This window comes from Coenobita brevimanus, chromosome 48 (assembly GCF_032717465.1).
Source record: "Coenobita brevimanus isolate Jiangsu-jjx chromosome 48, ASM3271746v2, whole genome shotgun sequence".
NCBI classification, from domain to species: Eukaryota; Metazoa; Arthropoda; class Malacostraca; order Decapoda; family Coenobitidae; genus Coenobita; species Coenobita brevimanus.
The window spans coordinates 24,564,161-24,708,339 of NC_137001.1; the positions used below are offsets into that span (position 1 = coordinate 24,564,161).

The 144,179-nt window shown below is 40.7% G+C and overlaps 1 protein-coding gene across 1 annotated transcript; it reads left to right on the plus strand.

The window, feature by feature from the left end:
- Positions 1-51,307: 51,307 nt before the first annotated feature.
- On the plus strand, positions 51,308-107,042 carry Hyccin (PI4KA lipid kinase complex subunit hyccin). The gene is made up of 11 exons (XM_080272005.1): positions 51,308-51,450; positions 52,200-52,344; positions 55,533-55,658; positions 57,176-57,393; positions 58,985-59,137; positions 67,581-67,658; positions 71,441-71,536; positions 78,635-78,765; positions 81,342-81,461; positions 106,300-106,538; positions 106,623-107,042. Exons 1-11 carry the CDS (start codon positions 51,308-51,310, stop codon positions 107,040-107,042), a joined length of 1,869 nt encoding a protein of 622 aa, XP_080128131.1.
- The last annotated feature ends 37,137 nt before the right edge of the window (positions 107,043-144,179 follow it).

A 144,179-nucleotide genomic window follows, 5' to 3' on the forward strand; every position in this document is an offset into this window, starting at 1 on the left:
CCCGTTAGTGGCCATTACCTTATATAATTAAAGAAAGTAAATGACAGGGAGGAAAATGAGGCAGGGATTAGGTCTGAAAATGCCAGTATTGTTGAGTTATGTGATGTGTGATGGTTGAGGGAGGACTTGGGGTATTTATTGTATTAATTCACTAGTTTGAGGGCAATTCCTTCATAGTCAGGCTCAGGAAAATTAATCAGTATATTGTAGATGACGTTGGTGATTTATTTTGGTGGTTTAGGTGGGGGAGGCAGTGATATATGTGGTGGTTCAGCACAGACCCAAAGGATGCTAAATTGATGGCCATTTTGTGTCCTGTTATTGATATGAATTATATTTCAGCATCAGGGATTATATTACAGCATCAGGGATTATATTACAGCATCAGGGATTATATTACAGCATCAGGGATTATATTACAGCATCAGGGATTATATTACAGCATCAGGGATTATCTTTCAGCATCAGGGATTATATTACAGCATCAGGGATTATATTTCAGCATCAGGGATTATAATGAGCATCAGGGATTATATTTCAGCCTTAGGGATTAAGTTCTAGCATTAGGAATTAAGTTTCAGTATTGGGGATTATATTTCAGCATCAGGAATTAAAGTTTCAGCACAGGGGTAAAGTTACAGCATTCTCAGCATCAGGAATCAAGTTACCATTAAGTTTCAGCATCAGGGATAAAGTTTCAGCATATGTACAGCATGAGGGGTTAAGTTTCAGCATGAGGGATTGAGTTTCAGCATCAGGCATTAGGTTTCAGCATCAGGAATTAAAGTTTCAGCATCAGGGATTGTTTCATCATTGTTTAATACATTTTGACACCCGAAACCTTGAGAAAAATTAATATGATATTAAGGTTGGGACCAAAGAATATTCCTTTTATGATTAATAGGTCTACCTGGATTTATGTGTAAAATTGATTAGATTTTATAATTAACAACTTACTGAATGTTTCTGCAATGTCTTAAACCTAAAACCTGGATAATCAGCTTACCATGTATTTTGATAATTGTTAATCCTCATAATGTGCCATATCTCTCTCCCAGCAAACTTGTCACAGTTCTGTCACACAGCTGTCCCAGACTCATGGAGTATCATGTCTGTGCGTGTCAGTCTGCCTGTATCCTCATCATTTACTGGCCAGTAATTGTTGGTAAATGGCATAACACTTGTCACATGTTTTGAATATAATACGCATAGCACAAAAGCTGCCCCAACACCTCAAAAGTTGTTGCAAGCCAGGTCTGTGTAGTCAAACAGACCCTTCAACCACTAGTAAGCAGTTGGTTCTGTGGGGCCCTCGTACAGGTACATCACATACACTGTGTAGGGAACTGCTGTCCCATTGTGGTAGACAGCATCACACCAGGGTGGCACCAGAGCACTTGCCCATGGTGTGGTGCAGGGAAGCATGAGCAGGTGTGGCTCCTTAATGGACACCACAACCGCTGTGCTTCACCCAGGGTGCACACCACCACCAGGTGTTGGTGTCTTGTCAGTGCCTCTCAGAAAGGGTAAAATATCTTTGTCCATTTGACTTATACACTTTTTTTTTTTCTGCTTTATTAGCCTATTTGGTATCTTAATTTTTCCATTGATTTCCCATATTACTGGATATTATCATGACTGGTTTTATTATTAATGACAGAGGTCCAAGGAAGGTGGTGAAGTGGGCAGTGAGAAAGTTTGAGATCAAGGAGTGTGGTTGGTTAGGTTGGTCATGGCTGTGTATGTGGGTTCTCGCACCCAGGTGGGAATGAAAGGAGATTTGAGTGACGATTTTTGTGTGAATGTTGGTGTGCATCTGGGGCAGGCTTGACCCCCTTATTTGTCATGGTACCGTACTTGAAGCTTTCTGGCATGACTTCAGACTTGGACTCCCATGGGATGCTGTATGCTGATAATTTGGTGTTGATTGCAGAGAATGAAAGGGAGGCAGAAGAAAGATTTAGGAAGTGGAGAGATGGTATAGGGCACAAGGGTTTGAGAGTAAATGTGGATGAAACAAAACTAATGATATCTACAGTTGGTGGTGGTACTTTGAAAACAGAGGGAGTGAAGGTATGTGCAGTTTGCCACAAGGCTGTGGGACGGTATCTCATCTTGTACAGTGTTTGTATTACCATAATGGGTGTATAAGAGATGTACTAGTATTAGGGGTAGACTGCAAGATCATGCTGATTTCGTGTGTGAGGTGTGTCAGGCAGAGCATGTATAGATGTCAGGCATGCAAGGATTGAACTTGCTGGTGAGTCTCTTGAATGTGTGGAAGATTTTTGTTAAATGGGAGGAGCAGCTCTGTTGCTACAGTGAGTGGTTGTGTAATAACCAAGATTTGATCTCAGTCCCTCGTGCTTCATACGCACGCACGTTACTACTGAGCCAAAGAGTGGATCTCTTCTCTGCCTCTAAGCAACCTGGGCTCTTATAGACCCCATTACAGTTGGAAGAAGTTCAGGGAGCTGTTGATTCTCCTGACAGTGAGAGGGCTCTCCTTCCGTGCTAACAGATCTTTGTATGTGGCTTGTGTTAGGAACATGATGATGTATGGTATAGACTTGAGTGGTGAAGGAAGAGGATATTTGTGACTCAAACATACAGAAATGACAGTGATCAGATGGATGTGTAATGCATCCGTTAATGCGAGATCTTGGGGGGGGGGGGGGGCTAGGATTGTGATTGAAAAGTTGAGAGGAAAGTTGGGACTTGAAAATGTCTTCTTATGATGAAGAGGGGTAGATTGAAGTGGTTTGGGCATGTTGAGAGGATGGAGGATGACAGTTGGGTGTGGAGCATAAGAAGTGTGAATGTCAGGGGAAGTGTTGTGAGAGGCAAACCAAAAAAGACCTGAGACAAAGCCATAGAATATGATCTCAGGGATAAGGGACTGAATAAGGAGGCTACCAGAGATCAAGCAGTATGGAGAGCCATCATTAGGTGACCAAGGCTGACAGATGCCAGAATTTTGGAGTCTTTATAAACAATACATTTATTATCATTATTATTATTATTTTTCTTATTCTTATTATTATTACTGGTATTATTATTATTATGATAATGATGATAATGTAGATTCCCTTGATTATGTCGTACTGTCACCATGTTGCATACAGCAGATTTTCATGTGACTTTTTTTCCACAGGATGTTGTGTGGTGGTCAGTTGTTGATGACATCCAAGAATTCCCTCTAGGGTGACCAAGGCCCCTCCAGACCTTCACTTATATTACCAGAATCCACCTGGCATGAACAGGACTATAAATAACTGTGGAAGGATAGCCAGGACTGTGCAAGAATACCCAGGATTGTGTAGGACACCATCACCAGCCTCTCAGGACTTAAGGTAAATTGATCTCTTGTCATAATTTCAGGTGCAGGAGAGGGAAGCCTTCATGTGGTGGCACTGATATGGCTAGGCTGCACCACTTCCCAATTATACAGTTGTCTGGTCCCTCAGTTCCCTCCCTATCCCCCTAAAGGAAGATGGTGGACTGCAGGAGGATGACAGCATCACCTGCAGTCCGCTGAATTAACGTTTCATTTGAACCTGGGCCAATAGCACTCATTATTACTAAAGTCTCACCAATCTAAAACCAAGGTTTGGGTGGAGTCCAGCCGGGGATTTCCCGGCGTACAGCGTTGCCTTGTTTCCTATATTCTGATTGGCTAGTGGCTGACCTGACACCGTTAGAGCTCGCCGCTCACATCTCGCCACCTGGCCTGACATGACTTCACCCACTTCTCTGTGTGTGTGTGTTTGTGTATATGTGTGTGTGTAAAGACAAACTAATTTAAGTTATAAATATAAACAAAATAATGAATTTAAAAATCGCATTCTCTCTCTCTCTCTCATATAATTTATGATTCCTAGTGTGGGCCTGGATGTTGCCGCTCGTGAGTGTTTTAACTTATTTATTTCTATTAAGAAAATAGCGTATGTTCTACTGATTCCTTCAAATTATATTATAAACGTAATTGTTACATTACTTACCCAACTTAGAACTACCGTGAAAGTCGGTAAAAGTAACTACATTTTTTTCAGCACCACTGTAAAATATGTATGCCACGTTTCTTTATTGATGTACAAGAGCCATATGCATTACAAGTTTACCTTCCTTTGATATGCTAGAATACTTACGTTTATATTGTACTAGTATGTGTGTACCTATCTGTGATGCCTATTACATATATAACAGAATCTACTCATCGCTCGTTTAGGAAGTATGGCATGGCTGCACCCAGCGCCAGACCCCACCCAAACCTTGGTTTTAGATTGGTGAGACTATACTACCACATAATTTCACCCATTGCAATGGTATACAAGAACACTAGTCAGACACTAAATTGGCCACAGTCTCAGTGTACAGAGTTAACCCTTTGGTGTTTATGGGTGCGGTGCAAATGTCATGCACTTGTTACCTTTTGACACTGGCTGCGTCTGTGCACATTTCAACCGCTTGTTACCATTTGATGCAGGCTGCGTCCGTGCACATTTCAACTGCTTGTTACCATTTGACGCGGGCTGCGTCGAATGAAATAGCCTATGTTTTTTTGGTTATGGAATGATTTTGCATCCATTTCTGGGCGAGAACAAACCACTACCTGCGTCCCCGTGTATCCCTCCACCTCGCTCAACCCACGCCACACCCAGCGTTGCCCCAGTCAGTGTGTTATGAGCCTTGCTCGAGCGTAAGATAATTTCCTTTCGGATTCCATAAGGTCAGCCCTAATTGACCTACAGCAATTCTCTATATGTACACCAGAATGTAGCCAATTAAATTCCTTATAACTTTTTCTCAGTAACATTTATCATAAAAATTATATATCTATGAGAAAAACTGAGGTAGAAGAACAATAAATTATGGCATAATTTACATTCGTATGACTTTTTTTTTATACAACACCATAAACAAATATATTTATTCAAGGTTACGGTGAAAAAGAATTACAATTATCGAAGCATAAATAAGGGTGTGAGACTAAATTGTTTATGAATTATCGAGTACACGGGAATAGTGCGGTGACAAGGGGGGGCGGGGTGGATCTCAGTGTGTGGCCTTGTGCACCGAGGACTGTCCGCCAAATACTCGCTTGTGGTTGGACGCAGCCTGCATCGATTGGCAATGAGAGGGTTAACTTCCTTGTCATGTGTGTGTTATTGTTGTCCAGAAGGCAGGTAATCAGTCATTTAATTGACTTTGTGTAGTGAAGTCAGTATTCCAAGGGCTTGAATACTGAGTAAATGAGTGACTGACCAAATTCACTCAGTGTGCTGGTCATTAGTTCTCCCTCTGTTGTATTATTCTCTTTCCTTGCTCACTGGAACGTACCTCACCTCATCCATACTTGGAGAAAAAGAAGTCATGATGATGATGATGATAATGAGAGAATGGAAGAGGAAGTTAATATTTCAGAAAAAGAGATCAGTCTGTCTGTCAAATGCTGCCATACTTCCTCTTGAATAATCCCTATATTGGTGTTGGCCATGATGCAGCTGATGTTGTCTATGGACTGGAAACTAAACCAAATGCAAAACAACAAATTACTTCCCAACAGTGGATGGAAACATACATACCAGGCACATACATACATACTGAGCTCTGGCCACTGATACATACATATACATACATACCTAGGTACATACATATATACAGTATTGAGGTTGACTGTGGCACAACTGATGTATTCTGGTGACTGGAGGCTAAACCAGGTGCCAATACCAGGTAATTACTTCTTAACAGTTGCTGGAAATTATTGGGAAAAAAGACATCTGAGATATATAATAAGACTTGTAACATTGTGAGGGTATCAGGTTGGTGTTTGGCAGTGTTTCAGTAATATATGGTTGACCTGCTTATCGTAATATATGACATCTGTGGCATTTAAATATTTATACTTTGTAATTACCTCCAGTACTGGTAGTAACAGTGGCTTCAGTTTTATCTGAAATGTGAACCTTGTGGACTGCTGGCTGAAGTTACCTCCTCCTGGAGTCCACCATCTTACTCTCACGGGTTATGGAAGGAATTTAATGTATATAACCAGGGAACTACCCTTCTGAAGTCCACCATCTTCCTTTTGGGGGATAGGAAGGTAGTTGAGGGTCACTTGTATAACTGTTGTTGTGTTAGTGATGGCAGCAGCACATAATGACATCCCTCGCCACCACCAACAATGATGAGTAAATATAACAAATAACAAGAACATAACTCCATACATTGCCACACACAATTTAACAAATAACAGGAACATAACTCCATACATTGCCACACACAATATAACAAATAACAAGAACATAACTCCATACATTGCCACACACAATCTGACTCCAGTATATGTAAAGGTTTATGTAATTTAGTGTGTACTGGCATCGTGTTTATGTCTAATGGTTTAGTGTGTACTGGCATCGTGTTTATGTCTAATGGTTTAGTGTGTACTGGCATCGTGTTTATGTCTAATGGTTTAGTGTGTACTGGCATCGTGTTTATGTCTAATGGTTTAGTGTGTACTGGCATCCTGTTTATGTCTAATGGTTTAGTGTGTACTGGCATCGTGTTTATGTCTAATGGTTTAGTGTGTACTGGCATCCTGTTTATGTCTAATGGTTTAGTGTGTACTGGCATCCTGTTTATGTCTAATGGTTTAGTGTGTACTGGCAGCCTGACTAAGTCTAATGGTTTATCTTTCATCATTGCAGGTGGTACAGCAGTATATATGGTTTGTGTCAAGATGAATAACAGCAACACAATTCACTGTTACTGCAGCACTCCACCTACAAGCAGCACCTCACCAGCATCACTGTTACTGCAGCACTTCACCTACAAGCAGCACCTCACCAGCATCTCACCACAGCCGCTCTCCCTGGACCACCAGCTATTCTGCAATTATTATTATTATTATTTTTTTTTTTTTACAACTTTTATTGCTGCAGGCTAAAGCTGTTGTTTGTTGTCAAGATGTTATTATGCCTGTGGGTCATTGTACCCTGTGGACTGCAGGCTGAAGTTGCCCTTCCTGTGCAGGCCACCATCCTTCTTTTGGGGGGATAGGGAGGGAGGTGAGGGATGTTTGTGTAACCAGGGCAATGCCACCACGTGAAGGCATCCCACCCCCTCATACAGTCCCAGATATACCCTGGTTATTATTGTTTGTAAATGTAAGTTGAGTCAGGCCAGTGTGTGACCGAGCAGACCCATCAGTAAAGTAATATAACAGAGCTGCACCAATACACTCCTCATTATAAACCACATATTTATCATAAATTGTTGCCATTAAATGTGTATTAACATACAAAAACATTGCCATAGATAAAAAAAAATTCCATTGGATTGTAAATGCTAATTGGGCAGTTACCTAAATATTGACGTACCAGTTGTGTGGATTAAGTATTGTGGAACAGACCTTTTGTTTGTCATTAAATCCATTACAGTATTATTAACTAATAGAAGAAATGACTTCAGAAATTTGTATTGGTACCTATGAAAATAATTTGCCACTTTCCCCACATATACAGTTCCAGTTGTGTGTAATAAATCGCAATATTTTGGCCAAGTTTCTCCAGTTCACAGCAGCTGCCATTTATACAGTATGTAGAGTTGTGATAAGCGATTTTTGAACACATCCCCAGCTTTTTAATATTTTTTTCATCAAGTCCTGAATAACCCAATGATGATTTCACCTGTAAGATTTTGATTGGTATCTATAAAGCAGTTTGACCAATTTCTCTCAAAATTACATTAAATATTATATGGCATAATTATGATATTTATAATGAGGACTGAGTGTTTGAATATTGTGATTGATTTTGTTTATCTTTCCCCTTAACCACTACCCTCATTGCTCTGTGGTTAAACTCCACTAACATTAATCTGCTGAGTTGTTAAGGGGTTGTACTGTGCTGTGTGCTCACTTGTGCTGTGTGCTCACCCATATATTTCAGAACATGAAGTGACACATGAGGTAAGATTCTGTGGCTTTGGTTTAGTGTGTAGGATTAAGCTGGTGATTCTGGTGAGGCTTTTTTTAGTGTATACTTGCTGGCTTGAGAGGATGGGATTCAGCCTGGCAGAGAGGAGTCACAAGATCAGAGGTGTCAAACTGGTGGCCCGCAGGCCACTTGTGGGCCTCGAAGAGGAAACGAGTGGCCCGCAATAACTTCAGAAAAAATGAGAAATACCAAACGGAAAATCCCAGAATATTTTTCATATGATGAATTGGACAAATATTTCAGCACTGTTATGAAATATTTATTGATAATTTGATTGATAAAAATACCATTTGAATAATTTATTGGTGAACAAATGTCACAAAACATTGACTTAAATATTATCAGTAACTTGAAGCAGAAGTGAGTGCCACGTTTGACTAGGCTGTGGCTTTGTCGTATTAAATATTATAGTTCAGGAAGAATTGGCCTTCAGATGATCAACAGAACTGAAGTGTAGCCCTTGGGAAGGATTGAGGTTGACACCACTGGGTTAGATAGTCTGGATAGTACTTGGAGTAATTCTGGCAACCCCCCAGTCTCAGTGTAAACCCAGTTGACTACAGGATGACATTGCCTGTATCCTGCAGTGCACCAGCCTACCTTCAGGGATTTGAGGGATGGATATGTAACCCTTCTCTTACCAGCCTCTTAGCATTAATAAATAACACCTTCAGTAAGCAAGGCCTTTACTGTGATGAATGTAATGGTTTTGTAGCAGCAAGATTACACTAAAAAGAACTTCACTTGAATGTATAGACTTAAGGTTTACATCCACACTTGATTTGCATACATACATATATACAATTATACATACATACATATATACAATTATACATACATACATATATACAATTATACATACATACATATATACCAATTATACATACATACATATATACAATTATACATACATACATATATAGTGTACATAGCTGCATATATACATACAGTACATACATACCTACTGTACGTTTACCGTTTTATACAGAACAGGATTATTTAGAACATGTGTATTCAATCAGTCACATTAGACCCATTAGAAGAGTATGTCACGGCCCATCCAAGTGAAAGATGCTGCATTATTTATTTGGCTTGAGTCACCAGCATTTACAGTTTAATGCATAATGTTGTTACTGTGTCCCTGGTTCATCTGTACGTTAACTCAGTGGACTGCTGGCTGACATTACCCTTTTCCTGCCATCCATCATCCATGTTTAAGGGGATTGCGAGGGAATTGAGGGACGTTCATACTAGTGTGCTTCAGAACTGCCTTAATTTATTGTTTCCACCATTAAAAGTCTCTCTTCTCTGGCACATTTAAAATATTGTACTTATACAGAGTTGATAACAGCAGAGTGCAGCCTGCTATGCTTGGTGGTATAGGAAGTTCCCACCAAGATTGTGTAGAAAGTTCCCAGCAAGGGTGTTTGACTAGGCAGCTGGGTCATATGGCTAAACAGATTGAGTACCCATGTTCTGGCAGTACAGTTTGGTATTTGTTTCTCTTCAGTAATATAGTTTACAGTATACATATTTTTGATAATCTGTTTTTGAAAGTCATATTTGTCTAGTTTTTGACAGTAGAAAGGGATAGGAATTAACCCTTCAGCCTGAGGATGCCATTTCTGTTTCATTCTTTCCATTCATCAGGAGTGTAGGGGCTGTTGAAGGCTAGGCTGCTGAAGGTGGGCTGTACCAGGACAAGCATGTAAGAGAAAGCTAGTGGTGAACAGTGGGGATATTAAAGACGCGTGGAGGGAGCGGTATAATTGGTTGCTGAATGAGGAGTTTAACGGGAATAGGGAAGGTTTGGAGCCAGCAGAGCCAGTGTCTGGCCTTTGATTGACGCTGCTACTGTGAGTGAGGCAGTAGGCAGGATGCAGGTGGGGAAGGCAGCAGGTGTGTCTGAGTTGACTGCTGAAATGTTGAAGGCCTCAGGAGATATAGGAGTGAGGTTAATTACTGACCTGATGAATATGATTATATATGAGTGTGTTGTCCCAGATGATTGGCTGAAGAGTGTAATTGTAAATGTGTACAAGGGGAAGGGTGATGCCCTGGAAAGACGAAATTGTAGAGGCGTAAAACTTTTGGACCCGATAATGATGGGGAAAGTTCTAGAAGGTATGATTAGAGAAAGACTGAATATTGACGAGATGCAGTTTGGGTTTATGCCAGGCAGAGGGACCACTGATGCCATATTCATTGTTCGACAGCAGGAAAAATATAGGAAAGAAAAGGCATCATTACTTTGTTTTTGTTGATTTGGAGAAGGCCTTTGACAGAGTCCCTAGAGAGGTGGTGTTGTGGGCAGTGAGAAAGCTTGGCTTGGAGGAGTGGCTGGTTAGGGTGGTTATGGCCATGTATGTGGGTGCTCACACACAGGTAAGAGTGAATGGAGATTTGAGTGATGAGTTTTCCGTGAATGTTGGTGTGCATCAGGGGTCAGTCTTGAGCCCCTTGTTGTTTATCATGGTGCATGAAGACCTCTCACGTGACTTCAGAAGTGGACTCCCGTGGGAGATGTTGTATGCTGATGATGTGGTGTTGATTGCAGGGGATGAAAGGGAGGCGGAGGAAAAATTTAGGAGGTGGAAAGATGGTATGGGGCACAAGGACTTGAGAGTAAATGCAGATAAAAAGAGGGTGATGGTATATAGGGCTGGGAAGGGGGACTGTCAAAGAAGAGGGAGAGTGGCCATGTATGATTTGCCACTAGGGCGTGAGAAGGAATTCAGTCTTGTGCAGTGTTTGTGATAAGTGGGTGCATAAGAGATGTAGTGGTATTAGAGATAGACTGCAAGATAATGCTGATTTCATGTGTGTGGTGTGTCGGGGAGAGCAGGTGGAGATTGTCAGGCATGAAAAGATTAAACTTGCTGGTGAGTTTCTTGAGTGTGTGGAAGAGTTTTGTTATTTGGGAGACATGATGTGTGCTGGAGCTAGCTCCGTGGCTAGAATGAGGAGTGGTTGGAAGAAGTTCAGGGAGCTGTTGCCTCATCTGGCATTGAGAGGGCTCTTCCTCCGTGTTAAGGGATCTTTGTATGTGGCATGTGCTAGGAGTGTAATGCTGTATGGTAGTGAGACCAGGGCAGTAAAGGAAGAGGATATTCGCAGGCTCAGATGTACAGAAATGACAATGATTAGGTGGATGTGCAGTGCGTCCTTGAATGAGAGGCGTGGGGAGGTGGGGGACTAGGTTTACGATGGAAGAGTTAAGAGGGAGAATGTGACTGAAGTGTATTGGTGTGATAAGGAGAGGTAGGTTGAGATGGTTTAGGCATGTGGAGAGGATGGGGGATGACAGTTGGGTACAGAAAGTGAGAAGTGTTAACATTAGGGGTGGGGTTGTGAGAGGCAGACCGAAAAAGACCTGGGATGAGGTCATTGTGACCTCAGGACTGAATAGGGGGGCTGCTAGAGATTGAGAAGCATGGAGTGCTGCCATTAGACAACCTAGGCCAACACATGCAATCATGTTGGAGACTTTATAAGCGAAACAAAACATAGCGATCAGGAGTGTAGGGGCCTGAGGCTAGGCTGTTGAAGGTGGGCTGTACCAGGGGAAGTATATGTTGTGGACATGAGTGGTGTAAGTAGGGGAGTATGGTGCAGGTTCAGAGGTGACGAGGGAAAAAACATTGAGTGGGTGCGTGGGATGGTGGTGGGTGCAGGTCTTTCGCTTTAAATTGGCCCATATTTTTGTCCCTTTTTGGCATGCATTACATAATTGAGTGGCAGAGTCAGGTAATGCTGCAGCTCTACATTGTTTCCACAGCACTTCTTTGTGACTAGCATCATATTCTAGTAATAAATGTTGTAATAACTCAGCATTCAAAATAGAGTGATGGCAGTTTTAGACCAAGTTGAACTACTGTAGGTTGGCAAAGTACATGTCAGAGGTATAAGGAACTGCTAATCCCAAGTTGCTCCCTTCACTGCATAGGGACTTAAGACTGTGGTATTGTAGTTCAGAACATAGGGTAGAAGACTGACCTATGTCCCTGGTAGCATTTTATATGATACGATAAGCTGCGGCACCTATTGGATTTGAACTGTATCTTGTAAGCCACAGCTAAGTCCGACCTATGAGCTATGTTAGATCAGCAGTCGTATTCCCCTTGTCATTCTTATATTAGCTTCGCTCTCATGCATGTCATATGATACGATAAGCTGCGGCACCCATCGGATTTGAACCGTATCATGTGAGACGCAGCTTCTTCAGACCTTAGAGCTGTGTTTAATCAGCTGGCATATTCCCCTTGTCATTCTTACATTAGCCCCGCTCTCATACACTCTTCCCCCACATCTCTGTATCATTCTTGGGTTTCTTCCAAGTCATGTCACCAGTCTAATCATAGGACAATGGGTCATATTCTGAGTGCCTGTGTGGATTTCTGAACACTTTCACCTTAGCAGTTTGTTCAGCACATTACACCACAATATCCTGCAAAGTATGTTGATACAAAGATAAGTAGAATGCAAGAGAACATTGAGGTATATTAGGAATAATAATTTGTGAAGGAAGAGGAGCGGTGAAGCCTTCTTTGCCACTTACAATATTGTGTTACATCTTTCCGTCCCTTGATGTTGGTTACGATTATTGTAAGAGCTTTCTTTACAAGTTCTTATTTTGATGTTAAGGTACCTTCTTCATTCCAGTATCTTATCTTGAAGTTTGACTCTTGGTATCACTACATGATGATTCAGCTTAAGGGAGACTAGTGGTAGTGAAGGAGATAATGAAGGCTGTAGGGTATCTACAGTCACGTTATTTTCACCTGACAAAGATCCTTAACACCTTTTAGTAACTTATGCAGTTTTAGAAGCTTCCCCTAAGTGGAATAAAATCAGTGATTAGGAAGAATAAAATGGAAAGGACACACTCAGGCTCAAGGGGTAACTAGTCATTGCTTTATTATTGCTTGTTTAGAATGACTTCCACTTTTAAGCATTTGTACTAACAGTTTCTCTTTTCTTTTCAGGTGGCTGCAGACTTCATCCTTTACCTCTGTCCTTCCCTCCTTCCCCATCCTTTATCCTTACCTCCCTTCTTCCCTCCTCCCTCTCTCCAACTGGGCCAAGGCAGCATCCCAGGAGTGGCTGCCCAGGCATCACCGACCTTCCCTCTATCTTCTCTCTTTCTCTTCTCCTGTGTGTGTGTGTCTGTGGCTTGTATTCCCATTGGTATAGGGGCTCACTAGCACCTCTTCCCTAGTGAATTATTTTGCGTATTACACCTATAAATACTTAGGTGCTAATATGTATAAATAATACTCTGGCAGGGGCAGGTGGTAGGGAGTGTCCTTACCCAATGGCAATACAAGCCAGTGATGTGCAGGGGTGGTGGGGGAAGGGGGAGGGCTGGGAGGAGGGGAGGGAAAGGTGGGCAGGGGTTTAGATAGGGCCAGATTACCCTCCCGGATGGGATTTTCGGGGTTGGCCTTGCCGGCGGGGCAATCTGTCTCCCCATCTCGGCCCCAACCCATTGTTTCTCTCTTCTCCTCCCAGCTTAAAGCCTTTCCCTTCCCCCACCTGGCCAGCTCCAGTGGGTTTCCCCCCCCACCCAGTACCTCCATCAGAGTGATCTGACTCAGTCACTCACCCCAGCCAAGATGGTGGTGGTGGTGCTGGTGGTGGGAGTGTGTCCTGGGTGTGTGTGTGTGGAGACTTAGGTCCTTCCACACACACACATACACAGCACACTCCCACCACCAGCACCACCACCACCATCAATAGAAGGGCTGATGGTGGTGGTGGTGGTGTGGGTGTGTGTGTGGACTTACCCACCACACACACACCTATACCACCACCACCACCATCAGTGCTGTGGTGGACTTGGTGAGTGGAGGGTGTGGTGGCTGTTACTGCCAGCCATCACACCCTCCACTCACTGGGTCCACCCTGATGCCTGGGGTGAGTGACTGGGCCAGACACCCTGGTGGAGGTGCAGCTGGAGCTGGCCAGGTCACCCCACCCCTGCACATCAGTGTGAATGAGTCTCTTCTTCCTTTCTTATTAATATTTCTCTTTTATTACAGGTTACTAATATACTATTTTTACAGGGTATCTCTTTTATTACAGGTTCTACACTCAAAGGACTTCACAACAGGTAATTATATACATATATTTATCACACCTCTGTGTCACTTCTAATGGGTGAGCACACAGGAGCAATAATTATGTACATGTATATATGAACCTGTATACAATAAACTTATACTAATGTACTTGAAGAGTTTTGATTCCCTAGCAGAGAGAGAGAAGAGGGAAGGAGGGAGGGAGAGAGGGAAGGAGGGAGAGAGAGAGGAAGGCGGGAGGGAGGGAGAGAGAGAGAAAGACGGGAAGGAGGGAGGGAGAGAGAGAGAAAGACGAGAAAGAGAGAGAAACAAGAAGAGTGACGAGGAGAGAGAGAAACAAGAAGAGAGAGAGAAACAAGAAGAGTGACGAGAAGAGAGAGAGAAACAAGAAGAGTGACGAGAAGAGAGAGAGAAACAAGAAGAGAGAGAGTAACAAGAAGAGTGACGAGAAGAGAGTAACAAGAAGAGTAACGAGGAGAGAGAGTGACGAGAAGAGAGAGAGTAACAAGAACAGAGAGAGACTGGCAAAGAAACGAGAAGGGAGACAGTATCAATGAAAGACGAAGTGAATGAAAGGGACAAGAGAAGAAAGAAGAAAAGAGAGAGACAAAGTGAAGAAACAGAGACAGGGGAAAAAAGAAAGATGAACGAATGGGACAAGAAGAGTGAGGAGAGGAGACACAGACGAAGTGAAGAAACAGAGAGAGTGACAAAGAAATGAGGAGACAGAAGAAACGAAAGACAAAGTGAACGAAAGGGACGAGAAGAGAGGAGAAAAGAGACTGACAGTGAAGAAACAGCAAAGACGAAGGAATACAATATAGTGACATAACATGTACGATACAAATCACAAAAGAACACTTCTTAGTAGAATAATATAAACTCTGGTAGGAACAAACATTACATGCCCATTTCTTAAGATCCTTCTACCCTTATCCAATTCAGGACTCAACATACTAACTTCCCATTTCACATCAAGTTACCATACAATATGACACAGAAACTAAACATATATGAAACAACTTTAACTGAACATAACTCATGAAAGTACAAATTACAAACCATGCTCTGCACAAGTAGACTGTATTCAGTCAACATACCTTCTAAGAACAAGAACGAAGTACTGCCAACTGATTCAGGTGATCCATGTGATAAATACACAAAAGGCTAAAGTCTGTCCACCCTAACTTGGCTTATAAGTGGCATGTCTCATCTTAAATGCAGAGCTACTACTCCAGATTAAGACTAGAATATCACACAAGTCGCAACGAAGTTCTATGGGAGGGATGCAGAGTTATAACACACACTTACTCTGCCACTGATATGCAATAAGCTGCAAGAGGTCTGACATTCTGCCAAATTAGGATGAACATACTATAATGACACAAAAATGAAGAATCAGATGATGTAAAGTGCAGTAATCAGCAGTTTTGATAATTCTGTAAAAGATTATAAATGGGAAAGTTATAGACTGAATGAAAGGGGAAGTACACGATATGCACTAAAGATCGTACACTCAGATTTCAACTTACACCTACAACCATACACACAGCTGCAACCCCTTTAGTACTGTGATGTCTTAAGTTTACTCCTGCTGCTTCCAGAAGACTTAACTCATAAAAGGTCTCTTCTGAATTGGTTGGTGAAGGCTGTATATAACCTCTCCAACTGGTGTATGTAGGTGAGGTGGAGGGAGGGGGGGGTGAGTTGGGGGGAGGGGAGTCAAATGGTGGGTGACAGAGTGACTTGGAGGCGTTTTGTCTGCGGCCACCCTTTGCGGGATTAGGGCGTCGGGCTATAGATAGAAAGAATAGATAGATTTTATAAGGGTACTTGATAGGAAGCGTTAGGAGAAACACACTGAGGTGGTCTGGCCATGTGGAGAGGATGGAGAGCAAGAGACTGATGAGGGGAGTATATGTGAGTTGGAGGGGAGAACAGGGAGGGGGAGGCCATGGATGAGATGGAGGGATGGAGTGGAGCAGTATAATAGAGGGAGGGGGAGGCCATGGATGAGATGGAGTGGAACAGTATAATAGAGGGGGGGGGGGGTGAACTGACAGCAGGGCAGTGAAATGGCAAGGGACATGGCTCCATGGAGGTGATTTGTTTGTGGCCACCCCCTACAGGATTAAGGCGTCTGGCTATAGATAGAGACAGACAGACTTGAAGAGGAAGAGTTGAAGCCCTAATCTAATACTTGGGTACTCTTCCAAGGGTGATTAAAATTGTCTTAACTAAATGGAATTCCTAAGGTGGTGAAAGTTTCCTATTTTGCCCAGCCTCACAGATCTCGAATCCTTTCAGCTCAGTTGACGGCAAGACAGCTAACACTATTAATCATGGGGATGTCTGATAAAAACAGACTAGCTAAATGGGACCTAAGATGATCAAAACTGCCTAAAGAGCATATCTTCTAACTTAACACCGAGTTCTAACTCCTATCAGCTCAGCTGACAGTAAAGTTTATTCGGACTTGACAGTCAATATAAATGGTGGCCAAGAAGACACTCCTACCTCATTTCACACAACCACTGCCTCGCATTCAAGCCATGAGACTGACCCAGTACCATCTGATGAAAAATTGGCTTTAGGAGAGTATTCATTATTAAAGTTACCTATAGAAATTCATTCCAACCTGACAGACCCCCTAGGTCTTTTCAGTTCAGCTAATGGGCCAAGTGCAGTCATACGGGCAGTTGACTAATAACCATGTAGAATCTATCTTATATTATAACTAAAGTTCAATGCAATCATTACTTGGCTGTGTGGCCCATATCACTAAGCATTATACCAATACTTCTCCCACTTTTATACTTTCTGAACCTAACTGGGGTTTCCAAAGGCTTGAATGTGCGTGTGGCCCATTTCACTGAGCATGCTGTTGATAAGTCTCACTTTTTGTGTTTTACCGTTTCTAGATCCTACCTCATCCCATCTTTGTAGGAGCTGGGGTTCTGATGATGGTTCCACAAGAAGAAATGGATTTTAAGGGAGATTAGGCCTTTTGTACAAGAAAACAGATGGCTAGAATAATGTGTGAAAATCTATGTGGCCCGTTATATTATTTTTCTACCATTTCAAAATCCTACCTTACCCTTCATATGTGGGAATTTGGGTCAGGATGGTGCTGGAGAGCTGCTTGGTCTTACAAATTGTCCCTCGGCTCATCCTGTCCACTGATATGGGAATGGTGGCTGCATGAGGGCAACTTTAGCAGTTTACCATGTTCATGTTGAGTTGAATCTGTGGCTACTACTAACACCACCAGCGTCAGCATAATGACATTAATAGTTCGTTACACTTTTTCTTTTACCTTTTTTTTTTGGTCCAAATTTCATACACTCACTCTATTCACCTTGCACTCACCATAAACACAGCAGTAAAATAAAAAGTTATACAGGGGCTAACACCTCATGGGATGTTTAAATGTAATATTTTAACCCTTAACCCCTTCACCCTTGGAGCCAGCAGGCCAAACCACATGCATGCTTTGACGGACACGAAATTGAAATTTATGGGTATCGGCAACTAAAAGTTACTGTTTTAAAATATTTACATACAGGTTTTATGGACTGGTGTAGTGACAAATTCTGGGGAGCCCAAACTTAAAAAGGGCTCCTACAATATTTAAATCTACCTTTATCAAATTCTGCTATGGTCCCAAACTTCAGTTGTAAGTGACATACAATCAGAAGGCACAGTGACTGACTCAAGACTGCCGTCACCACTTAAATCATTAACAAATAATTTATGATGGGCTTAGGGAGAATATTTTTTGTGGTCTTAAGGACTGAGTTATTTAACCCCTTCAGTACAATGGCGCCCTCGCACTGCCTGGGTTAATTCAAAAGCCGATGGTTGGCTGATCCGACCTTGACTATGAAAGGGTTAATGTAACCCAGTTTATTTAACTGACTAGATTTAACTTATTTGACCGGAACTACATTTTTTTTAAATCAAGGAAGAAGGAACCAATGGCTAGACACCCACAAAGTTCCTCAAAATAAAACTATTTACCTTAACCAGCTGAATGTAACCTCAGTTAGTTACTGCAACTGGCTTACTTGTAACCCTGGTGGGGTACAAGGGGTTAAGGGTTATAAATCTTACAATGGATTCACAAACAGACTTATGATCAATTTCCTCTCATAACTGAGATGTAGATCACATTCTGCTCTCTCCTCTCCTTGTCCGGCCTGCAAAAAAGAAACTACAACTACGGCAGGAAATTGATCATAAATCTGATGTGAATCTACATACTACACGACAATATATAGCTTATAAATAAGCTGTTACGCATATAGTCAGTCCTCTTATAGGTCTGGGATGTTTTCCAAAACATTAATATTTCCCATACACGAAACGTACGTTCCAAAACACAGCAACTTTTTATAAATGAGGGATGCATGTATCAATCCAGGATGATTCTAAATAAGACAACCTTTCCATACACTTGTGACTGCAGACTGGGGGGGGAGGGGGGGGGCATGAAATTACCTTCAGACGTATCAATGAACATTGTGCCCTTAAATGTCTGGACTGAGCAGCTTCATCTCGGGACCCCTATGATCCTGGAGTGGCACTGAAGGACTGCATTTTTTTGTTACACCATAATCATCATCCACACATCTTCCACCCTCAGGCATGAAACAGATGCATGTCTCAATTGCTTTGTTTCGTTTTTAGCTGCTTAATAAATTGCTGATGAATTGAGGAGTTATCTTCAATTACAGCTGGTTGATTTTTTTTTTCTTTTCAGTCCCTCCATCATTAATCGAACATGTCTCAGAGGTGTTTCACTAATGTTACTATTATTATTATTATTTGTAAAGTGGTAATAGTAATGCCAACACAACCCACACCTATAAAGAGGACTCATGGCCATATAATTAAACCAGTGTGTGCCTAACAAGACAAGGACCATTTCCTATGATAATTTCTCACATCTGACCTTTTAGTATCACCGCTGACTCCTGTATATATAATGTGGGATGCAGGCTAACCACACAAGTTACTGTGTTCCAAAAATGATCAAAATTATGGATCTGTTTACAATGACACACACTGCTTTAATTATACGGCTCTGACTGAATAAACATACTTATATATCCCTTAAATATTAGTAAACATCCCATGAGGTGTTACAGTTAATTCAAACCACATCCAGGTACATTCTTCCCTCCCCCCCCTAACCCCTCACTGTGTATTTGGCTCCATTTGAATTATGACAACTTTATTCCCAAGATATATATGGTATAAGGGTAAACACAACAACAGTTATTTTATTCAGGGGACATATACAGGAAAACTGCTGTGATGATACCTTGCGTGTTGTGGGGGATGGCCCAGTTGGTTAGTGTGGATGTGATTGTGACAGTGGGAGTAGGACATATGATGCAGGGTAGATAGGGAAGTGGGAGTAGGACATAAGTATAAGGGTAGATAGGGCAGTGGGAGTAGGACATAAGTATAAGGGTAGATACGGCAGTGGGAGTAGGACATAAGTATAAGGGTAGATAGGGCAGTGGGAGTAGGACATAAGTATAAGGGTAGATAGGGCAGTGGGAGTAGGACATAAGTATAAGGGTAGACAGGGAGGACAGTGGGAGTAGGACATGAGTATAAGGCAGGGTGGATAGGGCAGTGGCAGTAAGACATGAGTATAAGGCAGGGTAGATGGGGTAGTTACTGTACTGAAAACATTGACTAAGCCGTCCCCACAACAAAAACAAACTGCTCGGTGGTGTGGAAATCCAGCATTATAAACAGAAAACCGTGTAAATAAAACCTCAACAATTCTTTGACATCAACTGTTGACCTTTGCATTAACTTCTGATTAACTCAACAATTTTATTCCAGGAGAAAATCTTGGCTGTTCTCTGGCCAAGGTATAATTTAGTTACTTATTCTGTTACTTGCTCATGATCTGACTGAAGAGAGAGGCTGTAAGTACTCCAAATGTTGTTTTTAATTCTTTTATATCACCAATTTAACTTGGGTATTTATTTTAACTTGGGTATTTATTCTACTTAACTCTAGATGATTTTTATTGAAGGAAAAAAGTGTAACCTTATTTCCTCTATAAAGACTTAACTTGGGTATTTCTTCCATTTAACTGCTGGTGATTTTGACTGAAGGATAAGCGCTGTGTTAACGTTAATTCTTCTATATCAGTCTTTAATTCCTGATCTTACTTAAAGAGAAAAGTTAACTGTTACTCTTGAAGGCAGAACCAATACACAGTGAAGGGTTAAGGGAAGAATAATGACCTGGATGCAGCTTTCCCCATGTTACTTATTTTATAACCCCATTATTAGTACTGCTCTCTCTCTCTCTCTCTCTCTCTCTCTCCTACACACACACACACACACACAAATATCCATCATCATCCCAACCCTAATTCCCACACAGAAGACAGGGTAAGGTAGGATCCAGGACTGAAGAATTAGAACTATAACACAAAAAAGCAATCATCAATATCATCATCATCATCATCCAAACTTCCACCTAAGAGACGAGGTGAGGTAGGCTCCAAACACAATAAATGATTACGTACAAAACTGGGACAATTACCACCATTACATACACAGTACAGTACAATTTCAATGTCTTGGCCAAGCATGCACACATAAGCTTATTTTTAGCTGATGACATCCATTGTATTTAACCCGACAAAGATCCCTAACCCCTTCCAGCTTAGTTCATGGCTGGTGTAATTATACCTATAGTGCAGTTACTCTAACCTGACAGATCCCTAACCCCTTCCAGCTTAGTTCATAGCCTGCTGTAGTTATAAATAGTGTGTGCGTATTCGAACCTGACACATCCCTTACCCCTTTCAACTCAGTTGCTGGCCAAATGTAGTGACTGGGGGTGTTTGATTAGTAACTAAGGAGATGAATGTGTAGGCATTTGTTCACTCCTTGCTGTCAACTAGAGTCCATTTCCTATAACCTGACAAAGATCCCTAACTATGACTACTGTAAATATGGTTGAGTTCCCCACCTGAGTGTTGTGCAAAGCCAACTGCCAGGCTTTAGTCCCAACACCACTTCCATGGTGCCTCTTAGGGACCACCCATCACTACAACCTGTTACATAAATACTACCAATCTATCCACCTACCCTCCTATCTTCCTTAATACATAACTACTACCAACCTATCATCTACCCTCCTATCTACCTACCTATCATTAGCATGCCCAGTAAAAAGGGGTAATTATTCAAGCCTCCAGAATCTTCACTTCACCCCAAGACATTAAAAATAACTCAAAAACCTATCTACTGAGCACATATCAACTAGTACACAATTAGGGCCTTACTGCTAGGATGTTCTAAGCTGGATGATAATAGTTAACTTGCAAGAATATAAACACGCTATTGACATTAAGGCCCCCAGAATCTTTACTCCACAACTCAAAAATGTAACTAAAATCAAACTAACATCTTGAGTACTGTATTAGGTGATCTGAGATGAATATAACAAATAGAATATAACCAGGCCACACACGTCATTCAAGACCCAAGAATCCTTAATATACAGACATAAAACTAACAATCTTTATCTATCCGTATCTATATCCAATATCTATTTAACCCTTCAAACTATATACCTACAGCCGGATGCCATACTCAGAGGGGGTACCTAACTTAACAATTATCTACATTTATCTATATCTACCTAGGCAGTCAGATTTCTTACTTACAGAGGGGGGAAGCTAACTTAATACTTGTCTATCTCAATCTATCTTATCTATAGCCAGATGCCTTAGAGGGGGTACAGAACTACTTATCTATAGCTGTCTAGAGTCAGATGCCTTACTCAACAGTGGGTGGCCACAAGTAAATCACCTCCATATCACCCTGTCTTCCACCAATAAACCCTTATTCATGTAACTCCAGCCTATCACTGTAATAATCTATACATCCATTTATCTATAGCCCAACGTCCCAACCCTGCAAAGGGTGGCCACAAACAAAACGCCTCCAAGTCGCTCTGTCACCCACCATTTGACTGCCCTTCCCCCAACTCACTCCCCCCTCCCTCATATACCTCTCAACTATTTTATTCCTGTTATCTCCGGGCAATTTTATCCACCTCATTGGAAACTTTTGTACCTACAGTGGTTAAATACCTTCATTAACTCCTTCACTAATAGACTCATTAACTCCTTCACTGACTGTCTCCAATGATGAAAAAATTACCTTATCAACAAACATATATAAAAACAGGAGCTAAAAACAGGCTTCATTAACTATTTTACCAGTGAACTTTTCCATCAAGCTGGATAAAAGAGTGGCTGCAGAACAACATATAAATTAAATGGAGGTTGTATACAGCCTTCATTAACCTCTTTACAACCAGAGCTTCCTTTAAAGTTAAATAAAATAGTTTGGCTGCAGCAGAAATATATCCAGTAGGTAATAATGCTAATACTCCTTAAAGGTAGTGTGTATGGGTTGTAGTTTGGCTGCAGCAGAAATATAAACCAGTAGGTTATAATGCTGAGACTCCTTAAAGGTAGTGTGTATGGGTTGTAGTTTGGCTGCAGCAGAAATATAAACCAGTAGGTTATAATGCTAATACTCCTTAAAGGTAGTGTGTATGGGTTGTAGTTTGGCTGCAGCAGAAATATAAACCAGTAGGTAATAATGCTAATACTCCTTAAAGTATGGGTTGTAGTTTGCAGCAGAAATATAAACCAGTAGGTAATAATGCTAATACTCCTTAAAGGTAGTGTGTATGGGTTGTAGTTTGGCTGCAGCAGAAATATAAACCAGTAGGTTATAATGCTAATACTCCTTAAAGGTAGTGTGTATGGGTTGTAGTTTGGCTGCAGCAGAAATATAAACCAGTAGGTAATAATGCTAATACTCCTTAAAGGTAGTGTGTATGGGTTGTAGTTTGGCTGCAGCAGAAATATAAACCAGTAGGTTATAATGCTAATACTCCTTAAAGGTAGTGTGTATGGGTTGTAGTTTGGCTGCAGCAGAAATATAAACCAGTAGGTTATAATGCTAATACTCCTTAAAGGTAGTGTGTATGGGTTGTAGAGCAGAAAATATTACCAGTAGGTTATAATGCTAATACTCCTTAAAGGTAGTGTGTATGGGTTGTAGTTTGGCTGCAGCAGAAATATAAACCAGTAGGTAATAATGCTAATACTCCTTAAAGGTAGTGTGTATGGGTTGTAGTTTGGCTGCAGCAGAAATATAAACCAGTAGGTAATAATGCTAATACTCCTTAAAGGTAGTGTGTATGGGTTGTAGTTTGGCTGCAGCAGAAATATAAACCAGTAGGTTATAATGCTAATACTCCTTAAAGGTAGTATGTATGGGTTGTGCTCCAAGTGGCTTTATTTCCTATCACCTCTTCCTTAGCAATTTATTCTGTACAAACCATAACATCCTCTTGCATGTTGCTGCTGCTGCTGAGTAACCCTGGTCTGTCTGGCTGAGCAGACACATCAACTGCAGGCAAGCAACCAACCACCCCTACAGGGTGGTTGTACAATGGCAGGCTATGTATCACCCCATTATTTGGTTATATGGTTACCACCCAGCGTAATAAATGGTTTCCCGAGTTACAGGAAATCATTTGGCTTGTCACTCAGTGTAGAGCCACCTGAAGTGGAAAGAAGGGTAATAAAACGTAAAAGGAAAGAGGACAGAAACAGGAAAAGAGGAGGGCAAACATATAAACAAGAATGATACAGGAAGAAGTAGGCAGCACTACATCAAGTGAGTGGATGATGGGCGCCCCCACCTACCACGTTGTTCTTGCTTGTTACCGATACATACTATGTGGATATTAAAATCATAAACAACATACAAGACAATGTTAAGGTGTATCAGTAAAACGGGAAGTAAATGTGTAAGGAAGAGGCAACAGGAAGCCTCGTATACCATCAAGAACTGAACCCTATGTCAATTACTGTACACTACACAAAATATTACCCTAGCATGCACTTCTCACCTTTCAAAAGCCTTCCACACCTACACCAATGCATGAAATATTGAGTGTTTCTCAGTCCTATGGATTAGTTGACTGTCTAATATGATTCATCCACCAATACTATCCACTATACACAAACACTTGTTATTGTAGTCTAGGCACACACACTGTACTAACATCCTAACCTAACCAATGGCATCATAAATCAACTACACTCTTACCCCCCCCCCTTTTTTTTTTCTGGCTAGGCACAAAGAGGCCATCTAGCAGTGACCAACCTGCCTATGCAATCATGCTGTTTCATGTTATTACAAAATTACATCAAAAAAATATCACCAACAACACCATCATCATCATAACAAAAATACAGTAATCATCACCATCTTACAGCACAATTCAACCACATACAATGCAACTGCAGACATAAATATTGATACACATCATTACGATAAAATCCGTGAGCAATTAATTGAAACCAGAAAGAGTAATGTGATACCTGTGGCCCTAAAAACTTATCAGAACAATGTGAGTGTTTCAAAATATTGTATTTCACAACTGTGAGGGAGTTTTGTATTTGTTCAACATAAAATTCAAGTGATTTTTCTTTTTCCACAGCTACATTAACAATGAACACAAAACTATTGGTAACCATAATCACCATCATCACTACCTAACCTAACCAATCAGCAATAAACAATCTTGGTAACCATAATCACCATCATCACTACCTAACCTAACCAATCAGCAATAAACAATCTTGGTAACCATAATCACCATCATCACTACCTAACCTAACCAATCAGCAATAAACAATCTTGGTAACCATAATCACCATCATCACTACCTAACCTAACCAATCAGCAATAAACAATCTTGGTAACCATAATCACCATCATCACTACCTAACCTAACCAATCAGCAATAAACAATCTTGGTAACCATAATCACCATCATCACTACCTAACCTAACCAATCAGCAATAAACAATCTTGGTAACCATAATCACCATCATCACTACCTAACCTAACCAATCAGCAATAAACAACTACTGTACACTTACTCAAAAAAAAGTCTCAGTGTATGGTGCTGTGTGAATCAGGGAGACTGAACTGAAGTGATAAATGGCTTATATACTAGCACCATCTATCAAGACCGTATAGCACTAATTCAGATGAGACAGTACGGTACAGTGATTTAAAAAATGACATGGGATGAGGAAATAACAAGGCAAAATGGGATGTGGAAATGAGAAAAAGTTGTCATGTTGAATAACCCTGGTTTGTCTGGCTGAGCAGATCCATCAACTACAAGCAACTGCCCCTGCAGAGAACCAACGTTCCCGTGCAGTGGACAGCTTCTTGTCATAGTGGTGTGGGGAAAACTGTGAAGGTTTGGTTCTTGGATGGACATCACATGTCTCTCCACCCAGTTAACAGGGGCACCATAGTAGGCTCCACATCACCCCCTTATTTGGTTATATGGTTACCACCCAGCGTTGTAAATGGTTTCCTGGGTAACAGGAAACCATTAGGTTTGTCACTCAGTGTAGTGCCACCTGACGTACAAGGAAGCGTAAAAAAGTGACAGGAAGGAAGGCAGACATGGGAAGAAAGGAAGGCAGACATAGAAAAGAATGACAGGGATGATGGAAGGAGTAAGCAGCTCTACATCAAGTGAGTGGATGATGGTCGCCACCACCTACCACAAGAAAAGGTAAAGGAGACAATTAAAGGCAAAGACCACGTGGCACCAACCAGTAATTCAGAGGCAGGACACATTATGGGCGGGGAATTGGAAAAGGCAAAGGATGATGAAATAATAAAACGTAAACAACAGAATTAAAGAGTATGACAATTACAATAAGCTAAGACAGTCTTGTACTTGCCAACTTTATGGTTTTCTTGGCCAATTATTATGTACGAAAAAAGAGACATTTCCTAACACCTCTTTCTTGGCAACTTACTGTCACTTCCACCTTCATATCCACCACTATGTTACTGATGCAAATTATGTTTATATTATAACTAATATGAACTGGTGTTGGAGGGGGGTGCCTTCATGTGGTGGCGCTGATATAGCAGGAGGGCTCCACTGCCTGGGTCTACAAATGTCCCTCAACTCACTCCCTATCCGCTGAGAAGAGGATGGGCAGCAGGAGGGCAACATAAGCCTGCAGTCCACTGGGTTCACATTTCAGACGAGCATGGGACCACAACAACAACCAACATATTATCACTACTATATATATACGGTATTCTGTATATAATCTTACTGAACATACTATATAGCCCAATACAGTATTATATTTCACACTGGAACTATGAACATATTTAAATACCATGCCAGTTCATTCACAGCACAGTATTACTCTCACTATCATACCAGTGTCAGAAATTATCGTTACTCCAGCATCAATCAATCCATCAATCTGTCTACCTACCTCTCGATCTACCTACCTATTTATCCATCTATATCTGTCCATCAATATACAGTATGCTTTCCTTTAACTGCTGTAAGAATGGAGGAATCTCGCTACTTTGGCATTAGTCTATCTATTTGCTTATCTATCTACTCACCTACCTACCTATCCATCCAACCACTTATGCCTATCTACCTATATACAGTAGACTCATTAACTACCCAGTACTATCCGAGTGTCTGAAATTATCACTACTATTGTACATCAGTCTATCTATCTAGAGCCATCATATGTAATTCTGGAGTGGGTGGCCATGAACAAAATGCCTCTACACTGCCCTGCCCTATACCATCAGGCTGCCTTCTCTCTCTCACTCGAAGCTTCTTCCATATACCTCTCCATCCTTTCCCTGCATTTCAGCCTGTCTCACCCTCTCCCTCCACCTTCCACCCTCCACCTCACTCATAGTCAGTCTCGCCTTCTTCATTCTCTCCAAAAACTTCACCATCATCATTCAGTCTTCTTCTTCCCACCTAAAGATAAATGAGACAGGGATCAGAAAGCAAGGGGTGGCCAAAATGACAGGAGAAACTAACTAAAAGTCTGCCCAATGCCAATTAAATGGTTCACACACTCATTCACTCGTCATTCAAGCCTCTGGAATCCTGACACCATCCCACAGGCAAAAACATTCACACCTGTGCACTTCATACCATCCACATACCTGCTATACAGTCATGGTGGTGGAGAGGGATGGCTTCATTAAAAATAAAAAAAAAAAAAAAAAAAAAAAAAAAAAAAAGGGGGGGGGTACCTATGCACATATTCCCTTCCTATCCTTCGAAAGTAGGATGGTGGGCTGTAAGAGATGGGCAACTTCAGTCTGTAGTCCACTGGTTAACATTGACAAAAACATGAGTATAATGTCTGTAAACCCCTTGGCCTAATGGTAGTCCACTGGTTCACATTTACATAAGTCTAGAGCCATGACAAAAACAAGAGCATCGTGTCTCTAATCCCCTTGGACTAACGGATATAGTCAGAAGTCCACCATGATCACATCCAGATAAGCCTATGACCACAACATCAAACATCATTTACTGCACATCACAGCACCATTCACTATAAGGAAGTATTTTAAGCTGCTTGTAACACTGAACACTGTAATATACAACAGGCCGGCGAGGGTGACAACAGGTAAATAATGAAGTAACAGTTCATCATTGGGCTGCCTATGCTCTGTATCAAAGCAACTCTACTTTGCAGTGCATCTAAGTGTAGTGCCAACAGTCTAAGTGCCATTACAGTTCATTCACTTTAACTTGGCAAAGATTATCACGGTTTTATTTGCTTCAACTTAGAGGCTTTCATCCTTCAGCAGCCTGTTATCTGTTGCTCAATGGCAGAGTAAAACAATACTATAGCCTCCATACTTTCCATTGCACTTCTTCATGACTAGCACCATATTATAATCTCACCTTATGGCTCAGCATTCAAGGAGGAGAGATGGCAACTTTATGCCAAGTTAAAGAGAACAACAAAGCATCTACAGTACATGGTTCTACAGAAATGTACAGTACCTGTTCTCACGATGTTGGATGGGGAAGCCTTCACGTGGCTGCACCAATACAACCAGACAATAGTTACATAAATGACCCTGAACTACCTCCCTCTTCCCTGAATGGAGGATGGTGGGCCAAGGAAAAGGGTAACTTCAGCCTGAAGTCCACCAAGTTCAGGTTATGATAAGCTTAGGTCACAACACCAACCTGTTCTCACCCTTTGCCTGTGTTGTCTCCAGTTTCTTCATATACATACAAATAAATGTCTATAATTCCTCTCAAGGAATCCTCATACTGATGCTGGCTACGGTACAGTATTAATTTATTTTAATGGAGCTATGGTACCTGTATACAAACTGCCAAAACAGCTACTACTTCCCTACAGCTGCTACAAGACCACGGAAACAAGAAACCTGAGATGTATCATAAATTTTTAACAGGGTGAGAGTCTCAGCTTGGGCTTTAACTGTATGTACTTGTACCTGAAAGTTTCCTATGACTGTGTGGCAAGTTACCAAGTTTGTACAAGGTTTACAGCAATATGTCTGTATCAAATGTTATTTTTATTTTAACTTCATGTGATCTAGTGTCTTCCTTCTAACCTGACAAATATCCTCAATCTGTTTCAGCTCAGTTGTTGACCAAGTGTAGTCAGACTGGAGAGAATATGACTAGCAATCAGGGAGACTCATTCCTACCTAATAACTATGGCTTATCTAAATTCATACAGCCACAACTATGTATGCAAGTTGCACAAGTGGGCAAGTTCCAGATGAAAACAAAGACTACAGGACTTACTATCTCCATGTCACCCAACTTACACCACCCTCATTCATACACCTCTCCACCTCATCCTTGGTCTCCCTCTCCCCCTCCACCCCACTCCTATTAATCTTCCATTTCCCATTCTCTCCACATGACCAGGGTACTTCTACTAACACTTTCCACACACCCACATCAACACCAATACATTCCTTGACTTCCTCATTGCTCTGTCTGTCTCTCCACATCACTCCGTATGCTCCACACCCACATCAACACCAATACATTCCTTGACTACCTCATTGCTCTGTCTGTCTCTCCACATCACTCCGTATGCTCCACATCCACATCAACACCAAAACACTCTTCAACTTCCTCATTTGTCTCTGTTTCTCCACATAAAAACACACAACACACATACACATACATGCACGCACTACATGATCATATGGTACACTAGCACAACACTCCTTTTAATTTCCTCACCTGTGTCTGTCCCTCTACAGTATATACCTCCACATGCTTCCCTAACTAATCCTAAACTAACCTAACCTACCCAGACCTTTAGGGAATTATCCTGAAACACCCAAACTAACCAATCCCAACCTTGCAGACTTCTAAAAATTAACCAAACCAAATTGATCTAACCACAACAACCCACATAACTCCACCTTCTCCCCTGACTTATCCTAACCTAACCTAGCCACACCTTGAGAGTAACCTAATATAACCACACTTAACCAAACATAACTCAGAAAAAAAGAAAATCTAACCACAAGGCTCCACGTAACTCCGCAAGCTCCCCTAATTAAAACTAACCTAACCTAGCCACATCTATTGAAAACTAATCTAAAACTAACTAAACATACCCCAACCAGGTAAAATAAAAATAAAAATAATTTAAAAAAATCATGAACCCAAACTATACCTCAGCACTAATGCTCTCACCAATTCCTGACAATAGAGAATATACTGTACTGTGATATGGCCTTTGAATCGGATATATATAAGTTATCAATTACGTCAAATGGAATTGAACTGAATGACTGGCTCGTAGCACAAAATATCACTGATCATATGGCACTAATTCAAAACAGGGATGGAATACAGTGTGGGATATGGAAAAAGATGAGGAAATGACAATAAATAAATATATATAAAGAATGGAATAAAGGGTAAGGCACCATCAAGTGAAGCAACTGAACTGAATAGTGGATTCCAAACACCAGTTGTAAATAATCTTTTGGCAAAAATTTAAAAGAAAGATGCATTACAAAAAAAATATATATATATAAAATTAAAATAAGCATAAGACAATCAAGACAAGCAAGGATACAGCCAAGAAAATCAATGAGGTAGGAAATTACAAGACCAAAAGACCAATACAAATTAAAAAATAAATGTGGTCTACTGAAAAGGTATGGGATGCACTTATGTATCAGATATAAAAGGATGATACTGATGACATAATAAAAGAACTGAATCATATAAGAAACCATCAGATCCATACATGATAATTTTTTGATCACGTGTACAGTGGTGAATATAAAAATCTTCCTCCATTCCCTACACTAAGATACATAATATTAAATGACGCAAAGAAAAGGTCTTGGATTAACTTAAAACATCAGCTAAAAGAGGGGAGGAGGAGGATCAAGACAATATGAATGACTGAATCCTGTATGAAATCAGTGAATCCATTATGCACAATACTTTTTTTCCCCTAAGTGCTCAGATACAGACTCCACTTTTGCAACACATCAAGACAGTGAAAACAACGGTCAAAATTTAGCTATCTATCTATCTATCTATAGCCCGACGCCCTAATCCAGCAAAGGTAGCACTTGTATAATTTTTGTAACTTGGCAAACTCATTAAAATATATACTGTGTAAAAGTTTCATAAGGAAGTATGAATGTGTATCAATATTTACTGTCGGCAGTTGTAGTCACCAGCTAAAGTTCACCAACATTTTCTGCATGCTTAGGTCATGGAAGATGCTACATGAACTATTCTTATGTGACAACAATACAGGGTGGCCCACATGACCTACTGAAGATGATTCTATGGCTGAGTTTGAGTAAAAAGAATTAAAAAATCATATATTAACATGGGTCCAATTCACAACTATTACAGAACTAACATTACTGATGACATTATGAGCAAAACTTACTTCCCTCTTATTCATAAGGTCATCAGTGACTAACTCTAATGGCTAAGAACAGCACCCCATGCTGAAATTGCATTTTTTACCCAAACTCAACCCAAGAATCACTTCCTGAAGTTATCGAGTCTCTGGTCACCCTGTACTAGGCACACAACAAGAGTATGACATGAAAAGATACTCTCATTCACTTGGAGTGGAACAAGACAAATATTACCAACACACTTCTCTGATGGTTTAGGTAATGGAAGATGTTACACAAGATATTCTTGTGTGACGGCAATATGAAGCACACAATAAAAGTATGAAAGAAAGGATTATTTGTTTGATTTGGGAGGGGGAAAAATATGGAAGGCAGGACACAATGTTGGCAGTGATGTTGGCAAACATTTGCTTACTATACATGACACCAGTACATTAAAACAGCTGTACATCACACCAGTTCATTACATAACACCACTGAATTTTAACACCAACAGCTCATTCAGTTCACACACGGAAACGATTTTCTGTTTGGGCTTTTCCATACACACTGCTCTCCTGGGTGGACGAGGCATAACAGGCAGCTAAGTAACTTTTTAAATGCTGTGATGTGATTAATCGCAAAATGCATCTTCAGGAGGCCATTTCTGTGACTCAGATCTAGTCCATATGTCAATCTTTAAGAGATATATCACTGCACTGTCTGGTCACTTCTATACCTCAAACATTGTCCATAAGCCAATTTAAGAGATATCACTGCATTTTCAGGAGGTAATTTGTCACTCAGATCATGTCCATACACCAATTTAAGAAGTATATAACTGCATTTTCTGGATATTTAAGTGACTCAAATTGTGCTTGATATGACACCTCGCAACTACACATCATTTTGTGCCTGAAATCATGTATACAAGACCCTCGACTTAATGGCGCTTGGTAAACTAGATACCGGACACTACAAACGCCACCGGATTTCTGTCAGCTATAACAAACAATGGTCGTTGAAGGGGTGCAATGGGTCGCAATCCATGTGTTTCCTACCCTCTACACTGTGCTCCAACCTGGCCTAAAACTGCCCTCGCCCCACCATGATTGCTGAGTTGTAATAAGAGATTATAGCAGTACTGAATTATCATGAAGTGCGATGACAAGGATGTGAAGCAAGGAGCAAAAGGGTGAAACTATGGGTAAAGTTACTTTGTTGGATATAGTACTGATAGCCTACACATCTACAGTACTTAAAAAAGTGTAGGGGCCCAAGGCTATGCTACTGTAGTCAAATATACTGAAGTATTTAAGGGCAGATTACATGCCTACTTCTGATGCAATAATATGACTGAAAAACCCTCATGTCACCTCTTAGATCAGACCTATGCCAGGTTGTGTACGAGCCTGAGGTTAGGCTGCCTTAGTCCAGTACATGTAAGTAGGTGACCAGTTGGCTTCCCTTGGTGGCAATTCATAACTATACATCCTCCACTCACCTGTTGGGGATCAAACCTATACAAGGCCGTCACTCCGACTGGGACATTCTAACGACACTAACTGGCAAATTATTTATGCGGTACATTTATGGCAAACACTTGTAGAGTAGATCCTCTAACCTGCTGGCATTTTATATCATACTTGAGGTGACAATTTTAGGCCAGGTTAAGTGAAAAAGAGTAAAGCAATGGAATTTTCTTAGGCTACTTTATCACAGCATAGTTTTTATTTATTCATCCTACCTACATGCAATTTTATTCATTATGAAAGACATCTCATGCTGAAGGGGTTATTAACCCTCTTGTTACCAATCGACACAGGCTGCGTCCAACTGTATGTACCTGGGACACAGTCTTAGATGCCCAAGGCTACACACTGAGATCCCCCACCTATCATCCCGCTATTCCTGCGCACTTGATAGTTCATAATCAATTATCTTCACACCCTTATTTATGCTTCAATGATAATAATTTTTGTTTTTTTCAACATAATCCTGAATAAATGTACTTGCTTATGGTGTTGTAAAAACGATCAGCTGAATGTATATTATGCCTTATTTTTTTTTATTTCTTTTTTTTAACTTCAGACTTTTTCAGCTTTTTCGCATAAATATAATTTTTATGGTAAATGTTAGAGAGAGAGAGAAAAAAAGGTAATTTATTTTACATTTTGGTGTATAAAGAATTACTGTGGGTCAATTAGGGCCGATTTTACAGAGCATGAAAGGAAATTATCTTGCACTCGAGCAAGGCTCGTAGCACACTGACTGGGGCAGTGGGGTGATGCTGGGTGCGGGGTGGGTTGAGCGTGGAGAAGGGATGCACGGGGACGCAAGTAGTGCTTTGTTCTCGCCCAGAACTGGACGCAAAATCATTCCATAACCGAAAAAACAGGGACCATATCGTTTGACGCTGGTTGCGTCGAACAGTTACAAGCAGTTGAAGTGTGCACAGACGCAGCCAGCGTCAAATGGTGACGAGTGTATGAATTTTGCACCGCACCCATAAACACCAAAGGGTTAAAGTCTGTATTAAACCTCTCCAGTTAGAAAAGTCTCTTCTAAAATGAATAACATTGTATGGAGATAGCAAGAATAAAATGAAAAAGTACATTATAGGAGTGAGGCCGTTACAATCAAATCATGGGGGGGAAAAAAAAAAAAAAAAAATTATAACTCCGTACCTATTCATAAATAACATCACCCTATCCCATTTTGCCCCATACACACAGGCGTGCACGGACCAAAGGCTTGGGTATTCAGCAATTATAAAAAACAATTACACCAATGTTAAGAGTATCATAACAGTAACTTCCTGTATATACTGCAGAGTGTAGAGACTTGGGTAATGTGGAAGCATTAAGAAATGGTACACTGTTTTTACTCTAACTTGGCCCAGATTCATCCTTTCTGTAGAAATTTCATGTACTTCTGTGAGAGATAATATTATGGCTCTAAATTCTTTCCACACCACTTCTTTGTTACTACCATTATAGTGTGGTAAAATTTTGCTACAACTCAAAATACAGTATGGAGAGATTGCAATTTTAGGCCAAGTTAAAATAAAAAGGGTACCGTATAGTACTCACTATCAGCACGGCACAACACTGCAACCTGGAGACTGCACCCAAATATGGCCATGTCCACACCAACTGTTTGATGGTGTGAGCAGGTACAGGAGGTAGCAATAGTTTTGGCCACTGTAACCCAGGCCAGAAGTGGCCTCACTGCAGGCAGGTGGGGGTGGGGTTTCCAACTGTTTGATGGTGCAAGCAGGTTCAGCAGGTTGTTTTGGCCACTGCAACCCACAGAAGTGGCCCCATTGGATGTGGACAGATCCTGATAGAGTTTTGGCCATTGAAGCCCACAGAAATGGCCCCAATGGACATTGGCAGGTGAGGGTACAAGTTTTGGCCACTTACCCGTACAAGAGTCTCCATTGGACGTGAGCTGGTTGGTAGGAGCCTTGGTCACAAACACAAACAAAATTTGGGTGGATGTAGGCAGGAGCTCTGGCCACTGTAACCCACAGAAGTGGCCCCAATGGACGAGGTCAGAAGTGCGCAAAGTTTTGACCACTGACTAATAGAAGTGGCCTCAATGCAGGCAAGTGCGGGTGGGAGTTTTGGCCACTGTAATTTATAAAAGTGGCCTCACTGGATGTGGGCAGGAGTTTTGGCCACTGTCACCCATGACAGAAGTGGCCTCACTGGATGCAGGCAAGTGTGGATGGGTTTTGGCCACTGTCACCCACAACAGAAGTGGCCTCACTGGATGCAGGCAGGTGTGGATGGGTTTTGGCCACTGTCACCCATGACAGAAGTGGCCTCACTGGATGCAGGCAAGTGTGGATGGGTTTTGGCCACTGTCACCCACAACAGAAGTGGCCTCACTGGATGCAGGTGGGTGTGGTTGGTTTTGGCCACAGTACCAAACAGAAGTGGCCTCACTGGATGTGGGCTGGTTCGGATGGGAGTTTCGGCCACTGTAATCAATAGAAGCCTCACTGGACGTGGGTTGGTGTGGGTGGGAGATATGGCCACTGTAATCAACAGAAGAAGCCTCACTGGATGTGGGCTGGTTCAGATGGGAGTTTCAGCCACTGTAATCAACAGACGAAGCCTCACTGGACGTGGGTTGGTGTGGGTGGGAGATATGGCCACTGTCACCCATGACAGAAGTAGTCTCACTGAATACAGGAGGCTACAGGTGGAGGTTCTGCATCAACGTAACTCATCTTGGCAACCTGTGAAAGATTATCATCAGCATAATCATCACCAGAAGACCTACCTGTGAAAGAATGGTATAAGATGATATAAAATGGCAAGAAGGGACATTCACAATTCACTTAATGTAGTGCTGCCCTCAGGTGACTGTCACACTGACAGGCCACACTGTTTCCTGCAATCCAGGAAGCCACTTATTACTTTTGGTGGCAACTAAATAACCCATTGACTCCTGGTGGTCTTGCAAGGCACTCCAAATGGATGAGGTCCTAATAGTTTAAATTCATGGGGTGGTTGGAGTTTATTGCTCACATACAGGGGCAGGTGAGACTGGTCATTGCCACCTTAAACGTCTGGACTACACAGCCTAGCCCCGGGTCCCTACATTCCTGATGATACAAAAAGGACTGGATGATGTACGACTGGATGCCAAATGCAATTTTTATCCTCATAACTGCTGGAGAGGGACCACTGAAAAATGTAATGAAAACAAGTGTGACCTTTCTTTTTCTCGGCTAAATGCATTACGTAAAGTGGAATGCTGTTTAAACATTCCACAGACTCACGGGTGTTTTAAATCTGATAATCATAAATTTGGGACCTGTCTATATCCACCTACATAATAATGTTAATAATAAACCCACATGTGTTTTCCTATAATCTTTGACTGCTATGCATTACTGAACAGGACTGTCGGGTGAGAACATAACATTTCTAGGTGCATTATAACCTTACTTTAACTTGATGTAATTGCCATCTCTCCATCCTGATTAACAGGTTGTAGCAGGCAATTAATACCAGAACATAACGTTAGTCATAAAGTGTAATGGAAAGGATGCAGAGTTACAACGTTGTCTTATTCTGCCAATGAGCTGCATGAAATAAAGCTGCAAAGGGACAAACATCTGGTCCAGGGTAAGGCCACACGACTATAACAACAATGCCATGGTTTCTTCATACACTTTGTTAAACTTCTGACTGCTGTAGGTTTTTCATCGTAACTTAGCCCCAGATTTCATCCTTCAGCAGCTTACTTCACTTACCACAGTGACAGAAAATGAAAATGCTATGGCTCTACATCCAACCCATTGCACACTGTGCCTTGCATCATTTTCCAGTGTTCATCTAATGTTACAGCTCACTAATTAACGTGGAGAGACAGAAGTTTCAGGTCAAGTTAAAGAAAAAGGAACAGTATTTCTCTCTGCTGAGCAAAATGTGGTGTTAGCATGAATAAAAGACCCACATCAACAGCACTGCATGGGTTAACACCAGCCTACCACCTGAAGATGACTATCTATCTATCTATTACCTGACGCCTTAATCCCGTAAGGGGTGGCCACAAACAGATCACCTCCATGCTACCCTGTCCTCTGTCATTTGGCTGCCCTCCCTCCAACTCATTCCCTTCTCATATATCTCTCCACTCCATCTCATCCTTGGTCTCCCCCTCCTCCTCACTCACACTCATCCTGTCAATTTCTCCATCTCCAACTTCTCCACACGGTCAAACAATTTAAAAGCTTCATTGCATGGCTGCTTCAGTCATTTTGTAGATTTTCTATAGTCAGATATCACCTGTACAAGCACCATTACTTCAATGGCACTTCCGTCAGATATCACTGTTAACAGAGATGTGACATTATTTAATCCAGCCAGTTGGTGACCAGAGCAAGTCACGTCATTTACTCAACTCTTTGGCAGAGCTGCTGTCTGGTTAATCAGTTGTGCCACAGTCTCTGAGAAATAGGAGGTCTCCCATTCTTGCTTTTATTTTTTCAGGAATGTGAAAGTCATAGCTAAAGAAAGGCTGAAATTTATTTTAACTCTAATATTAATTGGCACTAATTTTTATGAACAGCACTATATGATTATGAATTATGAAAAGCGTTAGATCTTGCACCAACAGCCAAATTGGTCGATCGGCTCAGCATCTGTGCCGGAAGAGCAGAGAATTTTCGTACTGGGACTATTTATGAAAACCGCCTAAAAACTGGAAATACTGCAAGACCAGATGCCAAATGAGAGGACTTTTACTATATGGGCTGAAACGAAAAAATTAACCAGAGTGTCATAGATGAAAAATGAGCAAATAATTATATATAAATACAAAATTCTTCACCATATCTGTACAGTGCCTAATTTCCCATTGTGGGTTCTGCTAAATATTTACCATTCTGTTTCGAGCAGATACTGACCTGGAAATCTAACTACCTGTACAACCAGACACCTTGATCCTGTAAGGGGTGGCCACAACACAATCAACTCCGTCACCCTGCCTCTGCCATTAGGTAGAGGAATACTTACAGCAAGAACTATCTGATTTAAATACCTCGTACCACTCATGCCAGCATACGAGGTCTGATTGAAAACTAACCAAAAGTTTTTCTCTCGTAAAGCAGTAGGGGCGTGGGGACGAAACTCACTGGAGTGTGACCTTGAATCATTGTGAGCATGTTTGGATATGTTCAGTGCTATACAGTTTTTTTATTGAGGCGAAGATGCACTTGACAGACTGATGATTATTTGTTGAATGCAACATTACTTCATAATCTAGCATTACTAACTGACAACAAATATCTGAGGGGGAAATTTGGGTTAGTAAATATTTTATGGATATGTTGCATTCAGCCAATCATCATAAACCTGTCATGTGCATCTTCGCCTCAATAAAAAAAAAACGGAGTATAGTCGCGGCCATGCAGTGTGTATGAAGATGTTGTCACTTGTCACGTATTTGTTTGCTAAGGACACACTGAACTTGCTAAACAGAATCCAGACTTTATGAGGAAGAGACTAATGTGATGAATCTTGGGTTTATGGATAAAACCCAGAATCAAAGGCTCAGGCACCACAATGGAGTCACCAGAATCACCACGGCCAAAGGAACGGCAGGTTCATGCACGATGACCCTCATGCTGACAGTTTCTTCCAACCAGCAGGTGTTGTTCATTATGAGTATGCTTCAGAAGGCCAATCAATAAAAAGTACTACCTGGGAGTTCTCTGTCGCCTACAGAATGCAGTTCGTCTCAAGGGATGAGTTGTGGGTGGCAGGGGACTGGCAGACCCACCACAACTTTTGGCTACTTCCTAAACTGAAGATGCCGCTAGAGGACTCAAGATTTGAAGACACAAATGAAAGACAAATGCAACAAAGATCTCGTTGACGATCCCAAAAATAAACTTTACAAAACTTTTTCAGCAATGGAGGGGCTGCTGGGTTGTGTGTGTTGTGTCCCACGAGTAATATTTTCAAGGGGACTAATGGCTGAACTTTTTTTTTTTTTTTTTTCCTCCCACCGGCAAAGGGTTGGCTACTTTTCAATCAGGCCTCGTACCTGGTAACCTAAACAAACTAACCTGTTCATGAAAAACTGTGTGTGTGGGTGTAGCCAAGGTGCTCATCCCTGGCTAAGGTTGACAGACAGGCCAGCCAGTATTTTTTTTTTTTTTCAACTGTCCACGATACTGTGCATATAAACTACCAGACCATGGACACAATGCCTAATGATGCTGCCCCAAAATATATTCCTGAGAATTTGTCATGGTTGGAGCGGAATTACTTGGAACTGGGTTAGCTAATGCCAAAATGACTTTTCATATCACTCATTTCCTTGATCTGGCTTATTATGATCGTCTGGGAAGATCCTGCCGTATTTTGAAAACTGATTTCCAACAAAAATCTGTATCGAATTGACCAAATTACACCAGAATCGATCATAAAAACCTACATATCCTCTCCAAAACAATTATGGGTGATCTTTATAAATTTATCGGCCAGCTGGGTGTTGTGTGCATGCGAGGAAATTGAAAGGAGCTGCCCTGAAAATATTGTAAAATGGGCACCCTAACCTAACCCTACCACCCTAACCCATATCTCAAGAAATTGGGGACATATAACCACGGCTCCTGGCCTATCAATTTCCACACATACACTCAATGCCCAGGAGACAATTTACAACCAGTCTGAGGGTGTATAGGGCCGATGTAAATGGATTCCTGGCCCTTTAATAATCGGTAAACAAAATTAAAAGTTTCAAAATACCCACCATTAAAATACATCCTCACATTTTTTCCAATCCATATTCAGCTCCAATGCTTACCCTCGTACAGGATCACATTTAATCTTATAAATCAATATGGATGGCAGGAATAACAGAAGATTTATATATCCCACCTGTTTGCGGGGACATCTTGGCCACCTGGGAATATAAACCATCGTCTAATCTCCGCACATACTACACGCTTATTTAATTAACTCCACTGCTCAATAATGGCACTAGACACTAATGATTGCGTATGGATGAGAATTTCCGCAACAACGATAATGATTAAAGCCGAAATTAAATTATAAAATCGTCACTCACCTTCCCCGTCTCGAACCTCCTCCCATTACCCTGGTGACGTCACACCAGCAGAACGTTTGGTTCTATTTTTCTCGTAAAATTTTAGGTCGAGAATTTCGTGAATATATCATCCGTTTTTCAAACGATAATTTACGTGCAAATTAAATAAAACGCTAAGTGAAGTATTTCTTGTTTTTTCATACGTTAACCCTTGAGCCTGGCATCTTTTCCCTAGGTCAAGAGAATTGTCTTTTCCTTTAGTACTTTCGTGTTACCTTTCTAGCCCATTTTCTTCAACCCAGGAAAGGCTTTTCACACTGAAGAGAATTATTTAAGGCTACATTTGCCACCTCTGTCTTGAAACGTCTGTCTTTGGCTAAATAAAACTGCTAGATGTTATGAATAAAAGGAAGCCACCAATGGGCTAGGGGCAGTGGCTTAACCAGGTTTTTGCAAATAAAAATGCTCTACCACCTGTACTCCAGCCCTCTTGTGCCCCAAATTGGAACATAGGGGCCCAGGGCTAGGCTCCCCAATATTTAAGGCAGGTAGACAATCAGCCTTGCCTGCCCCTGAGTGGCATTATGGGAGCAATGAATCCTAACCACCCCTCATATGCTAACCCTCACAGACACCTCTAGTTAAAGTGCCTTAACCCACACAACCACCAGGTGTTCATTTGGTCATATAGTTACCATCTTACATAGTACAGTAAACGGTTTCTCAGATTACAGCAAACTATTTGGCTTGTCACTGTAATTCACCTACTGTACATTGAGTGAGTGGATGGTGGGTGCCCCTCACCTATTACAGTCTAAGGTTGAATATGCAATGTATTGATGCATGTTGCTATAAAGCCTCCTATACAACTTAAACTACAGCCAAATTAATCCACAGAAATGTGTAAGTACTGATATACACTTTTTACTTTAACTTGGCCAAACATTGCTGTCTCTCCATCTCTTATGCTGAGGTGCAACAACAGCTTAACACTAGAATACAGCGCTAGTCATGAACATGTGCTGTGGAAAGGATGTAGATTCATAATATTGTCTACCACTGAGCTACATGAAATATCTATCTATCTATCTATTGCCAGACGCCTCAATCCCTTTTGAAGTGGCCACAAACAAATCGCCTCCAAGTCCCCCTGTCCCCCGCCATTTCACTGCCCTGCTCCCAACTCACACCCCTCTCTCTCATATACCTCTCCACCCCATTCCTCCATCTCATCCTCGGCCTCCCCCTCTCTCTTCCCCCCTCCACCTCACTCACATACACTCTCTTCGTCAGTCTTTCACCCTCCATCCTCTCCACATGGCCAAACCACCTCAGTGTGTTCCTCATAACGCTTCCTATCACATCCACATCCACACCACAACGCTCTTTTATATCCTCATTCGTCAGCCTGTCTGTCCATGTGACACCACAGGCTCCTCTTAAATAACTCATTTCCACTGCTCTCACTCTTGACTTGTGTCCTTCCAACAACGTCCAAGCTTCACTTTCATACGTAAGAGTTGGTATCACAATACTGTCATGTAGTAACTTTTTCACTTCCATGCTCACTTCCCTGTTTCTTATCACTGCTTTCAAAGAACCAGCAACCTTTCTTCCCTGCTGTACCCTTTCAAGCACTTCACCCTCCAAACCTCCATCCTTACTCATCATGCTACCCAAGTACTTAAAGGTACTCACATTTTCCAATTCCTCACCATCCAACCTCGCTGTACATTCACTGACTTCACCTCTCTCAAAGACCATCACTTTACTCTTCCCTACATTCACCTTTAGGTTCCGTTTCTTACACACTCTCCCAAACTCATCCACCAAGCCTTGCAGCTCCCCTTCGTCTTCACTCAACAGCACAGTATCATCTGCAAACAACAGTACAGGGAGTTTCCAAACACTATCCTCTCTCACCAGGGCCACTCCAACATCCACTACCCTACCTTGTACCTCTTTTATTACCCCATCCATGTACAGATTGAACAACCATGGAGACATGACACATCCCTGTTTCAACCCAACTTTCAAAGAGAAAAATTCACTTAGTTCACCATCCACACACACTGCAGCCTTCGCACCATCGTACATACTCTTTACAGCATTCAACAACTTCCCATCTACTCCATATATTCTTAACACTTTCCACAATCCTTGTCTAGCCACCCCGTCATATGCTTTCTCCAAATCCATGAAAGCCGCATACAACTTCTTTCCCTTCTCTAGAAACTTTTCCACTAAAGATCTAAGAATGAATATCTGATCTACACAACCTCTTCCCTTCCTAAAGCCTCCCTGTTCTTCTCCAACTAATTTCTCTGGTCTTTCTCTAACTCTGTCAATAAGTATCCTACCATACACTTTTCCTATTATACTAAGAAGACAAATGCCCCTATGATTACCACACACTTCTTTTTCCCCTTTTCCTTTGTACAAGGGAATAATTATACCTGACTTCCAATCCTCCGGGACTCTACCTTCCTCCCAGGCCAATCTGCACATCTTCCACATCCAGTCTACTACTATCTCTCCCCCATGCTTCAGCATTTCACCACACACTCCATCAATTCCTGGGGCTTTCCCCGATTTAACTTTCTTCATTGCTTCCACAACTTCTATCCTACTGATTTCTTCCTGTCTTCTCACCTCCCTCCTTCTCCCAGTCGTTCCCCAGCCACTTATACTCGCATTACTTTCATTCTCTATGTTCAACAATTCCTTAAAGTGTTCTCTCCATCTGCCCACTTTTTCTCCCCTCTCCACTAGCAATCTACCGTTTTTATCTTTCACTCCCCAACTTGCTTCGTCATCACCCTGTTTAACTCTACCTCTTTCCAGAACATTTTCATACATTCCCTCCACTTTACACTCAAATTCCTTCCAAATTCCTCATCCACTCTCTTCTTACTTTCTCTTATTAATCTTTTCACCTCTCTCTTCCTCTCTACATATAACTCTTTCTTCTGTCTCTCAACTTCCTCCACGCCCCTGTTTCTCATTCACTCACCATATGATTTCTTCTTTTGTGCCACAACTTGTCTCACCTCTTCGTTCCACCGTGCTGTTCCCTGCACCTCCTTTCGGCTTCCCTTCACCCCACACACCATCTCACATGCTGCACAAATTTCTTCTGGGAATATCCTGCACACACCTTCCACGTCCCCGATCTGCTCCAAATCATATTTGCCCAATCGCTCCTTCACTTCCTTCTTATATTCAGCCTTTTTTCCATCCACTTGCAGTCTTTCTACCCTCCTTGTATGGACTGCTTCCTCCTGTCCTACCCTTCTCCTCCTCCTCCATTTCATTTGAACCTTGACTTTCACCACCACCAAGTGGTGATCGGAAAGTCCACTCCCCCAACCTCTACATGCCCTTGCATTCATTACACACCTTCTCATCCTATCATCCACACACACATAATCAAACATTGCCTTCCGTTCATTCAGTTCACCACCCACCCTCCTCATCACTCGCCACGTATACCTACCAGGTATGTATCTATTTGTGTCGAAGGAGGATACTGGCTACCACCATCTCCCTCCCTGTACAGATGTCCGCGAAAGCACTGCCATTCTCATCCACTTCTGCAGGCACACCCCACTAATTAAGCTAGGCAAAACCAAACAGTTTCAATAAACATGGTATAAAACTAAGTACAAATAAAACGCTAAAAACTTCAAATCTACAAGTATTAAACACATATTACAAAGCAGATTAAGCATACAATAACATCCATGAAGGACAGATATAAAAATTAGTTTACTGCTTAGCATTTGGCAACTAAATTTGTTGATATAACTGAATGTATGTTGAATTTCGTGTAGTCTTTGGCCAGCATCTACCCGGGTCTCTCAAGGAAACCACAAGAGATGAGAGGACCAAGAAAACATTCATTATCGTGTGAATTGAGAGTAGAGACAAAAATGTGGTCATTTTTGTCATATACTGAGGCCAAAGGAGAACTGACAAAATACCTGGCAGAGAAATTGCTAGCTCGACACTACCAAAGAAAACCAACTTAGCAACTTAGGTGATATCGTTTCCCTGCCAGATGTGATGAAAGGTTAACACAGCTTAGATGAAGGGAACCAGTTGGTCTTGCTAACTTACTAACGCCTCTTCCTTACCGATTTATTTCTGCTACTGCTCCACTACTATATTCTTGTGTGCTATTGTGGTTAGGAAGCTTACTAACACCTCTTCCTTACCGATTTATTCCTGATTCTGCTCCACTACTATATTCTTGTGTGCTATTGTGGTTAGGAAGCTTACTAACACCTCTTCCTTACCGATTTATTCCTGATTCTGCCCCACTACTATATTCTTATGTGCTATTGTGGTTAGGAAGCTTATTAACACCTCTTCCTTACCGATTTATTCTTGATTCTGCTCCGTTACTGTATTCTTGTGTGTTGTTGTGGTTAGGTCGAAGCTTACTAACACCTCTTCCTTACCGATTTATTCCTGATTCTGCTCCGTTACTATATTCTTGTGTGCTATTGTGGTTAGGAAGCTTACTAACACCTCTTCCTTACCGATTTATTCCTGATTCTGCTCCGTTACTGTATTCTTGTGTTATTGTGGTTAGGAAGCTTACTAACACCTCTTCATTACCGATTTATTCCTGCTCCCGCTCCATTACCATATTCTTGTGTGTTATTCATGCAATCTATGTTGATACTGAACACACACAAGAAGCAAACTACGGGATACTAACGAGTAGTTTGAAAAATAATTCGTTAAGGAAGAGGTGTTAGGGAGCCTCTTTCCCCGATGAGAATGTTATGGAGGTTTGTAACACCTCTTCCTTAGCGATTTATTTTTAGGTGTGGCTGGTTAATATCCTTTTGCACGCAATTTATGTTTAGTGAGGAGATGCTAGAAGGGTTTACATAACGTAGAAGAGGAGAGTAAGGTGATATAACCAGAATAAATTGCAAAGGAAAAGGTGTTGGGGAGCTTTCTTAACCGACGAGAATACGGACCCACATGAGAGTTAGGTTGCAAAATTCCCAGGATTCAAATTCACAATCAATTTCTTCTCGTAACTTGTATTTTGATAAGCAGGGACATTAGACTTTTGCTCGTCTTTTTCCTTATGCAGCAAAATGTTGTAGTTAAGAGGAAATTTAGCTTAGAGTCTTCGGTTTTTTGTGGTTGGCGGGGGCGCATGCTATCCACTCATTCGATGTACGGCAGTTTTCAGGAGACTATACTGAGTAACAAGTCAAGTGGCTTACTGCACTCAACGGCTCCATAAATACACTGGGTGGTAACCATTTAACCAACAAATGCGGGGTAGTCGAATATGGTAAGGCGCTGCAACAGGATGGAGCCTGCAAAGATTTACATCCGAGGAAAGGTTGTGGTCTATATATATATAATGCCGCTCAGGGACGAATGAAGCTGGTCACTCATCTTGAATGCCGGAACAGAGCAGCCTTATCCCGTGCCTCTATGTTCATGGCGAGGCAGAGAGGGATAAGATGATAGATGGGTTCTGGAGGACAAGAAGAGTATTGTCGAAACGTCCCATATATTTCTTGTTCCTGGTGCAAAAACAAATAACAGTTATATGAGAGGAAGTTGGTTGTAAAAATGTTCGTGATTACCATTCCTGATGATGGAGATATACTGTGATGATTCCCCACCCCTCGCCAGCACTTACCGTAATGGTCTGATCCCTAGACGGTGTGCAGTACCTATTCCGTTTCCTGTATACATCGTTCTGTTGGGCCAACGAAATGGTCGATGATCTTGCGGCTTTTGTACGCGGCGCCTTCATCACCTTCGTATCTGTTGCCTACTGTAAAAGAGCTGGGTTTGTCGTGCATTTTAGTCGGATCTCTACTATCACGTGCTTCCGCGCCCTAAATAACTATCTTTAGGGCACAGTCTGACTGGGAATCACCATGATGCTGAGCTAACGGGGTAACAGGAATCACACCAGCTTAGCAGCCACGGGATAATAACATTTCACTGTTATTCACTATGAAGCAGCGGTAGTAATGCTAGCAGTAGTAGTAGCAGTTGCATAGCCAGGCCTGTCTGAGCAAGAATCCTATGCGCACCAAAACTGTCCTTCCAGTTAAAGACAGTCTACCACCATCCTTTCGGGGGACTAAGGGGACTGTGACTATCGACGTGTACACTGCTTTACCGTACATCTAGAGCCCCACCGCACTTTCATATCAGCTCTACGAAGTAAATAAATTATAAATATAGTTCTATTCCCCGGTCAAATGCTACCATTGCATTAATAAAATGAAAGTAAAAGTTTGTGGTGTTTTTAAAGTTAGCGGGTTCATGACATTACAAAATTCTGGGCCAAATGGTGGATTATAAAGACGTTTTTATTTTTCGATCACTTCCTTCCGTGGTATCATCAGTAAGATTAAAAGTCTGGGGTATTTTAAAACGATACAGATAACACAGAAGAGGATGCCAAGGTTTTCATCTGCAAAACAAATCGCTGAGGAAGAGATGCTGCGATGCCTCCTCGATACGTCGAATGATAATGATGATATTCAGTATCATCTAAGCGAATCATGAATGTAATTATGTTTTCCAAGCATTAGTAAGAAAAGCAAGAGTTAGTGGGTTTGTTTATTTCTGTGGTTTTAAATTCAGCGGGTTATGACGTGACAAAATTCTGGCCAATTGAGAGCGAGCACTGCAAGTGTCAATATGGCAGACGACACGGGTGCACCTCAATGACACAAGACCCACACTATCTGGTGAGTAGATGGCATTTATGGGCCTGTTGCAGCATTTGTGATGGGAAAACATGTATCTGAGGTGACGTTAATATCCATATAGTGAGGCAGAAAGCGTAAGAAGGACGTGAACTAGGGTCTTGTAGGGGTGCATCCTCCTCCCTCGTCTCCTAAGTCGCTTTACATCAAACTCCAGAAACATAATTACCAAAGGAACGCTAATTATCTAGTAAATCAGGTTGTGAGGTTTGGTTATTGACAGGGAAATGTGTGTTTTTAGATCTGTAAATGCCGTAGGTTAATGGGAAATGTGGGTATACTGTGGAGAGTTTTTGTGCGTGCTTGCTTCAATCGCAGTTAAAGCAAAAATCAGTTATTCAGTATTTATGGCGATATATTAACACAGTAGCCTCTGTGACTCATTCTGTTTCGTAAAATTATTTGTCTTAAGCAGGAATATAATACCAGAGTTGTTCTTACGGTGAGAGAGTTGATGGTGATGGTAATGCTGTGACTCATAAGTTCAAGTTACATTTCTAAATAAAAAGATCAGGTCATGAGAGGGTTAGTGCAGCATATGTAAGGTTTAAGGAAATTTTATGAATTGTCCGTAATTATTTTTGACATGGAACTTAGACTGTGGTAGTTTTTGTGCATTATTTGATTCTGATGTTGATTTTAGGGTATTTTTTCAGTTTTTGACAGTGATGGCTCATGGTCAAGTTAGTTAGGTTAGTGAGAGAGATTAGTTAGTTAGGGTCTGTTAGGTTAGTTTGGGTTTACTAGGATTGGTTAGGTTAGAAAAAGCCATTATAATAACCTTGACTGTCCAGAAGTGCATATTTAGCGATTTTTAGCAGAAGTAAGTGTTTTTGGTAATACGCTTTAGCATTATTGTATTTTCTGTTATCTCTCTAGTCCAGTAATATATTCTGATCGTGAAAAACCTTAACAGATCAATCAAGCCCAAGCTAATCTAACATAATTAACTTAACCTAACTCAAACTAATGATCTAACCTAACCTTGATGCATGTAATGGGTCCTTTAAGTCTGTCAGCTCCAGAGAAGATCGTTAGGCAGTAGCACCGTCAGTTGGGGTTATGGGTAGCTTGAAAAATTATCCCAGAGTTTACGAGTCTGCCTCTGTCTATAGCCAGACGCCATAATCCCGTAAGGGGTGACCGTTTGTCTTTGAGTTAGTTGTTTTATGGGGATGGACACTAACCCACCACCAACCAACTTGTTGATACATAGGGAACACGTATGGTTTGGTTATATGGTTACCACTCAGCATTGTAAATGGTTTCTTGGCTTACAGGAAACCAATAAGCTTGTCATTCAATGTAAAGCCACCTGAAAAGGAAAGAAGAGTAATAAAAAGTGACAAGAAAAATGGGAGAAATAAGAAGAAAGAAGGATAGACACTGAAAATGAATAATAAAAGTGAAGGAAGAAGTAAGCAGCACTACATCAGGTGAGTGGATGTCAGTTGCCACAGCCAATCACCAGTCTATTGATTGATGTTGCAGTGTACAGGTTAATGGTGACAATACTGACTGGCTCCCATAGCTCACCGTCAGCTGAAAAACATTGTCTCATCAGAGAATAGAATGCTAGAGCTGTGCCAGTCTTGAGAGGGTTAATAGTGCCAGTACGATATCATTCTCAGGCTCGTGTGACTCATTCTCAGGTGTATAAAATCATCTGGCATCATCTGGAATAAAATACAAGCGATGAGTCAGCCAGGAAGGGGTTATTAACTGTTATTATGTCTCGCCTCAGGATTTCTGTTGCTTTTTTAGTTATTTGTTGGTGTGAATTTGCCTTTTTTAGTTATTTGCTGGTGTGAATTTGCTTTTTTAGTTATTTGTTGGTGTGAATTTGCTTTTTTAGTTATTTGCTGGTGTGAATTTGCTTTTTTAGTTATTTGTTGGTGTGAATTTGCTGTTTTAGTTATTTGCTGGTGTGAATTTGCTTTTTTAATTATTTGCTGGTGTGAATTTGCTTCTCTAGTTATTTGTTGGTGTGAGTTGGTATTGTGAATGTTTGTGAGGGGATGGATGTATGGTGTTGCTATCTGATACTGTACTTTACATGAGGGGAAAAAAGTTTGCCTACCCATTTCTTCATCTCAATATTCTCTTCAGGCTAATATTCTTAATCTCAGAGAGGTTTGCTGTTTCTCTGCCCATGTATTATGCTTTTTGATATCATATGTAAGAGAGGAAAGTGAAGGACGTAGCAACCTTGAGTGTGTAGATGCAGTGGAATGATAAGCAGATTTTTGTCTCTGCCTGTAACAGCCTTGAATATGATGCTATGTTTTGTTGGTATATTTGTGTTGTTTTTAGTTTATTTTATTCTGCTTAGGCAAACACCATAGTAGATAAGGGACTAATGAAGCCTATATTTAACCCATGCCAGTTCAGAAACACTCCCTCTAGCTGAATATAATTGTTTGGTGGTATCAGGAATAAAACAGCATCATCTTAGTGAAGGAAGTTGATGAAGGCCGTGTCTAACTTCCACCAGTTTAGAAAGCCTCTCCTGTATTCAGTAAAATAATTTCTTGGTTAAAAGAACATAATAGAAAAAGACTGAGTGAAAGTGTTTGTAACTTCGCTAATCTCACTTTACGATTTCCCTCTTGTGATGGTGGTGTTATTGGACTAGTGGGTAAGTACTCCAAGTGGATGGGGCTTTTTATAATTGTTTACATCCAAGAGGTAGTTGGAGTTTATTGCTTGTATAATACCACTCAGGCAGGCAAAACTTATCACCCTGCCTTAAATATCAGGACTGAGCAGCCTAACCTCTGTGTTCCTAATGGGGCAAAAAAGGGATGTTGGATGGATAAATGGTGTTTGTATAAGGTGTTTGTTGGCATTTCTAGATAGTGTTTGTATGAGATGGGTGTTGGCAGTTCTAGGTAGTGTTTGTATGAGGTGGGTGTTGGCATTTCTAGAGAGTTTGTATAAGGTGGGTGTTGGTATTTCTGGATGTTTGTAAGAGCCCAGATTCAGAGAAAAATTTATCACCATTGTATTTTGTAATTATGGTAGGATTTGTGTTTAAAGAAAGATCCAGAGACATACAAAAACTCTGCACATACCATCCTCGTTCTGCATGTAAAACCAAATACTGGTACTGTAACTTAAGATAATTTTTCTCATGTGGATACTAAGATGAGTTTTTTCAAGAGAAATAAAAACCAAGGGAAGATTTTGTACTCTCCTTGTCCATTCTGGGAAAACAAATAAAAGTTATGACAGGAAATTATAAATATATTTGAGAATCCCACCTTAGGATATTTGTCAGGGGTGAAATTCTCAGACATACAGTAATTATGATCAATTGTTTGTCGTAATTAGTTTGTTTTTGCAGGAAAGACAAATGAAGGGGTGTACAGTCTTCTCATTCCTCCCATTCCTTGGCGAATGTCTTAGCTGTGAGAGAAATATTATTGTTTATTGTATCTAGTTATGAGAGGAATATTGTGTATTGTACCAATATCTTTTTTTCTGTAGGAAGAACAAGGATGGGAGAGTGCATAATCTTCCCCTGTCTCTATTTCTTCCTGCAAAAACATATCAGAATTATGAGAGAGAATCAGCATTAAATATATTTGGGTATACCAGCCTGGGTTGACGATGCGCATATGGTGCTGTTACACCAGATGCCATTAAGTGCAATATGACACCTGTTTAAACTCTTGCATTCAGGCCTTGTTATGAGTCAAGCATGGGGTCAGAAATACAGAATGCCCATTGTATGCTTTCCTGTTTTTTTACCTCATTTATGCTATGGAGTTCACAGTAAGCTAAGATATATGGTACACTGTATCAAAGCTCCATTTGTAGTTATAGCCTAAAGCTGACCCCATATTGACAGTTTTCATTTCATTCATTCATTGCCAGACGCCATGTATCCCAAACGGGGTGGCCAAGGGCTTAGAGTTAATTGTTTTACAGGGAGGGGCACTAATCCTCCACCAACCCCACTTGACACGTAGGGAGAACGAGCCAACAGCATCTGGTGTTCCCAGGCGGTCACCCATCCAAGTACTAACCAGACCCAACGTTGCTTGTACTGGTACTAATTGTATGGAAAAAATTGTGCTATTTTGAAATACATACTGGCTTGTAAGAATGTCTTATTGTTCTGTATCACAACTTTTTTCAAACAGCCAGGACTGTAATGATGTTGTCGATTAACCCCAGTCTTCCTGGCCAAGCAGATTCGTCAACCACAGGCAAGCACCCACCCCTGCAGGGCCATCTCATACAGTGAACTGATGTTCTCTTTTGGTTGCAGGGAAAATTGTGGAGGTGTGATTCCTGGTTGGATGCCACATTTGTATCTCTACTCATTTAACAGGGGCACCATAGTAGGCTCCACTTCACCCCATTTTGGGAGGTATATGTGGAGAAAACTAGCGAATCAGCTTTATTGAAGCAGTAGAACTTTAGTAGTGAGACTTAAAATTGGAGGAGTTATATGGTCTCTCCTAAGCTGAGTACAGTCTGTGATCAAATGAGGCTGTGCCATATTAGAAACACCACTTAAGTTTATTGAAATCGCTGGGAATAGATGTTTTTGTTGTTGTTGTCGCATCCTAGCTGGATGAGACTCAGTGGACTGCAGGAAACTGACCACTTTAGCTGAACATCCCCAGAGATCTTGTGTTGAGTTTTTTTTTTTTTGAAGGACTGTCTGTGTTATAATAGTGAGGTGCATGAGGAGAGCAAGTTTGTGTTGATATAGGAGAATACATTACAATGTAGGATTATTGGATTGTGAGTTGTATTTTGTGCTGTGAGAGTAAGGTGCATGTGGAGAACAAGTGTGTATTGATGAAGGGGAATGCATTACAGTGAGTGCAGATCTAGTATGCAGTGTTGTGAGAGTGAGGTGCATGAGGTATTGGTACCAGTATGTGTGTTGTGGTGTGAGGGGCTGCTTTACTGTGTGGACATAGTGGATTGTTGGTGAGTTGTAATTTGCATTGGTGCTGAAGTAGGGCAGGGGTGAGAATAATAAATTTTTTTTTTTTCCTTTCTTTTTTTCTTTTTCCCTAGGAGCTGCCACGCCTGCAACTAATATGGATGGGTTGGTGGGTGTGGTGGAGGACTGGCTTGGAGACTGTGAGGCTGCTGACGACTGCAAGCAACTGTACGAGTGTATCCAGGCTGACTCCGACCGCCTCACCCATGCCATCTACACACTATGTGATGAGCGATCCAGGTGAGAGAGAGAGAGAGAGAGAGAGAGAGAGAATGATGATGATGGTAGTAGTTAGGTGTATGAAGTGGGCCCAGGATTTGGGGTGGGGTGGGGTTGAATGATATGTGAATGAGCTATATGGCCCATTGCACCAGACATGCTGTTGATAGTTCCCACTCTCATATTTTCTCGTCCTGTGTTTCTGAATCACCTCGCCCTATCTGTGTGTGTAAAAAAGGCTCAGAATGATGATAGTAATGATAATGGTGAAGATAACATTTATTTTTCATTTATATTTAGAAACCTTTGACCATGATAATATGTGTAGGTGTTTACACATAATGGCAGCTTTCCATGTGCCACAGTCTTGATGTATATCGCTTGTCAAACCCCAACTCAGGAGGTCACCAAGCAAGACCTCACCCAGCATCTTCCTCAGTCTTCCTCTGGGCATTTTTTCCATCACATCACCAGTAACACTCAGCAACCACTCCACCTCCACCTTCCTCTCGACAAGTCCAAACCTTCTCAACCTACTACTGTAACTTGCATCACTTTTCTAATATCTCATGCCAAATTTTTATCACAGCATAGTATTCTCGGTTCTGTCATTCATTGAGACCATTTTCATCCATCCATTATCATTTCCCCATAATTTGTTCTTTCCCTTTGACTGTGCCTTAACTTTATCAGCTTCCATACCTTTCTCACACTTATTTACCAAATCCATACCCTGGTAATTATTTAATTCTATCCATTACCTCCACCAGATGCCCAGAACTGTTTGAAAGCACGGTCAAGCAACTGTTTACATTGGCCCGCAGCAAAGATGAACGACTGCGAGAGTTTGTGCTCCTCTTTGCCCCCAGTCTCCTCTATATATACCTCTCTTCCATCAGCCTTGGAGATAAGAAGGTAGGTTGTGTTGCACCAGTGGCAGTGTCCCGGTTCATATTGGTGTTCTCGTTCACTGAGATGGTTTGTCTGTGTGGAGAGAATGGACAGAGAGATTGATGAGGAGAGTGTGCGTGAGTGAGGGAATGGGGTGGAGGAAAAGAGGGAGACCGAGCATAAGGTGGAGGTGTGCAGTGGAGAGGTACAGTATAAGAATAAGGGTGGTGTGAGTTACAGGGAGGGCAGCCTGATGATGGCAGAGGATAGGATGAAATGGAAATAGCTTTTTTTTTTTACCACCCTCTCAGGTGTTGTGGCATGAGATAGTAGATGGGTAGTTAGATAGCATTTATGTTTGCATGGTGGTTTGATGTGAGAAAATTCCAGCAGATTATCATTATCATCATCATCATCCGGACCTTCTTGCCCACCCAAGGGCAGAGTGAGGAGTAGCAATGTCCAGACAGCACAAACTTGCCCAGTCCAAATAGGCCACACCTCCATTCACTCATCATTCAAGCCCCAGGAATCCTGGCTCCACCGGATATGCCAAAAACATTTACCTCATTCTGCAGCTTCACACAGTGTATCCGATTGAGTCAGTCCGGACGCTGCCATGCTCATAAGCGGTGCCAAAATCTCTGATCACGCACTTCTCCTCACAAAATTCATCCAGCCAGCTCAATCTCTTGTCAGTTCCCCAGCAGATTATATGGTAGGATTTCTTTGTTTAACCATGAAATGCTGTGATACTATTTGCATTGAGAGTATCAAGAGTTGTGCAACAGAGCAAGGATTTTTGAAAGCTGGAGTGATGTGTGGATGATTGTGTGGGTCATTTCATTAGGCATGCTGTTGGTAGTTCTCTCACTTTTGTTCTCACTCTTTCATTGTTTCAGAACGCTGCCTCTCCTCATATTTAAGTGGAGAAATGGGTCAGGTTGATGATGATGATGATGGTAATGAATATGATGATGATGATGATGATGGTGGTTTTTTCACTCTCCTTGTGTCTAGATCCTAACTCACCTCATCTTTAAGTGGGCAAGGTCCAGATGGTGATGATGATGATAATGATGATGTTGTTGATAATAATGATAATGATGATGATGATGATGATGATGATGATGATGATTGGTGTGAGAAAGCAGCAGTGAAAGGATTTATGATGATGGGATGAGGGGAAGGGAGAGGAAAAAAGGAAAGGAAGGAACAGCAGGAAGGAAGAAAGGGAGAACAGTAGTAAGTAAGGAAGGAAAGAGGGGGAGGAGGGAAGAACAGGGAGGAGGTGGAGGAGGGAAGAACAGGGAGGAGGAGGAGGAGGGAAGAACAGGGAGGAGGAGGAGGAGTGAAGAACAGGGAGGAGGAGGAGGAGGGAAGAACAGGGAGGAGGAGGAGGAGGGAAGAACAGGGAGGAGGAGGAGAGGAGGAGGGAAGAACAGGGAGAAGGAGGAGGAGGAGGAGGGAAGAACAGGGAGGAGGAGGACTGGGAGAGGGGAGTGGGAGGGTGGATGAGAGGTGTGTGTGAGAGAAAGTGCTTAAGTCATTCTCATTTTTTCATGGCCCGGATATGGCTTCTTAATGCTTACACGTCACTGCAATCCTATTTACCTTTTAGAAGTTTACGGCATAAGAGAGGAAACCCGCCGCCAACAGTACACTTTATCCCCACTTAACCTCTTCAGTCTGTGGATGTACCTTTTATTTTATTCCTGATATATCCAGGTGATTTTATTAAGTCATTCATTCATTCATCATCCAATCCTATGTTGCCCCACGAGAAGCATAGGAACCCGGGGCAAACATTAATTTTACTGCAGGAGAAATTAGATGTAGCCTTCATTAACCCTTTCAGTACAACAATTATCTCCTAAGCTAACTAATGAGGAGAGTGTATGTGAGTGAGGTGGAGGGGGGGAGAGGGAGGGGGAGGCCAAGGATGAGATGGAGCGATGGAGGGGAGAGGTATATGGGAGAGGGGGATGTGAGCTGGGAGCAGGGCAGTGAAATGGCATTGGACAGGACAACATGGAGGCGCTTTGTTTGTGGCCACCCCTTACGGGATTGATTTGTCTGACAATGAATAGTTAAACAGAATAGTAGAAAGGTTAGTAGAAAAAAAATTATGTCCATGGAATGTGAAGGTTATAAATGTAGGATGTGTGCAGGCAGAATACTAAGTCAAAAAGGAAACAAGAAATATTTTGAGACATGGTTTTGGTTCACAACAAAGAGGATTGCAACACAAAAAGCACTTGTATCTGACCTCAGCAACTTTATAATGATATTGAGCAAGTGAAAAATAGCATTAATTTATCAGCAGTAAAAAAATGATGAATGGTCACTCTCATCTTAAATGTCAGGACCAACTTGCTGATCCCCGGGCTCCTACGCTCCTCATGGGGCAACACAGGCTTAGATGATGATGATGATGATGATGTGAATTAACTACAGTATAACTCTAAGATTAAAGTAATTTTTTAAGTGGATTAAGGTAACGGGGTGCAACTGATGGACATGACTGGGAAAACTGCCAACTCACAAATGACTCAACTGTTTATATTCTGCCCCAGGGATTAAGTCAGCTCATGAATGGGCAACATGATTCACATTTTATTAGTGACATGGTTTTTGAAGTGATTGCTACAGAGTTTGCTCTAGGAAGTTGGAGAAATAAGAAATTAAAAAAAAATACTGTACTGTTTTTAGATTTTGAAAGTACAGACCTCAATATACATATGATAAAAATGATTAGTAGTTGATAATTGATTCTGTAGACTGTAACTACATACTTGTTTTAATACAATAGTTTTATGGCAGCTTGGATCCCCTTTAGGTGTGGATGGGGGCAGAAAATGTGAGTGATATACTGTTTATAGCATGGTAAGGAAGGGAGGGGGGAAGGGATGAAGTGTGGTTAAAGAGAGGGGGAGTGTTTAGGCAGTTCTCTGTTAACTATGCCAAGTATAGTATGCTAAATCAAACACCAGTGTGGGTTTGATGGACTGTGTTTGATTTATACAGTATTGTGTATTTTTTCTTTTCCTTTGTACCTCACCATACCCCATCTGTAGGTAAGAAAAAGAGGAGTTATGATGATAATTATATGTTTACAGGGTGTGTGTCTTTTTTCTTATCCTCTGTACCTTACCTTACCCTATCTTTAGGTGGGAAAAAGAGGGGTCATGATGATATTGATATGTTTACAGGGTGTGGGTAGTGTTGAGATTGCACTATTGGCCCTGTACAACATGGAGGTGCTGGATGAACAAGGACAGCCCAGGATAGCACCATTCCGTCTACCCACACTTGCCAGGCAGTCCATTTTTCATGAGGTGAGTGCCATAGGGCTGCTGGATAGAGACACCATCACAAATTGACACCAGTTTAAACTTGGTGGATGAATTAGGGAAGTTGGCCTTTATTTTTTATTTATTTATTTATTTTTTCAAGGTCAGGGTTACATGGCAAAGTCAGTTTAAATTTTTATCCACCGTAGACTAACGTATGTGGAAGGGTTCAGAACGGTGCTAAAGAGATTCAGTTAAACTATCAGTAAATGTTCAAGGTCACAGGGAAGGTCAAAGGTCACGATCGCTGGGCAAACTTTACTAAAAAAAATGTTTGTCTTATTTGAACTAAAGTTGGTGAAAGGGGTAATGGTTAAACAAGAAACAAGCAGCTTGAGTTTGAGAGTAATTTGTTGAAGGTGAAGGACAGGATGCATCAAATACTTGGCCCTTAGACTTGTTGGTGAGAGTGGATCTTGCCGTACCGGGTATTTGTGTGCACTTTCTTGTCCAGCTTGTGATATGCTTTTGAAACTGAAGGGGTTAAATATAGCCTCAGTAATGTTTATTGCGGTGGTAATACATTCCTGACTCATAACAAGGACCAGCTGTATTTGGACACACACACACACACACACACACACACACACACACACACACACACACACACACACACACACACACACACACACACACACACACCGCTCGCTGGTGCAGTGGTAACGTTCTCGCTTGCCAACTGATGGACGAGAGTTCGCACCTCGCTCAGGTTGCGAAAAGTTTCACTGACAAAGTGGGTGGTTACTGTCCCCCTCGAGCAAGGGGACGGGTGTGTGCGTGTGTGAAGGTCACAGCCTTGCCCTTAGATCGGACTATATGAGCTCTCAGCTCCCTTCCGGGAGGGTAAAAAGCTGACGATCACGACCATCAAGTGATCCTGACCGACCCGGTGAATAAAATTACACACACACACACACACACACACACACACACACACACACACACACACACACACACACAGTGATTGGTGGTAGTTGGTGGCAACCATCATTCACCCACTTGATGTAGCCCTACCTACTTCATGCTTCACCTTTATTATTCATTTTCAGTGTCTGGCATCCTTTCTTCCTATTTCTCCCATCTTGTCACATTGAGTGGCTAGCCTAATGGTTTCCTGTAAACCAGGAAACCATTTATAACACTGGATGGTAACCTTATAACCAACCCATATGTGTTCCCTACGTATCAACAAGTGGGTTGGCGGAGGGTTAGTGCCTCTCTCTGTAAAATAACCAACTCAGAGACAGACAACCACCCATTAGAGGGCATCAGGCTATAGATAAATAGACAGATAGATTTCTAGATCCTGTGTCCCTCTATCTTATGTGTCCCTCCATCTCATATGGGTATTAGGGTTGGGAGATGATGGTGATCAAGATGGTGATGGTGATAATGAAGGTGATGGCTGACAGACATCCTTGTTTTTAAGTTTTGTTGGTGGGTAAAGGGGTTAAGATGATAATGATGATGATTTTGCAGTGACATTTTTCTTGTGTTTTCAGCCTGCCAGTCTGGCACCAGCATCATTCACAGTGGACTCCCTGCAGCGACTTGAGGCAGGTGATGCTGACACGGTGCGGTGGGGGCCACCAATACAGATGACAGCTGTAACCGCTGCCACTCGGCCCCACCTCGCCACAGCCATCATGCTCGCCTTCAATGCCCGGCTCTCTACGCTTCCCAAAATAGCTCTCATGCACCTTTGTAAAGCTGTGTCCAAGTAGGTTACACTGATTTCTGCACTAATTTATAGGGTGGTCCATGATTGTGTTCCATTTTTTTTTGCTGTAGTAGCTTACAAGATAGCATTGCTTGCTACAAGGCTGTCAGTCAGTAAGCATCGGTTTGTAATCCTGGTGCAGGCAGCTGGCACCATTCACCTCAAGGGTCCATCCACTTTGTGGGTTGGCTTGTAGATTGAGTGCCTAAGGTACCACCTAAGGGAGGTAGCTAACTGTGGTAACCTCAGTGGTGCGGTGGCCTTGTATCGCATGGTAGTGGGTGAATAACTCACCATTGGCTCAAGGGCCTAAGTTAGAGTGATGAGTACTTTGCTAAGCACAACATGGCATCTGCCACCTTTACCTTTTCTGTCTTAGCCAGTAGATTCTTATGTGTTGTGGGGACAGTTTCAGCTGGTAAATTCTCCTGTGTTGTAGAGACAGTTCTATCAAGTAAATGCTCATACGTTATGGAGACAGTTTTAGCTAGCGTATTCTGATATATTGTGGGGACAGTCTTAACTAGCAAATTTTTCATATGGCGTTGGGACAGTTTTAGATAGAGAATTCTTGTATATTATGGGGACAGTTTTAGCTAGTAAATTCTTCTATGTTGCGGGGACAGTCTTAACTAGTGTATTACTATAGTCGCGGCGCGCGACTCTGAGGTTGTTATTATCGTGCCCTGGCAACTACCGTTCAAAAGTGCGTCTGATTTCGTGTATATTATGAGACGCATGTGATTCGTGTATAATATGTTCGTGTATAATGATATTCGTGTATAATATATTCGTGCATAATAATATGATTCGTGTATAGCATGAAACAAAATCAGACGCACGTTTGAATTGTAAGTTGCCAGGGTACGATAATGACAACCTCAGACTTGTGCGCTGCGACTATAGTGTATTATATGTTGTGAGGACATTCTTAGCCAGTAAATCCTCATATGTTGTGGAATGACCCAGTCAGCGTCACCAGTGTGTACCCTGCATTATTATTTTCTCAGTGCCCTTTTCTTGGTTTCAAGTGTTTGCTTTTCTGTGTCTATTGTTAGGATGGTTGATTAGTAATTCATGATGTGGCAAATGTGTGTGTGCTCCTCACACCAGTGGACAGAGCTGTCTCTGCAGCACACAGTTATTTCAAGCCTGCAGCCAGCTTCGTTCGTAAGGTTACAGTTGCAGTGGTTGGTAAAGGTGTTGGTATCTCCACTTTACCATAGTATGGTATTCATAATGGCTTTATCAAAACAAGGAGTTGTTGAATGTGCTGGTAAGGTGATGGAGTGGTAATATTGATGAATCTGGGCAGTGGGGTACAATGTAAGGACCAGCCTGTAATTGTACAATATATAATTTTTAATATACCATAATGACACTTTTTTTCTTGTTGTGTCCTGATGATTTTCTTATGCTTATGATATACTTTTAATTAATCTTGGCCCACCAGGAATGGATGCCAGAGGTTTAGCTGTTCAGAGCAGTCACCATTTGTCTTACAGCAACATTGATGATGATACTGGTGTAGTTCAAGACTAATTAACTTTATTGTACTGTAGATGTTATATGATTACTGTTACCACCACAGGACGGTGTGCCAGGGGTTTAACCGTCCAGGCCACCACCACCGGTCGTCCTACGGCAACGATGCTTCCTTTGGCATCTACCCTCGACCCACCCCACGCATCCCCGTCACACCTGAGCTACTAAAGGAGTTCCTTAATGCAGTGTATTTTGCCATGTGAGTAATTTTTATGCTCGTCAGTGGTTGCATTGTGTGTGTGAGGGTGTGTGTGCTTCCATGATTTGTTTCCTTTAATTTTGATTGTAATGTGTGGGCACTAAAGGAGTTCCTCAGTGCAGTATATATTGATGTAAGTCCTTTATTTTTCGTCTGTGGTTGCTCTGTGTTTGCATATTCGTATGTGCTTCCATGAATTACTGGTTTGTTATCTTAGTCCTTTATTGTTCATCTGTAAGCTGTGCATTTGTGTGTGTGTGTGTGTGTGTGTGTGTGTGTGTGTGTGAGTATTCTTATATATATGCTTCTGAGGATTGTATTTTGCCATGGAAGTCCTTTGCTGTTCTTCTGTGGTTGCTTTGTGTGATTCTGTGTTTGCACTTCCAAGAATTGTTTTGTTGTGCGAATTCTCTCGTGTTTGTCTAGTGGTCTGGTGTGTAGATATTTGTGTGTGCTTTTCCATGAGGTATTTGCTTTCCTCTAAGGCTGCCTTGTATGTGTATCTGTGTATGCATTTCCAAGAAGTGTATTTTGCAGTAGGTCATTTCATGTTCAAATATTGCCACCTTCCATGCATATTTCCATGTATCTCTTTGTATTTTGTCTTTTAAATTCTTTGTATTTGCATTTTGCCATTAAGTCCTTTGCTGTTCATGTATGGTCACTTGGTATTCACCCGTTTCTATTTTACAGTATTTGAGCTGTACTTCTGCCTCCAGTATTACAGCTATTCAACAGTTAACTAAAGTAGGGATAGTCTTAGCTCTTGCCATGCCTTCATCCATTTGAGTCCATTGGCTTGCTTCCCAGGATTGTATTTTTACTACATGTGTGTTTTGTGCCGTGTAAGTATATTAATCTGTTGGCATTATGTGTGTGTGTGTGTGTGTGTGTGTGCATTGAAGATCCATGCAAGTATTATGCTGTGTGAATCCTCTGTTGTTCAGAACTATTGTTTCTTTGTGTGTTATTCCAAGGGTTGCATTTTGTTATTTGAGTCCTTTACTGTTCATTTGTGACACGGATGTGAAGCCTGCACATGGTAGCACTGTGCATCCTGGGTGGACTAACTGCAGCATCCACCTGGTAGCCAAACCTTCCTTATGTCCTTGCACCTCACCATGGGAAGGACCCTGGCCCATCCCTGCTGAGGCATTCTGTACCACAAGGGAGCATTGGATCCCTACATGGTGTATTTATTGTACTGTATGATGGTTCCACAGAAGTAGTTGCTGATGGGCGATTGATTGGTCAGCTTGGCCAGAGAGGCTGGGGTTAAGCTGAAACAATTATTCATCTTTTGTTGCTTTGTGTGTCTTTCTCTTCATGTGTGCCTCTGTGAGTCTTTGGTTGCATGTCCACGATCTCTGTGTTTCTCTTCATGTGTGCCCCTGTGAGTCTTTTTGCACATCCATGATCTTTGTGTGCATGTCTGTGTGTTTCCAAGGATTGCATTTTGAGTCAGTCCTCATTATAAGTCTCCACCCGATTTATTCATGGTATTGTTTTAAAGTATAGTGTAAATTGCTAAAAAAAATTGCATGTTAACCCCTTCAGGCAGATATAATTTATATTTTACTCTTGAGTGCAAGGAGTATAGTGAGTGATAGTTGTGAGGTAGGAATAAGTCCTTGTTTAGTAGTCAGATCAGCTCTCATATCTGACTACACTTGGCCATCATCTAAGTTGGAAGGGATTTGGGATCTTTGCTATGGTAAACACATTGTAATAAAAGTATGAAATATTTTAGATAATACATAAAAAAGTAGCTCTGATAGATCATAATTTTGTTTTTGCACAAGGAACAGAATATACCATAAGTTTTGAGATCTCTGTTAAGTTAAAGCAAACTCGCTCTATCAGGTGATAATAATCTGCTTAGGGAAGGATTGACTCTATCAGATACGTTTGTGTGAAGCTACAGAATGTGGTGAATGTTTTTGGTGTATTAGTTAGAGCCAGGATTCCAGGGGCTTAAATGGTGAGTGAATGGAAGCGTGGCCCATTGGTTTGGGCAAATTTGGGATGTCTGGACATTGCTACTCTTCACCCTGCCCTAAGGTGGGAAAGGAGGTCCAGATGATGATGATGATGATGATGATGATGATGATGGAAGGTTCTTTATACTGTCTGATGAAAGGTTCTTCATAAGCTTCTACATAAGCTACTGTAGAAGGTAGGAACACTGTCCAGTAATGCCATCATCATGAAATCTTATTAAGAAAACAATAAAGGTGATATCGTCAGGCTGAATTAATGAAAGCTACATTGATACCTGTATATCTAGTTTGCCAGCTTCCCCCGGTACAGTGTCTGTTGTATGGAAAAAATTGCAGTGTTTTGGAACAACCCAGACTTATAATGATGACTGACTGTATGTACGTTTCAGCTAGTGCCTCTCGTCATGTGTTTTTTGTGGATTGTTTTTTGAGCTTGTTTAAGTGCATATCTTTTGGGGCTGATGTGCTGTTTGATCAGTTTTGCACTTGTGATTGGGTATGCCGTTATCCCATTGTGCTGAGTGGTCTTTATTTCTTTTGTTCTTATCATTGCCAAACAATTTAATTCTGTATAGGGGAGAGTTTTCAAGCAGAAGGGGTTTGATAGAGCCTTCGCAAGCCTCCTCATTCCAAAAGGCCTCCCTAGAGCTGCATAAAATTGTCTTGAGATTGCAAGAAAAAAAATGGATTCATACTTTATCCATGCATGTCTCAGTTCTGTTAGTGTTTATCAGGATTACATGAATGTCTTATTATTGCATGTACTGTAGTCTGGGATAGACTTGTGTATGGGATTGTCTTTTATATGGGTTAGTGTTTATTTGTTTACAGGGCACAGTATACATCTGGTACATACGGGCAGACTCAGTGATTCTGGAGATTTCCCAACACCTCTTCCTTAGCAGCATATTCTGCACATTACACCACAGTATTTGTATGCATGTTGTTAATGAAAAGCATATTGATATTAAAATAGTAGTATAAATTGCATATGAGAAGATGATAGTGTAATTTGAAAAAAAAAAAAAAAGGTATGGAGAGTTGCAGCAAAGCCTTTTTTGCCACAATATGGCCCATCGAATACGTTTGTGAAGCTGATGTACATGGTGAATGTTGTTGGCATATCAGATAGAGCCAGGATATCCGGGGGCTTGAATGGTGAGTGAATGGAAACGTGGCCCATTGGATTGGGCAGATTTGGGCTGTCTGGATGTTTGCTACTCCTCACCCTGCCCTAGGGTGGGAAAGGAGGTCCAGTTGATGATGAAGTGTTTTGGGATGCCATTCCTCACTTGGCACTTTTTTTTCTGAATTACAGTAATGAGATGATGTGATAGGAAGCATTATGAGGAACACACTGAGGTGGTTTGGCCATGTGGAGAGGATGGAGGGTGAAAGACTGACGAAGAGAGTGTATGTGAGTGAGGTGGAGGGGGGAAGAGGGAGGGGGAGGCTGAGGATGAGATGGATGGATCGGGTGGAGAGGTATATGAGAGAGGGGGGTGTGAGTTGGGAGCAGGGGAGTGAAATGGCGGGGGACAGGGCGACTTGGAGGCGATTTGTTTGTGGCCACCCCAAACGGGATTGAGGCGTCTGGCAATAGATAGATAGATGATACCTGATTTTCTTTGCTGATATCAGTTAATTTTGCATCAGCACATAGATGATTTCATCAGATATTTTAGGGGATAACTTGATGCTGTGAGAAGAATGAGAAAGAAGTCAGTGTTAATATTTCTCCAAACCAATATGAAGAGCCATTAGTTAGATGAAATACTAGTTTAGAATAACATCATTACTAATACATACAAAGTTGTTGTGCTACAGTACATGGAAAGTAAGTTCAGTTATTAAATGTGAATGCTATTGTTCTTATTTTGATTAATGAGACATAAGTACATATTTAAAGTATGATGAGTTGTCTGCATTGTTGTTGTTATCTAGTTGTACTGTACTTTAGCTACTTTTATTTTCATTTGTTTTGTAGCATGTTGCATGCCTTTGAATTTCAGTTTCACTTTGTATTGGTATTCACACCTTTACTTGGGTAATAAGACTGAGACTTGCACAGTAGGTTACATACATTGAAGCGTTGGCTTTAGAAGATAGATTTTTCTAATACCTCTACCTTTGATATTTATTCTGTACATTACACCTCAGTATCCTCTTTAATACAAACATTCCTCAACTCCCTCCCAGTCCCAAGAAAAGAGGATGGTAGGGTGCTGGAGAAGAGCAGCTTACAACCCTTTGGCTGCCACACTTGAGTCAACAGTCATCCCCCAAATTTGCTACTGTGACGTGAAAAATTCTGGTTCATGATATTTTAATATTATATTTCATACCAAAGTTATGAGAAGTCTGCTTTTGACATATTTTCATGTAGCTGTATGGAAGACACTGGAAAATAGGATTTTTGCAATGATTTTAGACAAGAGCTTTGAAAAACAATGATGTCTGAATAGTTTGTTTTGTATTCAAATATATCTTAAATGTAAGAAAATGTAATACAGTACTGTATAAAGTCATGCTTGTTATAGAAGTTATATAAGTGTAAGAATTATATAAGTAAAAACTCCATCCATCCATCCATCATCCAGTCCTATTGCCTCATGAGGAGCGTAGGAGCCCAGGGCTAGGCAGTTGGTCCTGACATTTAAGATGAGAGTGACCAGCCTCACTCATCTCTGAGTGGCATTACATGAGCAATCAACCCCAACCACCCCTTGGATATAAACCTTCACCAGCTCAATCCGATTGGAGTGCAATAATTACCCACTAAACCACCAGGCGCCAAAATTTGGTTATATGGTTACCACCCAGCATAGTAAATGGTTTCCTGGTGTTCAACTCAAAAGATGAAATACAGTAATCACTCTAATATCCGGACGCCCAATAACCGAACATCCCCACTAACCGAACCTTATCGTCCTGGGATCAAACATTCCCAAAATGGTCCGAAAATCCAAAAAAATTGGAAAAAAAACCGATTTTTTGCCGTCCGTAATTTGAACTTGCCGCGCGCGCCGCGTGAGAGCATTGTTTTGGTTCGTCATTCCTCCGACGTCCGATAGAGCGCCGCTGCATCATCCCCACTTCCCGCCTGTCTCTCACCGCGACTGGACCTGCGCTGTTCGTCATGGCTGCCCACGTGCTCGCTTTTGTGGTGGTGCCGTACTTGCTGCAAGGCCTCCTGCTGCTCTCTGCCCTACTCTTAGTGTGTGTGATGATGGCCCCGCCTCCTGAGAAAAGGAAGAGAGTGGTGTTGACTCTGGAGAAGAAACGGGAGATATTGGAGAAGGTTGATGCGGGTTGGTCTTCCTCTCGCATTCTCCGCGAGTTCAACCTGGCCCGGTCGACTTTGTTTGATATCAAGCGTTCCCAGAGACAAGCTCATGCAGTACACGGCTGACTTCTCGTCGAGAAGCAAACGCAACGTGGAGAGGAAGGTTATGTTTACTCCCAAGTATGCAGAGATCGACCGCTCCACGTTGATTTGGTATCGACAGCAACGTGCAGCTGGTGTGATGGTACGTGGAACGGAGCTGAAGGCTGCTGCTGAGAAGTTTGCAAGGCTTCACGACGCCCTAGACTTCAAGGCATCCGAGGGTTGGCTCTTCGCGTTCAAGTTGCGACATGGCCTTACTAACCGTAAAGCACATGGCGAAGCATTGGACGCTAACGAGGATGGAGTGGACGAGTTTCGGCACAAGGTGAAAGGCTTGATCGACAGGGAGGGCCTCACTCTCGGTCAAGTCTATAACGCTGACGAAACTGGCCTATTCTATCGCTCGGTGCCAACGAACACTCTCGCCGATGAGACGGAGAAGCGTGTACCTGGCCGCAAGCTTTCTAAGGAACGGATATCTGCTTTGTGTTGTGCCAATGCTAACGGCATGCACCGGCTTAAGCCCGTTATTGTTGGCCGTGCAAAGCAGCCTCGGTGCCTTCGTGGGGTGATGGATGTCCTTCCTGTCGTATGGTACCATTCTTTGAAAGCATGGTTCACAGCTGTGATTTTCAAAGACTGGTTTCACCATCACTTCGTCAAGGAGGTCATACATTACCAGACGAAGACACTGGGAATTCCTCGCGACCAGGTAAAGGCTCTCCTTCTCCTCGACAATGCACCTGCCCACCCGTGCGACAAGGACTTGGTTGCTGAGAATGGCCGTATTAGGTGCATGTTTCTGCCACCTAATACGACTGCTCTCATTCAACCAATGGACCAAGGAGTGATCGTGGCAACAAAGCGCCTGTACCGTCGGAAGTTCCTGGACGAGGTGATGGTGGTTCTCGAGGACGCAGGACGAGCGCAGGGAAGGACGTGACACTCGAGGCAAGCGGACTTTGGAAAACCTTCGCCGCTACAACATCAAGTCTGCGCTGTACAACTGGGCTAGTGCATGGAAGGAAGTCCCTGTGAAAACTCTTGAAAATGGTTGGTCTCGTCTGCTTCTCGGAACAGATGTGGAGTACGATTTCCTAGGGTTTGACGTGGATGACTTCCATGCACGGCCACGTACGCACGGCGACGATGTTGATGTGGACGATGTTCGTGAGTGGTTGGACGACGACGAGGGCGATCCTGGGTATCAGACGTTGTCTGATATCGAGATCGCGTCTTCGGTTGCTGGTGTCAGTCCCGAACTTGAAGATTCCGACGACGAAGGCGATGATGATGCAGACTCCGCCCAGCAGGACACTACTCCAGCCATCCCCAAGCTGAGCGCACTCCGGGAACATCTAGAGTTCGTCCTAGACTACCTGGAACACCCGGACTGCGACAGGGAGATGGGGCCCTTGGGACTCGTGGAGGAAGTGCGTGCTTTCCGGCAGCGCATCATCAATCGCCAGAATCGTCGGTCCTTGCGTCAGTCAACGATTGACAGTTTTTCCAGGCCCGTGACCCCCGCTGTGCCAAGCCCTGGTTCCACTCCGTTGCCTCCCCAAGACAGGCCCTCATGCTCCGAGCCACAGCCCAGCACATCAGCTACAGTGGAGTCACCGCTCGACGTGAGTTTGCGGCTGTCTTCAGAGTCTTCTGTAGTCGGTACGCCATCACCACTACCCACCGATGCACCCCTTGGACGCCTGCCAGTGATACTCTCGGGCTCTGACAGTGAATAAACAGCAAGAACTTCTCCACTAGACCACACGGGAATTTTGAGTGTTGTGCAGTGAAAAAAACGGTGTGTTGTGTTAAGGTTTTCAAGTTGGGAGAAAAGACTAAGTAGAAAAGAAATTTAACGTAACTAACCTTCTTTGTTTTGGCTTTGGAAACTTAAAAAAACTTGGGAAAAGTTAATGTGCAACACTTAAATTTAATGGAACATTATTTGGACTAAAGTGAACACTGTGAAAAGAACGGACTTCTGTGTGTTAGTGACTAAGTTCAGTGCAAGACTTCAGGAAGAGTGTAGTGCAAGTGCTTCAGGAAATCGTTCTTACTGTCAGAGTCCGAGAGGAGGCGGTTATTCATCGAGGTGGCCAGGGACTTGCTGTAAGTAGCCAAAATGTTTCATGTTGTACTATTTTCCATACTATATTTACCAGAATGTTTCATATTGTATTTTTCCCATACTATACTTACCAGAAAGTGTCATACTGTACTTCTTTCCATACTAAACTTACCTCATGCATGTGCAGTAGGAATGGGTTTTTCAGAGTTCGGTTAGGTTCGGTTAGGTTAGGTTCGGTTAGAGTCCATAAGTACCAGAATGTTTATTAATGTATGAACATACTTCTAAACCCACATTTTATGTGTCTATTGCATTTATTTCAGTCATTTATGTGCCTTATTGGTGTGATTTGGGTGTTAAATAGGTGCTATGCATGTCCGGAGGGAGTTGTATAGGTGTTTCTCTGTGTTAGGGTCCGTAAGTACAAGTCCATAAGCTGGGGCCCAATATCCGGACAAAACCAATATCCGAACCTACCGATGGCTCTATTGATCCGGATATTGGAGTGATTACTGTACTGTAAAAAAAAAAAAGAAAAAAAAAGCCTAGTCTGTGGTCAGTCATGGCAGTTTAATGGTTAAACTAATATAAACAGCATACCAGATGATATGAAGATGTAATATTCAAAATAAATCACCGAGGAAGAACTACTACACTGTCTCCCGCACCAATGAGAATACGAGATTTAGGAGTGGCATGGGAGGCAGTGCAGCATTTTTCCCTAGTGAATTACTTTGCATAGTACACCTTAGCATTTTCTGTTATGTTGTTTATGTTGTTGTAACATTGCCTGATTTTGCATTAATATATACACTCAATGGTGTTAAGGTGCATTGTGCAGAATAAATTGCTGTGGCAGATGTATTACAAAATCTGGAGAGCTACTTAGAGTACGAGCCTTAGCTTCCACATGTTGAGCCCAGAGCACGGCCAGCACTGATACCACGCGCATGTGTGTGTGCGTGTTGTGTCCTGTTGCAGGCCGGCTGAGAGGAACCTGCATGACCTGCCACACCTCACATCAATAAGCATGCCACTATCACACTTCCACTACTCAAGGTGTGTTGCTTTACCATATATTTGTATTTGTCTGACTTTATATCAGGTACTATAGTGAGGAAAAGTGTGGCCACACTTCCCTGCCAGCTCTGCTGATGAAAGGTAAAGGTAAAAGTGGGAACAGGCACTATGAACGATTAGCCATGGTGCTGGTTTCTGTAACTTAAGCCATTGAGCCTGTAGAATCCTGGAATACTAGGTCACCGTCTCATCGTGGTTACCATAGTTACATCTGGATGTTACCCTTCATGCTGATTGAACCAATCATCCCACAAAAGTTGAATGGATGCTCGAGTTGAATGTCACCATATACCTGCACCAGGATTTGAGTGTTGACTTGTATGGGCCAGCAGCTGTGTGGCTAACAACACTAACCACTCGGCTACCATGGCAGAATTATGTGAAAAGTATTACAGTACATGGAATATACCTGTGCAGTAGAATATGTAGTACAAAACAAAATTAAACATCGTGGAGTTTGTGAAATTAAGAAATGCTGGCTGGATGTTGTTGGCAAACTTTAACTCGGGATTTTATCAGGAAGGCTGTTGTTGGTGTAAATGCTAGATGTTATGCTTTGATCAGTATTTTAATTTTTTTGTCGTTCGATGTCAGCTTTATGCTCTGTTTTTTCTCTTTTTTTTTGTGCTGTATGATACATTATTTTGATTACTTTGATTTATTTGGCTCCTTGATATCAGTATTGGTAGCTTAGATCTCCTTTTAGTATATGTTATGATTAAGCTTTCTCTCAGTATCAGATTTGGTTTATTTTGATGTTGAGTATGTTATTTATTTCACACCAGATGGCAAGCCTAACTTTTATATGGCTTTGTTATATGAGGGTATGCTATGTCTTGTTGTGTGCTAGACAATGAGCTTATGAAACTGTTATGTTCATGCGGTTATTAATATTTGGTGTGAGAAGTGATGAAGCTGAGGAATTGACAAGGGATCCACTTAGATGGGTGATGTATGGGCAGAGATGCTTTTGACAAGTGTTTTGCACCCCATTTTTGACCTGGTAGTCAGGGAAAGGACTCCATTCCACGGTGGGTAGGAAGCACATCTCTAAAGAAAAAAGAATTAGAAAGATTTGTGCAAGATATGGAATTAGGCAGTCCTTATTTATTGATAGATTATAGTAGGCTTGTTTTGTATGATCAGAAAGTTGATTTAATTACGGCGCTAAAATCGGTACACTATATATGAGAGCATGTGGTTGGACGAGGTGTTGGAAGTTAAAAAATTGGTTTGATATTGCAAGCGAGCGTGTGAGACAAGGAGGTAAGGAATATGAAGATGCAGATAAATCAACAGATGATTAAGTAGGATGGGTGTAATGTATATTGCGTGGATGTGGCAAGGAGTGCACACCTTTTGTTAACTTGGTAGTCTACAGAATAACTCTATTCCTTGGGTATCTGTGAAGTATACATCTATCCACCTGTTGTCTAATGTCTATCCTGTAATGGGTTAGTACAAACATACCTCCTCTGTAACCTTGTCCTTTGCCGTTAGACTGCCCTTCCTCCAGCTCACACCACCCTCATTCATATACCTCTGCACCTCATCCTCAGTCTCCCCCCTTTTTCCCCTTCCCCTACACCTAATTCACTTATAAATGAGAAAAAATGTGTGCAGATGGCTTTTGATTGTGAGGTGGAACCAAGATATCAAAGGAAGTGATGTGTGAATGATTGAGCGGCCATTTTACTGGTCACTCGTTTCATAGTTCTCAGTTTTGTGCTTTCTCTTTTTCTTTTTTCTTTTTTTAATCCTTCCCATCCCATGTATTACTGGTGATGATGATGGTGATAATGATGTCACCAGTTGCTGCATATTAACATGTAATAATCTTTGTGAATGTGTCGTGCATGTTGATCCTGCCAGTCTACTGTTTTAATACTGCACGATGCTTGTATGTGTTAGCTGCTACATACACTCTAATTCATTACCAGTCATTGGGTCGTATTCTAAGTAGTATGGGGGACTTGCAACACCTTTTCAACTTATTCTGTTCATTATGACTTAGCATCATCATGTATGTTATTGAAGAAAATAGGCTAATTCTGGAACTGTTTCGCTCTGTATTTCCTACGTCTTTTGATCTGCAGCCATTCAAACGCAGTGTGTTGAGGCATCTCGAAAGGAACTGCTCTTGAATTTGGCTCTTTTTTTGTATTGCTTTTGTTTTTTTCTTGGAAGGAATGTTTTGCTGGCTCCTGGCCTTTGGTTCCTTCTTCCTTGCATTAAAAAAAAATAATATAAATATAAAAAACACCTGAAACTGTATAAATAACATACAGGAAATTGTTAAGGTGTAATAAACAGAATAAAATTATCACTAAGGATGAGGTGTTACAATGTCTCATGCCACCGAGAGTACATCCCATAGATACACGTAATTGTTCGTTATACTGTATCATGTACTACATAATATGATATCCTGCACAGTTAGGGACAAAGTTAACTAATATTTCACTTCTGACAGGTTCCTCAGTTGGCTAATATTCACAAGGTACAGCCAATTCATGTGCCATATTTGAAACAACTCTCGTAAACTTGATTCATCTGTTTGGTTCACTTACCTAATCACTTTATTTTGAAAGGAGCATGGTGACCCAATAGTTGAAATACCCCAGTCAGAGTGATGCCCTTATGTACTGTAGATTCAGTTCCTAAAAGCTGAATGGTGTTTTTTAATCATGAAAAGGGGAGGTAGGTTGGTCATGCGCTCTTAAATATACTGAACTGTGGTAGCCTAACCTTGGATCCCTTCACATCAGAGGTGTAATGTGGGATTGACTTAATGTTTGTACTTTATTTACAGGTCAAGCAGTACTTTATTCTTCTCCTGCCTCAGATTCAGTTCAAGTTGTTTCCAGACACCTGTTATACTACATCACAGCCTAGACTAATACACTTCACCCACAGCGCTGTTATTTTCCATCATATGTCCAGTCTGCACATTCTCTCTCTCTCTCTCTCTTTGTCTCCTTATCAACCCTCAACTCACATCTCCACTCTTTTGTTTCATGCACTCTTGTATTTCATTCGCTGTTTCTCTCCACTCCTCTCCTATTTTAATTTCCTTAACCCCTCGGCTGCATATAGCATTCTGGAAGTGCCGATTGGTAGACTACAGCGTACATTCCAGAAGAGTCATGTGAAATATTGTGAAAGCTTTGGTCATTCTTTGCACCTACTGCATGCTTATGCTTGATGGGTGGGTTGGAAATCCTCATTGTGCAGTGTAAACTTTGTGTGGCTAAAATGTCATGATGTTTGGTTAGGTATAAGTGGGTCAAGACACACGATGAAAACAAGATTTATTTTAACCTGTTTTCTTGCACCACAGACATAGGAAATGTTTAGGGCCATTGCAGCATAGGGAGTAGTATTGCTTTCCTCTCCTCTGTCCTCTACTTCCCTCCTTTTCCCTACCCTCTTTTCCACCCTGCGGTTTTGCCCTACTAATTCTCTCTCTCTCTCTCTCTCTCTCTCTCCATTGTTATTGAACACACACACCAACTCATAGCTACTGTATTGTTGTTTCACCTTAATGTTGGCTGGAGTTTTTCCATTTTGTAGCTTATTTAACATAGCTAAGTGGCAAAGACAGTACAGTACCAGCCTCTATATCCTTTCTGTAGCACATTTTGTAAGTAGCATCATATTCTAGTGTTTATGTACTGTAACAGCTTCCCCTTCAAGATGGAGTGGTAGCAAGTTTAGGGCAAGTAAGAGTAAAATTGTATAACCACGCCTACCCCACACAGCCACAACGCAGCCAAGGGTGGAGGGTCGCAGTGTCCTGCAGCCATGCCAAATTGTGCCGGACAGTGTTACCATAGCCCCCATGTCAAATTACGAAGGTAGTGTTGCCAGTTTTGCAGCCGAGACGGACAGAATCGGTGATCCCCCCTCCCCCCCCTTTTTTTTTCTGGGGCTGTATTTATAAACTCTCCTAATCTCAGGCTCTGTTTATGGTTGTTTTATATACGTTTGTTTTCACCCATACAACCACCAAATACTTCACAGTGAAATAAGAGTGAATAGTAATATTATTTGTAATATTATTTGTCTTCACTTGTATGGCTGTCAAACACTGCACAGTCAGTTTAGAGTGAATACAGGATTTAAATGATTTGTTTTCACTCATACCACAGTCAAACCCTTTGCATTAAAGTTTGAATGAAAATTAAAATGATTTGTCTTTACTCATAGCATTAGTAGACACTGCAATCAAATTTGAATTAATATTGGTGTGGCAGAATACAAAAATAAAAATCGTTGTTAATATTTTACTTATCGAGACTTGCTTGTCATGGAAAATGGTTGGGAGCCTTTATAAATATGACCCCTGGTGGTTGTGTCCTTTGGGCCCTCATCTCAACCTATTGTTTATATTTATTTCTATATTTTCCCCCCACAGATGCATGCATGATGTAGACGGGGTGATTTGTCTATCTGGCTACTGTTATATATATACTGTACTGTAGTATATGTACAGATGGTCCTTGTTTTAAGTCATGAATGTGTTTTATAATATCTTCACCACGTTCCCCATCCAACCATAGTTTGTCAGCCATAACTTGGTGGTGCTTTTTGTTCTTTTGCATCATATTTCACATAGCATAGTGGCAGCATAAAACAATACTGTGAGTTTACATCCTTTCTGTGGCACTTCATCACTAACAATGTATTCTAGTGTTAATCTGTTGTTCAAGGTCAGCATTCAAGATGGCTAAATGACAGTTTTTGCCCAGGATAAATGTACATAATATAGTATTGTTAACTGGTGGGATGTCATCCAAATATCACATTATTTTCCACAGTATGGGTACAGCAATTTGGGTAAAGCGTCCAGATCAGTTATATAGGTACCAGATGAATTTTAACTGGCAGTTTTACTGTAAATTACCAAGAGAGAAAAAGTGACTTACTCTATTTAGCAGGGGGAAAAAGTGACACACCCAGTAGTGACTTTTAACAAGGACTTGTATATTATTTGTTAAATGTTCTACTGTAGTTCCCTTTCTCCCTTGTATTTACAGATGCTCTGTGTCTCAGCACCATTTTCACTCCTTAAACAGAAGCACCAGATGTATTCCAAACTACTGCAAACCCCTCAAAAATAGTACTATGCCCCTTACTGCACTTAACTAAAACTTTCATGAAGATTGGTGGTATATGGGTACCCTGTGATGTAAGTTAATGTCTTGGTATTTCTTAGTGACCGTTATATCCGGATGAAAGCACAGTTATTGCCCTTGGTATTTCTTTTTAATGGAAACATCCAGAGTTTTTACTTTACAAAATTGCATAAATGTCAAGACAGGCATTTATGTACAGTACTGTAGTTTTAAGCTGCAGTTGGGGACAGAAGTTCATTTAATGTTTCATCTCTTGTAAATGTTTTTTCCCCTCTGCTGGCTGATATTCCTGATGTTAGAGATGCTTAGTATATTTCTTGGCCCATAGACATTTCTCTTTGATGCATCAGGGAGCAAGGCGATGCACATAAGCTTGAAGTAGATGCTGTGGAATAGTTTGCCAACCTTTATCCCTGTCAATACCACCTTAATACTTTTTTGTATCAGGAATTTTCTGATATTCTCAGTATCCAGTGTACTCCAGGGGTGTAAAACATTTTGATGGGTGTACAGTGCTTCCCAACAACTTAATTGTAGATGTATAGAAATTACTTAAAAACTTTTCTAGCTTTTCCTTATGTGCAGTAGCAAAATTAGAAAAATTCCTCCATGTTTATTTCATTTGCACATTTTACCTTTTAAAAATATATAATGAGGCTTTTTGGCCATATTGCTAAAACTGAAAGTGCGAAGGTTTGGACAAACCACCAGGTTTTATAATAATTTCTGATGCATGTTGTGATGATAGAATATTTGACCATTCTTTGTCATTGGTGAATCATTTTAGAAATTTGACCATTCTTTGTCATTGGTGAATCATTTTAGAAAATCACATGGGTTTAGTAGTTGCCCTGAAAAAATTTGAGGTTTGCTTACACCTCCGTGCACTCATCCTTAATAACACAGCTGTTGGATCTCACTGGGGACTTGAACCAAAGGAGAAAGGAAGCCTTCTGCTATGGGAGGTATGGGGCTGCTTGCAACACAAATGTTGGGCGGTTGAGTCACCACTGTTCAAACTTGGATAATGTTGAAGAAGTGACATACCTGAAGAAAATACATTGCTTTAATATATAATTTTTTTTTCTTTGTTTTCATTTTTTTTACTGTATATATTTTTTACTTTTACCCATATTTTCATAGGCTGTATTGTTTGACTGTTTCAGCTTGTCACATAACTCACTTGGAGTATCAGAGATTCAGTAATCCATTATTCAAAAGTACTGCTTATATTACTGTGATCCATTGCATGTGTTACACCACAGTACATTGGCATTGAAGTTAACGTGCTTAAACCATACAAGTATATATGTATGTGTGTATGAATTCCCGTTTTCTCTAAATCAATATGGTGTTTTTCAAGCTAAATTGATATCAACACTATTTAGCATGAATTTAATGTGTTTTATGGAAAATTTGCATAACTGTTATACTCATTATTTTTTTTCCAGAATGAACAGATACTTACAATAGTACCACGAGTAGATTATGAGAATGGGTTTAGGATACTCCACAGTATTATAATTCTGATATAGTACAGTTATAATTATGACTCTTTCAATTTTACAGCTGGGTGACCAACACTGACTTTAGATGGCAGCTATCCTCTGGGGCTAAATCCATATATAGTCCTGTTTATCTGTTCCAGGCATCCCTCATTATTAGCACCATTTTTTATTATTTTTGTTCCTCCTACACTCCTCATGGGGCAACATAGAATTGAATGATGGATGGATGGATTTTTTTTTATTTTTTTATTTAGTCGTTAGTAAAGTGAAGAAATATTGCCGATTAGAGTCCCGTTCTACCTATGACGTGTATTTGGAAGTTTCACCTAATTTTAGAACTTGTCTCACGTCTAATGGGGACTGCTTGTTATGTGTTTATATATTTTTATTTTCCCTTCCACCCCTTCACAGCTGGGTAGTAGAGAACCACTATACTGTAAATCCTTTCTGGTCAGTCTAGCCCTAGTGTCAGTCTGTTCCCTTATTTTGTCAGTGCTTAATCAAACCTGACCAAATGTACTGTAAGTCATTTTAACAATCTAAACTGAACCTAACTTAACCTAATGAAGTCTAACCTAACCTAACCTAACCTAACCTAACATCATTTAAAATAACCTAAATACTGTATACGTAACCTAACCTCTTCCAACCTAACCAGAGGGACTTGGGAATAGATGGAATTGGGGGCCAGAATGACCTCCTACTATATACACAGTCCTCATTATAAGCCTGGGTTGTGCTGTAAAATATCACAAAGTGCTCCATACAACTGGTACTAAAAATCTGGGGGAACTGACAGACCAACCATACAGACACCTTTGAAAAATTAACAAGTAATAATTTCATAGCTTCCTTTGGCTGTCACCCCGAAAGCCCAAGATTTTCTTGTTAATATTTGTTCAGTCTTTCTTCCAATTATTTTATTCACCTTGGGAATAGCATGTCATAGGGAAGGGGAAAATCATTCAGAGGGAACAAGAATAGGTTGAAAAGACACCCTCCTGCAGTTTTTTCACCTTGACTTGGCCCAGATTTCCATTCATTTGCATTTTTTTCATGTACCTCAGTGGCAGAATAAGAGAGTACTGCAGCTCTACACCCTTTCCATATCATTTCATCATATTCTAGTGTTAATAATATGTCGCAACTTAACATTCAAGATGGAGAGGTGGCAATTTTAGGCCAGGTTAGAGTAAAAGGAGTGTAGTGATGACCCAGTAGTTAATAATATGAAACAATCTAAAGAAAGGTGTCTTATAATGAGGACTTAATGTATTCGTAGTTATGGCACAACCCTTCTTCCCCCAAAGCTTCTTATGCCTTATCCCATTTCAGTCGTCAAAGGTCAACAGAGGCAACTTGAACCTTGGACATAATGTAATAGTAGTTATGGTATATTCCTTCCTCTGTTAGTGCTTAGTGCCTTATCTATGCCTTGCCCTTCATCCAGTCCAGTACTGTATTATCCCAGTATACAGTAATGGATTGAGTGGATGGATGGAGATATGCTTGGTTCCATCTCATTCATCTCTTTCTTGCCATAGCCTACAGTTCACCCTCTGTCTCTTCCCCTGCCTGTGTGATACTGGTGGTGAAGGAAGAGGACAGGGAGATGTACCCTTTGAATATCAGTGACATCCTTTCTAGTTCGTTGATAGGGTTCAGTGTGAAAATGTTAACATGGATATACAAGACGTCCCCATACCCTGGAACCATAGGGCAAAATGATAAAAATAGCTTGTAAACAGGAAGTGCTTCGAGTGTCCACCATTATGACTGAACCACAAATGCAGATGAGTTCAATTATATGACATGAGCATCAATAATGTTCTCCCAGAGGCACATCCTATGGTTCCAGTTACAGCACATCATATATAACTTATCATGAACTTCTTTGCAGTTCACTCTGTATAATAATAATTCATTGTAACTTCCTTGTATAGTGAAGATGTGGGTAAATAGATTCATGAATTAGTTGTTTTGTTGGTGTCACAATTTTGCAAATGTTTACTTAGATGGTCACAAAATTTAGATCAGAGTAACGTAATTTGTGTGAGTTGGGAGCAAGGAAGTGAAATGGCGGGGGACAGGGCGACTTGGAGGCGATTTGTTTGTGGCCACCCCAAACGGGATTGAGGCGTCTGGCAATAGATAGATAGATAGAATTTGGAGAACTTAAAAATTTCATTACCATGTGCTTTTGAAAGGCACAGGCGAGTGGACTGTGTCATTTCCAGTGTAGGGAAACTGTTAGTGAAATAAAGATCAGTAAATGAATTCTGAAAACTAATTTGATTTAGAAATATAAGGGTGAGTGGACTGCAAGATGTCTCATCCAGAAAAAATCAGTCTTGAAATAGTTATTCTAAAAATTATTACATCTTTTACTTTTGAAATTTAAACTTTTGAAATTTAAGGTTGAGTAGGTTGCCACAATCCTTATGTTGAAATATCAGTGCTAGATTAATGCACAGTAGTTCCAGAGAAAGAGTATCCCTAACAACAATGACAGGGAGTTGACATGACGAACTTTCCTGCCCCTGATGTAAATTAAGGCATCCAGAAGTGAAGGCAGATAGACACCAGTATGTCCTAAAGTGAGATTTCAGTATTTATTATAGAGAAAAGCACCTCTCTCTCCTTCTAGCCTCCTTCCAGCTTCTTATGCAATAGTAGTAGTTGCAACCTCTGGCTCATCCGAAATGTGAACCCAGTGGATGCAGGCCGAAAGTTGCCCTCCTAGAGCATCCACCATCCTCCATTTGGGGGATAGGGAGGGAGTTGGGGGACTTATATAACTGGGCACTGGAGCTGCATGGTTATATTGGTGCCACCACATGAAAGTATCCCTCTTCAGCACCATTTATATCCTTTAATGGTACATGGGGAAAAAATTACTGCAACTTTTCCTTACAAAGATTACCTGTCCTCATAAACTTTAACAGCATTATTCTGGCCTTTATTTATGGTGCTTCTCTTCCTGGACTTCTGGACGCCTCATTTATTGAAGTAGTGTAGAGTCTGGGGTGGTCATGTAGAGCTGGGAATGTGATCAACTTACAATGAGGAATTAATGTGTGTAGGTTGTGCATGATATAAGAGCAATATTTCCACTGTTATAGATTTGCAAACAATGTGGCCTCATGCTTTGATCTGCTCTTATTTGTCTGAAGTTCTTAAATTTCCCTGCTTTCTTTTTCAGCCTCTATTATACCTCATTGATAAAGTTAAATGTTGATCTCTGTTGATAAAGGTAAATAATGGTCTTGGTTTTACTGATGTACAAAATTCATTGGCTTTTAACTCTCTGCACCAGGTGACATCATCTATACTTCATTATTAATACTGCCAGGCAATTTTATTACATGAAGAGAACTTTTTGAACTGGAGGGGTTAAATTTAGCTATAGTTAACCCTTCACTGCTACACATCCTTCCTAACATAAATAAAATCTCCTGGAGCATATGAGAATGAATTAAAGTTGACTGCTCCAGATGAGGGAATTTAAATCTTTAATTTCACTCTCATCTGTTCCAGCTTTGATAATTCTCCAGTGGTATAGCTGGTCGTGGTATTTAGTAACATACTGGCATCTGCTTCACAACATCCTTAGTTGGTAGGGAAAGTTATGATGTTTATTGATGATGCTGTGATGATGATGATGATATGAATTATAGCCAGTAGAAGCTCAGAAGGCTGTCTTGTGCATTGTCATGGAACTGTTGGTAAGAAATTGTCAGGGTATTGTTTGATATTTTTTGTTGCTTATTATTCATTTGGTACAAGTAACCAGTCATGTTTTATATGTGCAGTGTTTACAGTTTGTTCAGCATACAAGTAATGGAGAAATTTGTGAATAATTTGGGATGGAAGAATGGGCAGTAGGAATGCATTGTATAAGTTCTGAAAGAATGTTGAGAAATAGCATTGAATTGGTATGAACATATCATGCACATAAAATTGGTGTCACAAAGTCATTTGAGGGAACACTTAATATAGTGTGGAAAGAGGCCATCCATGTGTGGCATAGAAGGATATAGTGGAGCTTTATATTGGTGAGAGAGAGGGAAAAGTGTTTGAGGGATGGGAGACATACGTGAGGACAAAACAGCCCGGAGGCAGTTCTGTCATGGCCATCCTCTTTCGGGTTTCCCAGGAGGCATCAGAGATAATGACGATGATGATGATGATGATGATGACAGTTACCTTACTCCTTCTATAGGTGAGCATAAGAGCTAGGATGATAATGAAAATAATATACTTTTTTTATATATATATAGCCAAAGCCTGAATATTTAGTTTCCGGCAGGTTTAATGAGTTTGCAAGCTTGGGTATACAAGCGCTGGAGGATGTACACATGAGGGCACAGTATGAGCTGTTCCCGGATGTCCTCCTTATTACCAACGGCATCAAGAACTCACTCAAGGTCAACCCCAGTGGTAAGTTGATTTACTGTTGTAGTGCACCTCGGATTGGTTCTAAGCCCTCTGGTGTTTTATCATTGTGCTTGAGTCATTGTTAGGTGACTTTAGGACTGGTCTGCCTTGGGAGTTGTTGGACTGTATGTTGATGAGTTGATTGTAGAGAGTGAGAGGGAGAGGCTATGAAGATTAAGGAAGTGGAGAGATGAATTGGAGTAAGGACAGTGAATGTGGATTATAAGAAATGGTCACTCGTATAGGGTAATACTCTGGTGGTGGAAAGTTTGCGATCATGTCTTGTGTGTCCAAAGGATCTTGAGAGCACTTCAGTCTCAGTTTATGTTTTGCAGTGAATGAGTACATGAGATATCTGGTCGTGTCAAAAGTTTGGGTGCAGGTTGTGGTAGGTTTATATTGCACTGCATGTAGGGGTGAATAAGGAGAGAGGGCTGGATAGACTTCATAGATTTGCCTTTGGAGTGGAATTTTATCTGGGTGGTGATATTTCTGCTGGGGGTTAAAGTGGATGAAATAATTTTGGAAACTAAGATATTGATGGGATTCTCTACACAGAATATTGTATACTGCATGTGGGAGAAGAGTAATGCCTTCTGGTAGTAAAACTTGGGCGGTCAAGGGGCAGAACATGCATAGGTTTGAACATACAGAGTTGAGGATGACCAGATGATTGTGTAGTGCTTCCCTGCTTGACATAACTACAAATGGCAGAATTGTGAATGAGCAGCTGAGGGATTGGCTTAAGACTGAATGCATTGGTGATGTGATGCATAGGTGGGAGATCAAGGTGGTCTAGACATATGGAGAAAATGGAGGATAGAAAGTATGTGAAATCATTCCATGAGTGTGAATGTGAAAGGTAGAACTCCAAGAGGTGGACCTAGGAGCACTTGCATTGAGTTCTTACGAGCTTATCCCTGGGTTAACCCTTTAACCGCGGGTATTGTTTTGATCTGACTGTCCTCTCCCGCGGGGGTTTCAGCCAAATGTAAACAAACCTTTAAACCTTAATAACTCTGCACAGAATAAAGCTAGAGAAAAAAATAAGGTACCATTAGAAAGTACTAACCTTCAGCTTTCCATTGATGTAGGTTTCATGACTTTGTTGTCTTTCACAGGACGGGCAGTGCCGTTAGAAGTGAGGGGTGTAAAATCACTATTTTTCGCTCACACACTATTACCTTCGCTCATACACCATTACCAAATGCCAACCTCATTCTGATAATAATACTATAAACATATATGAACACTGCACATACGATAAACACCCACTCTGTGTTCACTGAGGCAGGTAAAAGGCACTGTAATTACCCGCACTTCACTGCCACATCAGCGGTGTTGTAATCACTATTTTTCGCTCACACACCATTACCAAATGCCAACCTCATTCTGATAATAATACTATAAACATATATGAACACTGCACATACGATAAACGCCCACTCTGTGTTCACTGAGGCAGGTAAAAGGCACTGTAATTGCCTGCACTTCACTGCCATATCAGCGGTGTTGTAATCACTATTTTTCGCTCACACACCATTACCAAATGCCAACCTCATTCTGATAATAATACTATAAACATATATGAACACTGCACATACGATAAACACCCACTCTGTGTTCACTAAGGCAGGTAAAAGGCACTGTAATTGCCTGCACTTCACTATCACATCAGCAGTGTTGTCACTCACACAGCTGGACAGATACTGATGCGTGTTTGGTCCGGGGTGGGGTGGGGGGCCCAGGGGGTGGGAGGTGGGGCCCCAGGGGGGGGAAGAGGGAGGTGGGGGTCGGCTGGAGTGAAAGAACTTAATAGCTACTCTCCCTTGAAACAATTGGCGCACGGAAAAAACGCAGGGTATTCAAAATATTCACAAACATTCGAGAATGACACCCGCGGTTTGGTCCAGTTTTTGCAACGTCATTCTGGAATGACACCCGCGGTTAAAGGGTTAAGGGACTAAACAGGATGCTGCCAGAGATTGTGTAGCATGGAGAGCTGCCATGAAGTGAACAAGACTTACACTCACAAGCATGTACAAAGCGTTTTAGAGTTAAATGCAGTGATCATTATCCCGTTATGTATATTTTGATACATATTCTCCTTCCTTAGGCCAGCCAAGTGACAGACCAGTGGGTATTGGTGTAACATTAACCTTTCACCATCACCACCACTACACCACTCCTTCCAACCTCATCTTCATATACTTCCCTAATTAATCTCACACTCTCCATATACTCCACATTATATTCTCTCTCCTTTGCCCCCTCTCCTCCAGTCACCTCACTCTCGTTTTTAGTCTCTCTCCATTCACCCCACATATTCCCAAGTCTCTTATGTCCCCATGCCAACAAGGTGATAGGGCAGTGGGTATCAGCAGAGCATTATTATCCTCCACCATCACAGCAACAACCACCGCCACACTTATTCCTAGTCAGTCCCTCACTATCCATACACTCCACCTTATACTGTCTCTGTCGCTCTCTCTATCCTCCTAATCCCCTCTCTCTCTTTCACAGTCTTAATCATTCTCTGTTAGTTCTACACATCCGTATTTGCTATTCTTCACCCCCAGGCCAGCCAAGTGATGGTCCAATGGGTATCAGTGTTGCCCTGACCCCCTCCACCACCACCACCACTCCACTCTCCAAGACCTGCATCACCAACGCATCATTCAGGACCAAGAAGCTGCCAGGTAGGTGATTATACCACCTCCATCTGTTGCCCCGTCGTATGGAAATTGAAGACGATCAGGACAACTTTAGTCGTGTAGGGTTTCTATCAGGCAAAGTGAACTGGTATTAGCCTAAATATAAATGCAAAACTCTGAACTGTAGGACAAAATGGATTAGTATTATTAAGGATGTGGATATAGGTCACCTCCCAGCTATGCAGAATGAACTGATGTTGGGCTGAATTTAGAAGTCAGAGCTGCAACATTCCTTAGGCTGTGATGGGTTACTTCAGTTAATTACTTCAATCCAGTGATGTTATTTATTTATTTTTCTTGCTGTTTCCAGATTATTTTATTCAGGTTGGGAGTGTCCCCTAAATTCAGCCTCTCATATTAAAAAACATCTCCAGTGCTGAATAAAGTCATCTGAAAATAGCAAAGATTAACCATAAATTAAGTCATTGAATTGAAGACACTAAAGAAAATGGTTAGATTAGTAAATAGGATAGCAGTAACCATTTTGCTCTCCCAGGTTTTTCAAAATAATGATAATTGAGGTTCAGGTCAGCTTTGATTGTTTGACTGTGTAGTTTTTATCAGGTAAAGAAACAGACTGATGTCAGATTGAATATAAGTAATAGTACGGGTTCCCGAGCCTTCCAGTCATGTAGGTTTTTTTCTCAACTACGTGAAACCAGCTGCCTCTTGACTACAGATTCCTCTATAATGATCAGGGCTTTTTTTTATCCCTTCAGTCTGGTACATGTTTTCTACTTTATTCTTGCTGTTTCCAGACAGTTATAATAACTTTAGGATAGACTAGTGAAGTTAGATATAGCCATCATTAACCACCTCACTACTTGAGGCTTGTCCTTAGTTGGATAAAGTTGTCTGGTGTTAGCAGCAGTAAAATAGACAAATACATGTTTGGAATAAAGGGGTGTGCCTTTGACCTGTGTAGGGTTTCTATCAGCTGAGTGAAATAGTCTGTTGTTAGTCTAGTTAGTAAAGTCTAGATGATAAGGGGAGCTTTATAGGAATATGTGTTATAGATTTTAGATTATGTATGTAAAACTTGCTTCAGTTTAGTTACATTGCAGTACAAACTCCCAAATTCGAAATTCTGGAGTCCAAAGGCTTTACAGAAAATGGAATATTTTGAAAAATAGAACAATAATGATAATTATTTGAAAATTATATAAAAAATAGCCTGCATTACCATGAATAGTAAATGCAGTGAATTACTGTGTATTAGTAATACAGGTATTTCATCAGTTGCTGTACTTATCCACAAAATAAACTTTGTCTTCAGTAAAGTAGATGTGGAGATTCTTCTTGTGCATTCAGAGAAAACATGCAAACACCATACCCAGTCCTGCGATGTGCTTAGTGATTTCAAAGTCATCATCATCATCATCCGGACCTTCTTTCCGACCCTAGGGCAGGGGTGAGGAGTAGCAACATCCAGACTGCCCAAATTTGCCCAATCCAATGGGCCACATTTCTATTAATTCACCATTCAAGCCCTCGGAATCCTGGCTCTGTCTGATTTCAAAGAATTTCAAGATAATAATACAATACTGTCATAAGATAAGCTATTATCCTGATGTGGCAGCCACATAATTGCAGTGGTGGCATATGTGATGAGGTGGTATCCCAGGTAATAGTAGTAATAGTAATAGTGGTACAGATAGTAGTACTAGTAGTATAGGATAGCAGCAGCAGCAGCAATAATAGTAATAGTAGTAGCAGTAATGTTGGCAGTACTAGTAATGGTAGTTGTAGTAGTAGTAGTACAGAGACCTTATGTCCAGTATAGTACAGGTATACCTCGGTTTAATGATGCAATAGGTTAAGTAAGAACCCATTATTAGGCAGGCTATCGTATATCAGGGTAGAGTTAACGTGTAAAGTATAGGGATGTGTTTTTTAAGCCTCGGGTTTCTCCCCCTACCAAGTCCTAAACCCACCCAAATGAGTCCAAAAACAAGTGTAAAACCAATCAGAATGGCCTAACATTTGTAAAAGAAGCTAACCGAAACCTAACACCTGTAGATAACTCAATAAAACCAACAAATATAATCTGAAAATCATCAAATACAATGCTGGAAAAAATCAAGCTTAGTAAACTGTACCCCAAAATGACAGTGTTCACCCCACCTATGGCTAAAAGACATTAATCTAAGTTTAAAGACAGTTTATATATCAACCTAAACACACAATTTTAGTCTAAAATATCATCAAAATCGGTAAAAGAAAATGAAAACCCATCGTTAAACCAGGTTTTGGCCATCGTTAGGTGGGGTATGGTGGTATTTCTACCCCCATCGCTAAGCTGGGGTAACGCATCTAGGGGGTATCGTATATCGAGGTATACCTGTAATTAGATTAGACAGCACTGCCATACTGAACTAATTCCATACTGAACAAATACCAAACCTCATGGGGATAATTATTTAGACCTCACAGCACTTAATTCAGTTCACAAAAATCCCTAGAATGCACTAAACAAGGATAGGCAGAGCTACAAAAATACAGTTAACAGCATATGTATTGAAACAGCATGGGTTTATTGTGTGACATGATAAATGAAGGCAGGTAGCACAGAAAAGAATAAAAGGTATTTTGAATGAGACATAGGATCACCTTATTTTGCAGTTTTCTTCTGTTTTCTTCTTTGCCCTTGCTTTGCATGGATTCTTTAAATATTTCTGAGTGCTTTTTCAAGTTTCAATTTTTTATTTCTTTTAAAAGTGGTGAAAAGCGTTAAAAAAGCAGCATTGTTTTCATTCCCTAATGGCGCCAACACAGACGGAGGCCATCACGTGGTGCACATATTCAGACGGACGCCTTCTTAGCACACCATTTTTGAACAACTTATGGTATCCTTATCAGTGCTTATTTATCCAAACCTAACCTAAATTTTTTATAGCAACCAGCCTAATTTATCCTAACTTTACCTAACCTACTTTATCATTACCTAACCAAGTTATCCTAATCTGGCCTGACATATCGCTTCTGTAATGATACCGTATTTCCTTGTTTGTTGACGGATCTCCATACTCGGAAATGCATATCTTTGCATCTTATGGTCACTAAATCAGCCGAAAGGTAAGGTAAAAAAAAATCTGTAAATTTTTAAAAGGTGGTCCTGTGTCTCATTCAGAATTGAAAAGCACACACACACACACACACACACACACACACACACACACACACACACACACACACACACACACACACACACACACACACACTTGCACTCTTGTGCAGACACACATGTACATGCACATACCTTAACACACACAAGCACACGAGAGAGAGAGAGAGAGAGAGAGAGAGACGAAACACAAATTGAGGCATGTGACCACACACCATGTTGGACTTTCAGGTTGATTCAGTTCCAAAGTCAGTCCATCACTAATTATTCATCCGTACTAACCCAACAGGATCTAAACTAATTCAGCTTAACCTAACTTAATTTAACCTTACATAACTAACTGGAACAGTTTGGGGATGAATGAATTTTGGGTTTGAATTGAACGATTAGGATGCCACTGTAAATGTCAACAAACCTAACTTGGTGATTTTTAATAACACGTATTATTTCTATAGAATTTGGGTGTTGTAAATGAATCATACTATAATGAAAGATAATCCCTGTCATAAAATGTCAGCATTTATCGTATTAATGGGAGCTTCTTTGCAGTTTTTCCCAATATGCCAGAGAACACAGGGAGACTGACACTCAGTGATGCAACACACAAACCATTTTTTTTTTTTTTTTTTTTTTTTTTTTTTTTTTGCCACTGCATCTCTCTTGGCTAACTTCTCAGATTTCATAAATTATCCATACAAAACTTCTTCTTTTTTTAAATTGAATATTTTGAGTGTCTACCGTGTTAAAGGCGATCAGTACCACAGAAACGTATTGGACGTGAGGCCACTGTACCAGTAGTAGTAGTAGTAGTTAGTGGATGGTAGTCCATGCTACAACATTTACTAAGATATCAAAGTGATGTCTGCTTTCCTTCCCCAGTATTATATCCTTGATAAGTTTTGCAGGGAGGGCTGAAAAATAATGGTGGAAAATTTTATGCAGTGGAAGACTTATCAAGGAACCAGATGAACTGACCTGCGAAGTTTCATGGAAATCCATGTGCTCACTTTTCCCTATTTCTGATCATTTCTGTTTTTGGGAGGAGTTGGCCCCCCCGAGAATTGTTGAGAGTCGTGCTACCCAAATTTCGCATTATGGATCAGGGTCCGTTACACAACATGTACTTTGATATTAAAGCCACATCAGCCCACCCTTCACTGAGAATTTTTGATTTTGTGAGGGGGCTGACCTTCCTAAAAATGATGGTTGGAAAACTGTATGTACATTATTGGAAGACCTTCAGAATAATCAGATGAATGTACCGTACTTGGGAAGTTTCATTCAAATCCATGAAATAGTGTAGGAGGAGTTAGTGCACAGAGAGTCAGACACCCACCCACACACATATACACAGTCAGACACCCACCCACACACATATACACAGTCAGACACCCACCCACACACATATACACAGTCAGACACCCACCCAGACATACACACAGACAGCCAGACCCCCCCACACACACACATACACACAGACAGTCAGTATCTCATGTAACAGCATTGGGTAAGTTGCCAAAATTAATATCATCTCACATCGCAGGATTGAATATGCTTTGGTTGTGTGAGGAGAAACTATATCAACACCCCCGTATTACACGAAGAATAGTTTGGAAATTCGTGATTTTTGAAAATCGGATTTTCAGATATGAAGGGAAAATAATTTGTCAGTTGGAGGTTTTTGGAAATCAGAGTTTTGGGTTTGAGAGGTTGTACTGTCATTTATTATGGATAGACTTCAAATTGTGCCTAGCTTTCACCACGACTGGAATGGTAACAGCCAATCCCACACTACTTCCTGGCGTAAGAGGACCCAAGGCTAGGCTACCTTAGTCCAAGTCATTAAAGCCTTAGCAAACCAACTTGTATTATAGCCAGTATTTTACATGATGGAAGAACCTGTAGCACTGGGGTTCAGAGCCTAAAGGTGGCTAGAGATTTTTCTGTTATGGGAAATAGAGGTTATGATGATGATGAGTGCTGTCATAATGTAACCCTTTGATTCAGATTTTTAAAAATTCTTCATGATTCCAGAAGATTCCATTAAGCATAGGGGTGATATTTTAAACTGGAGAGGTCAGTTACAGCCACAATTAATCATTCCAGATATAATTGCATTTATTTTGGTGGATCAGGAATATAATAATAAAGGTTTACCCGATTGAAGAGAGCAAGTCTTTCAGTTGGATGATGTGTTGTTTATATGTTTACTGCCTACGGATATTTGACTCAGTTTAGGGAATGAAATTTGGTTTTGAAGGGGTTAATGGAGACTAGTTCCAACCCCATTACAGCAAAGCCTTTTCAACACTCAGCAAAAGCATCTAGACTTAAAAAATAAGTAAGAACAGTAGAGTAAATGAGTCTATCTGTGTATCTATAGCCAGGCACCTTAATCCCATGAGGGGTGGGTGTTTGTCTCTGAGTTTGTTGTTTTACGGGGAGGGGCACTAACCCTCCGCCAACCTACTTGATGACACGTAGGGAACACAAATGGGTTGGTAAATAAATTAAAATCTCGTAAGTTAATTTGGTACGTGGTAGTCTAACCTCATGTCCCTATACCTCAGTGGAGTAATACGGAATTGGCTCTTACTGAATTTACATGTTGCTATTGTAAGTATGATTGTTAGTGGACAGGAGGAGATATACAGGTAAACTCAGATCTCTATTATAAGCTTTGTCTTTATAATTTGCCGAGCTTTTTGATAGATTTGTAGATACAGTAGATAGATAGGATGCAGATACGATGATAGATGAACAAATAGACCTGTCATTAGATAAGCAGATAGTCAGATACAGTTAAGGATAAGTAGACATATAAAGTGATAGATAGATAGATACTGTAGATAGATGAGTAGATAGCAATTTTGAGTAGATATATGGTATGGATTGGTTAGTATTTTAATGTGTCCTTATGGGCTTTGGTTTATGGCCTTCGGTGTTATAGATGCCGAGGAATTATGTTAGAAGGGTAGTGAAAAAATTGAGTTCTGTGAGCTTTACATAACTGCATAATTAGACTGCAGTGTGTTTTGATTTTAACATTTGCCATTAATGCTTATTTTGAGTGCTGGAGTTTTTAGATTTGCTCGTAACCTTTTGGATCCAGGTGACACCATTTTTAGTTTATTCTTGCTACTACCAAACAATTTATTCAGCTTCGGAAAGACTTTGGGTATTGAAGGGGTTTATAAAGGCCATATTTAACCCCTCCAGATGTAAGAGTCTGCCTGAAGCTGAATTAAATCATGGAGGTAGCAAGAATTAGTCAGGTATGTCACCCGATTGAAAAGGTTAATATTGGTTTGTGCAGTTTTGTGACATTTGAGTTCTGCAGTACGCGATAAAGAAGAAGTGATGTAGGTAAATTGATCATTACAGTATCACAGTACAGGTGTTATCTACAGTATGTACACTTGAGAGCAATAATCAGTAACCCCTAGAAATCAAAGCCAATGCCAGTACGCATCCCACTGATTATATAAAGGTCGTATACTGAGTGGCATAGGAGTCTTTGTAGCACCTCTTCCTCGGTTGTTTATTTTTCATGTTGTACCTTTTTTTTTTTTTTTTAATCATCATCTGCATTACTCTTTGTTAATACTGTACTAAAATTATATTAAATATGGAAAAGAGTATATGAAGGTGTAAGGTGGATAATAATTGCCGAGAAAAAGGTGCCACAGTGCCTCCTTTGCCTGTAAGATAATGACCTTAAGGTAAACAAATTGCCAGTAGGTGAAGGTGAGGGTAGATTCATACTGGGGTGATGGGGATGTGAGTGGAAGATTTTTTATTTTATTGCTGTTGTTGTGGCCCCAGGTTCATGTGGCTATGAACCCAGTAGACTGTTGGCTGAATTTGCCCTTCTGCAGTCCACCATCTTCCTTTTGGGGGATTGGGAGGGATTTGAAGGACATTTATATAATCAGGTAGTGACAGAAATTACTGGTCCACTTATAGCTTTGTACTAAGGATTATTGATCATTGCTTTTTCCTGTATTTTCTCAAGATGTACGATTTCCCATTTCTCCACAATATATCACTGGTAAACTTAAATCCCCACTTCGGTGTGTGTTTACCTTTCAAATTATCATAGTAGACTTTCACCTTGATGGTACCTTTGTATATGGTATTCATACTACAGCCAAGAGATAATATTGAGCTTAAAGGAGAACTCGTAAAGTTAAGGGGTTAGGAACAGTCTCAATTAATCCCTTCACTACTGGGGTTTCAGTTTAGGATGGATATATATAGTGAAGGCAGTGAAGAGACTTGGGCATATCCGGGTGGTCTAAAAGAATTCATAGCACCTCTTTCTGTGGTGAATTATTTGGGATATTACAATGCAGCATTCTCTTGTTTGTTATTTATATCATTTTAATATTGTCATGGTTTTCATCAACAATGGACAAGAGGATATTGAGATGTAATATGCAGAGTAAATTGCCAAGGAAACATTGCTGTAAAATTTCCTAAGCCACCCAGACAACTTCCCCATATCCAACCCCGTTCACCTTTATAAGTCTCCTGAGCTGAGTAGAATCATGTGGTGGTAGCAAGAATGAAATACAAACGTATATCATTGCAGTGATAGATGGTAGACCTTGTTCTTATTGGTTATCGATATAGCGTTTAGCAAGCACTGTTGCAAATCATTTATTAAGTAGTCCTTTTTTGCAATGTCTGCGTCCATATAGCATATAATTGGGCTATACTGTGTGTGTATATATATATATATATATATATATATATATATATATATATATATACATATTTACTTTATGTCTATGTCGTACTTTGCATGGTAACACTAGATTCCAACCCTGTTTTTACTTACATTATATATGTATAGATATAAAATGTATGTACCCCTTCACACCGATGATGTAACCTGATATTATTCTTGCTGTTTTCAGATGATTTTATTCAGCTCAGGAGAGTTTTTTGAAACTGGAGTGGTTAGAGATAGGCCTCATTAATCCCATCATTATGTCACCTCCTCAGTTAAATAAAATTATCTAGTAGCAGCAAGAACAAAATAAAACGTGATGTCCTTGGGTTGAAGCCTGAGACTGTAATTTATGTTATTCTTTGCTACCAAGGGATTATTTTTATCAGTTTGGAGATGTCAGGTGGTGGAGGGGCCAGTGAAGGCTGTGGGTTGTGTTTTGAGTGGCTTTGGAAGTTTTGTAACACCTCTTCCTTTGTGATTTAGTCTGCACATTACACATCAATATTTTCTTGTATGTTGTTGGTGCCAGTTTTTTATATTGAAATGATACCGGTATATAACGGAGAAATATTGAGGTGTAATATGCAAAATAAATGAATAAGAGGTGCTGTGAAGCCTCCTGTTCCACCTAAAAATATTGATCTCTAACTTAAATGTACTGAACGGCTAATATTCTCCACATCCACTCTATTGGGCAATTTCTCGTGCGTTGTTGGGCCGGCTCAGTGTTATCAGTATCTGCCCTGCATCATTTATTAATTCCCTACTCCCATTGCCACAACTACACCCACACTAGCAGACTGAGCCATCCCACAGGACATAAGATACTGCCATTGGAGTTTCTAGTGGAGTGTTATTAATGAACCACCCTTTATATTTCATCCCCTCTAGCTCGGACTCCACAAAGCTGAATAAAATATCTAATAATACTGTAGCAGGAATAAAATAAATAATACATCATTTCAGTGAAGGGGGAATGTTTATGATTTCTAACTTTTCTATTTAAGTTTCAGCAACAGTACCTGCAAGAGTTTTCCACAGTTTTTCATATTTATTATTGTGTAGAGTTAATTCCTTTACTCCAAGAATAACTTTTTTGTGTTATGCTTTTTCCAGTTTTTATACAGCTTAAGGGGGAAGTTTTGAGCTGAACGGGGATAGATTTTCTCATTAACCCCTTCATTACTACTTGTCTTGCTTAAGCTGTATAAAGTCATTTGGAAACGGCAAGAGTGAAATGAATAATAGGTGTCATTTTACAGAAAGGGTTTTTTTAACTCGAAGTCCAAACTCAAGCAATTGTCAGGAGACCAGTGTTAATTGATACTGTAAAAAGAGAGGACTGATTTAAGATAAGGGCTTTCGTGGATTGTTTATACGCTACATGCAGCCAGTCCTCGCTACAAGTCAGAAATGCTTATGATATATTTCAAGTTCTTCCATGCAACTGTTACTGTAGATTTAGGGTTATTGTTGTTGCTGTGGCCTCAGGTTTGTGTGAATGTGAACCTGGTGGAGTGCAGGCTGAGGTCATCCTGCTGCAGTCCACCATCCTCCTTTCATTGGATGGAGAGGGAGTTACGAGACATTTGTATAACCGAAGATGTGCGGTTATATCAGTGCCACCACATGAGGATATTCTTCTCCAGCAGATCAGTTTAATGCATAGCAGCAAAACTTTAAAAGGCAGTAGCTCTTTAATTTACTGTGGACATCATAGGAAAAAGAATGTGAGCAAGGGCAGTGCACAAGGAGGGTTAACTGTGCATAATTGCTGTAATTAGAAATGTAACATGCAACTCAGTGATGTCTAAAACAGTATAATGTTGGAAAGCAGGGTCAGGAAAGTAATATTAGTGTGAATGTGGCATTAAAAGAAGTTGTTTAAACCATTGGAGGTAAAATTTGAGTATAAAAACAGCAAAATATATATATAGTGTTAAAAGCAGAGTTTTTTTTAATGAGATTGTGTTAACTTTTCTGAAGCAAGGTAAACAGACCACAATATTGATAAATTTATGATGTTAACTCTGAGGAGAGAATTATGTTCATGGTTAAGAAGTTGAAAGTAGATTATAAAAATCATGATTCAGTGTAAGCTTAAGTAAACGAAAAATTAGAGTTACTCACAGAAGTAGGAGCCTGTTTAGCCCCTCAGTATGGTGGTGTTTTATATTTCTTTAATGACATTAAAGAAATACCTATTGTATTAGTGTCCATTTGCGTGTTTATGTTCACACAATGTCTCATGAATGGCTGATCTGATTTGGATCAAATTTGGTTTGTACATTGTGTGTGTGCTGAAGGGTTCTTGTATTTGTAAGTTGCAGTTTTGGTGCATATCAGTGAAGGGTAATGGTCAGAGTTCAGGACATGACATTAACCCATGATTGCTTGACCCAGTTTGGATCATACTTAGCACATATGTAGTATTATGTATGGGGATGGGAGAAGTATGCAGTATTATGTATGGGGATGGAAGAAATTAGTTTGATTATGTTGCATATCAATTAAATATTTAGGTCATGGCTCAGAATTCCATCATAGCATTGCTGTGCTCATTGAACACTTTTGATCAAGTTCTTGCTGCTGCTAGGCAATTTTATTGAGTTCAGGAGAGCCTCTGTTTGTGGAGACGTTGATGAAGTCTCTGTCTAACTCCTCCAGCACCTGCAGTCCATCATATAAGTAAAGGTGGGGTAGATGTTTGGAGGCAGTACACCCTGGTGTTCATCACAATAACTTGGACGTTTGAGGTTATGGTGGGTTATTCACCCAGTGTCCTGAGATACAAGGCCACTGCATCATCTAGGCTGCAACAGTTCGCCCACCCAAGTGTTAACCCAGGTACTCATCTTACCTGCCAACCCACAACAGTGAATGGTTACCTTAGTTGAGATTGGCACCACCTGCTTGCATCAGGATTGAGACTCTGGTGTTATTAGGTCAGCAGCTTCACATCTAGCAGCACCTCTGAGTTACTGGCTATCCTAAGCTGAATAAAATTGTCTGGAAAGAGCAAGAACTAAATTTTTAAAATATCATGGAAGGGTTTAAGCAAAGAAATTATGTTTGTTAGCCCTGGCAGTAAGTGTTAAGTGACAGTTGGCTATGAGAAAGTGAGGCTTGGAAGTTGATGAGGCTAAGCAAGTAGATGGGGGTGTAGTTGGTTGTTTTTGTTGTCTCAGGCTTATGTGAATGTGAATTTGGCAGACTGTAGACTGATCCTGCCCTTCTGCTGCAGTTCACTCTCCTCTTTTCGGGGGATAGGGAGGTAATTGAGGGACATTTGTATAATTACTTGGTTATAGCAGTGCCACCACATGAGGCATCCCATTCAAGTTCATGAAAAGGGTGTATGTGTGTTAGTTTCGAGATGAGAGAGACATAGTTGCCCAGGATGGTGGATGGATGTGATAAATGAGTATGTAAGGTGTAGAACTGATGAGGCTGCAGAATAGATGGGATTGAGGTGGTTGGATGAAATATGTATGGGGTAGCACGTGGCAAGGGTTTGACATTCCTTTTTTATCTTGATAGTAGATGGAAGGATTCTGTCTGGCAGGTCAGTGTGAAGTGCGTCTGTTAAGAAAAATACATTAGAAATCATCTGTCCCTCATCCAGTCCCATTTTGTCCCATATAAACAGGAGCAGAGGGGACTGGGGCCAGGTCACTCAGTCTTGACATTTAAGGCAAAAGGACTAATTTCAATCACCCCTGTAGCAACATTACGTAAGCAGGGAACGCGAACCACCCCTCAGATGGAAACTCTTATAGGCTCTGTCTGGTTGATGCATCCGAACCCACTAGACCACCAGGCATCATATCTGCAGATACTTAAGCTTGTGTAGTCAGGAATCTAGGGGCTTGAATGATAAGTGAAATGGTGTAGCCCATTTCACTGGGTATTTTAGGGGATTAATTGTTGTGACCTCAAACTTGTATGGACACAAACCTGATGGACTGAAGGCTGAAATTGCCCTTCTTCTGCAGTTCACCATCCTCCTTTTCGGAGATAGGAAGGGCAGATTGGTGTTAATAGTGCCACCACATGAAAATGTTCCTTTGGAGCACCAAAATAACTTACAGCAAGGTTTTGCAGTCCAGCGCCTTTCAGAATGAACAAACAAACGGTGTCTCACTTAACTTTCCCTCCCTCTCTTATAGCTCCTGTATCCCATTTCCCCACTACCTGTGTGCGTGTGTACCCCTCCCAGTTTCCCCGACAGTGCTCCCCACTCCCTGCCAGGTATGCAAGACAAGAATGAACATGTCTACTGCATGCTTCATCTTGTTTATCCACTCTTGTGAGGTGGACACTCCACAACATGACAAGTGTTAACTGATCCATATCAGGATGAGGACAACTTTTTGTAGCTGCTTTTTCCTGCCTCCAGACAATTTTTTTCAGCTTTTTTAATGCAAAAAGAAAGAGCTAATGGCTGCAAGCCTGCAGTAGTCCTTTCTAGAGAATGTTAACAAAAGAAAACAAGTCATTTTGGATTGTCTGGGCACATTGTATTTAAAAGAGTGGAGGTTATATGCAGTGGGAAATATAGAGTGTAGAAGGAAATTCTGGAGTTGACCAGGAGTTGACCAGTTGCATGCATAAAGGACTGGGGGTAGTGGTTAACTGTTGCACTGGAGTTGTAAAGAAAAGTGTGTGTGTGTGTGTGTGTGTGTGTGTGTGTGTGTGTGTGTGTGTGTGTGTGTGTGTGTGTTGCTGGCTTAGGGGAAATGTCTGGTAGTTGTTATCATTGTTGTTGTGGCCTCAGGCTTATATGAAGGTGAACCCACTTGACTGCAGACTGATGTTGTCCTTCTCCTTCAGTCCACCATCCTCCTTTTGAGGGATAGATAGGGAGTTGAGGGGCTAATTGGGAAGTGGAGCTGCCTGGTTTCATTAGTTACATCACATGAAGATATCCCTCCCATACTCTAAATAGTAAACCCTTTAGGCTTGGTGAGAGAACGGAAGGAATTCCTTGTGTGGTTTGAAAAACAAGCGTGGACCTGTATATTAGAAAGCAAAGGAAGGAGAGGATGAGTCATTGAGTGAGTGAAGAAGTATGGAAATACAATATATCTCAGAGTCAATTCTCTCATGGCCATTTCTAATCATAGTTTTCCCTGGAGTGAGCAAGATATCAGAAATTATGTTGATGATGATGATGATGATGATGAGAACACGTCTCATTAGCCGAGAAAACTCTGTTGGTAGCAGTGATAACGTACAAAGTATTATACCAGTATAATTAAATTCATGGGCCCAGAGATTTTCATAATCTTGGAAGATGCTTACTAGGTTCATGAGCAGGAATTTGCGGCACAGGGTTTTGTATTGGCATTGAATGATTGATAATCTGAATTGGAATTAGTCACCTGGAGTTGATCTTAGACAAAGTAGTATATAGTGTTGCATGTTTTATTAAGTCATGCATATAGGTTCCCTGATTTTAAGAGGCAGAATTGTCATGATGCTTTTACATTTTGTCTCCTTAGCCATTTTGTTTTTATATTACTTCACTTAGACATTATAGAACACTGGTGTTTCTCAGGTGGCAGAATTGTTCTTGGTTGTACAATAACTCAGCTTCAGAAATATTTGTACATACTGCTTGCTTGAAGATAAGTTATATGCACTGAATAGGTGGCAAAGAAGAATTAATGAGCTGATAGGTACTTTGTTTGCAGCTTAACCCCTTGTCTGCAACATGCCTTTAGGAAGAACTCTTTTAACAGATTAGAGCATTTGTACCTCCATATTTCTGCCTGTTACTTTTCTCCACACCAGAGGGGAGACTTAAAGTTAAGGGGTTTATAATAGATGAGTTTATTTATTCAGGTCATGCTGTGTTACTTGTTAATGGTGAACAAAAGCTTTACAGATTGGTGCAGAGTTTTGTGGATTTAATGTTGATTTGAAAATAATGGGGATAAAATTAGAGTGATTGTTATTGAGAGAGAAGGTGACTCCCAGTGTGATATGTTGGCAGATGGAGAGAGAAATTGGTTGAGGGAATTTAAAGTACTTGTGTGGAGTGATAGGGAGGGGAGAGGAATGTGTAGAGGAAGTAGAAGATGAATTAGCACAGGGAAGGAAAGTGGCCAGTGCTATGAGGGTTTTGATATGAAATAGAGATTCAATATAAGTGTGGTGATGTCTAGAGGCTTTCTTGAAGGAGTTGACTTGCCAACATTAACTTATGGTTATGAGAATCTGGTGTGATAGTAAAATGAAAAGCCAGGAGTAAGAGTAATGGAGATGGTGTTGTAGAGGAATGTGTGTGGAGTGTGCAGAGTGGATAGGATAAGGAATAATCTGTTTTGTGAAAGATTTGGTGTAAGGAATTCTGCGGATAGGAGAGCTGAAGAAACTGTGCTTAGATAGTATGGACATGTATAGAAAAGGGTTGAAGATAAAGTGGTGAGAAAGGTGTATCCAAATGAGTTTGAAGGTGGGAAGAGGCATGGTAGGCCTAGAAGGTGGAGAGATAAGGTAAATAAATGTATAAGTACAGTGATCCTTTGGTTGTTGCACATAATTCATACCTAGCCGGGTGCACGATAACGAAGTTGCACGAAAATGAAAGCTCAGAACGTGTGGGCTTTATCGTAATTGGTACTGGGGCCCCTACATGTAAACCCAAATTTTCCCTTTTATAGCAGTGTAGAGCTACTAAATACATACGTACTGTTGCGGTAAGTATCAGAAACACGTACTATATAGGCATGGTTATGTTAATAGAAAGTGATGAAAAGGACACAAGAAGGGAGAAACCCGATAGAGAGACCTGAGTTGGGGTTGACGACAAGGGCTTAGAGGTTAGGGGGTGCAGAGATATTGGTCTCCACCCCCTGGGATTAACTCCTTGGGTAGGGCCTCATCTTTGAATCCCTCATAGGCATCAAAAACCACAGATACCACACCATCATTGTCATAGAAACAAGCTCAGGTGCACAGTAACAATGGTTTTTAGCTGAAAAATGCACAATAACGTCAGTGATAATGTGCGTGATAACCAAGGGATCACCGTAAGCAAAGTTTGGAGGTTGATGAGGCTGTGGAACAGATGGGATTGGGCAGGTAGGAAGAATTTTGTACAGAGGAGTTTGTGACGGGTTTGGCATCTGTGTTTTTTCCCAGTGACTTGATAGTTTTTGGATTCTGTAACTGGTAGGTAGTGTGAAGTGTGTAAATGTGAAGAGTTGTGCCTTTGAAGTGGAGCCAGGATTCCAGGTGCTTATATGGTGAGTGAATCAGTATGTGGCCCATTTAATTTGACATACTCTTGTTAAGTTCTCCCTCTTTCAGGTTCTTTATTTATCTTTGGATCTTCTCTTTCCCCATCTGTGTTTAGGGGGGGAAATTGGGTTGATTACGATGATGATGATGATGATGATAATGATGATGATAAGCTGTTATAATATGTACCAGAAGCAAATGTAATGTTCCTTTAATCTCTTGAATTCAGATGATGTACTTTTTTCTTTATTCTTGCTGTTTTATTCAACTTAGAAAAGGCATCTTGTATTAAAGGGGTTTCTTTGTGCTTTATCTAATCCTCTGGTTTGAAAGGCCTATCCCATGTTGAATAAAATTGTCCAAAGATGCCAGAATAAAATGAAAAAGACATCCCTGGGTTCTGTGGGTTAGGGAAGTAGATACAGTACGGGGTATGTTACGGGTGATTCAGTAATGCAAATACCCGGTGATCGGTGTAGGTTTTTACTGTAGTTGCTAATTGGGTGTTGCACGTCTGTTGCATGCGGCATGGTAGATGATCTGTTAGAGTGTACTGGGGAGGAGGACGACCCCTTTGCCCTGGAGCGCTACCTGGACCCTGCCTTGCCACCTATCACCCTGCCTCAAGGCCCTGCCACACCCCCACTCCCTGGCACATCCCGCCTCACACCCCAGATGGGGGTCACTGCACTGCGAATGATCCCTGAAGCTAAAACGATGAAGCAGGATGAGGAGGCTGGGTGTCCCTCCCCTAAATCGCACCGAATAGACCTCCACCACCTCACCCGTCGCCACAAACGATCATCTTCAGGAGGAGCACCGGGGGCTCCGGACTCTCCTGGCCCTGTGTCACGTACACCTGGCAAAGAAGGGTCACAGTCCCCCAAGGGTATCAGACTGGACCTTCACCTGGCCCGGCGACACAAGCGTACATCGTCGGGCAGCCCCAGTACTGGTGGCAGTGAATCTCCTGGCCCTCCCTCCCGCCCCAATAGTGCCAGGAATGAGTCTAGCTCATCCTCTCGGCCCAACAGTGCCAGGACAGAGCCTGGCACTCAGTCACCACGTCCTCACCATTTCTTGGACTTACACCTGAGCCGTAAACATAAGCGATCGTCTTCAGGCAGCCAGTCAGCCCTTGGCACTGACTCGCCACCACCCCAAGACCCACCAAACCGTGAGACTTCCCCATCAAACCCGGATAAGAAAATAATTTTCTTCTTCAAATCCCACAACCCCTTCAGTACTCGGTCCAGCCCCGGGCCAAACAGCAACCAGACTCGAGCCCGTGCCAGCCCCGTCCCAGGCGTTGATGATGATAGCTCTCTTGGAGGGTCCCGTGGCAGTTCCGGGGCCTCATCACCAACCAGGACCAACTACTTCAGGTACCCAGTGCACGCCAGGAATTCGTATGATGCCGGACAGCGCCTCCCACCACAACAACAGTCAGCCCCATCCACACCCAGTAAAGTGCTCAACCGCCACTCAGCTGACGTCACTGGCCACCCTGTTCGCCCTCGCAGCATTGTGGCTGATGGACGTCTGGACCAGGATGGATACTGGGACGTGTGAAGTTATTGCCTGCTGATGACCTACTTCCCATTTTATTTCGGTTGATGATAGGCAGTTTTATTCACCTCTGGAAGGGTCTCATGTATTGTCAAGTTTACAGTATTAAGCTTATTTACAACCCATTCTGTTCTAGAAGTCTCTCCCAAGCTGAATAAAATCGTCTGAAGATAGCAAGAATAAAATGTAAAATGTCACCAGACAGATGGATTACAGGAAACCCAGACTACAAAAAAGTGTTAAAACTCTCATGATTTACAAGTTTGAGTGAGATTAAAGAACATCATATTTTTGCCCAACCCACTACAAGGAAATTTTAGTGAGTGTTAGAAGCTCACCATCACAAGAAGAATCCAGCGTCATCAACATAGTACAGATGATGAAGATCCTCTGCCTATTTTGCCTGGTACACCTCATGATTCTGTATTATACTGTCTTTGTCATTTCCATATCGGCCTGCATAGCACAAGTAACATACATGAGAGTAATAATGAGCCGCTTACAGAAATAAACTGGCAAGGAAGAGGTGCTGGGGAGCCTCGTTAACCATCAGGAATGTAGACCTTAAGCTGCCACTTGGCTGAAATCTCTGGCCACCTTTTCTGCTCTCATAGCATAATGGCTGATGAATGCTTAGCATAGAAAAAATACTGGGACATGTTAACTGGTAACAACCAAGCCCATTTTACCTCCATCAAAGTGTCGGAACCCATGGCTTGGTTACAATAGTCCAGTATTCTTAAAAATAGATGACCAGCTAAATATCCCTTGGTAACTTGCATGGGCAAGGATGGATGCTGGGATGTGTAAATATATTAATTTAACCCACTGAATACAAAGTACATACTTTGCATTTATTTTGGCTGGCAGACAATTTTATTATACTTAGGAGAAGTCTTGACTTGTAAAAAAAAAACAACAGCTATGCTCATTTTAATCCTTGAAGGTGTAAAGGGCTTAAGACCGTGCTACTGTAGTCCAGTACATTTAAGGGTAAATGTCCAGCTTACTTCCCATGGTGGCATTGCATGATCAAAAGTCCTACAATCACCTCTTGGGAATCAAGGCTGTACCAAGCCATCATTGTGACTAGGGCAATAGTTAATGAAAATTACCTTCTGCATCAGCTAGTGGGGTCATTACTGGCATAAGACAACATGGAATTTAAGGGAAGAAGCAGGAACATACCTAAAACAAAGAGTACCACACTGTTTTTGCTCTTGTGGCCCCAGAGTCACATCTAAGCATGAACCCAGTGGACTGCAGGTTGTATTTGCATTTTTGCAGTCCACCATTCTTCTCTGGATAGCTCTGCCACCAAGGTGTATCAGTGTCACTATGTGAAGGTGTGTGCCTTCCCCTGGTTTGTTATGTTTATGGAACAGCTGCGACCAGTAGATAGGGTTCGCCTGCATGCCGCATTATATAGTGCAGCCAGCAGTGAGGTGCAAGAGCAGATATGTTTTGCCTTCATCAAGGTTATCACAGCTATCCATCTACCCATCACACAGCTGTTTATAGTTCCATCAGGAGCATAGTTTTCACTTAGTGTAGTGTCAGCTGAAGGCAGCACATCAAGTGAGTGGATGGTGGAACCAGGCACCAACGACATATGACAGTCAGAAATTGAAGCTTTATTCTTGTCACCACAGGACAGTACTATTTAGCTTAGGACATACTTTTCAGACAGGAGGAGTTATATACAGCCTCGAATAAACCCGAACATTTCATAAGTTGAATAAATTTGTCATCACCCGCTGCATTGTTGACTGTGCAATTGCACGTTCAGCAATAATTCAGCCATAGCACCATGAGTCTGATGACAGTTTTATTTATTCTTGCTACCTCTAGGGGATTTTATTCATCTTAGGGTAGACCCTTTGTAATGAAGGGCCAGAGAAAGCTGTGATTAACCTCCCTAATGTAAAGTCTTTCCTCAGTTGAATGAAATTGTCAGAAGGTAGCAGTAACAAAATGTAAAATAGGTCTTGAGAGTAAAAGGGGTTTAACTTCTGCTTCATTGTACACTACTGTAAATACTGGAGCGTTTAGCATGATGCCACTTGTTGCTGCTCTCGTGCAGTGTATAATGGAAGACTGTGCTTTGCTTGGAGCTAGGTTGGCTTTGTGCTAACACACTCATCTCGTGATGCATGTGCCCTAAGTCGGATTCAAATCCATGCTGTGGCACACATTTAAAGTGGAAACCGGTAGTATGCCTTTTTGTATTCTTGCATATGTTAGCACTCTGTTGGTTCTTCCGATGGCACATATAGCCAATCCATCACATACACTTTGACATGCATCACTCTGCCAACAGAAACCCCTTCCTCATTCATAGTTTGCCAACGTGGGGAAGGGCTAATGCTGACTAGCACTCTCCCTCCAAGGAGAAGTGCCATGGAAAAGATATGGAACCATAGTACAGTATTATCTTAGTCCGCCACTTTGTGGAGAATGAGCTGTGCAGGAAGAAAGTCTTTGCTAAGATAAGGTGGATGAACTACAGTGATATGAACTAACACACTAAGAGAAAAGAGCTCAGTGAATCTCCTGTAATACCAATATTACCCTGGACAATGAAGGTTGACAGTTATCTATCCATTCTTCCATCGTTTGATCTTCTGTTGTCCCATGGGGAGTATAAGGGCCTGGTGTCTGGCTGTACAGTCCAGATAAGGCAAGAGATTGGTCACAACTCTGAATGCCGTTGTGTGAGAAATAATCCCCTGTATCCCCCAAAGAAGAGGAGGAAGAAGAAAAAAAGTCAGTTTGAGCACTGTTCTAGTGGTTTTGTTAGACAGTGCTAGAATGGTGGAGATCAAGTGGCTAAGTGATCTGCTGTATAAAAGGATGCAAGTTTGATCCCAGACTGCGGGAAGGAACAGACTTGATTTGAATTTCATTGAAGGAGACTTTACTGATCTTCCACAAGAGCCATTGATATCAGGAAAAAAATCTGCTAATACCATCACACCAGTGCTGATTGAGACAGCCATTGCATTTATTCAACATGGACAGTGGCCATTAATCCCGAAGTAGTGACATGTGAAGTTATGTGGTATGTAGGAGGACTGTTGGGCCTTAGCAAATGGACCATCAACTCTGTACGCAGAGTTGGACACAGAAGTAAAGGATCCAGTTATTGTGATAAGAAATAACAGCGAGGTGATGCACATGGGAAGGTTCAGGTGGTTAGGATATGTTGAGACGAGGGAGGAGGATAACAGGATGAAGAGGGTCATGGGAGTGAATATGGAGAGAACAGTGGCCAGAGGAAGGTTAAGGAAGACATCTGGTGAGGTCCTGCATGGAGACCTCTGGGCAAGGGGATTGAGCAGGGAGTTCTCGAGATTACAACACATGGAGAGCTGCCAGTGGATGAAAAGTCTTACACGCGGTCAGTTGTCTCTAAATGTGAGCGTAATGTAAAAGAGATGCTTTTTGTACTGGGTCATCGATGGAGAGTTAGACCAAGGAAGATGTGGGGTAAATTGAGTGCTAATCTTGTATTTAGGGGTATTGCATGAGAACTGGCACAAAGTAGAGCAAGGTGGAGAGTGCCATCAGGTGAACCCATCTCCCCGATACTATGTGGAGAGAAGATGTAGACCCCAAAATGATGGTGGTGGTGAGGAGGCGGATTGAAAAGCAGGGAGGGAAAAGCAGACATAAAATTGAAAAAGATGAAACGAGAGGGGGTGTGGCAAAGTGGAGGCAGGGAGGCAGGCAGCGGAAGAAGCAGCCGAGGTTTGACCATTGGTACCAGTAAGTTGTGTCTCTTTTAACTCACTGAGCCTGGCTACATCCTTTTCATTTAATTCATGCCATCTCCTGACGGTTTTATTTGGCCTGGGAAAGAGTTACTGGACCGGAGGGGATAAGTGGCCTTTCCCAAGCTTAATAGAGTTGTCTGCAGTGATAAACTAAAAAGGACGTCACCCAGACTCAGTGGGTTAATAGAAGAATCCATCGTTATATTGTTTAGTTGATCCGTAGTTATATTCCTTTGTTCTTAGGGCTTTTGTAATTTTTTGGTACGTTTTGGCATGGCTTGTTCTGCTCTGTTTTTCTATATCTTTTGCATTGGCTATCAAGAGTACTAATTTTGACGTGCTTTACTTAGCTCTTTGCAGTAATTTCTAACCTCAGTGATCTAGATTTAGAGTAATTACCTAGCATGTAGTACAGTCCAGTATTTTTGTAATGCATTGTAGATTTTTTTTTGTCATAATGTAAAGTACTTTGAAGGCATTACATCCATTTGACAAGGTATATCTGCCAGAGTATATCAGGTATAAGGAGTATGTAACAGTGTACTGGTAATAAATCATCCTTCACTTCCACTGTATTTAGCACTTATGGCAGCAGTTTTATATATTGGGTTTGATTTTTTTTTAGTCTCATGTTCTTTAAGCCTTTTCAGTCCAAGGATGGATTTCTTATTTTATTCTTGCTGCCTCCAGATGATTTCCTAAAGCTTTGGAGACACATTTGTTTTGATTGGCTTAAAGATGATCTCGTTAGCCCCTTTACAAATTGACCTCCTTAAGCATAATAAAATCTTTGTTATGCTTGAGAGAGAGCATACAAGGAGCCAGCAATAGAGGAGGCATATGCACCATAATCCCTGGTACCTAGAAAGCTGTTAATCCATCCATCCATCCATCATCCAATCCTACGTTGCCCCCATGAGGAGCGTAGGAGCCCGGGGCTAGGCAGGTTGGTCCTGGCATTTAAGATGCTGTTAATAATCTAAATAATGTAAGCAGCTCTGTAGGTATTGGGAAAAATGGCAGATATACCCCTTCTTCTAATGCAAACTTAGATGAATTTGAAGATTGTGCGTGTGCCATATTCCTTGATACTTAGCTGTTGACATTTTAAGCAATTATTTAGGTACTGGGGACAATGGTGCATCTACCTCTTATTTTGCTGGTTCATCTTATGTCATGGATTGAAGACAGTCTCCATTAATATGTTCACTGCTGAGTAAAGTCGTTGGGAGATAGCAAAAATAAAACATAAGATTACGTCATTGGACTGAAGGGGACATTTTTCCAGTCACTTTAATTTCTTTTCTGTGGTAGACTGAATGTTGTTTCAGCCTTATTTCCAAGCACTGTTCTGTTCATAAGTGTAGTACAGCATTTTATTACAGAATTCCAATGCCTGTGGATGAGAGTTGGGAGTCATAGATTGTATTCAAGTAGCTTATTCAAATGCTTAACCTCTTTGGCCATACAACACTGTTTTTATATTATTCTTCCTGCTATCAGAGGGTTTTTATTCAAGTTTGAAGAGTGCCATAGTTTTGAAGGGGTTAATAAAAGCTTTATTTAACCCCATTAGTTGGAAAAGATCTTCCAATCTAAGAAACGTCCTCTGGTGGTAGCAAGAGTAATGTATAAACAGTCTTGGTATTGAAGGGTTAATGGAGTATATAGTGTATCAGTGGTATTGATTTACAAGGTGTCCTCATTATAAGTTAAGGATGTGTCCTAGAATATCACAACTCTTTCCTTACAGTTGGTATATTTGGTCTGTCGTGTTTGCTGGGGTTGGGGAACGAAGACCCCCATGAACTGAGAAATCTAAAGATAATTTTTACTGCCCTTAAAAGAACCCCCTCATCGTTAATATAACAGTGTGATTGCCTGAAAACCCTTTGCAGTGCCACAGAATATCATTAGAATATACATGTATTAAATATATTTTAAGATAATTTAACAGCACTATCATTAAATTATTCCTAAATACTCCTTGAAGGTCAGTTATGGAAACAGATCCATGTATGAAAGTCTTAATTCAGGAGCAAGTTCTATGTATTAGTGTAAGTCATGCATTGAAGCAGCGCAGTACTTTGTATTTCAACATTTCTAAAAGCATTATTATGCCAAAGTTGTCTGAAAAGCAGGTCTGGCACTCAGTTCTTTTTAAAAACAAAAGATCCTGTGATGTCACAAGTCATTTTTTCCCCCAGGTAGGTATATCACCAAGCAAAAGTCAGAACTGAAACAGGAATGTCCAGTGATTCAAAATGGTTCACTCTGTGGCAGCAAAGGTTAATGTATCTCCCGGACAGGTCATCTCACTGCTGTATTTAAAATTGACCCCTGTAATGTCACACAGGTGATGTAGGTTTTTAAATGTAAGTTGTTAAGCCGTATACTGTACAGTAATTATTTTTCTTTATTATGAATACCCAAGGAAGAAATATTGATTTTCACTTTGCATGATGGCAGAAGATGAATAAGATCTGATCTTATATGCAACCTGGATTTATTTCCATCTTTGTAATTCATCTTTAGTGTATTTTGAGCTAATCTGTTAACCCGAAGGTTACAGACGCAACTTATACCGAAGCTGTGCAAAAAAGAAGGCGAACTGTATATTGTGAGAAGCTGTCCTATCAGTATTATGGGGTGCATTGGAACTTTATCCCTCTCAGGTGTCAAGGTGTGGGAGGATTTTCAGGGCACCTGGAGGTGTTGCTGACCTCACTCAAAATATGATACATTTAACACACCACTCCACTCCCTCCAACTTCTTAATGTGGTCCCACCCATCATCCTCTGCACAAACTGTTACTTTTTACTCGGTTTGACTTAAAACTGCCTTCTCTCCATCTTGAATGTTGAGTTGTAACAGTAGATATCCATAACAGTCTTGGAGAGGTACTGTGGAAAGGAAGGAGAACCGTAGTACTGTATTGTCTTCCTTTGCAATTGAATCACATGAAATAACTGCAAAGGAACGAAAATATGGGCCAAGTTACGATGAAAAAAAATAGTGTGCATCACTGCCTGGCCTAAAAACATAGTGCTTTTGAGTGCACTTAATATTATGATATTTGGGGTCAATCAAACGCCAGACTTCATACTCGTTTATTGCATACAGTATGAAAACTCCCAAGAAGAAAATGGCGGGCACACATATACGCAGAAATGTGTAATGAGTGTGAGAGTGTTAATAGTCTAATAGCAATTGAATCAGGACTCAGTTAGCATATAAGATAATTAAAAAGCAGTTTATAATGAGGACATCCTGTAATGAATACTTTACTGTTGCAAATAACCAGTAGAAGTATTGACATATTTATGCCTTAGAAAATACCCCAACCCTTATTAAGCATAAGGTATACCGTTTTACTTGCACATTTCAATCTTAGTTTTTGTACATTCCTTTATTATATTTTCTTGTGTGGTATTTTTTCTATGATTTGTCTTCTGATGGTTATGTTTCCTCTGTTCAACTGTAGCACCTCTTGCCTTTTGTTTCACACAGATCATTCATAGGGTCATATCCTGATTGCTGTAGAGGACTTCATAGCACCTCTTACATAACAGTAGAACTTGTATATCTGAATATTCTCATGTATGTTATTTATATCTTTAACATTACATTGTTTACATCGGTAACGTACATTGAGATTATAGAGGTGTAATATACAAAGTACAATCAGCCTCTATTTAGTCTAGAGTTTGTACAGGCAAAATGCTACTTAAAGTTAATAAACTTTGGGTGAGAAATGCTTTGATATAAAGTGAGGCAATATTATAATGTAAACAATAACTTCTGAATTCAGAACAACTCATGAAGAAGATTAATTTAACCTGCAATCATTGAGCATGTTTTCCACTATAAGACTGTAACACTTTTCACACAGCAAACCATTACCCATTATTAAGTAGCCAGGTTGTGCAGTGGAAGGTCACGATTGATACAATGATAATACAGTACCAGTATGGCGCTTAATTAAATTGCTTACAGACCTTAGGATTTATTACTCAGAAAGCTGCCTGAAGACAGTGTCAAATAAATTTTAGTACTTATTTGTAGCTTTTAAAATTGTTTTATAATAGCAGGTAATACTTCTTGCTGGAACATAACCTTCATACATGAATTTTATTTTTAACACGGTAGTTTTTATGGCATTTGTGCAATGTAAAGCAAGGACTTACTGTATTGACTCAAGAGGAACTTTGAAGTGAATTAGCTTTAATGAGGACTGCTAATAAATCAGTTATGAAGAGGTGTTAAGAAATCTTCATGGTCAATAGGAATATGTCCATTTATATACAATTCAAGCATTTCCTTAGTTTGCCTTTTCTGTCCCACTGACTGTTTTCTGTCACCCGCAGATGACATTCCCATCCAGACGACGGAGGACGGGAAACAACTGACAAGCATCTCCGAAGACGATGTGGAGGAACGGATATCCAATAAACCTATCCGAACACCCCAGGGCTCAGGGAGGGAGAAGGAAGGAGGGAAGGAGAAGATCACCAAATTTGCCTCGACCAGCATCACCATTCCAAACATTGGGAAGAGGAAGGACAAGGAAAAGTCCACCAAAAATGGAGGGGAGAAAAAGGAAGAGGTTGGAGGAGGAGGAGGAGTAGTAGTAGGAGGGGGAGGAAGTGGAGGAGGAGGGGGAAGTGGAGTAGGAGGAGGAGGAGGGAAGAAGAAGGATCGTGATAAACATGGAAGCAAGCATGACAAGGATAGGGAGAAGGAGAACAGGAATGGAACGAGTAGCAACAGAAACAGTGTAATCTTGAACAGCGATTCGGATGGCGGGGGGAACGAGGTAACGACAATACTGATCAATTCACCGCAACCGCAACAAACGAGTCAGCAGTACGAGATGAAGGTAATATTGAGCAAGTCTCCCAGGCACTTTGAAAACACCACCTCCTCTTCTGCTGGGGAAGATTTGCCGCTAATACCCCCATCCAATGCAACGTCTCCACAGAATACCTCTCAGGTTTCCATAGAGGGGGAGGAGAGGAAGGGTGCTGAGGATGAGACCACCGTTGAACACATGGCCAGGATCTCAATAGAAAGTAATGGGGCACAGAATCACATAGCCAAGGTAGTCTAAAGGCCCAATACATGTCATTTGAGGATAAAAGTTGGAACGGGTGAAACAAGGCTAGTACGTGTGGCTGGGATCTCAGTGGAAAGCATTTGGGTGTAGAATCACGTACCCATCATTGTGTAACCCCTTGAATGTCATGAGGTATTTTCCAGTTCATTCTTGCTACCTCTGAATGATTTTATTGAAGTTAGAAAAGCCCCCTGGTGGTAAAGGCATGAATATAGGTTGTATCTTATCCTTTTAGCTCATAAAGTGTTGTAAGCTGAGTGACAATTACAGATGGTAGCGAGAATAGTGTCAGAACTACCACCCAGCATTTTTATTCAGTTTACAGATGTGGAGTCTAATTATGATCATTTCTAACCTGCTCAGTGTGTGAGATGTTTACTGAGTTAAATAAGATTGTGTCGAGGTAGCAAGAATAAATTGAAAAAAATGCCATGGCACTGAAGGGTAAGAAGAAGTTGGAGTACAGTATTTATTTTAACCCTCTGATACAATGTCTCTTTTGTTCTTACTAACTACTTTCACATGATTTTATTCAGCTTAGGAAGGCTCTAAAAAATGGAGGGGTTAGATCTAGCCATCACTAACATCTTCATCACTAGGGGTCCTTCCTGGCGAGTAAAATCATGAGGTAGTAGAAGGACTAGAGTAGAAAAGACACCATTGTAGGGGTTAAGTTTTAGTATGTTACCAGTTTATTTGTTTTAAAAATATATTGGCATCATGGTTGTACAAAGAGTGATTTAATAATGGATATTTTTGAGGAGTTGTTTCCAAAAGTTGTATGGTTTGGAAAGCATTTGGAAAAGATGAGTGGGGGTATTCTCATAGGTATTGGAGACATATAGATACGTCTTCACTTCAAGTCCATTTCTGCATGTGGTACATTAATATTCTTGTAGTATCAGGAGAGTAAAAGATTGACTAGGAGAGTGTATATCAGTGAGGTGGAAGGAGAGAAGTAGTGGAGGAGTGGATATTGAAGGAGTGGAGGAATGGGGAGTAGATGCATTTGAGGGCAGGAGGGAGGGGAGGAGAAATGGAAGTAAAGGGGGAAGTATGTGAGTGATGGGGAGAGGGAGGATGAGGTGGAGGGATGGGTGAAGAGGTATGTGGGTAAGGTGGAGGGAGAGAGGATGAGAGGTGGAGAGATGGATTGGAAAAGTATGTGAATAAATAGTTTCAGGTAGAAGTAGTATATGAGAGAGGGGGATGTGAGCTGGGAGCATGGCAATGAAATGGTGGGGGACAGGGCAACATGGAGGCGATTTGTTTGTGGCCACTCCTTACGGGATTAAGGTGTCTGGCAATAGGTATATAGATAGAGGAGGGCAGCATGATGGCAAAGGACAGGGTGACATGAAAGTGAGTTGTCTGTGGCCACCGTCTCTAGGATAAAGGCATCAATCACTAGTTATAGGCAATACAGATGGTCCTCAGTTTAAGTAGGTATGTGTTACAAAATATCTCAGCATTATATACAATTGGAACACTAAAATAGAACGGGCGAATCAGGTTTACATGTGAAGTTGATCTGTAATCTTTAGAGTCAGGATTCCAGGGACTTGAATGGTGAATGAATGAGAGTGTGGCCCATTTAATTGGACAGACTATAGCTTTCCCCCTATCAGTTTTTTTCCTTCTCTATGGACCCTGCCACACTCCAGCCTTGGGTGGAAGGAGAGGCTGTGATGATGATGATGATGGTTGTGATGGTGGTGGTGGTGGTGGTGGTGATGATGATGATGATGATGATGATGGTGGTGGTGGTGGTGGTGGTGGTGGTGATGATGCTGACAGTGATGGTGATGGAATTTTAATAAGCATCCATTGTCCAGCTAATGGTTCATATGCTGTCCAAGAGTAAACAGTAATGGAGAGGCGCAGGAAGGCCTCGTGCACGTTTGAGAATATAGCACCTTCTCCGCAGCTAAGTAAACCATATCAATGATCAAGTTATACCGCCAATTTTATCTAGTCATTCCCTGGTACTTAAATCCGGAGTCTGGAACTCTCTGTGACTAATTTATTTAACTTGGCCTTGTAAAGAATAAACATGATGGAATTAATAGACCCACATACAGGAATTCCTCACTTAACACTGAAGATATGTTCCTTCCATGATAAGTGAATGGCTTTAAGTAAGGATTTTGTTCCTGTAAGAAAGATCATGACAAATCATATTCCAGGCTGCAGATAAATACTAAAATGCACAGTACATGATGAGATTAGGTGTATATGTATATTGGATGTTAGAGTCTGTAGGGTATTGAAGGAAATAAGTGCTATATGTTTTACTCTAACTTGATGTAAAATTTCTATCTCTTCACCTTACCTCTGAGTTGTATCAGTAGTTCAATACAAGGTTACGATGCAAATCATGAAGAAGTGCTATGGAAAGGATATAGAGTCACTGCATTGTCTTTTTCTGCCACTGAGATATGTGAAGTAAACAGCACTGGACAGAAATCTTTATCAAGTTAAGGCGAAAGGACTATAGTGTGTGTTTCTTCATTCCTAACCCTTCACAGCACATTTGGCATTTTATGTGATCAGCAGCCTTGTAATGAAAACTGTAGTAAGAGAAACCTTGTTAACTGAGGAATTACTGTACCAAAATTCTCACCTAACCCAACCAAACCTAACAAAATAACCTGACCTAACCTAATTGATCGAGGCCTAGTCCAATTTGAGGATATGTGAGGTTAATGGAGTGTTACAAGTGGATAATGGAGGTGTTAGTGTAAGGGCATGGATACACTTGCATGAAATGTGATTGACGAAGCATAACTGACAAGATAAAGTGAAGCAGAGGGTTAGTTGTTGCATTAAGTGATTTGAATCCCGGGGACACCTTATCTTAGGAAAGGCTTCTCTGATTGAAGGGGTTTATTAAGGCTGTGTCTAACTCCCCGGTTCAAACTGTCTATCCTTAGCTGAAAAAAATTGTCTGGATATGGCAAAATAAAATAGGCTTCCTAACTCAAAGGGTTAAGAGTCAGAATTTGGACGGAAGGCTGTACATTTCCTCTTGTCACTCATGTGTTTTGAGTGAGTGTTTCTTTGTCTTAACTTGATTTTTGCCTCATATTTTTAGTTTTTATTTCTAGGGGCCACTTTATTTTAGACTTGTTCATCCCTTCAGCCTGGGGTCCCTGCTTTCAGTCTATCTTTATTCTTGCCATCTCCAGAGAGACCAGTAATTGGAGGGGTGAGAGTTAGCTTTCGTTTTCCTCTTAATTACTAGGAATTTGGTTTAGATTGAGTAAAGCCAACTGGATGGTGAGATAAAGAAGAAGAAAAAGAGCTTCATGGTACAGTACTAAAGAGTTGTTATTCATTACCATGTGATATGATGGTCTTTTCTTTTTTATAACATTCTTGCCAACACCAGGCAGTTTAGTTTAGCTTTGAATTTATGTTTTTGTACTGATGGTGTTTGATGCATCCTGTATTAATTCCTTCAGCTTGAGAGGGCTTTCCAGAGTTAAGTAAGATAATCTGGGAGTAGCAAGAATATACAGTAAAAAGGGTGTGAGTTAGTTTTGTACAGATATTACGTAAGGTGAGGCTAGAACTGCATTTATGTATATACAGTGAGTACTTGATGTAAGATTTATTATTAATTCTGTAAATGGGTTCTTAATTTTATTCCACTGTATCTGTTTGTATCTCATTCTGTCAAGGTTTTTATACATTGTTCTGGACCCTACCTTACCCAGCCTTGAGGTGGGAAAGGAAGTCTGGATGATGATGATGATGATGATGATGTTGTTGATGCGTCCTGTGTTGAATAATATCATGATTTGGTAGCAATAATAACACAGTGATGGTAGTGATGGGGTTTGATCAGTGTATGTATTTGTGTGGCATAGGGCTTGTACACTTACTGGGTACCGTGTCACTCTGTACTCCAGCCAACTCTTCCATACCAGGTAGCAATACTTTTTTAACAGTGAGTCTTGCAAGTTCCTTAAGACCCACGTTCTTGGTTAAGGAGGCTCCTAACACCTCTCCCTTGCCAGTTTATTTCTGGATATAGTGTATTTTTATTAATTTCTATGTTATTTATGCAATCCATGATGGCAGTTACAAACATATAAATGGTATAGAAGATAATACATTGCAGTAATATTCAAGATATATTCCCAAGGAAGAGGTGCTATACCCTTGTTACTCTAACTTGGCCTAAAATTGCCATCTCTCCATCCTCAGTACAGAGTTGTAATATTAGAATATGATGCAAGTCACAGGTAAGTGTTGTGAAAAGGAAGTCAAGCAGTAGCATTGTCTTTTTCTACCTCTGGTCTATGTGAAATAAGCTACAAAAGGATAAAAACCTGGGCCAAGTTAAAGTTAAAGGACTACAGTAAGCCTCCCAAGCGTACAAGAATGCGGTCCTAGGATTTGGTATTACTGAAATGTGTGGTGATGCTGAAAGCTGTGAAGAAAATAATAACATACAGTCCCACTTTTTCCTCTTGTAAAGTGTAGGGAGTTGAGGCTGTGTTATTGTAGGCCAGAACATTTAAGGATAGTTGACTGGCATGTACCCCTAGTGACATTACATGATTGAAAAACCTCCTACTGCCTACCAAAAGTTTTAACTGATGGGCAAAATGTCATAGATATTTTTGTCAGTGTGCATCAGTTTTGTAAGGCTGTTCGATGCACGGTTGGGTCATTCAGTACTGGGTGGATGCATTACAAAGCTGCATAGTGTCCTTCTGTATTCCATTTAGGTCTTGTGCCCCTTCAGTCTGGTGATATTGAATTAATGTCCTTTGGCTTTGGATGGACTGTTTGAACTGGAGGGGACAGATACAGCCTTAAGAAACCCCATCAGTTTAAGAGGCCTTCTCTGAGCTGAATAAAATGATCTTGAAGTAAATAAGACGATGGGTGGATGGATGGAAGCAAGACTGAAATGAAGATGGCCTCCCAAATTCAGTGGGTTAACCTTAAGAGTCCCTTCTGCAGACCGCATCTGTTATTTTAGGCAACAGATGCCCTCCTTTCCACGTTCAGATTTATGTACCGGTATTATCCTCGAATTCAAATTTACCATGTACGAAATACAGAGTGGTCCAAAAATTGTGCTGTTCAGTCTTGTGTGTTGCAGGGCTTAGTTTGCTGGTGTGAGGAGCAGACATTGAAGTAGCTTCGTGAAATGACTGATAAACCATGCACTCAGTGGCTATAAAAAGGCATAAAAAAAGCGGACACTATAATAAATGAAAATGGTTATGGGATGTTCAGACTGATACAGGCTGGACACAGGTAATGTTGACTGAGCCAGCCCTGCAGTTCATTAGAATTTAAGTGTGCTACATATGGGCCACTCAGTATATGTGGTGTTTAGTATAACCATGTAAGATGCAGTAAACCTTTAGCAGTGACGGTGATCCAGTGTTTAGAGCACTGAGGTTGGGGTGATGGCCTTGCATAAGTTTGATCCCCAAGAGCTGACTGGAGGCGTTTTAGACATGTAATGCTACGATGGGAAGTTGGGTATTGTTCGTATGTTCCTTCGTTTGTGTATGGTGGCTCCAACATGCCTGCATGAATTGACCTTTGTCACCTAATGGTGGCCCTCCACACTACTTGATCTCAAGCTTCCTCTCTGTGTGCAGTTCCTTAACCCTGAGGTCACACTCTGTGACATCTCTTTTTTGGTCTGCCATGCTACCCTAAAATGTACTGGATTACTGAACTATTGTAGCCTGTCTTCAGGCCCCAAACATCAAAGGAGACAAAATGGGACTGATTGTTACAGTATTAATCCTCCAGCCAAAGGTCAGAGGGATGAAACAAAGCCAGCGTATGATGTGTGATGCTTAACAAGATTACCATTGAATTGTAACTTGTAGTTGTTTGATGTGTTTTAACTCTGTGAATCCTGGTGGTCTTTTTTGGCTTATTCTTGTTACTGCCAGACAGCTTTGATGTAGGAAAAGCTTTTCATATGGAAGGGGTTCACTTAAACTGTATCTTATGCCTTCCATGTAGAGAAGTGACCCTAAGCTGCACGGAACTGTTGATGGCAAGACTAAAATGAAAAAGACATCTCGAACTCAGTGGGTAAAAATCCTAGTGATGAGCAGGACTCAGTTATACACCTTATATGTTGAACAGTCTACAGGCAGTCCTCATTATAAGTCAAAAAGGTGGTTTGAAATATTGAAACTTGAATTATTGGGAAGTGGCAGATCAGATTTTTATGTGGGAGTGGAGCTCTAAACACATTCACGTTCCTATGACTAAACAGATTAATATTGCATGGTGTTGCTGATCAGGTTTGTACATAGCAATGGAGCACTAACACTTGCAGGTTCCTATGACTCACTCAGCTGATTAGGATTATATAGTTTTAGCTGGAGGAGAATACTAGAGCTGTCTTAACTCTGAGAGGGTTGGTACCAGAATTGACACAGGCTGCTACGTTTCACTCAGCCAAAATATTATATGGCATTTACTGGAATAAAATAGTAAGAGTTATCCTGCCCATGTGAGGGTTGGTGTTACCTGTATTAACATTCTTGGTAGCCCAGGATACTCTCTTTGCTAAACAGAATTACTGAGTTGGAACTGAGTGATGGAGCGCTTACAATCATGAGAGGTAATAGGCAGTTTTAATATACTGTGGTCTTCAAAGCAATAAAGAACATCAGTAAAGGAGGCTTATAAAGAGGACTTCATGTACAAAACAAGGCTTCTGTGTGAGATATGTCTTTATTAGGGCTATTGAGATTGTTTGTAAAAATTAATGTAACTTCTTTATTATACATACCCCCCAAAAAATGTAAAAATAATAGAGGTAGGTTTGTGTGATGAGGTTTGCTGCTGGCTGCCACTTTAATATGATGCTTGTTTGTATGTCTGTGTGTGTGTGCTTGAGAGAAAGAGAGAGAGAGAGAGTGAAATGTAGTTACAGTATATGCAGTTGTAAAATGTAATGCTATAGGTAGAAGGTTCCAGATAGATGTTAGCATAAATCTGTGCATACGTATACATGTGTGTGTGTGTGTGTGTGTGTGTGTGTGTGTGTGTGTGTGTGCACTGTATAAAAAGGCAGACATGTGTGTAGAGTCCTTTGTTGTATTGTAGTTGGCAGCAGGTTAGCAGATAAAAACAAATATATATGTGAGAGTTACTGGCACCTTAGGTATATATACAGTACTCATTATGGTGTCTACTGTTAACTCCTTTTTTATTGTGATATACTGTAGGTGGAATACAAACGTCTTGTTATATTATTCTGTAATTAGAACTGTATCGGGTATTGTATTTCCAATTAGAGGAACAAAGGTTGATTCCATACCTCTCCATTCTCTCCAGTGAGTGTCTGTATTTATAGTAAGTTAGGATTCTATGTTTGTTAGTCGAGGAAGCTCTCTGCCACCTCCCCCTTACCAGTTTATTACTTCACATGCCATATTAACACTAAAATTCTATAACTCAGCGAAATACAATCATCAGGCATTAGCTTGAATATAATACGAGAGTTGTAATGACCATAAGAAAGTTAGGGTGTAATATGCAAAATAAATTGCTAAGAAAAGATGTTAGAGAGCTTCCTTAGCTGACAGTAGGAAGTAAACAGATGATTCCTCAACTGTACCCTTTCAAGCTATAGTTTCTGTTCACCCTCTGCCCTGGTGCTGTAGAGGGATGCCTTCAAAGCTGCCTGGCTATACAAATGTCCCTCAGCTACTTCCCTGTTCCTTGAAAGGAGGGTAGGGGCTGTTGGAGAAGGGCAGTATCAGACTGCAGTCCACCGGGTTCACATTACGGATGAATCTGGAGCCGCAACTTTACTACTATTACTACTACCTTGTGTCCCTCAAAGAAAGTCATCTCCAAGGTTTCACAATGAATTGAGACGTCTTGTTGGTAGTGTGGAGCTGTTTTAGACTGCACAGGTAACAGTGGCTGTGCTAACTGTTCCTCCTACAGTCTAGAGGAGATTCAAACTATGCTCTTTTTACCCCAACTTGGCCAAGTATTACCATCTCTGCATCTTGAATGCTGAGATATTGCAGTAGATTAACACTTGAGTATGGTGCTGGTGTTGAAGAAGTGCTGTAGAAAGGATGTAGAGCCATAGTATTGTCATTTTCTGCCTTTCACCCATCAGATAAGCTGCAAAAGGATGGAAATCAGGGCCAATTTAAGGTGAAAGGACAATACCAACAATGTGCCTTTGTTTAGTGTAAAACTCTGGGGGTGTGCTCTCTGGCAGGGATGGGATAAAGGGTGGGCAGAAACTATGGCACATGATTTTACCTCTCTATTCTCTCCATCTTGATCCCCTCAATTCAGTGATGCTTTATCGTTAAGCTTTGTACCTTCTAATGCGTTTATTCAGCTTAGGAGAGTCTATTCGACCTAGAGAGGGTAGCTATAGCTGATTTAACCCCTTCAAAGGTAGAGGTTCTCCATAAGTTGAATAAAACCACCTGGATGTATCAAGAAAAATGAAAAACTGTCACAGGATTGAAGGGGTTAATTGTATGTGTCCCTATGCTAAGTTATTGTTGTTGTGACTCATAACTGCCTTGATGTTAGGCTACGGGGATGTGGGTAGACGAGGATTTAGTGTGCAAGTGTCTCTCATGGTTGATTCATTGCCACCTGGATGAAAATGGCTAGAAGGGAAAATGCAGGAAAGAGCCTAAGTTCTTTGGTTCGTGTTAACATTTTTGTACTGAGGATGGACTTAGTGTAGTCCAAAATGTTAGAATAATTAAGATCTTAAACTTAGGATAAGACAAGCTGTTGTTCATATTGTTTTTACTAAGATAGTTTTTGCCTCAACTTTAGAAACACTGGCATCACCCTCATGAAAAACTTCTGGTTCACTTACTGTAGAGATTGTTCAGTAGCTTTTAAGTCAGAAGGCATCATTTGAATTAGCGTTTAACGGTATTTTTTTTTTTCATTCATTGCCAGACGCATGTATCTCAAACGGGGTGGCCAAGGGCTCAGAGTTAATTGTTTTACAGGGAGGGGCACTAATCCTCCACCAACCCCACTTGACACGTACAGTATCAAAGGTGCAAATAACATTCAGGTAAATATTATCATTGTCATTACTAGTTCTGCAAGCTTTAGAGAGCAATAGCAACAGCTCTGTAAAATATTATGAAGCAGTCCCAAGCATGTCAGGTTCTCCATTTATCAAGCATTTTAGACTGAGAAAGTGAGTCTGTTTAGTCTGAAATGTTAGATAAATGAAGAACTTAAGCTGTTTCCTGTGTTTACCCTCCCAGCCGTTTTCTCTGAGTGTCTCATATCATTGCTCTTGTTAAAGCTTCTTCACTGTCTCATTCCCTCTATGGTGTATACATCAGTTATGCTAATTAATAAGGGTATAAAATCACCTGTGTATAGAGGGGTGTATTGTTGTCTCTGTGTTAACCCCTTGAGTCCAGTTATGTACTTTTTAAAAACTCTATTTTTGCCAATTCTAGATGGTTTTATTCAACTTTGGAATGTACAGTAGGGAAGAAATTGACTAAGCTCTTGAATCTTGATGCTTATTTTTTTCTAGTTTATTCTTTCTACCTCCAGAGAATTTTGTTTAGCTTTAAGGGAGGATTTTCAGCATGGAGGAGTCTGGTGCTGTCTCCAACCCCACCATATCCTGTTATCTTTCCAGACGATTTTGTTCAATTTAAGGAGTTAGTAAAGTGAAAGTATGTTATCAAAGTGAAGTTGAAGCTATATCCAGTCCCTGCAGTTCAAAAAGTCTCTCCTAAACCCAATAAAATCATTTGTAAATAAAAAGAATAAGGTGTGATAAGGCTAACCCCTCCAGTCTGAAGAGTCTGTCATAAGCTGAATGTTGTTTTAAGCTGTGGGAAGACAAGGAAAAAGCAAGCCCTTCCAAGTGACACAGTCTTGCTTAAACAGAGTACAACCACTTGAAGGTAGCATGGATAAAACAAAAATCTGTTTGAAAATTTTGTGGAAAGATAATTGAAATCCTCTGGTTGTAGGAGGGGAAAAAAAGGCAGTTAAAAAAAATGTAAGTTGAAAACAAAAAATCATGTGTAGTTGGCAAGAATAGAGTAAAAAGCATGTGATGGGACTGAAGGGAGTGAACAAACTATTGGTGCCTGTCCTATGAATGGCCCCTTCTTGTTTCCCTAGCTGGTAGAGTTGTTGACACTGGCAATAATATTATTCTGTGTAACCATTAGTTCAATATTAAGGATTCATCTGTTCTTGGGCCGTATTTGAAATGACTCTGGGTATCTTGTAACACTTTGTCCTTAGTAATTTATTCTATGCATTACACCTCAATTTCCTCTTCTGTGTAATTGATGCAAATTATGTTGATATTAAAATGGTATGTAAAACATACAGGAGAATGTTAAGGTGTGATATACCAAATAAATCGCTAAAGAAGAAGGTCTGTGAGGCCCCCAGTGCCATGTAGAATATGGTGCCTGGAGTCATATTGTCATCAGGTTAGGAGGCTCTCTGGCACCTCTCTTTTCCCAGTTCATCTCTGTGTACAGTATGTTAAGATTCTTTTATGGTATTTATGCCAGCTATCTCATAAACAGTCACTCCAACACAATTTGTAATCCACATCACAAACACAGCCACTCCAACACAAATTTCATAATCCACATCACAAACACAGCCACTCCAACACAAATTTCATAATCCACATCACAAACACAGCCACTCCAACACAAATTTCATAATCCACATCACAAACACAGCCACTCCAACACAAATTTCATAATCCACGTCACAAACACAGCCACTCCAACACAAATTTCATAATCCACCTCACAAACACAGCCACTCCAACACAAATTTCATAATCCACCTCACAAACACAGCCACTCCAACACAAATTTCATAATCCACGTCACAAACACAGCTGCTCCAACACAAAATTCCTGATCCACCTCCCACCTTATACTCCAGAAAGCCTACTGCATTTTTGCCCATGTGTGTAGCATTGGGTAGGGGTGACTCACATCTCCAGGGGCAGAAAGTGGGGTTCCTCAGGCCTGTGGATCAGTTGCCGTGCATTTATAAAACAGCTTGAATGCATATAGTAGAGCTGCCCACCCATGAATGGCATGTGCAGGCGCTGTGTTACACCATGTGCATGCACACTCTGCTGTACTGTACATGTTAATATTAGAGGTATATTAAACACAGAATACCAAAGTGAAATAGGCAAAATAAATGATTATGGAAGAAATGCTAAAAAGTCGAATCCTTAGCTCACAAGAATACAACCTCCAAAACTGTATTTCCATTGGCACTGAAGACTTTGTAGCATCTGTGAAAATACAAGTTTTATTTTTATTGGATAAAGAGGCTTTCAAGTACATACCTCTTTATTTTTTTTTAATTCTGACAGTTTCACCTTCATATTTTGTCGAATGCTGTTTAAGTTTTGTTATTAAAGACAGAGTTGCTGTAGATCCTGTATTTATATATCTTTTATTATTATTATTATTATTATTCTCTCATCTTAAATGTCAGGATCAACTTGCTGAACCCTGGGCTCCTCTGCTTGTCTTGGGGCAACATGGGATTGGATGATGGATGAATTGATTACTGTATTAGTACTGTACAATATTTTGGGGGGAATAATTTTATGATAGCCTCTGTTCCTACTTCCTTGCTGAAAAGAAAAGAGGAAAAAGATCGTGTAGCCCAAAAGTGAATATTAACATGCTGTATGTAACATGATACTTGTAAGGAAGAGATGTCAGGGAGCCTTCGTATGTGATGAAAAAAATGACCCTTCATCCACAAGTCTATCTCCCTCATCCCTTCATCCAGAGTTTATCTCCGTTATGTGCATCACAGTCACCTCACATTAGTATTGGTTTGATGGGGTGCAGGCTCTTAGTATAAGGGGTGGCCTGTATGTAGCACTCCACTAGACTCTCATCTTATAGTGTCCTGTGTGTTGTGGGGATGGCTCAGTTTGCTGGTGTGGGTGTGGCAGCAGGAGTAGGAAATAAGTAAATGATGCAGTGGGAGAAGGAAATTAAATGATGCACAGGGAGTAGGAAATAAGTAAATGATGCAGTGGGGGTAGGAAATTAAATGATGCACTGGGAGTAGGAAATAAATTAATGATGTAGTGGGAGTAGGAAATGAATAAATGGTGCACTGGGAGTAGGAAATAAATAAATGATGCAGTGGGAGTAGGAAATGAAGAAATGATGCAGTGAGAGTAGGAAATGAAGAAATGATGCAGTGAGAGTAGGAAATGAATAAATGATGTAGTGGGAGTAGGAAATTAAATGATGCAGTGGCAGTAGGAAATGAATAAATGATGCACTGGGGGTAGGAAATGAATAAATGATGTAGTTGGCCATTGATAACATTGGGCCGTCCTTGCAACACATGGGAAATTGGCCAGCGTAGTGGAAGAGGAGTACTATATATTGACCAGACTGTATATTTTACTATTGTGTCGTGAAATTTTGCCAAAGTACAACAGTCCTCATTTTAGGTTAGCGATGTGTTCTAAAATGTTACCCTCCTTTGTTTTTCCTTTACAATTGGCACTGTAAATAGAGAGACTAACAAATAAGCTCTCTAGGTAGCATTGGAGCTTTAAAAGTCAGACTTCTGTGGCTCATATTTCATTGAGTAAAATCTAACATAAGCTTCAATATAGTACTAGACATGGGCATCGAAGGGTTAATTGGTTAATTTTCTATACACATATGGGAATTTGTAGCAAAAAAAAGAACATCAGGCAGCTTATAATGAGGACTTTTTGTAAGGGTTGAATCTTTAAGTTTATGGGTAATTCTCACAGGAAACTGATTGTGGTTCTTCTTGTTATCCATTGGCTTAATCATTGCTAGGTATGTAAGTGTGTGAATTTATACCATAGCTTTATCACAGGTTCTTCCAAACTTGAGACATTCCTCTATTTTATCCCTGCTTTCTCCTTAGATTTTATTCAGCCTGGGGATACCTCATGTAGTGCAGGGGTAAACAGTTAAAAAAAAGTCCATCTTACGCTGAATAAGATCATCTGAAGATCGGAAGAACAAATCTTTTAAACACTTTGAGGATGTGTCTTGTGGTGAAAGGGCTAGAAATGATTTTGCATTAGCTCATCCACTGTAAAAGGTCTCCCCTTGCATAGCAAAAGAGTTGATGTAGTTTATTTCCAACTCCTCCATCTCAAGAAATTAGTCCCAAGCTAAATAAAGTCATGTTATGGTAGTAAGAATGAACATGAAAACAAAAAAATCCATGGTCCGGATACACATATTTTTTAACATACAAAGATAACACATTTTTTTAATCTAATGAAGCTTGTAACAATCAGTTTTTTAGTATGTTTTATGAACATCATCAGTAGGCAGCAAAGCACCATTTCCGTAACTATAAAAGGAGATGAAAAGGTAAAAACTTATCTGGCTTTGTGTTTAACTTTGGATGTAGACTTGGCAATCTGTTTCCGAAGGCCCAGCAATCCTAGTTCCCAAACACCTTCACATGTTGCCACTGTGGAACATATGCCCACCATCCATACTAAATGCAGACTAGAGATGTCTCATTCAGGACTGGTGTAATGGTATCAACGAGGGTGACTTTAGCAAATTTCAAATCACATTGTGTGTTCCCCGTCCCAGCCTCAAATAGAACTTGCATCTTTTCAGACAGCAGATAGCGTCACCAACCACTTGTTATTTTCACTAATGTGTTGGTTATTTATTCCAATGGCTTTAGGATACCTTTTGTAGTTTATTCTTGCTAATGTGAAATGATTTCATTCTGTTTGGAGGAGCTTTGAGTATAGATATATCTCATCCTCCATTTTGAAAGCTCCATAGTGAATATAAATGACTGGAGACAGCAAGAATAAAATACAAGCCACATCATCAGATTGGTGGGATAAAGACAAAGCATTAGTTGCTGTGTTTTCATCGGAGATAACGATGCCACTCTCACAACTTGAAGAATATACTCTACTCAGTTTTATTATTGGGGCAGTGATGCATTTGACAGGTTGGTGATGATTGGCTGAATGCAACATGTCTGAATAGGATTTACTAACCCACATCTCCCCCTCTTTGTTAATTAATAATGCTGATGAGTAAAGAGACTATGAAGTATTGATGCATTCAGCTAATCATCACCATCCTGTCAAGTGCATCTTTGCCTCTATAAAAAAAAAACAAAGAGTGTAGTCATGATGGTATAAAATTTGAAGTAGTTATGAGGTAGAAATGAGTGTTTTCAGTTACTGTACCCTTTTTACTCTAACCTGGTCTAAATTTACAGTCTCACCACCAGGAATGCTGAGTTGTAGCAAGAGATTAACACTATAATACTAGGCTATATGAAGCGTTATAGAAAGGATGTACAGCTGCCATAGTATCAACTTATTCTGCCGTTGAGGTATGTGAAATATCCTGCTAAATGGCAAAAATCTGGGCCAGGTTAAAGTTAAAGGAGTATAGGCAAATCAGTCCTCCAGTCTGACTACTTTTGACCATCAACTGAGCCAAAAGGGGTTAGGGATCTTTGTTAAGTTAGGACAGACATGTAACAATCACAGGCATTTACATATTACTGTATACTGGAAGCATTTTTAAATTTCAGTTATGTCTGAAATCTTTCCCCAAGAAAGTAGCACTGCCAATACTTCAGTTAACCCTAAAGTGATTTGTCTGCTCTGTTATAAAATCTAGCAGCATGAAGTTACGGAATGACCTACAGTTTTGTACAATAATTTTTGAACCATGTCTGGTCTCTCTGTATTCGTGCTGCGTAGTGTGGGATGTAGGCTAATTACAGTAACAGTTTCAGGTTTTCCTTAAATATGATGGTGATGAAAAATGTATGACTTTTATGTGTTATGCATTATTAATTACCATATTTCTGTGAGATGGTAGAAAATGTAAGACCTTTCTGTATCATTAATTTCCATATTCTGCATTGTGGGCTGTAGGCTGATCACAACTATGTACAAGTGTTCTATAAATTATTAAAATTTGCCATCACCCTCAAGCATTAAGTTTGAATAATACAGACACAACTTTTTTAACCACTCCACATCTCAGAGTCTCTCCAAAGTTTTATAAAATTATCTGCTAGGAATATGAATAAATGTGTGATTGGACTGAAGGGGTTAAGGGCAAATTATAGTACTTTTACACACACTACATAAAAATAAATACAGTACTGGATTCCCCGTAAGTCTTGAATCATAGGGTAGCATTAGTGATTTTTTTTTTCCATTTCCTGCAAGTGCCCATGATGTTACTGGGTCAGGAAGAGCACATTGATGTAATTTTGCTTGTAGGAATCTTCATTACTTGGTGACATTATGGGCTTTGCAGGGGAAGAAAAAAAATACTTATGTTATGCTGCAATTCCAGACTGACGGCACACCTTGCATATAAACCTATTCAGTGTGGTGATGGTCTTATGTTATCCTCGTTATACCCAGATGATTTTAGTCAGCTTAGGGGAGATTTTTTGAAGGGAAGAACGTGGATATAACTCCCATAATTCCCTTCACCACAAAATGACTCCCCTTAGCGTGTAAAATCATCCGGTGGTAGTTACAGTATAATGTGTTACCTTACTGAATGGATTAAAGCAAGTACAGTACAGTCAGTGGTTGTTATAAGTCAAAAAGACGTTCCAGAATATCACAGCTTTTTCCATACAACTGTTGCTATAAAATGGTGGACACTGACAAATTTGTGTATAGGGATCAGGAGAATTTCAATAGACACGCCGAGGATGAGATGGAGGGATGGGGTGGAGAGGTGTATGAGAGAGGGGGGTGTGAGTTGGGAGCAGGGCAGTGAAATGGCGGGGGACAGGGCGACTTGGAGGCGATTTGTTTGTGGCCACCCCAAACGGGATTGAGGCGTCTGGCAATAGATAGATAGATAGATAGTTTTTTTTATATTTAATGTGGCTTTCACACTAATGACTCTCTCAGCTGAATAAAATCATGTAGTGTTAACTGTAAAAGAATACTGAATTTGTTGCAACCATGAAACTTTCCATAATTTACTGGGTACTTAAATACTACCAAAATGAGCCTTAATAGAGTAGAAATTAAGGAGGAATGTGGGTAAAGTAAGTTCTTGTGTTAAGTTACCTATTCTGGCATTTATTTTCATTTTTGAGTCCACAGTAAGTCAGTGAATGATTGCTGTTCAACTTCCCTTGCTATTTATGATGCTGAGTTGCCAGTTTCTGTTTCTGTTAGCAGTTGTTTGGAAAATATTGTGGTAGTTGAAACACGGCCCTCACTGAAAATGACCACTTACTGTATATCCTTGTACCACGCCCATCATTACACGAGGCACAGCTTTCCAATCATTCCATTCATACCTGAAGGTGTAACATAAAGTATTGGAACATTAGTTAGTAGTAAATATTAGCTCTGACACATGATTAGTCGGAGTCGTATTCTGCACGACTGGGGAGGCTCTTTAGCATCTCTTCCTTACATGTTTATTTCTGTGTACGGCACATTAATATTCTTTTGTATGTTATTTATGTAAACTATGTCAAAGCTGAAAGGGTTCCCTGGGGAGAAGGAGGGTTTGGAGATGATGATGATGGTGATGATGATGATGATGATGGTGATAATGATGATGATGATGATGGTGATAATGATGGTGGTGGTGGTGATGATGATGATGAAGAATGTACAAGACCTTTTCATTCATCAGTCCATTTTCCAGTCCCTTATTTGTTCCATTAGGAGTGTGGGGACCCAGGGCTAGGCTACTTTGGTGCAGACATAAAAGGCAAGAGTGACCAGTTCCTTTTCCATGAGTGGCAATATGTGAACAGTAAGCTCCAACTACTCCTTGAACTTAAACCCGTATGAGTCATATTTGCTTGGAGTGACATATCCCACTAGACCACTGGGTGTCCATTGGTTGGTTATAGGGTTATACATTAAGATATAAAAATGAGGCTAGTGTATTGCTCATTGATGATTTCCTAGGTTACAGGAAATGATGTAGTTTGTCAATGTATAGTCACCCGAAGGTAGGACAACATTGAGCAGCTGTTAAGGTGTAATATGTAAAATAAACTGGTAAGGAAGAGTTGCTAGGGAGACTCCTGTGTCACTTCAGTCAGGTGATTTCTTTTTTGTATTTGATTCTTGTTGTTACCACATGATTTTATTTGCTTTAAGAGAGTCTGTGGTTTTGAAGGTTTAAGAGAAGGTTGTATCAAAGAGTCACATTATTAAAATGGTTTTGAAGGGGTAATAGAAGGTTTTATCTAAGGGTCATATTTTTAAAACTGAGTGTGTGAAAAGTTGGTGAAGTTTTGAATTCTGATGACAGTTTCTGAAGCTTGTGATGATCATAGAACATGTCTGACCTTTAAGTATTGTTGCAGACTACACATTGTAAAATGGAATGCAGGCTGAATTCATAAACAAATTAAAGCTGTTCCATAAATGACTGTCTGATAATTAAGGGGTTGTTCAGGCCTTCGTGCACTCAGTTTTGGTACAGTAATATGGCTGCAACACCTCCAGTTCAACACATCTCTTCGAAGCATAACAAAATAAACTGGTGGCAACAGGAATAACCCAGAAATGATTTAATCTGACTGGAGGGCATAACCAGTGGGAATATTGACCTTGGTGTTTGTGAAATAACTGGTTCCTCAACTACCCATGGATGCAAGCTGTAATATATAAGAACAAAAAATTATATGTACAGGTTATCCTCAGTATAATTCATGGATGTGTTTCCAAAATATCACAAGTTTTTCCATTCAACTGATACTGAAAATTGGGGAAACACTGGCTTATGCAATTTATAAGTAGCAAGGAAAGTTTTAATTCTCTCTCTCCCCTAACAAAAATACTTTGAGGTTAATTAGAATAATCAACAGTATACAACACCTATAAAACTGATGTGCATTCTTCTCCAAATTTGCCTCCCCACATGTATGTAAAAATTTGAAATATTTTGAAATGCATCCTGACTTGTACTGCGGAACACCGTAAGAAAATTATTATTGAATGTAAATAGGTAGATATCTGCCATATATGAGGCCTTAACCACAATTATGTAAATGTAAATGTGTACAGTAGCTGAGCCCTCGTAAATCGTAAATAGAGATGAGTGTAAAAATTATGTCACTATTAATGCATTGTTTATCATTGTGGAAAATGTTGCCGTAAAATTTTTTCCTGTGTAACCTTTCTTTTTTTTATGCTGAGTAATTTTTTGTTTGGCTTTTCTGCATCAGTCTTGCCAACACCAATTATGTATGTCAGGAAGGACCATAGAATTTAGGGAGTTAATGGATACTGCATTTAGTTCCTGTAGTTTGGCCTTGTAGAGAGGATGGAGAACAAGAGACTATTGAGGAGAGTGTATGTGAGTGAGGTGGAGGGGGGAAGAGGGAGGGGAGGCCAAGGATGAGATAAAGGGATGGAGTGGAGAGAGGGGGTGTGTGAACTGGGAGCAGGGCAGTGAAATGGCAAGGGACCAGGTGATATGGAGGCGATTTGTTTGTGGCCACCCCTTACAGGATTGAGGCGTCTGGCAATAGAGAGATAGATAGATAGAATATTCAAAATTAATCATTAAGAAAGAGGTGTTGGAAAGACTTGCCTAAGTTGTTGAGAATGCAGCCTCTTGTGTTGTATCTTTACCGCCATCAATTAGCTATACAGTCTATTCCCGTCTAACACGGTTTTCGCTGACATGAAAATGGTCTAACACGGTACAATTTTCTGGAAGCACTGTCGCCTCTAACATGGCTATTGATGAAACTAACACGATTATTTGAACCGGGCGGGCGGTGATAAGATGAATCATGGGAACGTTGCCTTGCCAGCGGGCGTCATCTACCTCCCAGCCAATCACGCTGTAGCATTCTCACTTCTGAACTACCCAGCCAATCAGGACACTCCCTGTTCCCTTTTAACTGTAATAATACTCTTTTATAATTTTTTAACCATATTAATGCTTTCTAGGAGGTTAAAACTGGGGGTATAAACAAATTTTGCACCACAAGGAGGGAAGAAGTGGAGGGATGCGGAAGGAAATAGGGGGTATCAAGAGGCCCTGTAACACAAAATTTCTCTACTTCAAACTGGAGGGGTTAGATGCAACCTTGATTTACTCCTTGGCCCTTATTCTCGTAAGTGAAGGAAGCTCCCTAACACGTCTTCCAAAATGATTTGTTTATTACACCTTACTGTCCTCTTCTGTACTGCATAAATCCTTCTAATATTGCCGTACTCTGCATAAATAATGTACAAAAGGATATTAACCACCCATATCCAAAAATAAATCACTAAGGAAGAGCTGCTAGGGAGCCTCCTTAGGGAAAGAGAATATGGACTCTTCGCTTCATTTGACCCCTCGTAATCAGAATAACCTCACTTGGTGTTGACAAGAGTGAAGCAGAAAGACCATCACTGTATTGAAATGCTTAAGATATTTCCCCAGTAGCATATACCATAGTTGTAACTTGGGTGTTCTGTATCAGTGAACAGTTATCCTTATGCAGTAGTTTCAAGGATAGTTACAAATATTTCCCATTCTATTTGTATGTCCATTTCTGTGCTAGTGATCTTACTGAGGCCGAACAAGATTGTGTGATGGGAGGGGAAAGAAAATAGATGTCGTCTGGCTGAATAGGGAAATGCAGTTGTTTAAAAGATTATCGAATGTAACAAGAATGACATTTTTAATAACTTCAAAACTGGAATAGAGATGAGTTTGTGAGTTAGATTTGTTATTACTGTACTTGGAGTCATTCTTATAGTCCAGCTTAAGTTTGGTCATCAGATAAAGGTAGATACAATATATACAGTCTTCAACAGTAATTAAAATTTTTGTAATGAAAGAGTGTTGCTGTGGTGAGGTATAAGGTAATTTGTATATGAATTTAATGTTTAATCATTTGCCTGTGGTCTGCTTGTACAATCAGTGTGAAGCAATTTGTTTTGAACTCCAGAATCACTGATATTTCTACCACATGTATGATGTGGTAATATTTTAGAAGTGTTTAGGTTTTGATACGTTACAGTAGTATGCAGTGATTTTTGAAAGTCGTGGAAATATTATTATTATTATTATTATTATTATTGAAGTTGTTTTTGTTATTATTACCAGTATTATTATTGTTATTATTATACTGTGGTGCCATGGATGTCAGTCACGAGTTTTTGGATGTCATTCTTATGCTGTCCCAAAGAATCGGTTGATGTGATGGGAAGTCTGACACTGTAATTACGATCAGTGCACTTCAGTACTTTATTGTATCATTAAGACATATATTCAAGATCATTGATTACCTGAAGTTTCATATTAAGCCAGTTATTATGAGAGGTACCTGGCATTTCCTAAGCTGTGAGAGAGAGAGAGAGAGAGAATCATGTGGCGGCGGTAAGAGTGAAGAAGTGCCCCTGTAGTGAAGTAATTATTAACCCCATCAATACGAGTACATTATTTTTATTTTGTTCATGCGACTATTAGATTATTTATTCTGCTTGAGAGACATTTATCATAGCGGAGGGGCTTCATTCAGACGTTATCAATATGTTTAGTACTAAAGGTCTTTTCCTGTGTTGAATAAGGTTATCTGAAGAAAGTAGAAGTGTAATGATAGCAAAGAGGATAACTGAGATCGTTCAAACCTTTCACTGCAGAAGGAAATGGAAGGAAAATTGCTAGGCACTGACAAGAATTAATTAGAAATGTAATCTTAGCAAAGGGACTATATTCTTTTAACTCAGACTTGGCTTAAAATTGCCATCTCTCCACCTTGAATGCTAAGTTGTAACAGTAGATTAACACTAGAATATGATACTAGTTATGAAGTGGTATGGAGATCTAGTGCCACAGCATTATCTTTTTCTGCCATCAGACTATGTGAAAAAAGCAGCAAAAAAAGAAAATTTGGGCCAAATGAATGTGAAAAGGGTATAGATAGTCACAATGTGCTACAGAAAGGATGTAAAGCTGCAGCACTGTCTTTTTCTATCGAGTTATGTGAAATAAGCAGCAGGAGGAGGAAAAATTGAGCCAAGTTGAATAAAAGAACTTCAGTAATACCAACTACCCATCCTCTAAACTGCTGCTGACACCCATGGCCACACCTCTTTCATCCAAATATGTGTTCAGTAAGGGACCTGTTAAGTTGAATCATCATCTGTTAAACAATATTCCTACCTTGTACCTCATTGTCCAGGGATGCCTACAGATGTCAGATTACAGTATTACAGGTGGCATTGGAGATTTTGTAATGCTTCTTTAACACTTTATTCTGCATATTACACCTCAAGTATGTTATTTATGCAAGCTGTGTTGATGTTAATGCAAGCTGTGTTGATGTTAATGCAAGCTGTGTTGATAATGCAAGCTGTGTTGATGTTAATGCAAGCTGTGTTGATATTAATGCAAGCTGTGTTGATATTAATACGAGCTGTGTTGATATTAATACGAGCTGTGTTGATGTTAATGCAAGCTGTGTTGATGTTAATGCAAGCTGTGTTGATGTTAATGCAAGCTGTGTTGATGTTAATACGAGCTGTGTTGATGTTAATGCAAGCTGTGTTGATGTTAATGCAAGCTGTGTTGATGTTAATGCAAGCTGTGTTGATGTTAATACGAGCTGTGTTGATGTTAATACGAGCTGTGTTGATGTTAATGCAAGCTGTGTTGATGTTAATGCAAGCTGTGTTGATGTTAATGCAAGCTGTGTTGATGTTAATGCAAGCTGTGTTGATAATACAAGCTGTGTTGATAATGCAAGCTGTGTTGATATTAATACGATCTGTGTTGATAAAATGCAAGCTATGTTGATGTGAAAGTGATAAAAATAACGTACAAGAGTGTGTTAAAGATATAATGTGTAAAATAAATCCCTAAAGAAGAGGTGCTGGGAAATCCATGCCACTCAGAATTAGGAACTTCTGAGCTGTATTCGAGGTGACATAGGAGGATTCTTAGCACCTTTTCCTTGGTGATTTGTTCTTGCACATTACCGTACACCATAACATTCTATATACTGTTTATGTCATTTTACCTTGAACTTAGATTGCATAAACACAACTCTACCTTTGCAGTTTATTTATCCATTACACACTATCTTTCTCATTTATTCCGTTTATATAATCTGACTGTGGACATAGATTGCATAACACACAATTGAATTTAATGTGTCTTAGGCTGAAATAAATTGGAAGGAAAGAGGATTAAAGGAAGCTTTGTATCATCTGTTCCATAGTGATGTTTTTTTGCACAGTACACCCAGGCATAATCTTTTAACCCACTGATATAATTGTATTGTGGAAGTAGGTTGCATAAATAACATACACGAGGCTCTTAATGTGTGGAAAAATAAACTGGTAAATAAGAGGTACTGTGGAGCCTCCATACGTGATGGGAATGCAGGCCCAGGTGTTGATCATGATTCCATTTAAGTACGTAATAAGGGAAAATGTTACCTGAAATTAATTAAACCCCTTCAGTTCAGTGACATCTTTTTCATGTTAATCTACCCAGCTCCATACAGTACTTTTCATTATTATTATTATTGTTATTATTATTTTATTAGTAGTAGTATTTTTATTGAAAGGAGGCTTTTCTGTGTGTGTGAATGAGTTCATGAAAGTTGACCCAAAACCTGGAAGTTTAAGAAGTCTGTCCTAAGCTTTTAAAAAACGTCTGGAGGGAGCAAGGTAGAAGTAATCAATATGTCGTTGGACTGAAAGGGTTTTAATTAATATGAATACGATATTTATTCATACATTTCCAGATGAAGGGAATTTTTTCAGGGTATATGTGAGACTAACTGTATCCTGTAGTCAGTGTTATGGTAGCCTATGATTTTATTCCTCGTCTCCTTGGTTCACCCCGTCCCTCTAATGATACATAGTTTATTTTTAGCCTTTTGAGCCTGGAGATGCCTTTTTCATGTTATTCTTACCATCTCCCTGCAGTTTTATTCAGCTTAAGATAGACTTTATATTGGGGGAGTTAGATATAGTATTAAAAAAACCCCTTAAGTTTGAGAGTCCTTTCCCATGTTTAATCCAGTTGTCTAGTTGCAGCAAATAACTAAATAGGATGTTAGCTGGATTCAGGGGATTGATCAGGCTGCCATTAGTCGATGTAATATAGACTGTATACACTAGTGGCTAATGTAGTATATATATCAGGTGTCTCTCCTTTCCAAAATAAAATAATTGAAGACAGCAAGAATAAGATAAAAAAAAGATACAGTAAATGCAATGGAAGGGTTAGCTATTGCCTTCATTAACCAAGGATGAGATGGAGGGATGGAGTGGAGAGGTATATGAGAGAGGGGGGTGTGAGCTGGGAGCAGGGCAGTGAAATGGCGGGGGACAGGGCGACATGGAGGCAGTTTGTTTGTGGCCACCTCTTAGGGGATTATGGCATCTGGCAATAGATAGATAGATAGAACCTCTTCACTAACAGAGGTCTTTTGTAGCCTCACAAAAATGGTCTGGTGATAGCCCGAATAAAATGAAAAATGTCATCATGGTGAGGGAGTTTAAGTTGTATTCATAACTGTTGATCCCTTGAACCGAGTGGCGTCCTTTTTAGTTTGCCTTTGCTGCGGCCAGATGATTTTATTCGACTTTAGAAAGGGTGTGTTGTATTGAAGGGGTTTAGGCTATATCTAAGCTGTACTAAAAATGGCTGTGTAATCTTTCATAACACCTCTTCCTCGTTGATTTATTTTGTATATTACACCTCAGTATCTTCATACTTTTACAAACTACATTGATATTAAAACAGTCTGCATAACAAAGATGAGAGTATTGAGGTGTTATATGGAAAATAAATTGAATCTTTCATAACACATCTTCCTCAGTGATTTATTCTGTATATTACACCTCAGTATCATCTTGTATGAGACTGTTACAACTATATTGATATTAAAACAATCTACATAACAGTGAAGAGGGTATTGAGGTGTTAAATAGAAAGTAAATGGCTAAGGAAGAAGAGACATGAAGCCCCTACATCACTTAGAATACCGCTCGAAGTTCGCTAGTTTGAAAAGTCTGTCCTGAGCTGAGTAAAATAATTGAGAAGTAGCAAGAATGAAATGAAAGTGACATTCCCAGGTTGAGTGGGGTAAAGTGCAGTAGTGCTTGTTACACCCATCCTGTATGCTGTTGAATATAAAGATATATACTGTATAGAAATATATATATATAAATGAACCTTTGAGTGATGTAAATAATGTATTGTATTGTAATTTGACTTGTGCCAATGTTGAATGTACATATAATGAAAATATTATGAAGTGAATACTGTATATATTATTTTTACCTTAGGTTGATTGAAGTGATTGTATGACGTATGGAAGGAGAGGCGCATGACATAGATCTAGTACAGCTGTTTGACCACTCTTGCCCTTGTGACTCATTAACCGAATATCATATTGCCTTAAATGGAATAGAATGCTAGGGTTGCTTTACCATAATATGATTGATGATTGCAGTTTAACTTTCTTAGGCTACAATGAATCACTCAGTTGAATCAAACTCGTGTTAACCAAAATGCAAGAGTTGTCTCGGCCAGTAGAGGAATAACTTTGTGCTATAGTCAACAGAATGGCTCTCATGGCGGGTGTAAATGAAATGTGCTGTATCTCTATGGACAAAATTTTAAAAGTATGCTGCTGGTTTTGCGTGTGAGATGGAGCCAAGATTCCAAATGTTTGATGTACGATGCTGGTGTGGTGCATTGCACTGGCCAATCCTCACACTTCCATGCTCTTTCTTCTGATGTTTGTGGATCCGACGTGCCTTCATTATAAAGTGTAAGTGATAATCATCATGAAATTACAGTCATTAGGGTGGTAGGTGGTAGCAACAGCCATCCACTCACACGACGTAGTGCCGCCTACTACTACATTTTTATCGGTCTGTGTCTGCCGTCCTTTCTTCTCGCATCTTTCCTGTTACTTTTTATTACTCTTCTCTCCATTTTAGGTGGCTTTATATTGAGTGACCATTTACAAATCTGGGTGGTAACCATAAAACCAACCCATACCTGTTTCCTACGTGTCAACATGTGGGTTGGTGCAAATAATCCATTGAGTACTTGGTTTGGTGGAGGGTTAGTGCCCCTCCTCGTAAAACAACTAACTCAAAGTCATTTGGCCACTTCTTACGGGATAATGGCGTCTGGATATAGACAATAGAGATCTGCAAAGCCAAACTCAACTTCTCCCTCTTCCATGTGGCTGAACATCGATAGGCTACCTCAGGAAATGTACAGTGTAGTATTTCCTGTAGTAGGCAGACTACAAGACCACCCCTCCTAATTCTAAATGTTTATTTAAAATCAAGCTATTCCTTTGCTATTATTGTTCATTACTGCAGTAGTAGGCAAGGGGTTGGCATTGTTAGCTAAGAAGTTATCGGCCCGATACTATCCACAGAGTAACATCTAAGGAGGGGTAACTGTGGTAACCAGGATGATGAAGTGGCCTTTTATACCAGAGTAGTAATTGAATAATCCGCCACTGGCTCAATGGCTTAAGTCGCGAGGTGAGCACCGTGAGTATAGTGGTTCATTGCGTCTGCTCTCTTTTTTGCCTTTTTTTTTCTCTCTCTCTTTTTACCTTGCCCACCCCGATTACGTATATATTTTTAATTTTTCATTTTGCTACCTAAGGACGGTTTGTTTGGAAAGCTCTCCTATTACAGTTAATGAAGGCTTATAAATTCGGAAAATTTTAATAACTCGGAATAGCCTGGAGGTCTCAGGAATGTAACAGAAAAAAAAAAAAGCCCTTGACACGAGTTAAATAGGTAAATAACATCAGATAGGTAATGAAACCACTGATACAAAATTTCATCATCATTATGTACTCGAACGCTGCCTCCGCCATGTGTTAACGCTGCTTATGTCGTAGGAAGAGAGATCTCAGTTTCTTTTTAAAATATTGTGACTTTGCCGCCTTGCTGCGCATTTTCTGATAAAGAGTGTTGTGGTGGAATATCACTGGAGATATTGGTGTATTCTAAGGTTACGGTGTCCTTCAGGTGCTGGGAAAGACAAGAAATACGTTCACTGCACCGAGGTAAGCAATAATTCGACAACTGATTTTTTGGATTTAATCCCGTCAGGACGAGGACAGCTTGTTATATATATATTTTTTAACTTTTACACGAAACCCATGCTGGGGAAAACAGTACTCTTACATTATAAACTCAGTAATTTACGGTAAAGCAGTTTTTTTTTCTCCTGTAAACACCCAGAGGAGTAAATTGCACATGATGCCGTGGCTGTGGGTCGGTTTGCTGCTGGAACACGGCTCTTCTAATGATTTCTTGGTCAGATTAATTGATTCTTTTAAGTGATTCCCAGTTAAAATTGACTGCCATATCGATCCTTTGCATCTCTGAAACGGGTCATTTCCGCGGGATGTTTGTAGAAGAAAATTTGCCTGGAGAAGGACGAAAAAATCAGAACATTATGATTTTGTAGTTTTTGCATGGCTCAATTAGCTTTTTTTTTCCTGTTAAATTCTCCTGCAGCTCACTTTCCTTCCACGTCCACTACGGGGGCAATTTCTTGTGTTTTGTAGGGACGACCCAGAGTAATCAGTAGCTACCTTGCACCATTTATTCATTTCCTACACCTACTGCCACAACCACGCCCACACCAGCCGACTGAGCCGTCCCCGCGAGACGTAAGATAGTCATGTGAGTTTGTGGTGAAGCACTGTTCATGATTTTGTGTTTATATTTACGATTTTGTGTTTTAAATGGAGTAATACACAGAGGATGGCATTTTTCGCGTCAGCACTGAGACAGGTTAGGTTAGATTAAATTAAGTTAGATTAGGCAGCTGTTATGGATCTGCGGGAGAATAATGTACTGTTTTAAAATGTCCATCTTTCCTATTTACTTGTTAAAAATACCGAACTTCATTAATGTACAGTGCTAAAGTTTTACCAAAATTACTGCCTTTTATGAACATTATGAAAAACGAAGCTAAGTATTAAACATAAGTAGTACAGCCATGATAAAAAAAAAATCGCCAACATTTTTCTGCTGGCTTAGGCATTGAAGGAATATATTGAACTTCCTTTATGTGACAGCAATATGAACCTCACAGTATGATAGCGGTATGAACCACAGAGTATGATAGCGGTATGAAGCATAGTATGATAGCAATATAAAGCACAGTATGATAGCGATATGAAGCACAGTATGACAGCAATATGAGGCACAGTATGATAGCAATATGAGGCACAGTATGATAGCAATATAAAGCACAGTATGATAGCGATATGAAGCACAGTATGATAGCAATATGAGGCGCAGTATGATAGCAATATGAGGCACAGTATGATAGCAATATAAAGCACAGTATGATAGCAATATGAGGCACAGTATGATAGCAATATAAAGCACAGTATGATAGCAATATGAGGCACAGTATGATAGCAATATAAAGCACAGTATGATAGCAATATGAGGCACAGTATGATAGCAATATGAGGCGCAGTATGATAGCAATATGAGGCACAGTATGATAGAAATAGGAGGCACAGTATGATAGCAATATGAGGGACAGTATGATAGCAATATGAGGGACAGTATGATAGCAATATGAGGGACAGTATGATAGCAATATGAAGCACAGTATGATAGCAATATGAAGCACAGTATGATAGCAATATAAAGCACAGTATGATAGCAATATGAAGCACAGTATGGTAGCAATATGAAGCACAGTATGATAGCAATATGAAGCACAGTATGGTAGCAATATAAAGCACAGTATGATAGCAATATGAAGCACAGTATGGTAGCAATATGAGGGACAGTATGATAGCAATATGAAGCACAGTATGATAGCAATATGAGGCACAGTATGATAGCAATATAAAGCACAGTATGATAGCAATATAAAGCACGGTATGATAGCAATATGAAACAGTATGATAGAAATATGAACCTCAGTATGATAGCAATATGAAGCAGTATGATAGCAATATGAAGCAGTATGATAGCAATATGAACCTCAGTATGATAGCAATATGAACCAGTATGATAGCAATATGAAGCACAGTATGACAACAAAAACAACTTCAAATTGTCCTCTCTCCCTCATGCAAGCTCAGTTGTAGGAATATGTTAGTAGTAGTAGTAGTTGTTGCCTAGGCAGTCTGCCCGAACAGCCCCGAGTCCCTAAGGAAGGCCACGGCCGAGACCGGGCTTTCCCACAGAGCTCTCAAAGAGTGTATGTTGTGTTGTTGGCGTAGGTGATTGTGTGCAATGCAGTCTTGCATAATGTGCTTAATAGTATGTGGTGCTGTGTTGCAGATTGTGTGCAATGCAGTCTTGCATAATGTGCTTAATAGTATGTGGTGCTGTGTTGCAGATTGTGTGCAATGCAGTCTTGCATAATGTGCTTAATAGTATGGGGTGCTGCGCTGCATCCTGGACAGGCATCAGCGACGGAGTCATCCAGCCTCTTCTGGCAACTCAAGAGGGCTGGATGATGCCCACATCTCAGCCTGGCCAGGTGGACCCTGTCCTCACGAGGGAGGCAGGATTCAGAGGGGTGGATGTCAGGAGGCCGTGCATGCAGCTGTGTGTTGTCTTCAAGTGACTGAATGGAGCGGCGAGTGATCTGAGTGTGGATATGCTTCTGGAAGCTGGTCTGAGGCGGGCGAGGGAGGAGAGATGACAGTATTTGTGTATATATGGTATCGTGTGCTGGGTGTTGTTTTGATGTTCCTTGGTGTGTGTGTGTGTGGATGTGCTGCCATGTAGTGTAGTGGATGGTGTTGTTTTGATGTTCCTTGGTGTGGGTGGATGTGCTGCCATGTAGTGTAGTGGATGGTGTGGGTTTGTGGAGGCTGCAGCAAGAAACTGGGTGCCTCTCATGTCTAGGTGATCCTTGACTTTGAGGACTGTTTTCTTGATGTAGGTGGTCTGTGGGTGTGGTAGCTGTGCAGCCTGTGATTATTTTTAGGGCCTTGTTTTGTATGGTCTGTAGAGTGTTGTAGTGTGTTTTGGTGAGGTTAGAAGCCCAGGCAGGGCTTGCATAATTCATCACTGAACGTATGTATTGTTTGTATACTGTGGTGGTGGTTTCTTTGTTGTGTCCGAATGTTGTATGGGCAAGTGACCTCAAAGCATTGAGTCTTGGTGTTATTTTATTTTTAATGTTTGTAATGTGTTATTTAAATGACACTGATGTATTGTATGTTACACCAAGGATTTTGTGTGTGTGTGTGTGTGTGTGTGTGTGTGTGTGTGTGTGTGTGTGTGGTAGGGGGGTGTTGTTTATGGTGAGGTGTGGAATGTGACTGTGTTCTGCTGTCCAGTTTGTGAGAAGAGTCACTGTAGATTTGGCTGGGGCTATCTTGAGCCTGTTTGTGGTGAACCATTCGTGTAGTGTGTTGAGGTAAGGTTGAATGATGTGTGCAGCTGTGTTTGCGTTTTGGTGCATACATGTGTTATATCATCTGCATAGGAAGCTATGTGTATCTGTGGTGTGTGGGGTGTGGGTATGTCGTGCATGTATAGGTTAAAGAGTGTAGGGAACAAAACAGATCCTTGGGGGACGCCGTTTGTGAAGTTTCTGATGTTAGAAGACTGACCGGCAAATGTTACGTGTGCACATCTGCCTGCTAAGTAGTTTGCCAGCCATCTTTTTGTGTTATTGTGCATGTTTGTGTTGAGTATTTTGTTTTGTGAGGTTGTGGCAGGGGATGGCATCAAAAGCTTTGCTAATGTCTAGTGTGACTAGCTGAATTCATGCCATCAAAAACTCTCTGTGTAAGGTCTGTAAGAAGGGTGTTTGTGGATTGTAGTGGCCTAAAGCCACGTTGTGATGGGGCTAGGGGAATGTGAGGTGTGACTAGTTGTACTGTAGTACCGGCACCAGTCGTTCTGTGACTTTAGAGGGGGTGCAGAGGAATGTGATGGGGCGATGTAAGGAGGGTAACGTGGGGTCTTTGTTGGGTTTAGGGATAGTGATGATATTGCCATGCTTCCAGATGTTGGGTATTATGTTGTGTGAGTAGCTGTAGTTTGAAATGTTGGTGAGTGCTTGTATGCCTTGTGGTCTAGGTGTTTAAGGTGAATGTTGCTTATGTTGTCTGGTCCACAGGCAGATGAGTGCTTGAGGTTGTTAATGATGTGCTTCGTCTGGTTGTGAGTGAAAGCTGCGTAGTCTTGGTCTGTGGGGAACTGTCTCTTATGTCGGATGATACGTCGGTCTTCGGGATGGGGGTTTAGATGGCTGACTTGTGAAAAGTGATTGATGAGAGTGTTTGCCTGTTGTTTGTTTGAGGGTATGGTGTCTGTTGTTGTGATGGCAGCGTGTGATTGTGTGGTGTTGCTGTTGGAAAGTGTGATGCTGTTTAGTGTTTTGTGGAGTTTGCTGATGTTTGTTTTGTGGTCAGGTGTTTGGAGGTAATTTTTCCAGTTTAGTGTTTGCTGTTCTGATATTTTATTGTTTATTTGAGTGTTGAGTTCTTGTATTTGTTGTACGGCGTCTTGTGTATGGGGTGTTGGGGAGTGTCGTAGTGTGTCCCGTTGACTGATGAGGCCTTGACTTTCTGGTGTGAAGTTGGTGTTGTCTCTTTCTGTTGCCTCTAGGGATGTGTCTTTTGTCTGCGTTTTGTATGATTGTATTGAAAGTGTGCACAGCGGTGTTGATGTTTGTGATGGGTGTACTGTTTAGTGTTTCGAAATGTTGTTCTGTTTCAGTTACAAAGGCCTCCCAGTTGGCTCTCTTATAATTAGTGTATGTGTGTTTGTGGCCAGCTGGGGTGATTCTGGTTTTGGTAGTGATGATGACTGGGAGGTGGTCAGAGCCAAGGGTTTTCACCACTCTTCATGATGTAGTGGAGGCGAGGTTTGGGGAGCAGAAGGTGATGTCTGGAGATGATGGGAGGAAGAGGGCTTGGTGTGGGATATGGGTATGTTGGTCTAGACTGTTTAGTATGAAAAGATGATCTGTCTGGGATTGTAGTACCAGCCCTCTGTCTGTGTCAGGGTTGTTGACATGCCAGGCCAACGACTTGGCGTTGAAATCACCACCCAGGATGATGTTGGGTATGTTAGTAATGTGGTGTATATGTGGAGAGTAATTGTGTTGTACTGTGGGGGACGACTGGGGGGGAATGTATGTGTTAGCGATTGTGTGTAATTTGTTACCAGTGCGTATTTTAATTGCTTGTATATCTGTTGTGGTGTCATGTGGGGGGAGAAGTGACTTTGTGTGTGCACTGGTATCTGTAAAGTTGATAGATTTGTGTACCAGGGTGATGAGTCCACCGCCACCGCCGTCGGCCCGGTCTTGTCGAATGGTGGTGAAGTTATGAAATGTCGGTGTTTTCTGTGCTCTGTGTAGTTTTGTTTCTTGTAAGATGGCAATGTGTATGTTCTGTTGTTTGATGAATTGTGTGAGTTCATGTATTTTGGAGTTTATGTTAGCAGTTTCATGTAATGCTAGTCACGAAGAAGTGCTATGGGAAGGATATGGAGCCGTAGCATTCTCTTTTCTGCCAGTGAGGTGCGAGAAAGAACTATATTGTCTGCGCTAAGTTAAGGTGAAAGGACTTTAGTAACCAAGGAGACTCAGTCAAGGTGAAAGGACTAGTAACCAAGGAGACTTAGTTAAGGTGGAAGGATTAGTAACCAAGGAGACTCAGTTAAGGTGAAAGGACTAGTAACCAAGGAGACTCATCCCTACTGAACCTAAGGCTCATCAAATTTCACACAACGGAAACTTAAAATTCAAGATGGAGTAGACCAGTTCCCTTAGATGAAAACATACCAACACTACCTTATCGTGGTCGCAGGCTCCCCTAAAGCGCGAACCCAGTAGTCTGCAGGCATAAGTTCCCCTTCTGTAGTCACCATCCACCTTGGGACACAGGAAGGTAAAGAACGTTTGCATAATCAGGTAGTTGGGCCAAATAGATAGAAACGTTTGTATAGCCAGGTCGAACGTTTGTATAGCTAGGTAGTTGGGCCAGATAAAAAACGTTTGTATAGTCAGTTAGTTGGGCTGAACAGATAAAAAACGTTTGTATAGCCATGTAATTGAGCTGAACAGTTGGGCCGAACATAAAAAACGTTTGTATACCAGGTAGTTAGGCCGACAGGTTATATCAGTGCCACCACCTGAAGGCATCTCTGCAGCACCAAGCTTCCTCAGTACAGTGACTTACCTGCTATACTCTGTTCACTCTGACTTGTTCTAAAATTGCCATCTCTCCTTCTTGAACGCTGGGTGGTAACAATAGCGTAGTACTACAAGGACTTATAGGCTATACCCTGTTCACTCCAACCTGATCTAAAATTGCCATCTCTGCTTCTTGAACGTTGGGTTGTAACGGTAAAGCTGAAATGTGGCCCTAGTCACGAAGAAGTGCTATGGAAAAGATGTAGAGTGTTACCCTTAGCTTATTCTGGCACTGAGCTGCGTAATAAGCTGCGGTGTGACGAAAATTTGGGCCAATTTAAGGTGAAAAGAGTAGAGAATATGGCCCTAGTCACGAAGAAGTGCTATGGGAAGGATGTAGAGACGCACCCTTATCATTTTCTGCCAGTGAGCTAGCCTTACTGGAGAGGATGGAGAGTGAGAGACTGACGAGGAGAGTGTATGTGAGTGAGGTGGAGGGGGGGAGAGCGAGGGGGAGGCCAAGGATGAGATGGAGGGATGGAGTGGAGAGGTATATGAGAGACTGACGAGGAGAGTGTATGTGAGTGAGGTGGAGGGGAGAGAGCAAGGGGGAGGCCAAGGATGAGATGGAGGGATGGAGTGGAGAGGTATATGAGAGAGGGGGGTGTGAGCTGGGAGCAGGGCAGTGAAATGGCGGGGGACAGGGCGACATGGAGGCGATTTGTTTGTGGCGTTTGGCAATAGATAGATAGATAGAACTAGCCTACGTGAAATAAGCTGCCAAAAGGACGAAAATCTAGGCCAAGTTAAGCTGAAAAGAGGAGAGAATATGGCCCTAGTCACGAAGAAGTGCTATGGAAAGGGTGTAGAGACGAACCCTTATCGTTTTCTGCCTAGCCTACTGTGCGTCAAATAAGCTACGGTACAAAAGGACGAAAATCTCGGCCAAGTTAAGGTGAAAAGAGTATAGGTATTTTTAGATATTTGCCGCCCCCATCACTCGTCTCACCAGCTTAGGGAATTCTCTTAACCGCTTTATTCCGAGGATTTTTGTTGCATTCTTTATGTGCGTGAATATTTCGAACTGGGGGGGGGGGTGATGTAGCCTAAAGCGACTTCCTGGATGATAGAATTATAGTTAGTCAGATGAGGGTAGTAGTAGTAAGGTAGTAGTGGTAGTAGTAGTAGTAGTAGTAGTAGAAGTAGTTGTAGCAGTAGTAAGGTAGTAGTGTTAATAGTAGCAGTAGTATAGTAGTAATGTAGTGGTAGTAGTTGCAGCGGCAATAGTAGTAGTTGTAGTAAGGCAGTAGTGGTAGTAGTAGTAATAGTAGTCGTAGTAGTAGTAGTAGTAGTAGCAGCAGTAGTAGTTGTAGTACTGGTAATAGTAGTAGTAGTAGTAATTGTTGTTGTTGTTGTTTTTGGTGGTGGTGGTGTAGGCTCAGGTTCTTGTGAAAAATCAACCCAGTGGACTGCAGGCTGAAGTTCCCCTCCTCCTGCTGCCCGCCATCCTCCTCTTGGGGGATAGGGAAGCAGAGGGACGTTTGTATAAGCAGGCAGTTGATCTACGCTGTTATATCAGTGCCACCACGTTAATAATAATAATAATAATAATAATAATAATAATAACAATAATAATAATAATAATAATGATAGTAATAATAATAATAATAATAATAATAACAATAATGATAATAATAATAGTAATAATAATAATAATAATAAATACGAGTAATTATAATCTATATTTCTATCTATTACCAGACGCCTTAATCTCATAAGGGGTGGCCACAAACAAATCGCCTCCATGTCTCCCTGTCCCAGCCATTTCACTGCTCTTCCCCCAGCTCACGCCCATTTTATATACCTCTCCACTTCATCCCTCCATCTCATCCTCGGCCTTCCCCTCCCTCTCCCGTTCTCCACCTCAGTCACATAAACTCCTCGTTAGTCTCTCGCTCTCAATTCTCGCCACATGGCCAAACCACCTCAATATAATAATAATAATAATAATAATAATAATAGTAGTAGTGGTAATAGTAGTAGCAGCAGTGGTGGTAGTAGTAGTAGTAGTAGTAGTAGTAGTAGTAATAGTAGTGCCGTAGTAGTAATAGTAATAGTAGTAGTAGTAATAGTAGTGCCGTAGTAGTAATAGTAGTAGTAGTAGTAATAGTATTAGTATTAGTAATAATAATAATAATAATAATAATGATGATGATAATAATAATAATAATAATAATAATAATAGTAGTAGTAGTAGTAATAATAATAATAATAATAATAATAATAATAATAAAAGCGTGGTAGTAGTGAAACGCATTTCCCCGGAAGTGATAGTGACCGTCGTCCGTCCTGTACCCTCCTATTAAAAAAACCATAATTACCCTTGACCTTGAACGACCTCTCATTACCTGACCCGTAGTTGCAGTTCCGGTATAGGTGTTATTTGTTCCTCTGCTCATGACACTGTGAAAAGGGTGTGAACATATGAACAAGGGTAACGTGAACAGGTGTACGAGTATTTAGGTGTGTTTATAACGTGAGCAGGTGTATGTATGACGAGCAAGTGTATTTATAACTTTAACAGGTGTATTTATAACGTGAACAGGTGTTTTTATAACGTCTATCTATCTATCTATAGCCCGACGCCCTAATCCCGCAAAGGGTGGCCGCAGACAAAACGCCTCCAAGTCGCTCTGTCACCCACCATTTGACTACCCTCCCCCCAACTCACTCCCCCCTCCCTCATATACCTCTCAACTCCATCCCTCCACCTCATCCTCGGTCTACCCCTCCCTCTCCCTTCCTCCACCTCACCTACATACACCCTCTTAGTCAGTCGTTCATTCTCCATTCTCTCCATATGTCCAAACCACCTCAGTGTATTTCTCCTAATCTTCTCAACCACATCCACATCCACCCCACAACGTTCCTTCACTTCTTCATTCGTCAACCTGTGAACAGGTGTATTTATAACGTGAACAGGTGTATTTATAACGTGAACAGGTGTATTTATAACGTAACAGGTGTATTTATAACGTGAACAGGTGTATTTATAACGTGAACAGGTGTATTTACGGAAACAGGTGTATTTATAACGTGAACAGGTGTATTTATAACGTGAGCGGGTGTATATATAACGTAAGCAGGTATATTAACGTGAATAGGTGGATATATAACGTGAACAGGTGTATTAACGTGAACAGATGTATTTATAACGTGAACAGATGTATTTATATCGTGAACAGGTGTATACATAACGTGAACAGGTGTATTAACGTGAACAGGTGTATTAACGTGAACAGATGTATTTATAACGTGAACAGATGTATTTATAACGTGAACAGGTGTATTTATAACATGAACAGATGTATTTATAACATGAACAGATGTATTTATAACGTGAACAGGTGTATTTATAACGTGAACAGATGTATTTATAACGTGAACAGGTGTATTTATAACGTGAACAGGTGTATTTATAACGTGAACAGGTGTATTTATAACGTGAACAGATGTATTTATAACGTGAACAGATGTATTTATAACATGAACAGGTGTATTTATAACGTGAACAGATGTATTTATAACATGAACAGATGTATTTATAACATGAACAGGTGTATTTATAACGTGAACAGGTGTATTTATAACGTGAACAGATGTATTTATAACATGAACAGGTGTATTTATAACGTGAACAGATGTATTTATAACATGAACAGGTGTATTTAGTGTATGTACGTGAAGAGGTGTATACATAACGTGAACAAGTGTATTAAATTGAGTAAGTGTAAGTCAGGCCAAGAATATACTATACATTAACTTTTTTTTTTTTATGCGAGGAAGAAGGAACCAAAGGCCGCGAGCCCCAATTGTTGTTCCTTCCAAGAGAAAAACAAAATACAAGAGAGAGCCAAATTCAAGATCCGATCATATATACCAAACACTATACTTGGACCTTTAACCTTATACCATCCCTGAATGAACTGGATTTAATTTTGTGGTGCGAGAGACTGACGAGGAGAGTGTATGTGAGTGAGGTGGAGGGGGGGAGAGGGAGGGGGAGGATGAGATGGAGGGATGGAGTGGAGAGGTATATGAGAGAAGGGGGTGTGAGCTCGGAGCAGGGCAGTGAAATGGCGGGGGACAGGGCGACATGGAGGCAATTTGTTTGTGGCCACCCCTTACGGGATTAAGGCGTCTGGCAATAGATAAATAGATAGATTTCTTGAACCTGTTATTCTGTGTATTTAAAACTACTATGAAAAATGGTATCAGTTCTCAAAGGTACAGTTCCCACACGTATTATTGGATGTACCTGCCATCAGTGTCTCCTATGGTGTCCCTGGAGCTCAGCAATATTGTTTAGGTGGCTGTTATATCCCTGTGTGAGTTTCATGCCTCGTCACACTATCAACTACACTAGGCTATTGACGTTGTGTTTGTGTATGTACCCAAACTCCAAGCATGGAAATGAAAAGTCAAGAGTAAGAGCAGTGGAGATGGGACTATGTGGAGTACAGAGGGTGGATAGGATACGAAATAATATGATTCGTGAAAGATGTGGAGTGAGGAAGTCTGTGGACACCAGAATCGAAGAGAGTGTACTGAGATGGTATGGTCATGTGGAGAGAATGGATAACAATAGAGTGGTGAAAAGGGTATATCTGAGCGAATTTGAAGGATGGAGAAGGCGAGGTAGGCCAAGGAGAATGTGGAGAGATATGGTGGATGAGTGTGTGAGGAAGAGAGGTTTGGAAGTCGGTGAGGCCAGGGAACTGACAAGAGATCGAGCTGGCTGGATGAATGTTGTGAGGAGGAGTACATGATCAGGGATTTGGCACCCCTTTTTAACGAGACAGCGTCCGGGTTGACTCAGTCGGATACGTTTATGTGAAGGTAAAGAACGTGGTGAATGTTTTTGGCGTATCAGATAGAGCCAGGATTCCGGGGACTTGAA

What these genes read in the sequence shown, in the direction of transcription:
- Hyccin (XM_080272005.1), top strand. Translation starts at nt 51,308, where the DNA reads ATGGATGGGTTGGTGGGTGTGGTGGAGGACTGGCTTGGAGACTGTGAG. An exon ending in CAGGACCAAGAAGCTGCCAG is followed by an intron (nt 81,462 to 106,299) that starts GTAGGTGATTAT and finishes TGTCACCCGCAG; the next exon opens with ATGACATTCCCATCCAGACG. An exon ending in GAGGGGAGAAAAAGGAAGAG is followed by an intron (nt 106,539 to 106,622) that starts GTTGGAGGAGGA and finishes GGAGGAGGGAAG; the next exon opens with AAGAAGGATCGTGATAAACA.